This window comes from Cydia pomonella, chromosome 12, assembly GCF_033807575.1.
Source record: "Cydia pomonella isolate Wapato2018A chromosome 12, ilCydPomo1, whole genome shotgun sequence".
Classification (NCBI taxonomy): domain Eukaryota; kingdom Metazoa; phylum Arthropoda; class Insecta; order Lepidoptera; family Tortricidae; genus Cydia; species Cydia pomonella.
In genome coordinates this window covers 11,581,732-11,715,437 of record NC_084714.1, presented here as the reverse complement: position 1 = coordinate 11,715,437, position 133,706 = coordinate 11,581,732, and the positions used below count along the sequence as shown (strand labels likewise).

General features: G+C 35.9%; 8 protein-coding genes across 16 annotated transcripts; 3 read left to right on the top strand and 5 right to left on the bottom strand.

Moving 5' to 3' along the window:
- Positions 1–50,289: 50,289 nt before the first annotated feature.
- Positions 50,290–62,436, bottom strand: LOC133523568 (gamma-glutamyl hydrolase A-like). Of its 4 annotated transcripts, XM_061859227.1 has the most exons (9): positions 62,212–62,436; positions 61,697–61,780; positions 58,591–58,677; positions 56,497–56,748; positions 56,041–56,091; positions 55,294–55,526; positions 53,129–53,235; positions 51,605–51,702; positions 50,290–50,696 (listed from the first exon to the last, which is right to left on the bottom strand). In XM_061859227.1, exons 4-9 carry the CDS (start codon positions 56,718–56,720, stop codon positions 50,396–50,398), a joined length of 1,014 nt encoding a protein of 337 aa, XP_061715211.1. In that variant the 5' UTR covers positions 56,721–56,748; positions 58,591–58,677; positions 61,697–61,780; positions 62,212–62,436; the 3' UTR covers positions 50,290–50,395. The 4 variants fall into 4 exon arrangements, with proteins under 4 accessions (XP_061715211.1, XP_061715213.1, XP_061715209.1 ...); XM_061859229.1 differs by lacking the exons at positions 58,591–58,677; positions 61,697–61,780; positions 62,212–62,436 and adding an exon at positions 58,081–58,301 and having other exon boundaries at positions 56,497–56,662; XM_061859225.1 differs by lacking the exons at positions 58,591–58,677; positions 61,697–61,780; positions 62,212–62,436 and adding an exon at positions 58,081–58,292.
- Positions 62,437–63,804: 1,368 nt separating this feature from the next.
- On the top strand, positions 63,805–67,416 carry LOC133523565 (COP9 signalosome complex subunit 1). 3 transcript variants are annotated; one of them, XM_061859220.1, is made up of 4 exons: positions 63,805–63,906; positions 64,044–64,115; positions 64,207–65,553; positions 66,390–67,416. In XM_061859220.1, exons 2-4 carry the CDS (start codon positions 64,104–64,106, stop codon positions 66,483–66,485), a joined length of 1,455 nt encoding a protein of 484 aa, XP_061715204.1. In that variant the 5' UTR covers positions 63,805–63,906; positions 64,044–64,103; the 3' UTR covers positions 66,486–67,416. The 3 variants fall into 3 exon arrangements, with proteins under 3 accessions (XP_061715204.1, XP_061715206.1, XP_061715205.1); XM_061859222.1 differs by having other exon boundaries at positions 63,901–63,961; XM_061859221.1 differs by lacking the exon at positions 63,805–63,906 and having other exon boundaries at positions 63,968–64,115.
- A 647-nt stretch (positions 67,417–68,063) lies between these two features.
- LOC133523569 (E3 ubiquitin-protein ligase Fancl) lies at positions 68,064–70,751 on the bottom strand. Its single transcript, XM_061859230.1, has 4 exons — positions 70,167–70,751; positions 69,272–69,430; positions 68,502–68,686; positions 68,064–68,254 (listed from the first exon to the last, which is right to left on the bottom strand). The coding sequence occupies exons 1-4, from the start codon at positions 70,666–70,668 to the stop codon at positions 68,150–68,152; spliced, it is 951 nt and encodes a 316-aa protein (XP_061715214.1). The 5' UTR covers positions 70,669–70,751; the 3' UTR covers positions 68,064–68,149.
- A 688-nt stretch (positions 70,752–71,439) lies between these two features.
- LOC133523559 (DIS3-like exonuclease 2) lies at positions 71,440–78,362 on the bottom strand. Its single transcript, XM_061859214.1, has 3 exons — positions 75,556–78,362; positions 74,872–75,130; positions 71,440–73,728 (listed from the first exon to the last, which is right to left on the bottom strand). The coding sequence occupies exons 1-3, from the start codon at positions 78,222–78,224 to the stop codon at positions 73,507–73,509; spliced, it is 3,150 nt and encodes a 1,049-aa protein (XP_061715198.1). The 5' UTR covers positions 78,225–78,362; the 3' UTR covers positions 71,440–73,506.
- A 726-nt stretch (positions 78,363–79,088) lies between these two features.
- Positions 79,089–79,683, top strand: LOC133523576 (multifunctional methyltransferase subunit TRM112-like protein). Its single transcript, XM_061859241.1, has one exon. It carries the CDS (start codon positions 79,293–79,295, stop codon positions 79,665–79,667), a length of 375 nt encoding a protein of 124 aa, XP_061715225.1. The 5' UTR covers positions 79,089–79,292; the 3' UTR covers positions 79,668–79,683.
- A 3,984-nt stretch (positions 79,684–83,667) lies between these two features.
- On the bottom strand, positions 83,668–96,137 carry LOC133523566 (cytochrome b-c1 complex subunit 2, mitochondrial). The gene is made up of 10 exons (XM_061859223.1): positions 95,979–96,137; positions 95,697–95,836; positions 95,018–95,192; positions 92,435–92,566; positions 89,615–89,785; positions 89,108–89,202; positions 88,297–88,394; positions 87,759–87,922; positions 84,951–85,169; positions 83,668–83,869 (listed from the first exon to the last, which is right to left on the bottom strand). The coding sequence occupies exons 1-10, from the start codon at positions 96,021–96,023 to the stop codon at positions 83,786–83,788; spliced, it is 1,323 nt and encodes a 440-aa protein (XP_061715207.1). The 5' UTR covers positions 96,024–96,137; the 3' UTR covers positions 83,668–83,785.
- A 327-nt stretch (positions 96,138–96,464) lies between these two features.
- On the top strand, positions 96,465–122,570 carry LOC133523556 (enhanced level of genomic instability 1). Of its 4 annotated transcripts, none has more exons than XM_061859209.1 (4): positions 96,465–96,586; positions 97,816–101,467; positions 101,885–102,157; positions 122,511–122,570. In XM_061859209.1, exons 2-3 carry the CDS (start codon positions 97,824–97,826, stop codon positions 102,147–102,149), a joined length of 3,909 nt encoding a protein of 1,302 aa, XP_061715193.1. In that variant the 5' UTR covers positions 96,465–96,586; positions 97,816–97,823; the 3' UTR covers positions 102,150–102,157; positions 122,511–122,570. The 4 variants fall into 4 exon arrangements, with proteins under 4 accessions (XP_061715193.1, XP_061715195.1, XP_061715192.1 ...); XM_061859211.1 differs by having other exon boundaries at positions 101,885–102,004; positions 122,511–122,535; XM_061859208.1 differs by lacking the exon at positions 122,511–122,570 and having other exon boundaries at positions 101,885–102,777.
- Positions 122,345–133,074, bottom strand: LOC133523563 (equilibrative nucleoside transporter 4). Its single transcript, XM_061859217.1, has 10 exons — positions 132,379–133,074; positions 129,002–129,156; positions 127,694–127,897; positions 126,941–127,179; positions 126,546–126,621; positions 125,892–126,095; positions 125,450–125,637; positions 124,976–125,104; positions 124,352–124,463; positions 122,345–123,184 (listed from the first exon to the last, which is right to left on the bottom strand). The coding sequence occupies exons 1-10, from the start codon at positions 132,543–132,545 to the stop codon at positions 123,009–123,011; spliced, it is 1,650 nt and encodes a 549-aa protein (XP_061715201.1). The 5' UTR covers positions 132,546–133,074; the 3' UTR covers positions 122,345–123,008.
- Between the last annotated feature and the right edge of the window lie 632 nt (positions 133,075–133,706).

Sequence of the window (133,706 nt, the reverse complement as noted above, 5' to 3'; positions counted from 1 at the left end):
AAAAATTCGAACGTTCACTGACACCAAACATCAGTCAAATATCAGTTAGCTGTCTGTCATTCATGAGGGCGTTACATAAGTAATTATAAAACACAAAAAGTGTTCGTTGACTTTTTGTGCAGGAGCCGAGGACCTAAACTCCTGTTTGTTATTTAGTTGCGGGTCTAACTACTATTCCCTCTGGAACCACTTTGAAATTAACAGCGTTTTGCAGGACATTGAATTTTCCAAAAATCTATTACCAAGTTCCTAGTTTTATAGTCGGCATGATATACTTAGGTAGTACTTACAGCAGCCAAGGCTTTCACAAATATTTGAACAAAGCCCCTGTTTTCTTTATTTATTTTAGTATATGGAAAACCAACAGCGTTATATGTATATATTCAGAAATTACAGTAGAATTACAAAATCAATTATAAGTAGAAATATAATAAATTATAAAAAGTTTTTGCCCAACTTAATTTATTTTATTATACTTTATTGGGTACACTTAACACAAATCGTACAATATCATGAAACATACAATTGCATATCATGGCTTGGAATCTAACATGAGATCCAAAACAAGTTACACATACAAGTTCCTACAGCATAAGAACAGAGGATCTATATATTTATTTCTAAAACAATACGATCGATTTTTACAAAAAAAATACAAAAAGAAGAAGAAGAAAAACCCTGTGAGTGCTTATTCAATAATGCGCCGAGCTCTGACATGCGCTAGTCGCCCAGAATTATTGTCAGCCATGAAATGTCTAATTTTTATGTCTGTATCACAATTTATAAAAACCTTATTTAAGCTCATGCTTGCCCTGCACATGAACAATAAATTTTTTTTCACGTCAGCAGCTCGAACAAGGGTAATTTGCTGCTTAAAAACAGTGAGCAAAATCGCATTTTGTTCACTGAGTCAAAATAACATTCAAGTGACCTTTATATTCGAATGTCATTTCAACGTGCGGAACCTAAGTTCGAAATATTTGGATTCTATTGTCTTTGTCCCTTTCACATCATTAGCAAAAAGAAAGAGACAAAAAAATTCACACGTAATTTAACGGTTAATAATAGACCCCCAAAATAATTCAGACCGCATTGTTCCAAAACACCCTACGAGTCTTCATTCGTAATAATTAATTAATGAAATAAAAGTTTAACACCATATTTTACGTATTGTATTATACAATCAAAACAATGAACTTATAACAATTAACGCAATTGTTACGCAAAGTAAATAATTTTACTTTTAACTACTTATCACTCCTATAGTTGGCAAAAGTAGTATCCGCAATTCGGACCGTATCTTACATAGTTTTTTTTTTACAAAAAAAAGTTGTCGATTGAACTGTCAATGGATGTTCGTTATTTCATTATTTTCGTATTATTTTATCGTTATTTTCTTCGTTTTGTTTTATTCCGGTAATTAAACTTAATTATTAGAATACCTTCAGAAAACATGAGTGAAATAGTGATGAAGACGTATTAATTTTTTTCTGTTTGTATTTTTACCTGCCAAATATGTTCTCACTGCCGACGTGAAAAAATTTGTGTACTACACGAGATCAAAGTTATTTACATCTCGTGCGCTTACTACGCTCAAGATAAGCACTCGAAGAAATATCAAACTTTGCTCTCTTGTTGTACAAATAACTATTTATAACTAGTAGTAGCTTGGTAATTAGCCTCCTTGACTTAATATTAAAAGAGACCTTATAAGACTGCCACCTTGAATGGAAAAAACATATATCCAAAATAAAATCCAAATTTTCTTCCTTCCTTTTTGCATTGTACCTTTTAAAGTCGAACACCAATACTGAGTGCGCCTTGTCTACATACCATTCCTACGCTCAAGCCTGGTTACGCTATGGCATTATCTTATGGGGCCATAGCACTGATACATACGATCTACTTATAGCTCAAAAAAATGTGTCCGTATATTAACAAACATACAACAAACAGACAGCTGCAAACCATATTTCACAAGCCTTAAAATCTTGACTCTACCCGGCCTATACATAATAGAAATCTCAATTTTTGTCAGAAAAAATACCGAACTATTTAAATACTGTAAAAGCGCACGCCGAAATAATAAACTCATCCCCCCGGAACCAATCTTAGAAATGTACAAAAAAGGCCCGTATTTCAGGGCAATACAAGTGTACAACAAACTGCCCAACACAATAAGAAACATAAAACAATTAAACCCGTTCATATCAAAACTAAAATCCTTTTTAATAGAGAAAGCATATTACTCTACCCAAGAATTTATGGGAGATAATTTTATATAATAAGAAATATTAATTATAAGTAGTACTTAGTAGGTATATATAACATAAATATAAAAACAAACTAACTTTGATCTCCTCCATAGGTTAAGTAAAATAATAATTATAATATATTATACTTATGTGTATTTAAAAATAATGTTCATAAATGGGTACTACTATATTTAATAATAACTTTAGTCCTAGCTAGCTATAAGAATACTTGCAATACCATTTTCAGGGTGCCATGTGTTTCTATAATTTAAATGTAATAACTATGTACCATGGTTCGCAATAAACGATTTCTGATTTCTGATTTCAAATTTGTACAGTCTACATTACCTTTAATAATATTTACTAAGCATAACAAGTGCTGTTATCGTTATACTGCATGTTCAGATCTTTTTGAGCACCTTGGCCGTTCCGATATATCTGATAATGACTGCGTACGTGATGATAAAAATCCTTGTCAAAACATGTTAAAGATTGTTAACTCATTTAAATGAGGTAAACAGGGCCACCGGACTGGCACCTACCGATAATAAAGGGTGCATTTATTTATGAGTTCAATGACTCTATGCGATGAATCAAATATTACTGGAAAGTTATTTATTTTCCCTGTAACAATAGAAGGATTTTTTCCTTTTATCTGATCTTGTACCGTTATTCAAGTTCCGGCGGCCGATTTTCGCGCGTTGTAACGGTTGATTTATGCTTTTGTTAGCATAAATAGGTTTCTGAAAAACTTATTGGCTTTTTTCTTCCTATCTGAGTATCTGAAATACTTACACGCTTTGTATAGTGAAGTTAGAACGATTCTGTATATTTCTAGCTTTTGCGAAGCGATGTTCTTGCATTTTCAAGTTTTTGATATTGGGTAAAGAGTTAGAAGGCCCAATAGCGAATGATGAGGGGTCTTGTTACATTGGCCTATTTATCTGGTGGCCATAGCGTAGGAATACAGTGGACCGTTATCTGGTCAATGGTGGTAGGTACGTATCAAATATTAATCGGTGTGTCACTGCCAGTCACTGGTTCGAATGAGTCTGAGGAAAAAGGACTAGAAATCTTAGGGTTTGGAATGGGGATCATCAATGGACAAAGTTCGCCATCTGGTTTTTTTTCATTGTTGATTCTTCGTAAATGGGAACATCAATAATTAATATTATTGCAAAATCTAACTTGTAAACACTAAAATCATTCACATTATAAATCGTTTCATTCACGAAGACGCGTGCCTTGACTCGTATTGTCATATTAAAGGTTAGATTTAACAAATATGCGCGTCATCGTGGATGTATACTTGTGGCGTTCTCGAGAACATTCTCCGTTTACTATGGTGAATGTTCTCGCACGAGGACATTCCCCATACAAAACGGAGAACATACTATATGGATGACACTACCTATATCCTCATAACTATTAGGTATGACGTCAATATCTTAAAGAGTCAATCTATGCGACCCAATACAATACGTAAGATTTAATTCTAAATGCAAGATTTAATCATTTCGTATTTGTCTCCGTAAATAGAATGCCGCGGTTGCTAGTAAATACTGAAGTGCATATATTATGTTCTTTAAACTCACGGAACAGAATAATTTCTCGAGGATGTGTAGGCGTTACACGAGAATCGCTTAGACGTCACATACGTTCAGTGTAGGTATTTATGAGTTGTGAACTGCCCTTCACGGCCAACACGATTTGGCATTTGATTTACATTAGCCACTGCATGAACTGGATCGCATTTCCTTTCTATTGCACCAATACAAGTACATCAGTGCGAGCGAGATGAACTACAATCGAGTTTACGCAGTCGCTAACGTAAACGTCAAGGATTAAAAACACGTGCAGAAAAACTCTCAAAACTACTCGTACATTGTGTACTGGGCTCCTATTACAATTTAGGGTTAGGTAGAACCGCAAATGGCAAAAAAAATGCATGCCGGGCTAGCCAAGGTGCTACGACAAGGAAACGCTTGTGTCTTCTATCACTCTTCCATATGTAGTAAAATTCCACGATATGAGTATGACAGATTATATAATTTATTTGATCACTATTACACGGTAGGTACTACAAGTATTCTCTATAATAATTTAAATTGAACACCGTTCGCTTGTGCGAATCGTCCGGCCCGTACGCCCGCTAACACCAGAATGCCCGCCATGCTCTTACTTCCTGTCAAACCAACCTTTTTCTTTTTTCAACCTGCCATAACTGACAGCTAATTTCCAACTATTACCTATTCAATTAATTTAGTCAAATCAACATAGGCACGAACATAGGTCTAAAACGCACTCTAAAAATTTGTAACAATTTAGGCTCAAAACATTAAAATTATCATCCATCTCGCTCACTCTCAGTGAGAGTAAGTGACGAACACGAATCTACGGGGCCTTAAAACCGACTAGATTAGCGGCAATTAGTTTTTAACGCCTTTTAAGTAAGTAAGTAAGTAAACACTTTATTGTACGAGAAAAATAAATATTACATCAGATGGAAAATAATTGGGCAGTACAATGGCAAACTAATCCCTAAGAGGGATCTCTTCCAGTGAACCCATACCTAAAAGAGTAATTTAAAACTATATAAGTAATTATATATTATTACATATTATGTATATACTATATATAAATAAATATCTTTATATACATATATGAATAAATATAAATATATATTATGACCGCACACATCTTCCTACCTGTCAGTAGGTTCTTCATATGCAGAAATTGATATAAAACAAATAAGCGAGTTTTTTATTTGGGGGTGACATCTAATTGGATCCATTTATTAACGGAGGAATTACATAACTGTAACGATTATGATCGCATTAATTGCCGTTATACAATTTCCAACATTACTCAAGGGTCTGAAATTCTAAATACGATCACTCAAAACTAATTAGAGTTCAGACATAATCTGGGAAATATCAAATAGCTATTACCTATAGGGTTTATTGGATAATCTACGACGCATGATGTGACTATTATATTTACCACATTCACCTTATATCCATGTCGGCGGCCGATCATAAGATCAGAGAGGGGGCTGATTTTTTAGTTTCGAGCGCTCGAATTCGTCACTCGAAAATCTGTGAAAAACGGCGAATTGGTATTTTAGAAATACGAGCAAAAGAAATTGGGAATCTAGTGGTATTGACCACTCGTTTTCAATTATATTAGTAGAATTTAAATGTAAAGAGGAGCGCTGTGATGCCACCCCCCTCACCATGTTACCTATCTATTTCGAATAGCCTAGTGAGGTTAGGGTGCCGAGATTACATTTTAAACTTGCAAGTGCGCCGAAGACTGAAAAAAAAATGGGAACCCCTACAGGAACTACACTTCTATTTGTCAATTAAATGATTGCCAGTGATATCATTAGAAGCGCGGCGCGTGGAGAGCTGGCGCTTGTCTATAAGGACCATAATAGCAGTGTTATTATGAATATTCATACTTACTATCTTTCAAATCTACTCAAAACAAAGCAAAACAAAACGAAGTAATTTTATACTTACAAACTAATTAAGCGTCAAAATGGCGGTAATTCAAACTTTTTCGCGCATGTCACGCTTTCGTTGTTTTTTTTATTCAGAGTTTTTTTTATACAAGTCGGGGCCGACTGCCATATCGTTCGGTATCAAGTAACAGGCAAAATTTGTCAAAATTGTTTGCAACTGACACTTCATTTCTAATAAAACGTCATCTCGACTGATATTAGAATAGAGGCCAAATGAACTTTCTTTTCATCACTCTTGCTCGAAAAAGATCTTATTTCATGCAGGTGTACTGAAAAACAAAGGCCTTTATTTTTCCCACGGGAGTTATGGATTGTGAAAAAAAGCTACAGCTCCCCAAGGAGTTATAGCTTTTTTATTTATTATGTCACTTATTCATGCAAACCAAGTAGTACACATGAGTTTTACTTTTAAAATACTGACGTTTATAATTTAATATTTTTATTTATTCATTTTTTACAATTCAATTCAATAATTTAATTCAGAAGTAATTTCATATAACATTACATTAAAATAACAATATAAATTAAGATTAAAATTAAATATGTTAGTAACAATGGGTAAATCCTTAAGAAACTATGTTAGTAAAAAAAATGGTGAAATTAATTAAAATTAAAATTACAATTACATAAAAAAATATTTCACTACTGTGTTATGGAGCTGAATCCATCGCTTCAGTATCGGGGAGTCCCACCTCTCGGCCAGCGTTTGTTTAAAATTATTTAATTTTATTAATTGAACATCCGTTTAAAATATTTTTACATAATTTTCAATCTTGGCTGAATGCCGAATAGGTCTGTGCATTCGGTGCCTAACCAGTCAAGAAATTACAAAATGGCGGACGAATGTTTGATATGTCACCGTATTTAAAATTATTTCGCTTAAAATTTAGTTTTTTCTTCGCAAGTGTGATGAAAAACATTGTGTGCAACTCCGAGGGTAAGAATATTGCAAACTCGGGTCTTTAATTCCCTCGTATTCAATGTTTCACTTACCCTCCTCGTCGCACAATGTACTATTGTTTCTCGGAGATGTTCTAACGTTGAATGTTATACGTTTACTGGATACTACAGATAAAGGTGGATAGGCCGTTAGTTTATCGTTTCTGAATATATTATAGGGAGATTAGGGAGGTTATGTTATATAATTATGTACATAAAATATATTACAACTGATGTATTTTTTTAAGATATACTAATCAAATTGATTTACTCTTGTAAGTATAGATATTTATTTTATTTATTTATTTAATCATTAATTTAAGTAACTTTAGACTCATAAATATGTTAGTATGCTGTTATAGCTATGTTAATATGTACAAACTTATCACTAAATAATTACTAAGAGAGCTATTACTTACTTTAGTATTTACTTACTTTGATTTTAGTCCAGTTCTAAAAAATGCAGAAAATGATACGTTTCTGCTCTAGAGAACTGTACTTTCTGACTACGTTTTTTTTCTATTTTTTTACGATATTTGCTGTACAATTTCCACTCTGATAATTGACTCCCCATTTTATAAACAACGATATTTTTAGCTAAATTGTTAATTGAAAGTACCTACCCTCAAGAAATACTTAGTATTTTACTTTCCTCATATTCTAAATGAGAAGTAGTGAAAGACTATTGGAGCTCTCAGTGCGTTCGAGCGCCAAACTACCTCGACAGAAATGGGTGCCTTTCATCCCTTGGTTCGAGATATCAAAATAATACTTCAGCACTCAAAAAAATCGACCAAGAGCATGTCGGCGTGTCAGGCTATGTTCATGTTTAGTGTAGGTCGTAGGCGCAACTGTTTCATTAAAAGTGTGGATGTGGGTATAAAGTTCATACCCAGTTATTGACACAGAAGCGCGTTATACTATAAACAGTTTTATTGACTATGGCTCTTCGCAGATGCCTATAACTTTAGAACTAATGAATTCTGCCTACTCAAGATAGTTTTTTTTATATTCATATATAGAATGTTGCGTTTAGTACGGATCACACGAAGGTCAATGATATGAGAAAAACTGCTACCGATTTGAGCCCCATGTATGTTCAGTGAAAATTAATGGTTTCTGAGAATTGATCAGTCAAATCCGTAGCCCGTAAAGTCCAATATTATTGGCCTTCGTTTGATCAGTACTGAATAAAACATCATGTAAATAAACGATATTTTATATACACCGAGTTTTTACTTTTACTAACGTAATTTATATTTACGTAACCAATTCCATTATGTTCGGGGTATGGGTAAATTAACGGAAATCAAAAAAATACCTACAAATATTTCTCTAACAAGTGTGAACACTTGATTGAACGAAAAAAAATGGTTAAGGCCCTCTATGACGCCTATCTGAATGACCTAGGGCGTTTCAACTCCCTCGACCCCCCTTTCGCGTTCTTCACCTTTGCAACTTGAATGTGTACAAGTAAGCAAATTATTGCGTCCGTTCGCACTCTCGCTCACTCACTATAAACAGTGTCGATCCTATCTCTCAATACTCAAAATCGTACGATAAATTCACAGAGAATAATTTGGCGCGTGTTGCGTCGAGTGACACAGGTTCCCCGTCCGACGGCCAATGCAAGAAGTTGAAGAGTATCGATTTTTCAAAAACTATTTATATTATTGAAAATTAGGCAGACGTAATTGAAGTGTACATCATTATGTACTATGAATTACAGTTTCGTGTCCAAGCGTTGCATAATAAGGGAGTATATATGGATTTTAACTCGAGAAAAGGGTTCACGGAATAATTATTTACTTGTGATACGATATGTTTTTTGAAATATCAGTTGACCTAAATAAAGAACAATTACCAAGCTAAAATATGGTGTACATAACTTTATTGTTTAATTTAAACATCGTTCAAGCATGTTATAGCGACGTAAAAACAGTGATTTTGGCCTGGTAGCCCTTTAACAGATAGGTACTATGAGCGGTAGCGGCCAGCACTCCCATAAATAATCATAATAAAATTATAGTACCTAATCAATATAATAAATACCTACTAATTATTCATAATTAATGTTTCTATCGTAAACAAGTGAATAATAGTGAAATAAGTAATTATTATTCATTAGCATATGGCTACACGCCTACTGCTATAATTTCATACGTAAAGCGCGAAGCGGAGCGCCTTGAATTGCGCTCCTATGAAAAAAGATTTAGTACATTGAATCAATAGGAAATTTCATAAGAGCGAAAGAGATGTTTCGCCACAGTTCCGCACGTGAAACAGAAGATGTTCTATGAAGAAAGACGTAAAATTGGAGCGGCGCGCCTAGCGCCTAGCCCGCTCGACGAATGCGTGCGCACTCCGTGCGTGCGCCATGTTGTCATTTGTTTGCAAATACGCGCGGAAATGCAATTTTGACTATTTTCATTTTAAATAATTACACAGGAATTCAAAAAGTGAGTGCACATAATTTGTTTGTTATTTATTTATTTATCGTATGGCGTTTACACACTGGTTTTTACAATAATGATTACATCAAATTAAAATTTACAGTTTTGCAGATATACACTCGCGTCCTTTGTCAGTTCTTTAAAATCTTCGACAGGTCCGTTGTATCTAGTGATGGGGCAATCAAAAACTATATGATGTATGGTCTGTTCCGGATCTCCACAGTCGCACGCCGCCGACTCGCTCCACCCCCATTTGTGCCAGAGGTACGCACAGTTGCCCACACCGGTTCTCAGACGGTTAAGCCTGCACCATATTTGGCGGCTTTCTTTAAACCCTTTGGGCCGCTCCTGTGTGCTGAGCTCAAAGAAGGGGTTTGCTGCATTTTTGTGCTGCTGGGCTTCCCAGTCCCTCATCCAAGCTTGACTGGCCTTCCATGTCGGGTCATGGGTATGAAAGGATTTCGCTGGCGCGTTTCGGGACTTCAGTCGGGTGTTTTTGAGGCTGTCCATGTCTTCGTGTATTGGCAGTAGAGTGTTATCGGACATTTTAGTGAATTCCCGTGCTAGGCATCTTTCTCTGCGGATATTCGGCGGTGCAATGTTGCTGAGGGCTGGTAACCAGTAAGTAGGCGTTGGCATGATGCAGCCCGATATTATCCTCATCGTGTGATTAAGCTCCACGTCCACCCTGGCCACGTGTGCACTGTTCATCCATACTGGTGCACAGTATTCCGCCGTCGAGTAGACGAGGGCCATAGCAGTGGTCTTTAGGCAGGCAGCGCTGGCACCCCATGACGTTCCTGTGAGCTTCTGAACTATATTGTTCCTAGTCTTCAGTTTTCCAGACAACTTGTCAAGGTGGTTTTTGTACGTCAAACTTCTGTCAAGGGTTACACCCAGATATTTTGGGCAGAAATTGTGACGCAAAAGTGTACCTCTGAATCTCACTTTTAGCTCTCTGTTCGCTAACCTGTTGGACAGATGGAAACAACAGACCTCGGTTTTGCTGGCATTAGGACATAAGCGCCATTGCTTGAAATACTCGTCCATGGCCTCTAGGTCTCTCTCTAATATACCTTCTGTTGTTTCTATGCTTTTGTTCTGAGTTACTAGGGCCAGATCATCAGCATAGCCAAACTTGCGTGAGGTCGTAGCAGGCAAGTCGTGGATGTATAAGTTGAAGAGGAGCGGAGCGAGCACAGAACCCTGGGGCAGGCCGTTATTTAAAATTCTTACTTTACTAGATTGTTGGCCCAGATATACTTGAAACGGTCTATTTGTTAGAGCATCTTCTACCACTTTAAATATTCTTAAGCATGGAACAGTTTTCAACAGTTTATAGAGCAGACCCTGACGCCAAACTGTGTCGTAGGCGGCCGTGAGGTCTACAAAGACCGCGGAAGACTTTGTTCCTGACTGAAAGCCGGCCTCGATATGTGTTGCGAGTGCTAAAACCTGATCACAACAGTTTCGTTTTGGCCTGAATCCAGCTTGCTCCTGTGGAATTTCTGAGAGAATGGTGTCCGATATGCGGTTATAGATTAGGCGTTCTAGTAATTTGTAAATGACGCTGAGTAACGCTATTGGGCGGTAGCTGTCTACCCTGTCTTCGGGCTTTTCTGGCTTAAGCAGCTGTTTGTAGTAAAGTGTTTAAAAATGAATGAATATAACGTGACATTCACATAAGAATGTAAAAAAACTTTGCAAAATTGACTCGAGTTTGATACAAAAGGACGACCTTCAACTTTCGTAAAAATGTTTGGACCGAAACTGGTGTGTTTTCAAACAATTTAGCACTTATTTCCATAAAATAAAAAACATTCATATATTCATTCACGATATTCGTAAAGCATTATATTCCATTGCACATAGGTATTTCCCAAAATCTATAAGAGAGTTCAATGACCGGGTGGACGAAAACCGATATCTATATAGGTATTTTGCGACGGTTAATAGATTTTGTAGTTTTAGTTTTCCTTTAATGTAAGTGGACACTCGTATTTTTTAGTCGCCAGCCGCCGCTGACTGTAAGGCTTCCTTGTTAAACTCTAAACTATTTACCATGAGCTACCTGTATGTGGGAGAACTACTAATTATCTAACCTTTATCCATTGGATGAATCAGGATGTACAAACAAAGTTTACAAATCTTTAGGCCAGTACCCCTAATAGTCAGTCATGCCACGTCCGTCTAATTTACAGCCATCCAATATTGTCACACGGGACATGTTACACGAAGCCAATATCCACTATATCCAGTTCCTGTAGCCAGTCAAGGCCAGTGAAAAGGTTATTCACCCTTTTTTACGCCGTTAAAGTATCACGTTGCGCGTTTTGCATTAATCAAATCGCTAATCCATCATCGCTTGTATTGAGATGATTTACCTGTTAAAATTTTTCCTCGATAAATAAGGGGAAAATTTTCTCGATAATATTAATGTATTATAAAATGTACTTGTTTAACGAAGTAACAATTTTAATAAGTCTAACTTGTAAAAGAGTACGCAGAATATTTTTTTGAATGTTGACCTAAATCAGTAATTCACATATTTTATGAAAAACTCTGACAATGTCCAAAAATTGTGAAAGAAGGGTATAATTATACGGTATCAGTCCGTACTCTGAAGGTACATAAGTATTTCAAAGAAAAACAAGAAAAAAACTTACTTACTTTTTTATGCATGCTCTATAAGACAGAAACAATTGTTCATATAAAATATTAGTACCTGGGCGACCGAGCTTTGCTCGGTTATAACTATTTATTGTAATATGGTAGTACATAAGTGATAATCTTAACTACATTTTTTTTTCTAAATTAAACTTGTCTAAAACAATTAAAATTAAAAAATTATTTATTAACTTGAACATATAAAAAAAAACAAAAGTTAGTCACCGGGCGAGATACGAACCCGTAACACTCGTTTAGCAGTCCGCGTCTTAAGAGCAATTCCTAGCTGAGCAACTTTTCAAATCTCGAATTTTTGAAGCTATGTTTCTGTCGCGCTGCGGTGGGCGGGAGCCGGAGCTATCTAAGTGTGAGTGCGCGCACACAGACGCGAGACTCGTGCGCTCGCTCATTGCGCGCCGTTCCGTCGACATCGCCCGCGAGCCAGACGGAATTTATTCTGCGCTGCCCGACGCAAGTTGTTTTTGTTGTTACCACGTAATATTGTTTTTCATTTTTATATTATACTGTATATATTACACCCTAATACCAAACACCCTATCACCTGTACTAAATGTATTTTACACCTATGGGCATTTCTCAGAGGTGGCGTTTTTACGTGTCCGGGGGCATAAACACGTGAATTTGTTGCCTATAAAATCTGAATTAAATCATGCAAATCCATCAGCATCTGATACACCTGGACAACTGGTAAAACATTCCATGTAGTATATATATTATAAGAAAATAAATGTTAAGTGCTAAAATTGACGAACCGTGGGTATGTCCCGCACCCAGATTTGTTGAAACAAAAAATCATAACTTAAGACTGGAATTTTATTTTAATTTTTAAAGTTGGTTCACGTATTCTACACAAGTCTATTATTTATATTATTACACTCAAAATAATTTACGCATTAATATTACAAAATAAATCCAATTATTCGACTTGTCCCGCGGCAACACGTGATTTCACTGGAATTTATAAACCTTGTCGGCATTTCACAAAGGAATATACCAGGAACGCCGCGCCGCGTGCGCAGGTAGCTTCAGTCGCGCCACGTTTACCGGCGAGAGCGGACGTCGGCTCCCGGTCTGCAAGCGGATTTCGTAAAGGTGTGTTCGGCATTCGGTGGGTTTGGTTACGTGATTTTTTGAATTCGGTGAAGCCATTAATTGTTTAAGTGCTTGTGCTTTTTTCGGTTAAATAGTTCGTAAGCCACCCTCAGAGGTATCTGATTTGGATATTAGAAACTCTTTTACATACTATGATTATGTTTTCTGTAATTATTTAAAAGCGATTAAAATTGAATTCAGTGGGCGTGATCACCGTGGATTTTTTGACCACCGAAATCAAAAAATAGTCCACCGTTGTCAATCTTTACTATATTGTTCCTTATTTTTGTACTTTACATACAATGATAATTTAAATTATATACGATAACATGTGCTTATTATATATATGTCCAAATAAATATATAATTTTGATTGTTAAGCTGGTGCCATATGTATTGGTTTTTATTTACAGTACAATCTGCAATCTTATAAGAACATGCATACAAAAAGCAGTTACTTTAATAGAAAAGAAGAAGTGTAAAGGAAAATTACAGCTTCTGGAAAGATAGGTACCTGACTTGGAAAACCTGATAACTCCATCTTTAGCACAGCATGACATTTCATTTTCTACATTTGATTCAGATAATGTCATTGAATCAGACGATAATTTAAATATATTTGATTAATAGCAGATATCAATAACTTCATTGATCTCAAATATGTTGATTTATTTGTAAGAAATATTTTTATGTATATATGTTAAATGTTATTAGACGGGAAATGTCGCCTTTTGTTAATTTTTATGTAGCTAAAACTAAAATGTTAACGTCTCTTAAAAAATAATTAAAATCTTAATGAAAAAAGACTGTCAAAGAAACTGATAATTTCCTACCATTTATTATTTTAATTTAAAAATAGTCAATGACAAAAGAGTATTTTGTTTAAGATAACTTTAGAATTTAATGAGTATTGTGATATTTGTGATGTGTCTGCACATTGTCAGACAAACCGACTGAATAATATATTAATAGACATCTAGACATTACATAGTTAATATTAATTTTAAGTAAGGTATTACGCAGTTTTTTCTTTTCAATTTTATGTTAAAGGTTAAAGCATAACCTATTTACTTCCTAAGATTTTTATTTTATTTTATTGTTGATTGTCAAGTGTTTGCTTGCGAGCAGGCCAATTTTGCCTTGCTTTTTAAAGATCTAATAACATAATTATATCTTCATTATGATGTCTTTAAATTGATAATAAAACTATTTTAATGCTAAAATAATATTGTTTTATTACAATCTTGGTAAATTTTGAATTCAGTGGCACCCTTTTTATTAATATTGATTTCGGTGAGTGTGTTTGATTTCAGTGTTTTGAAAAACTCAAATATCTCGCGAACCTTTACGTCTATAAGGAGGCCTTCACTACCAATATTTTTTAAATTTAAGCCTAATTGTTAATTTTAACATCACATGTCTATAAAGTAAAAAAAAATAATCGGCACCGAAGTCAGGCACCGAACGTCACCTCTGAGAAATGCCCCTATGATGACGAAATAATAAATGATTGATTGATTGATTGATATTAATTACCATATAGGTAAAAACTGCAAAAAAGAATGATGTCTCAGCTTCGGTTGTCCTCGTACAGTCAAGTGCAAAAATATGTATCGAAAGAATCGTCTCATAAATATGGTACTACGCTCTTATTACACTGGAATAAGATGCTATGGGACATATTTTTGAGTAAGATGTGTACACCCATATTTTTACACTTGACTGTACCTATCCGTATCAGTAAGTTGGGAAGTGATCATGGTGTGTTGTGAAATTTTGTAAGTAGGTATAAATATACCTATGGTTAAACTACAACCTATTTAACTTGTAGTACGATGGGGCTAAACTTGGGCCGCCTTATTGAAGAACGTATCGCAATGACAATCTGGGTAAAGTATGTTGGGATAATGCCGGACAATTTTGGGACCAATTGAGAGAACTCGTGAAAAAATGTTTTTTCGAGATCTCAACACGTGACAGATTCTTGAAGTACGTAGCGAATCGTTAAATAATAACCGTAGATTCGGCCTGAATTTTGGTAATCTTCAATATAGAATGGTTTTAGTTTTGTACCTGTGTAAAGATGAGACATACTTTTTTTTAGGGTAACGAGTGTTTTGCCATCAAGGGAGAACATTGGATGGTGAAAAAAAGTTGCTTCTAATGGAAAGAGAATAAGGTATCACAAAGAAATAGGTCCGGTGTCTACCCTTTTGTATCCGATCTTAACCCTGATACAAAAATTGGTAAAATTGTGACTCTCAAACTTTGATACCTATGTCATAAGGCAATTTGATAAGTAAACAATGTGCTAAGAAACCTCTTATTGTAAGGTTTACCCGAAGTAATAAAAAAAAACACTAAAATAATAGATACGATGCGAAGTTTTGATAATTTAAGATTTCGTGAACTGTACAGGTTTAGGGAAAGTGTAAATGTATTGTTTATTGAATGGAATGTACTGGAAGATATTAAGTACTTAAGTACGAGGGACAAAAATCAAAATAAAAAATAATCGTGCCCAGTCATTTTTAATGAAGGTCGCAAAAAAAATAAGAATCAAACTTAGAATTCAAAAAGACTAAGTAGTTTTAAAAAAAGTCAAGGTCACTGAGAGCCCATCTTGAAGTATGGAAAATAATTAAAATTGCGATTTTGTTGGTTTAATTTTGCAATTATGTATATATATATATAGTTGATATAAAATCTTTTTTTTTATAAGATGTAAGGATCGTATGTAAAGAGTAAAGTAAATATATAGGAAAAGAGAGCCCTCTTGAAGCATTTTAAGGAAACTAATTTCGAAGCCCTATCTCTATTTTGTATCCGAAACTAGCAATGTATGTATGCGTGCACATCTACATATGCATCCGTATGTGTAGGTACTTTATTGCGAAAAATTGCTCATTTGCTATCTATTTTACTCGATTTTGTTATAAATTTCAACATGTATCATCATCCCTATACAATATAAATACTCTTTATTGCACACCTCAATAAAAGAAAACAATACAAAAGAAAACATACACATAAGCACAGGTAAACAACATGCGGTCTTATCGCTAAAAGGCAACCTTTGGGTTCTTCTCCTTCTTCCTCGCGTTGTCCCGGCATTTTGCCACGGCTCATGGGAGCCTGGGGTCCGCTTGACAACTAATCCCAAGATTTGGCGTAGGCACTAATTTTTACGAAAGCGACTGCCATCTGACCTTCCAACCCAGAGGGTAAACTAGGCCTTGTTAGGATTAGTCCGGTTTCCTCACGATGTTTTCCTTCACCGAAAAGCGACTGGTAAATATCAAATGATATTTCGTACTTAAGTTCCGAAAAACTCATTGGTACGAGCCGGGGTTTGAACCCGCGACCTCCGGATTGCAAGTCGCACGCTCTTACCGCTAGGCCACCAGCGCTTTTTTTGGGTTGCGGAAATTAAAAAAATTACATTGTCAGTAACCGTCGCGCTGGTAGTGGTACTGGATAAAAATAATGGTACGAAAGTGTGATCAAGAAAACAATAAATGTGATAATTAAGGTCAGTAGGTAAATTGAAGAAAATTTAAAGTTTGATAATCACTGCTGTTTTTTAAATAGGTAAAGATCTGATTGTTTCTGGTCTCTCGGTCTACAGCAGTGCTAGGTCTGTTAACACAATTACAAAAACAAACACAGTTTCATCACAATACGCAAAATAAATTACAGAGCGAAGATCGGATAGAAGGAAGAATTCGCGAAATTTACCTTGCTCTCTGTGATTGCACATAGCACAAGCCCGACTCCCTGAGCGACGCGGGACACTGACAGTCGAGGCGCAATGAAATGGCGTCTTACACAATGTTGCCAACATTAAAAAATAAAGCCAAATTAGGGGGAAATGAATGTCCTACGTTCTTCACCCGCATCCGGTATTTACCCAACATACCTTAATCGTTGAACCGCCGCATTTCAAAATGGCCCTTATTTTGATATCGGCTAGCCGTAATGCAATACGGCGGATTATACAATACGACTGCGATACTTATATATAAATCCCCTCGTCAATGTAATTTCATTAAATTTGCTATCTAGTGGCAAACATCAAAGTAGTTATCTTTTACTTGTCACGCACAAGTGTGAGCAATGTAAAATACTATATTTCTAAAAAAAATTGCCTACTAGGTACGTAATAAAAGAAAATGTGATTATTAAATTATAATACGAAAGGTGGTCAAATCGCAAAATGCTGACGTTTTATTTAAAATAATGAAATAATTAGACCAGTTCCGAAAGTACCGGGAAATCCCGGTTGTTTAAAACAGTACCGGATCTGCAATCCCTAATAAGGATGTTATGCCCATCACTATTCCTTCTGTGTACGTATATTTAGAAACTGTCTCCGCCTCCAATTCGTGCGATAAGGACAACTGCAGCTCGGACCGAAATTCACTCGCAAAAAACTCAAAAATCGAGGTTTCGCTCTCGACTGTTTCCTCCTCCAAAACGCAACTAATCTTTATGAAATTTTTGAAATTGCAAGAGGAAGAAATAATCTATGCCGCTATGTTTTGATTTTTTGGATATTTTTTGTCATATTTGTATACTGTGCCTTTTTTTACAGCCAATTCAATTTAGCCGTTTTTGCGATTTTCGAGGCGCTATATCTTTCTTCAAAATAAAATAATCCAAAAAAGCAAAACATAGCGGCACAGATATTGATGATATTGATCTTATTTGAAAAAATCACTGCTCTAGGTTAAAAATCCAGGGAGGAATCAGTCGAGAGCGTTTGTATGGAAAAATCGCAACTAGGAATTCCTCTTAAGAGCAATTCCTAGCTGAGCAACTTTTCAAATCTCGAATTTTTGAAGCTATGTTTCTGTCGCGCTGCGGTGGGCGGGAGCGGGAGCTATCTAAGTGTGAGTGCGCGCACACAGATGCGAGACGCGAGCGCCCGCTCATTGCGCGCCGTTCCGTTGACATTGCCGGCTCGCCGGCCGGAATTCATCCTGCGCTGCCCGACATAAGTTGTTTTTGATGTTATCACATAATTATTATTTTGACGACCAGTTTGGCCTAGTGGGTAGTGACCCTGCCTACGAAGCTGATGGTCCCGGACTCAAATCCTGGAAAGGGCATATATTCGTGTGATTAGCATGGATATTTGTTCCCGAGTCATGGGTGTTTTCTGTGTATTTAAGTATTTATAAATATTTATATATTATATATATCGTTGTCTAAGTACCCTCAACACAAGCCTTATTGAGCTTACTGTGGTACTTGTCAATTTGAGTAATAATGTCCTATAATATTTATTTATATTGATTATTTATTTATTATATTATACTGTATCTATTAATTAATTCAGATAAAGACTATAAAAAAGAATGATGCTTCGGTCGTCGTACCTATCCGTGACAATAAGTTGGGTGTGATTATACGATGGGGCTAAACTTGTGCCGTCTTATTGAAGAACGTATCGCAATGACAATCTGGGTAAGGTATGTTGGGATAATGCCGGACAATTTTGGGACCAATTGAGAGAACTCGCGATTTTTTATTCTAGATCGTGTCAGATTCTTGAAGTACGGAGCAAATCGTTAAATAATAACCGTAGATTCAGCCTGAATTTTGGTAATCTTCAATATATAAAGGTTTTAGTTTTGTACACGTGTAAAGATGAAACATACTTTTTTTAGGGTAACGAGTGTTTTGCCATCAAGGGGTAACATCGGATGGTGAATAAAAGTTGGTTTAAATGGAAAGAGAATAAGTTATCACAAAGAATAGGTCCGGTGTTTAGCCTTCTCCTACGTATATAAATTGCAGCCAACAATACAAATTTAAAAGTTGTCATCGAATGTTCTATTTTTCGTATTTTTGTATCCGATCTTAACCCTGATACAAAAATTTGGTAAAATTGTGGCTCTCAAACTTTGATACTTATATCATAAGGCAATTTGATAAGTAAACAATGTGTTAACAATTGCGATTTTGACGGTAAAATATTGCAATTATATATACAGTTGATATACAATCTTTTTTTTTGATAAAATGTAAGGATCGTATGCAAAAGGTAAAGTAATTGAATAAAATATATAGGAAAAGAGAGCCCTCTTGAAGCATTTTAAGGAAACTAATTTCGAAGTGCTATCTCTATTTTGTATCCGAAACTAACTATATATGTGTGCGTTAACATCTACATATGCATCCGTATGTGTAGGTACTTTCGTACTACATAATATTATGTCTACTTCGGCGGTATACATGTTAGTTTTTTGTTTGATTTCTTGTAACTTTCATAGTTTTTCTGTTTACAAGATATTAAACAAAATACTAAATTGTAAGCCACCCAAGTAGACCTAATGTTATGTAGAAATGTTTTAAAAAGAATGGAATAAAAAAACATACTTTATAGTAATGCAAGAATATGTTTATTGCTTTCAATTTGGTATACAAGATAGTAATAGACTAGGTGTTGTAAGTACTTCAGCTTCTGATTTTGTTTGGAATTGTTCTTTTTTTTACCTATGTTCATCTTTGTGTACAAAGCTGCATTAGCTTCGTCTTCTGTGACTTGTGTCTCAGTCTGACCTAGAACTCTTTCATGTGCTCATAACTGACTTGCCTAGTTCTCAACCGAGCGTTTCTTCTTTGACCTTAATATCCAACTGGACGTGAATTCAAGATATTCCGGAAGTAAAGTAAGGACAGGTATAGTGTATGTTAGGATAATTCCTGGTAATTTCGTCGTCGTTCGTTAGAGGAATAATAAGTTCATATCAATCATACCTGTTTAAATTTTTTTTGACAGTAAACAACAGTTGCTAGGTAACAACATTATGAATGAAGATAAGTCTTGCTCTTGACATGCGAGGTTTATGCAACCTTCTTAATGTTGTATTCAGCCTTTAAATTTTGTCAATCTTTTAGTGATATCTGGTGATGTAGTTTGCATAATCGGCAGCTTCAGCTTTACGCAAAAGTATGTTATCGGATCCCATTAATAGAAGTCACCGCCATCTTTACTAATGTTAACTACATTTCTAAGTGTTGCCCCCCTGATCGTATGTTATTATTACTTAATTCCTTTTTGAATGTTAAAAAAAAATTTTTTTTGAAACTTTTGGGTCCTGTATTTTTAATCATTTCCATATAATCATTTTATTGCGAAAAATTGCTTATTTGCTACCTATTTTACTAGATTTTGTTATAAAATTCAACATGTAGAATCATCCCTATACAATACAAATACTCTTTATTACACACCTCAATAAAAGAAAACAGAAACATAAGTACAGGTAAACAACATGCGGTGTAATCGCTAAAACGCAATCTCCAGGCAACCTTTAGGCAGCGGAAATTAAAAAAATGACACATACACATACATACATAATAGACTACCTAAATTTTTTCCTTTTGATTTACCGTCGCGTTGGTACTGGATAATAATAACGGTACGAAAGTGTGATCAAGAAAACAATAAATGTGATAATTAATAAGTAGGTAAATTGAAGAAAATTTAAAATTTGACATACACTGCTGTTTTTTAAATGTGTAAAGATCGTATTGTTTCTTTCCGATCTTTACCTGGAAGGGTCAAAATCGGATATTGGTCTACAGCAATCCTAGGTCTGTTTTTGATTGGATTGTTTTATAAATAAACATCTAAAACGAAATTATACATTAACACAATTACAAAAACATCACAATACACAAAATAAATTACAGGGCGAAGATCGGATACACGAAATTTACCTTGCTCTATGTGATTGCACATAGCACAAGCCCGATATCCCTGAGTGGCGCTGGGACACTGGCAGTCGAGGCAATGAAATGGCGTCTTACACAATGTTGCCAAGATTAAAAAATAAAGCCAAATTAGGGAGAAATGAATTTGCTACGTTCTTCACCCACATCCGGTATCACCCAACATACCTTAATCGTTGAACCGCCGCATTTCAAAATGGCCCTTATTTTGATATCGGCTAGCCGTAATGTAATACGGCGGATTATACAATACGACTGCGATACTTATATATAAATCCCCTCGTCAATGTAATTTCATTAAATTTGCTATCTAGCAGTGGCGGCGCGTCACAAATATTCGTAAGGAACCCGGAGCTAATTTTGGTTTCGTTTTCTCCATGAACCGATCGTGAAAGTACTCAACGGGCTGAAGTTTAGACAAGCCGGTGGGAATCGAGTTCTTTGAACGATCCGCCACTGCTATCTAGTAGCAAACATCAAAGTAGTTATCTTTTACTTGTGACGCACAAGTGTGAGCAATGTAAAATACTATATTTCTAAAAAAAATTGCCTACTACGTAATAAAAGAAAAGGTGATTATTAAATTATAATACGAAAGGTGGTCAAATCGCAAAATGCTGTCGTTTTATTTAAAATAATGAAATAATTAGACCAGTTCCGAAAGTACCGAGAAATCCCGGTTCTTTAAAACAGTACCGGTTCTGCAATCCCTAATAAGGATGTTATGCCCATCACTATTCCTTCTGTGTACGTATATTTAGAAACTGTCTCCGCCTCCAATTCGTGCGATAAGGACAACTGCAGCTCGGACCGAAATTCACTCGCAAAAAACTCAAAAATCGAGGTTTCGCTCTCGACTGTTTCCTCCTCCAAAACGCAACTAATCATTATGAAATTTTGGAAATTGCAAGAGGAAGAAATAATCTATGCCGCTATGTTTTGATTTTTTGGATATTTTTTGTCATATTTGTATACTGTGCCTTTTTTTACAGCCAATTCAATTGAGCCGTTATTGCGATTTTCGAGGCGCTGTATCTTTCTTCAAAATAAAATAATCCAAAAAAGCAAAACATAGCGGCACAGATATTGATGATATTGATCTTATTTGAAAAAATCACTGCTCTAGGTTGAAAATCCAGGGAGGAATCAGTCGAGAGCGTTTGTATGGAAAAATCGCAACTAGGAATTCCTCTTAACCCGCTGGACCAGACGGACAGTGGCCGGCAATACGAAATTAGCGACCATATTCTGCGTCGAAAGAAAAACGCATGAAAACTCGAAAACACGCGTTTTCCCAAACATAAGACTAATCTAGATAGATTGTATACCCCCAAAAACCCCCATATACCAAATTTCAGCGAAATCGTTAGAGCCGTTTCCGAGATCACAGAAATATATATATATATATATATATATACAAGATTTGCTCGTTTAAAGGTATTAAAGGTATAAGATACTATTATTACCTAAGTATCATTATTTACGATTATTTGTGTATCGTATATTTAAATTGTATGAAAACAATATCGAATGTTGCCTTTAGAAACTTAAAACATTCTTGCAGTAAGAAAAAGCGGCCAAGTGCGAGTCGGACTCGCCCATGAAGGGTTCCGTACCATTCATGACGTATTAAAAAAACTACTTACTAGATCTCGTTCAAAAACCAATTTTCGGTGGACGTTTGCATGGTAATGTATATAATTTTTTTTTTACATTTTTCATTCTCTTATTTTAGAAGTTACAGGGGGGGGGGGACACATTTTACCACTTTGGAAGTGTCTCTCGTGCAAACTATTCAGTTTAGAAAAAAATGATATTAGAAACCTCAATATCATTTTTAAAGACCTATCCATAGATACCCCACACGTATGGGTTTGATGAAAAAATATTTTTTGAGTTTCAGTTCGAAGTATGGGGAACCCCCAAAATTTATTGTTTTTTTTTCTATTTTTGTGTAAAAACCTTAATGCGGTTTATAGAATACATCTACTTACCAAGTTTGAACAGTACAGCTCTTATAGTTTCGGAAAAAAGTGGCTGTGACATAATCGGACAGACAGACGGACATGACGAATCTATAAGGGTTCCGTTTTTTGCCATTTGGCTACGGAACCCTAAAAACGCCTCTGCCTTGACAGGCGCTTCCGCAGCTATTCCGTTCCTTTCAGACAACTTATTACGAACGGTTTTTCAATATTCAATATTAAAAAATAAACCTGTTATAATGATGCATCGTTCCTGCATAGCTTTCTCAACGATCTTGGATAATATAGGTATGAAAGCTATTGGTCTGTAAATATCCAATGTACCTTTATTGCCTTTCTTATAGATTGGTTTTATTAATGTTCTTTTCAGTTTTTGTGGGAAGACTCCATGAACAAAAGATAAATTTATAAGATGGCTGAGAACTGGTGCAATTAAGTATGAACAATGATTCGGTATTTATGTAGATAAATTCATCATAACCTACAGAAGTAGTATTTCGTAGTTTATTAATTATTTTATAAACCTCTTGACTATCTGTAGGGAAAAGAAACATACCAGCACCGACGCCAGTAATTTTACGTGAATACTTAATATTTTCATAATCCTGGCGAGTTTTTGAGATGCCTATAAAATGGTTTATAAATGCAACTGCAATCAATTTTGGATCGGTGATCGTCACTTCATTACATATTATTTTGTCAATGATTTTTCGATCAAGCGATTTGTTTGATGTATTCTCTTTGATTACACTCCAAGTAGCTTTGCACACATTCTTTGCATTCATTATATATTTTTTGTTACTCAGTTTCTGTGCCGTTTTCAAACATTTCTTGAATGTTTTTTGATAAACGCAGTACTTTTTTTTTATTAAATTTATTTTTCGTGGAATAATATTTATAACGAAGTATACGTTTTGTTTTTGATGCTTTTTTTATTCCTTTACTGAGCCAGGCTGTATTAAAAAACGTCGTTCGATACACGTGCGGAGATGTCATTCTAATGTAACGACATACTTTCCGCATTAGGATCAAAATGAACTATATTAGAATTATAGCGATACAGAATCATTCACTTGTTTATTTTATGTTTTGTATTGATTCAAACTAAAAAGCGTTCTTCGACTGGGTTCGCCTGCAAAAAGTACGAGGAAGGATGAAACATTTCTGTTGTCAAACTGAGGGCCTAGACAAGACGACAATCGCTGATAGAAGACGCCAGTCGAAACTTACATTATCATGTAGGTATGGAAATAATCACGTGACTTTTCGTGGCATTTCTCATTCCGATACATATTTCCTTTTCGTTTGGCGTTTGTCGATGTACGATTTTCATCTTGGCTAGGCTCCCTGGAGCAGCATTCCAACTTAAATTTTAAATACGTGCGACAAACGAGCAAATAATAAGCCAGTATATTAACACGCTTTAAAATAAAATAATAAATTATCATACAAAATATTGCATTTAAAACATGTTCTATATTGCATGATACTGTTTACTTAGAGTTGGTTTCCATTGTCATGTATTTTCAAATGACAACGCTACAGCCAATCACAGCGCCTCATTTTATAATAGACCAACCATAGTTTGGATGGTTTAAATTGACTAATCATGGTCAAATGAAGTTTCGTCGAAGAAAACAAGACCTAAACTTTGACGAGTTGCAATTGATCCGTTATGGGTATTTCGTGTTTTAATAGTGGGGCCACTTTTATGCTGATATTTTGTTTGACGTTAGTCTTCCATGTTTTTTTCGTTCACTGGCTTCTAGTTTTTCGATGGATCGTTCGTTGGATAATGATTTAAGGTTCATATTGGCAATTATTTAAATATAAATTACCTATAAATGTTTGTGTCCAAACTAGCTAAAAATAATTATTCTTTTTATATATGTATGTGCACTGCATGATATAAAGTTCTTTTTTTATTTATAAAGCCCCTGACTGAAAGATTGAACTACGGTTAAAGCAAGGTGCATTGACATAGGCGTTTATCATATAATCTGCGTCGCCTCCAGCAAACCCTTTTCCGTAAACAGGAAATAAGATAGGATCGTGATTTAAATACAGAACTTCTACCCTAATGCTCTTTAAACGTGTTGGAAACTTCTCTGCACGTGCCGTAAATAAATACTGAGATACTTTTGAGATTACAATATGAATAACATATCCAAATTACATAGGCATTACAGTAAATATAATACAAATATTACATAGATACAAACTATAAAACTTCCCTTACTTAAGAGGGTATTACCGAAAACTAAATTTAACAACAGTGTATATTTCTGATACAACCACCAACTTAAACTAGGCATACCTACGCCTACACCTATCACCACCTATTACTACGAGTACACAGTAAATAAAGCAATTCTGAAAGTTTTTTTTGTTTAGTCTTAAATACCAGAGTGTAATTATTTCTTTTCCAGCTGCAATGTACCTTTTTCGTACAACATGATCACTTGTAACAGTTGTTACGTCGCGACATTAGTTCAGTTCAGTTCAAATATACTTTATTCATGTAGGCCTGGCAACAAGCACGTATGAATAGTAAGACAGTATTACATATAATTATCTTAAGCTAATTATCAGAGCGATTTATTGTTGTAAATATTATTCCATAAAACTAATGAATTATAATAAATAATTAGTCATTCATTCGAAATTTTCGAATCACAATTAATCCCACGTTGATTTATCATTCATGTAGTCTTGTGTGGTATAATAAGATTTAGAAATACATTTACACTTTACATGATTCTTATATTTATTAATTGATAATTCAGTAATGTGGTTTAAAAGTTTATTATAAAATCTTACACAATTACCCGTGAATGGTTTTTTAATTTTATGGAGCCGAATGAAGGGCACTGCGAGCTTATGTTTATTTCTAGTGTTAATATTATGAATGTCACAATTTTTCCTAAAATCGGCAATATTTTTTATGTACATACAGAATATTCTCATATTATTTATCTCTAAGTGAGTCTCTATGGTTCATTTTATATATTGCTCGAATATCCCTTTTCTGCAGAATCAAAATTGGTATTTATCTCTGAAGCACCACCCCACAGTAAAATACCATAATATGACATAATGCTATGGAAGTAACTAAAATATACTAATCGATTAAATAGCACCTTTTGAGTTATAAAACAAAATAGGTAGTGATACATTGCGTGCTGAATTATTTTAAATGGAAAAATATAAGTCGTCCATTTTTTATAAAACCTATGATAGTGTGTTCATTACAGCCTAAACTAACTACCCTTTTTGATTATGTGATCATATCAAAAATACCCGCTGTATACTTACCTAGTCAGTTTTTTAGGAAGTATGATATGCTCATTTGTTTCTTGCATAGAAAATTTATGGCGTAGTATTTTATAGTTAACAAAAACAGACATAGGAAGATTTACACTAAAATTGGGTCACGATGAAATTTATATTCAAATGTCAACGGTTTTCAAAAAATTATTTAAAAGTATTCATAATTTGATAGTTACGCTCAGGTTACGCTAGGTATGCCTATTTTAAGCATATGTAGGTGGGGTGAATCTTAATTATGCAAACGAAAATCTTACGTGTGTACAAAAGTCGGATTTAATGCCAAAAGATAATCCCTAGCCGTCAACTTTGGATTTTGTGGATTTCAGCTAACTATGTGATAGTTCATTTAGGTACTTAATTGTAGACACACGCACACGAATGCAAACATACTCGTAGCAACGAATGTTTCGTTTGTCAACTACGAGTAGAATATACTTTCACTGTGACCTAACTAACATGGAATATCGGCGGTTTATTTATCAGGACGACCTTTGTAGTCCCTTAGCTACAAATAAACTTGCCACTAGTCTTAACAAGTGTATTATGCGGGATCTCGGTATTATTCCACCCTTTTTAAATGAGATCACGGAATGTTTCAATCTCCCGCACTCCGACTCAAGCTGGTGTAATCCCTTGTGACCAGTGTCAAGTTATTTTTATCCTAACTCGATTCCCAAAAGATAGACGTACACGTAAACATCATCTAGTAAACTTGTAGGTAACTACGTATTACGTAACGATTAAGATTATGTTTATTGGGTCTTATATTTTCATTCCAATCGCTGCAATGTCAAATTTATCAATTATGTTCCTCGCGTTATCCCGGTATTTTGCCACGGCTCATGGGAGCGTGGGGTTCCGCTTAGCAACTATTCTAATTAATTGGCGTAGGCTAGTTTTTACGAAAGTGACTGCCATCTGACCTTTCAACCCATAGGGTAAACTAGGCCTTATTGGGATTAGTCCTAACTGTTTCCGCACGATGTTTTGCTTCACCGAAAAGCGAATATCAAATGATATTTCGTAGGTTCCGAAAAACTCATTGGTAGGAGCCCGGGTTTTGAACCGGCGACCTCCAGATTGCAAGTCGCACGCTCTCACTGCTAGGCCACCAGCGCTTCATTCTAATTAGTACTGATACTGTTCAGTCTATGAAAAATTACAGTAAATAATGCCTAACCACTTTAAATTTCACAAGTTTTTTGCTAACCAACTAAGCTAAATCTTTCATATTTTAACCAGTTTTCTTTCCAATTGTGTTGAAAATGTTCATAACTTCATTGACTAAGTTAATATTATGTTATGTTACTATGCTAGCTGGTTCGCCTATGGAGACCAAAAGTAAGCATAGGAACTATGTCATTAGTAGTAGTTTATGTGACTGCTACATAAAAATAGGCATTAAAATACGAGTGTGGGTTTCTTAAAAGGAACACACGAGTTTTTTTATACCTAATTATGTACAGTTGCATTATACACTATTTCATCTACACACACATTGTAAACTTTCTATGATATATTCACTGGAGTCCAGACTCTAGTCCATCCATATTATAGTAGCCAGCTATTGAAATATTACACAAATTATTGGGGAAATTCTAAAAATTTTGGGCTTGTCACAGTTTGTGTATTAGGGATTATAGTTCTGATACTAGAAAATATTTTTCTGCCCTCCGGGCGGAAAGCGTCAACTTTGCTCCCGCGGCGCTAAACGAAGTTGCCGCTTTCCGCCTCCGTCGAGCAAAATAGTATGCGCACCACGGGAGGAATCGTAGGACATTCCATCCCGCGTGTTTGCCAATTTTACCCTTTTGTCCTACTTATCCTCCCTTGGGTCACAAATAACTATTCGATTTTCTGTGCACACGTAAGGTACCTAAACTAATAAGTTAAATATACGTTCATTCATTTTATTCTTGATGGCCTGAACATCGAAGCTATTCAAGTTTGATATGGTAGCTTGATGAGGCCGCTTTTTCCCCGGAGTACTAAAATAACCATTGTTTTGTTTGTCTTAATTTCGTATATTTTTCAAATTAATCAATACAATATTATTTAAAAATCATGGCAGACTTACGAAATTCCAATCTATGGTGGTAACTGACATTTTGTGATATGGAGTGTGGAATTAAAAGGAGGAAAATCTTTTATGGCTATAGAACTATTGCAAAAGTGACTAGCTTTCGGCTATAAATAATAGTTCCTGGTAATCTCTCCGGTGGTGCTAGGTAGGCTCATGGAGTATATGAACCATAGAGGTATAATAATATAGAGATGAAATGGGGGAGGGGCAACAAATAACCCGACCAAATTACGTAGGTTGTATTTGGTATCTTGTCAGGAATGTTAAAACGTGTTTTTAATTTTGTCGCATTGCGTATGTTCTGTCTCTGTCCCTCACGGGCACACGCGTATAGCACATCTATATAAATACTAGGTTTATGACATTTTATTTCGGTGTATTGTGGCACCGCCTATTTAATGTTTTTTGATGGATTCTTTTCATACATACAGATTTTCCTCCTTTTTTCCACACTCCATAATTTTGCGAGTTTCAAACGTGTGTCTATGAGACCATTGATTTACGTTACTTTAGGTTAGGTCTGTATTTAGGATTAGGATAGACATGTTTCGCCAATATTTTTTTATCAAATTACCACAGATTTCTTCTAAATAAGGTTTTGAATAAGTCCCTAACTCCTAACATTCCAATGTTTTGATTTTATTGATATATTTTATTGATATATTTTATTGATCTTCTTTACACACTTGTCCTGGTTATGAGATTCAGGTACTTATTAATAAATTCACGTACTTAATCAGAGTTATAGGCAAATGTTAGAACTAGGACTTAAAGTAACAAAATATTAATAGAGCACCAACCTACTAAATTATTTACGACATTGCAGTTTTTCGTTATACAACGCTTCACTTCGACTTCGCACACTGTCGTCATTATTTACGAGCTTAAATAATAGTTTGCGGACCTCACTCGGTCATAGTCATTATTAATGTTATTGAAATTTCGAGGTTTGTTATACTCGTATTCCGATTGTGCTATATTCTGTAAGCTGTTATTTATTTTTTAATTTATTTATAATGTACTTTTGACGATTTAAGAGATTGTAAAATCCTACTTGAATAAATGACTTTCTAGGGTTCCTTAGCCAAATGTAAGAAACTTATGGATTCGTCATGTCTGTCTGTCTGTCCGTCCTTATGTCAGTTATGTCACAGCCACTTTTTTCCGAAACTATAAGAACTATGCTGTTGAAACTGAAACTCAAAAATTCATAATAATAAGCTCATTTAATTAGGGCTCATTAGAATCGCTTCGATAGTGACTTATTTATTTATAAAGTCAAAGTTTTTGTTGTTTTGTTTGTTTCTAAAACAAAATGATTACATTTTTTTTTTCTTCCTCGCGTTGTCTCGGCATTTTGCCACGGCTCATTGGAGTTAAGTTATTACAGCTACAGCCGTACGGCAAAAGTATACAAGTTCGTTGACTAACTTCTGAATGTATATATTTTTCCGAATTTTTATTTATTTTATTTACCTTCATAGCGAGATAGCTATGGCTAGTTCCGCCCTATCGTTTAAAAAGATAACTCAGACGACAATTTCGATCGGAAATTCCAATTAAAACTTGTATCCCATTAGTGGCGAGAACTGTGTTTTAGTCAAATGGTATTGCAGTTCAACGTCCAACGATTAGCACACACGAGTCCCAGCGATTGGCAACACCCAATAGGGTTGTTTCCATCTACAAATCTTAGGGCAGAATTGTATCCCAATAAATTCTTTTGGATTATAAGAACATGTTAAACTACTTTTACCTGACCTGTAATGACCATATTTTTGTAAATATTAAATTTAAAATATCTTTGGGCACACGTCACGTGACCAAACTCGAAACGTCTTTGAAGATTAGGATGACGTCACAACTCTCGGATTGACACTGTTGACAATTAGGCGATAAACAACAAATAACAAATGTCAGTTAACAGTTTTTTTTTTTAATGGCATCGCGCTCCTGGCGCATTCAGCCAAACGAGTAAAACGGGGAAACGGAATTAAAGGATTACATTATAACGGATAAGTCCAGTTGACAGTTCGTAATGTTCGTATCTTCTACGTGTGTATGTAGTTATGTGTCAAACCGTAAACTGTGACGTCACACAATTTTCAAAGAGCGTTTTGGGCGCGAAAGCATCCGTCAAAATATATTTTGTTAATTTAACATACTTAAAGCCGTTTTTAGCATAAAAATTGAATTTTAGGGCAACTTTTAGTTAATATAGAACGTAATACAAGCGTTTCAAAAAATAGGAAACAGCCCTATTAAAGTTAACTTTTTATTGCCACCGTTGTTAACGACAATATTGCGTTATTTCACCTCTGTGATAGCAATAAAATTTTAACAGTAGCGAATAGTTGGTTAGTTACCTACTCTAATTTGTTTTGAAATACACATCGTTCTTAATCGTTTCACTACGTTGTCATCTCTGAATCATTCATTCATTGAGACAGACAAGGACTCGAGAATGATATAAGTAACTTTACCGAATTCAACCAGAAAATGGTCGATCAAAGAATAAACACTAGCATTTATAGCCATATAGCCAAACCTAATATTCTTAGGAAATACTTATACTTAAGCGGCCCATTGATTACCAGTTCGCCGGACGATATCGGCCTGTCAGTTATTCGCGATTTTCATCGCATTCGCGCTTTTGGGAACAACTAACGATATCGGACGATATTGTCCGGCGAACTGGTAATCAGTGGGTTCCTAAAGTACTAAATCCCGCGCAACATAGGTAGAGTCCGTGCGGAAAAAGAAGAGTCGTAGAATGTATGGGTTCCCTTACATTCCACGACTCTTCTTTTTCCGCACAGACTATACAGTCATACACGTACTAATCAAATTAAAAATGTTTAACATGCCAGGAGGCCGATTCTGCTTTGAGAATTTGATAAGGTTTTCATCTTGTTTTGATCCGACCTTGAATCGTGTCATTAGACATCTCACGCAAGTGCAAGCGAGATGAATGATAAAATAAAAATAAATAATGTGACAGGCAGTGACGAGGTATAAAAAAAGGCAGACGAATTTTTGTACTAATAAGCATGAGTTAATAAAATCTCTATATTGAGACAAATAATGCAAAAACAAGAGAGATGTGAATAGGGAGTATTACTGCAATGTTCTGCCGCCAGAGTGCAGTACTAGCACGTATCTTAACTACTCGTTTGTTCGTTCGTTGTTCGTACTCGTTATCGTAGAGTAACTTATACATACTGTGCCTTAAACTGTATTTTGACAAGTTTGCATAGATAGTAAAATGTGACATTGATGCATCAAGGAGGTTTGTTTATAAAGAGCCTATCGAGAAACGCGAAAATCGAAATTTAGTTATCTGCCTCTTTATCGCTCAAATATGCAAGAGTGATTAAGTTAATATTCTTTACAGTACATATGGTGCTACTTTACCGCACTAGTGCGAAAATGAGCATATTACGTTACTGTGTCGAACATTTAAAGGGCCATATGTACTGTAAAACGTTGTACGATACATGTGCGAATAGGTAATTCGCATCTCGTGTCGATTTAAAACACTCCCTTCGGTCGTTTTAATTTATCGCCACTCGTTTCGAATTTACTATTTTTCGCACTTGTATCGTAATGTACTATTTTAATACAGTTGCTCAAAAAGTGCTACTTTACGTAGCTGTTTAGTGTGCGGAAAGTTGTATTTCGCAAACTAGTGCTTTTTACTTTTCCACTTGTTCCTATTCTTGACTAGCTTTAGTGCAGTTAATGTTAGTTACCTTTAAAAGTCGTAATCAACATAAAAACCTACTGTTGATGTAAAAATAATAAATATAACACGTTTATTTTTTAATATTGAATATTGAAAAACCTTTCTTAATAAGTTGTCTGAATGGAACGGAATAGCTGCCGAAACGCCTGTCAAAGCAAAGGCGTTTTTTCTTAGCGCAAGAATGTTTCAAGTCTCCAAAGGCAACATTCGATATCGTTTTCATACAATTTAAATAAACGATACATATACAAATAATCGTAAATAACGATACTTAGGTAATAATAGTATAATATTTTATATTTAAAATTGTTTCTGTCTTAATAGAACATTCATAAAAAAAGTACATGTTGATTTTCTTATTTTTTCGCAACTGTATTAAAGAACGTCGTTCGCTACATCGAAATGTACTATTATTGCACCAACAATTATACAATTTACATACATGTAAAACTACAAATAAAATTTAAAGGAAAATAGAACCAAGCAACAGATACCTACAGGTAGTAGAGAGGTTAGATAATAAAATTTCGATTTTCTTGTTTCGCGGTAGACCATCAGAATGTGATTGATTGTCGTCCCCTACGCAGAGCTTTGCGTAGTATTCCTTATTTAGTATAATTATTTCATGATGATTCTCGTATTACGCAAATAACAACATCGAATGCTATTTCAGTAGTTTGCTCAACTAATCCATTGCCGCCAGTCATTCAGCATACCGTAAGTATATGTTACATAAGCTCGCAAACTCACATCACATCATTAGTGCTATTGGTTAAATATAGAGATGCTCGTACATAAGTCCAGTGTTAACGCCAAGTTCGCTTATTCGCAACACTAGGCCACGCCAATACAAAAATTTTGATTATTTATCTCTTATATGCTTGTGTAATTGATAATGACAGCTGCACTATTATATAGTTTTTATATTAATTTATAATTTAATTTAACTAAGAAAGCTGTTGTACGTCAATGAATATTAAACCGATTAGAATAAAGTGTCTGCTAGAATCACCAATAGATATACAAGTTAATATATTAATTAATCCGACGAATTAATCCGTCAAACATACTCGTTCTTGGAATCGATATTTGAGTAAAACAGCAACGACCTGTACCCCTAGTGTAAATAAATTCGATTTTGAAACGTGACGTACGCGTTTGCGTTTAGTCTCATTTTGTATTGGATTTAGAAAGAGCGCGCCAAGCGGGACGTTTTGGAAACTCAAAATCCTATACAAAATGAGACTTAACGCAAACGCGTTCGCCACGTTATGATGTCGATAAAATTTACACTAGGGGTACAGAATACTTAACGTATCTTTCAGAGTTAACTAGCTAGATCAACTCCGAAAGATGCGTATTACCTGCCTGTCAGTAATAACTCGTTTGGTTTTATTACAGATTTAGTACTTATAAAAGTTTTTGGTCAAAGATTTAGTCTTTTATACAAGCTTTTATCGCTGACTGTACTTTTACTGTACAACTAATATACGGGGAGACAACTCCAGCAAACCCAAACACCATTAGGTTACGTTACATTGTTTAATCACAGAATTCCCATAGCCACTTCCTGTATCTATCAGATCAGCGCGATGTAATATTGCATTGTCATCCAACTTACGTACATATGTGTGTGCAAACTTCAGCTCAATGATTCTAATTTAGTTTGCAAGATTTGACTCGTACAAACATTAGTTACAATACATTTCAAGGTAAATAAAATAAAGTATTTCGTTCGTACTTTTCCGTTCATGTATTGGTGCGAGCGAGACGCGCGATAGCTAAATGCCATAATTTTGATATCATTTTGATGTCAGTGTACGTTCTAATGTTCTTAACTTCGGAAATTACTGTAACAATTTCAATATCCAAAGGAACTTGGCCCACTATTTATGGTGAACATTTCTGCGACCTGTCCTGGCAGTCGGCACCCTGCTGTTACCAGTGCGCAACAAGCCCTAATGAGAGCATTCAGACCGCCCTCCAGCTATTTACAGTCGTCCTCTCCGACCACAATTTGGGGTGTACCGACCTAAAATTAAACAATATTACCGCGTAATTTAATCCCCAGTCTAGTAGTATATTCCCATAGCTTACGGAGCGGAAACAAACAGTATGTAGGTTGTCTGAGTGGTGGAGTCTGAGTGAATAATGATCGATTATATTTCTCGCGGAAGAAACATACAATCAATCAATCAATACGTTTATTTGTAAACACAGGTACATAATAGGTCTTATAGTTATAGTAGCGTATCACCATGTTTTGCCATTAGGCATACAAATATTTAAGTCAAGATGGAGCATGCAATGATTATAGCTTACATTTATAATCTTTTGCAATTTATAAATATAAAACAAACTAACAACAATTAAATTATACATCAGACAGATATTCCGTGAGTGCATAAGCTTTTTTTATATTTTAAAATGCCTTCCAGCTTGGATATATCTTTTGGTAGTTTATTATATACACCGTGGGCTGATAAAACCCGACAGATTTTAACTACGCATTCTTGAGGTCATAAGGAGCAAAAAACTTAATATGAGTTTGGGCCAATTCGGCAATAAAAAATTTGCAGAAAAAAAATATTTTTGCTTTTTCTGTATACGACAGGTTATTTCTTTTTACCTCTTGGCATAAAAAAAAAACAATTACAACAAATGAGTAAAGTTTTATTTTAATTACAAATAAAGTTGCGAGTTTCTTTTAAAACTATTATGTCTGCCAGTAGGTATGTCTAAACCAAGTCCCATAGTGGCAGGGTCGTAGCCAAACGGGAGTTTTTCACTAAGTTATTATAGAAACCAATTTTGATAAAAATTGTTCTCATCTCTAAAACAAGACCGATTTCAGAAAACTTTGTATGACATTTTAGTCTTTAAATGCGGTCAAGAATACACCTTTAAAATCTGTCGGGTTTTATCAGCCCACGGTGTATTTTAGGTGCAGTGCCGAAAAAACTTTTAGTAAGAAGAGCTGTTTTAAATGATTGCGAATATATTTTGTTACATCGCCGAGCAATATTAATAGTAGAAAATTGGTTAATGTTGTTTTTAACATACATCACTGTTTCATAAATATAGAGACAAGGTAAAGTTAAAATGTTCAGTACCCCTAGTGTAACTAAATTCGATTTTGAAACGTGACGTACGCGTTTGCGTTTAGTCTCATTTTGTATGGGTTTTTGAACAGCGCGCCAAGCGGGACGTTTTGGAAAGTCAAAAATCTCATACAAAATGACACTTAACGCAAACGCGTTCGTCACGTTATGATGTCGATCAAAGTTACACTAGGGGTACTGTCTAATGAAATGCGGTTGACAACTTTCCAAATATGGTATTCTAAGTGCTGAACGCAAACAGTTTTTAACACGCTTTTATTAGGTCGACCTGTATGTAACTAATGTAATGTAATCTAAGGTAACTAATTTAACCATCTTCCAAGTGGGTGTGTAATGTTTTTAATAACAACTTTTTGCGAATATTCATTTAGCATAATTTGAATTGCATAATTTTGAATTGCAGAAATGATGATTCGGTATAAAAATAAGTGAAATAAAAACAAATTGCATAATGTCGAAAGTAATAATAATTAACTAGCATAATAATGTATTTTCATAACAGGCAACCAGCATAATGTTTATTTTTTATACAATTTATTATTCAGAAGGGTTTTCATGCATCAAAACTAATATCATAATATTGAAGGTTATAAACGCCTAGTAAAAATTAACGAGCAAAAATACATTTCCGAGACAATTTATGTACATCACTTTAGTTACTTATTGTCCAATAAAAATCAATACTCCGAATGTGAATTTTTGCGAGCCATTGCTTCAAATTTACAATTAAAATAAGTAGGTAAAACTCATTATCAGATTATATACATAATTAAATTGCATCAAAATAAACTTATCTATGAATAAAAATGTTGTTTTCTTCTATATCTTTCTGATTTATTTTGTTACCTCTTAAAAAGGAAAGCTAATAGGTATTTAAAAAAATTGGTTCTGTCCATATGGTCACAGTTCTACCTAACACTCCTCCTCGCTTCGCTCGTCGTCGTACCTAACCAGCCTTAAAGTTCAATGAGTAGATTTTGTATAATTTAATATGTCATAGAAAATTATGCCACCTGATAATTCATTAAAATTTAGTTCTACATTTTAATCATAATATGAAATGAATGTTATTAGGAGTAAAATTATTCCTGAGGATTGTTATGAAGAATGTTTTTATGGCTATACAGTATTCTGTAATTTAATTAGTATGACAAACAACATTCTGTGGTTTGTTTTTATACATAATGTTTATTATGAGTTTCCATAGTAGTTAAATGAAATTATGCTAAAAGTTTGTATTAAAATTGAACGGCACCCCTTCCAAGTATCGTAGCGTCATGAAAATTGGCAGCTGTATGTAGTTCTGATGACGATACAATAATATGGTACTGTCGAACTGATCTGATGATGGAGCCGGAAGATATAAACTGGAACTTCATGATGGAACATCGTATCATAGCTGTGTTTTGATTTGTGAGAAAAGTCTTGTAATGAACTTTGACCACGATAAGCGTGTTTTTCTAGTGTTTTTTTAAACTATTAATTTATTATTGTGCCTTAAAAGCCATTTCCCGATCTGTGGAATTGCCCCAGACTATGTGAATCTTGCGTGAACAACGAGATGAATATTCATATTTTAATCGTTGATCTCTGACTGTTCTGTTCACACTGCCATCGAGTACTTTTTCTAAGAGAAAACGCTGCGAAGTAATAAACCTCGCTCATCGCTACTCGATTCTCACTTCACCCTTTGTAGGATACATGCCTATAAACGTACTCCAACCACGCTAACGTTACACAAACTTGGCAATAAAAATGGATACATCCCTATACTTGACGTACCACTTGGCATGAAAACTTACCCTGGTCCGACTTTAACAACAGCGTAGTTAGTATTCTCATAAGTAAATCAGCTAATCTTCTTTTAAACTAATTGAATAGTATTGTATACAACCGTGATATAAGTAGAAAGCATTTCAGTCGAGTACCGTGTTTAGGCAACGAAGCTTGCTGAGTTGCCTAAGTAAGTTACGAGATTGAAAAGTTTGATTATATCACTATTTTAAATATACAATACATTTCTACGAGTCATCTAACATAACTAACTAACTTAAATAACTTTTTTAATAGAAAACCTAAATAATAATGAAATTTGATAAGTATCACGCCCCGCGCCTGCGCCCGATAAGTCTTTTCTATGGGAGCGCGGCGGTTCGTGATTGGTCATTTTTTTAAGGTGACTACAGCGTATCGAAATGAATCTTATAGTTGAGTTCTCACTCATGAAAAGTACGTAATTATAGTGCCCATACATGAAAAGTACGTAATTATAGTTTGGTATACGAAATCTAAATTCAACCATTACAGTCGACGAGTAGAAAAATTTTTTTTACTATTGCAATATTCCTTAGATTTGAAGTACGCGAGTAGTATTAACCAACCTGTATTTATGAATTTTCTAATCAATTGTAGAAAATTCAAAAATAAATTAATTCCTTTTAACCCTCATTCTTCATTACCCCGGCATACTTTTCATTGGTTTTCAGTAGCGAATACCCGCCGTCGATCTAAAAACGATCATAACATTATCTGTCGTCATTTGCCTTGAGACAGACAACATTCAACACTTTCGTGTCCTACTTCGTATAGGTACTCACTTAGAGGTCAAAGACCAATCCTTGAGGGCGTGGGCTTTTTTCCGCGTAACTAACGGCCCAATCCGAACTTTAAGAGACGGCAAACATTTGCTAAGGATACGATATAGATTAGATATGTCAGTGTCAAAAGTGACGTTTCTTCAAACATAACGTCACTTTTGACATTGATATATCCAATCCATATCGTATCTTTAGGAATTTTTTGGCGTATCTTTAAGTTCAAATCTGTCCGTAAGTCAAAATTTGATTACAAACGTTTGGGGGCCTTTTTGTTTCAGAGTGTATTCTAAACTCAGATATATATACATTTTATCTTTTTTATACAAATTTAATATTATTTTCAATGTACGTTGACATCAGTGTGTTTGATTGACGTTGCTTATCACGCTTTAGACACAACAAAATTCGCAATACATTGAGTTTTAAAATTAACTTCTATCTATACATATAATAAAGCTGAAGGGGGTCGAAAGTCTGTACATGGAAGGTATTCGAAAAAAAGTAGGCTGGGGATACTAAGAATCGTTAACAGAACACATTCCAACAGTTTTTAGAATTTTTGTCTGTTTGTCTGTTTCTCTGTTTGTCTGTTTATTTGACCTCGCATCACGTGAAAACGGCTGAACGGATTTTGATGCAAACTTTACTAATCTGTCGAGGAAATGCCCGGCCAAGTTATAGGCTATAAAAATTCAACCCCTAGAAGGGGGGGTAGCCACTACACTCGATTGAGTTAAGTTTGCACCTGAATCTATGGCGCTACTTAGGAAGGAGGTGCAAACTTTTACAAAAAATATGTGCTACGAGTATCGAGTACCCTGCTAAACTAACAGATATGGTGCTGAAATTAAGCCACCGAGGAAGGATTTTGCCAAATTAACTGGAAAGTTAGAAGAGGGGGGTACGGATATCAATTCAATTTCAATTGTGTTTATGTAATAATACCGACCTGCTGCGGCTGTAAAAAAAACCGACTTCAATGGAAGTCGGTTTTTTTTCTTAAAAAATATTAGTTTACTTGATTACTAAATTTTTACTCAGTTTCCCAAAAGATGGCACTGTGCAATGTATGGCAATTAATTTACTGTCGTTTAATTTACTAGATAGACCGGTGAAAGAACGATTATTGTTGATTTTTGATTTCTTACAATTAAATTAAAAAGACTGCGTTCTACGCCAAATTATGTAGAAAAGGAGGTAACATGTTTTTTTGTCACTGCACCCACCTTGACACATTTCAGATTTGCCCTATGGTTAACTGGTAAGATACCCGCAATAGGGTATTCGACTGTATTTAAGATAAATTATTTCACACCATGCATGGAATAAAGCACTAGATAATTATAAAAAAAACTAAATAGGATAGAAATATAAAAATGTGTCTTGAAAACCTAACTGCTTAACAAACATGCACAGAGAACAAATTGCCAAACGTGAACTATGCATCGTTGAAGAGTTCCATTCTGTTCATCATGAACAGTTCCACTTCATCAAATGTCGCTTCTACAAATGTAAATACTTGATTTGTTGATGAAAATACAAAAATCACTATATTTATACCGAGGAATCGAGGGAACTCTTCACATTTGAAGAGTTCCCTCGATTCCTCATGGACCCCATCGTCAGAACTCGAACTTGACAAAAATTTGTCTTGAAAATCTAATTTACTTAACAAACACAGCGAAGAGGACAAATCGCCAAACGTGTACTGTGTATTGTTGAAGAGTTCCATTCTGATCATCATCAGCAGTTCCATTTCATCAAATGTCACTTAGCACTGTAAATGCTAGATTTGTTAAAGAAAATACAAAAATCATTATACGTATGACTTTCATATTTGAAGAGTTCCCTCGATTCTTTTTTTTCTTTGAAATCTTGAAGTCGGTTAAAAATGAGTTTACTTACATAGTTAAGTAGTGGCAAAATCAACACGCGTATAACTGCATATTTATTTAAAAAAATATTTTCTCCGTAATTTTAACGTATCCATATTCATACGTATCGCCTCTTTTAAGCACTTAATAATGGCTACGAAGGTGGGTACTATGAAAAAAAAAATTCTCTGATGTTTGCGGTGTAAATGTCAAACGATTTGGGACTCGCATTTTATACGCGTTAAAATGTCATAAGAACTAAAAACTGAAAATGCCTTCCCGAAAAAAAGCGAACCTTTCACGAAAGTCTCGCAACGCGTTGACGTTACGAAACTATAGCGACGATCGTGATGTTAGGCGTAGCCATAACTACCAGAGACGTTATGCAGGATCGTTCCATCCATTGAAAACCTCATTCATGGCGTGTACGGAGACCTGAGCCATTCTTGGGTTTGTGAGTGATCCATACTCACGCACATAGAGGAACGGTTCACGCTCACGCAGAAAAATGAGCAGGCGGAAATCGAAGGTGAACATGCAGTATATAATTCCATTAACACTGTCTTGGATGAATGCAATGTCACAACATACCCATTAGCTCATTGAGCTCATTGAGTCCCAGCAGAACGAAGGACGAATTTGAAAAAAATAACAATTGATTTTGGAGTGTAGTTTTGTTAAGTGGTAGTACCTAATTGTAAAATATTTTATCTAGACTACAGTCCTCTAGCGTATCCATCTGTCAACTTTACTTCAAGTTCCACCTCCAGGGGAGAGGCAGAGAAATTTGCGGTGAATGAGCCGGTTACTGACAGACCGAATACCACGCGGGCGGAGCCGCGGGCACAGCTAGTGTGTAATAAAAATCAAAAAAACTGTCAGAAACCACAGTATCTTCTCTGATAGCATTTACAATCAACATGTTAATTTGTACATGCATAGAAACTAATAAACAATTTTCCAGAATATAATGTGTAAAATATATAGGAACTCTTTTATAATAATGTATAAACCTATATGTAGACTTTGAAATCGCGAATGGTGATACTCGTATAGCTTGTGCACGTCACGTAGTGATTATATGCTCTTTGGTGCACGTTATCATTGTTTATTTCAGATCGGGCTCTTGCACCGATGTGGATACTTGCAGGAGAGAACTGGTCACAAAAAACAATCGGACCATCGAAAACTTGCTACCTAACAATCATTTTTTTACAGCAGCATATGCTTCATAGGAGGACACGTGTGGGGACATCTACTTGTACTGCAGCAAAATTTGCCTTTACCTCCAAACTGGGGGTGGGCTAAGGATTGCGGTCTATGGGAGCCAGTTTGGGCAAACTTACCAGTAGCATCTATCGGGTGTATTGAGCTAATTACATGCAAATGCAAACAAAAGTGTGCAAATAGATGCAACTGCGTCAGATGACATTTGAAGTGTAGATACGGATCTTTGTGGATGTGGTGGAGCGTGTGCAGACTAACACCCGTATGCTAAGACTTTTGCAAGTTCTTCGCATCGCTCACATATACCTACTAGACTAGGTAATTTAATTTAATAATGTATTTACGAATGATCATTAGAATTGACAATCAATCTTACATGCCAATCTTCTTAAATCCAATCAGTAGGTAATTAAAAATTAAATTAATACGTTTCTATAGATTTTTTTCTACAAATGTTAGGAATAAAAAATAATGATGCAGTTTTATAAAGTTACGATGCAGAGCAACCACTCAGGTTAGCTATGTATAAAAATAAACTACAAATTACCTACTACAATCCGCACGCCGCGGCCGAAGCCCGACCGCGAGAACGGTTCCGCCGCGTCCTCGTTTATATTTTTTTAACAAGTTTTCACTTTAAAGATGTTTTTCAAGTTATACTTTTTATATTTAATAATAAGTGGGCTATATTACCATATTTTTTATTTTGTGTAATTCTCAATTATATAATTCTGATCGACGATTTTCCGAATAGTTTTATTTTATAATTTTGTGTTTTTTTTTTTCAATTTACTCCGTTTTCTATGGACGGGTAAAAAGTTTGTTCCAGAAATGAATTGCTCATCCTTGAATTATACGAAAACGATACCAAACCCGATCTGATAGCTATATGGAGCCAGAATGTAGTACGGGAGATGTACCTTCCCCCCCCCCCCCTCTCCCTCCCATCAGTCGGTGGGTACCGCGTGTCAACTGGGCTAAATCAGCTTAGAATGACCTAAGGAACAACTGTGCCAAGTGGCGTCTTTTAAGAAAAAATTGCAGGGTGCCCCATACAAATCTGCCACTAATTCCTCTACTATTTCTACATTTCTAGGCAAAAAAACCTTATCGTAAAACAATGAAATCCATGATTGCCTGAACAATACATTATTAGGTAAATGATGCATTCATTAATGTCATTGTAACAGGCATAATACATGATCGAGTGTCTGCCATACGACATAACCTATTACGTCACAGCATATCCAAATTAAAGCGAATGTCAGATTCATATGCCTACTCTAATCCAGTTGAAACCCCAATACACAGTACATTAATTAAGACTCCGTGTTCATGTGCAAAGAAGTAGAATTGTACACAAATTAACAATTTTTATTAACGTGGGCTTTTTTTTGCGTTTAACGGAATAAGTCATCTCACGGCTACAACCAGTTTAACAATGACATATTTGCTAGCGTGTGCGTAACTTACTTTCTATGCATCTCAGTCGTAGTCGCATATTAATGCGAGCGAGAATTATAGAAAGTAAGTTAGCGAATATGTCAGTTTCACACTGCTAAGGCAGTCGTGGTAAGGCTATCATATATAACACTGTATCAACAGTGATCAGATATAAGAATAAGAACTGTTTTTGCTAAATACAGATAGATACATAAAAAAGGTACATAATAGAAGAAGAAAAAAAAAATTTATACAGATCAAAAGAAATTATGGATGCAGATATTGGGCGAAGGCAACGCTGCGCCGCGATGCACGGCGCTGATTTTCAGACCGGTCCTAGACTAAGGTCCAAATTCCAAAGTCCATCAAACTATCTTCTGATAGTTCACCTTGAAAACATTGAAATGCCGGGACGTGCCCCTAGCCAGCCGTGTGTCCGAAGCTGAATGTAAGGACTTCACTTCGCTTCGCTCGCACGTTCGAAAATTCCCGATTTCAATTTTGGAGAACCATCGATGATGTCTTACTTGTGATAAACTTTCGTTCACCTCGTTTATTTCTTTTTATGAGCGAGAATTAATTGCATGTAGGTACCGGTCTCTGTTTTATATATCAATTTTAGGTATTCTATTTGTAATTTTGTATTAAGAAGGAAGATCGTAGATTTAAAACTTTCAAAAATTACCTAAAGATTGACTCTGAATCCAGTAACTTTGTCGCCTAAAAGTATGAGGTTGCATTAAATCCGGTAGTTCTGATTTTTTGCAGACTCGTTTATGTTGTTGACCCAATGAATAATCAAAGTTTGTGAAACGTTGAACGCAACTTTGTCAAAAATCTAAAAAACCGCGAAATCTTCAGTTTTTTGTTCAGATTTGGGCGATTATTACCCTAAAAAACTAGTTTTATACACCGTGTCTTTTTTTATTCCCGTTAATTTCAAAGGCGCATCCCTGAACTTAAATTAAGTAACTTTCTCAATGACACCGGTATTCTAATTATCTCCATTTTGGAGATAATCAATAATTAATTTTTATCTTATAAGGCCCTTACGAGCGTGTACACTTGCCTTATGGCCTGTTTACATATTGATTAGTGTTTATTACGATTTCATACATTTACTACTAAACGTAAGTACTAACTCGGACGATCGATGTTCGAAATGACATTGATATATCACAGTTTTCAATTGTTTAATTGAGTTAAATGTAATGTCCGTGTTATAACAACGCTATATGCAACATTTAATTACTTTTTATAAAAATAATAATAATTAAAAAATAACAAAAAAAAAATTTTTTTTGAGAAAATTAACTATGCCATTTACTTTCCTTAAACGTACATACCGATACCCCGAAGTTAACGGGATGCAATAAAAACACGGTGTATATTAATGCCGCCAGCATCCTTGGTACAATGCCTCAAGGGCCTATTTTAGATATAAACTAGTTACAGTAATCATCTGTATATATCCATTCTGTATATTGTTATTGTAAATATTGAGCACATTAATAACATTCTCGTTTTATATACTACCTTCTCAGGATTTTTTAAAAAGTAGACTAACAATCAAAAACTAGTCTTTTTAGGGTTCCGTAGCCACATGGCAAAAAACGGAACCCTTATAGATTCGTCATGTCCGTCTGTCTATCCGATTCTGTCACAGCCACTTTTTTCCGAAACTATAAAAGCTATACTGTTCAAACTTGGTAAGTAGATGTATTCTATGAACCGCATTATGATGTTTACACAAAAATAGAAAAAAAACAATAAATTTTGGGGGTTCCCCATACTTAGAACTGAAACTCAAAAAATCTTTTTTCATCAAACCCATACGTGTGGGGTATCTATGGATAGGTCTTTAAAAATGATATTGAGGTTTCTAATATAATTTTTTTCTAAACTGAATAGTTTGCGCGAGAGACACTTCCAAAGTGGTAAAAAGTGTGTCCCCCCCCCCCCCCCCCCCGTAACTTCTAAAATAACAGAATGAAAAATCTAAAAAAAATATATGATATACATTCCCATGCAAACTTCCGCCGAAAATTGGTTTGAACGAGATCTAGTAAGTAGTTTTTTTTTAATACGTCATAAATGGTACGGAACCCTTCATGGGCGAGTCCGACTCGCACTTGGCCGCGTTATAATCGCCCAAACCAAAAAAAAAAATTGTGGCGGTTTTTTCGATTTTTGAGAAAGTTGCGTTCATCGCTCGAGGTCTCAAACTTGGATTATTCATTAGACCAGCATCATAAACAAGTTTGCAAGAAATCAGAACTGTAACTGAAGGTACTGTACTGGTTATTAAATCTACTGCGCCTACAGTATGTAACTGTGTACCTAAAACGTATAATGCGCTTACGTAATAGGTTACTCTGCAAGCCTCCATAACGTTCGTCACAAACTTTGCAAATCCGGATAGATCCTTAGATACAAACATCAGTGTGTCGTAATGAATTATATGTAGCATTATGTGGTTAATAATAGAGAACTTGAATCCACATTGCTATTATGTTACAACACGAGTAATTAAGTGGTAAATATATTGATGTAATCATGTAGAGACAATGTAAGAAATAAATGGAAGACTTACTACGAGAACCGACGTTGCACCGTCAGACGGCAGTCAGTTTCCGAAAAACTAGTACTGATTAGGTTTGGAGAAATGAAGTGGCATAAAAGGCAAAATGATTTTTTTCATCACACTTGCTCGAAAAAGATCTCATTTCATGTACGTGTGCTGAAGGACAAAGGCTTATTTTGTTCCCGCGGAAGTTATGGATTGCGAAAAAAAAGCTATAAAATGAGTTTTATTTTTATAATACTGACTTTTATAATTTAATATTTTTGTTTATGTTTAAAATTATTTAATTTGATTAATTTAACAGCCGTTTAATAGTACATTTCGATGCTAGTGCGGAAAGTATGTCATTACTTGATATCTTGCCACGAGCCGTAGGCGAGTGACAAGACTCGGGACGAGTGAAGAATGACATTTCCGCACATGTATCGAACGACGTTTTTTAATACAGTTGCGAAAAAATATGAAAACAACAAGTACTTTTTTATGCATGTTCTATAAGACAGAAACAATTGTAAATATAAAATATTATACTATTATTACCTAAGTATCGTTATTTACGATTATTTGTCTATCGTATATTTCAATTGTATAAAAACAATATCGAATGTTGCCTTTGGAAACTTTCTTGCAGTAAGAAAAACGCCTCTGCTTTGACAGGCGTTTCGGCAGCTATTCCGTTCCATTCAGACAACTTATTAAGAACAGTTTTTCAATATTCAATATTAAAAAATAAACGTATTATAATGATGAAGAGTTAAGTAATAAAATATGAAATATGCTTATATTTATTATTTTTACATGAACAGCAGGTTTTTATGTTGATTATGACTTTTGAAGGAAACTAACATTAACCCTCATCAATAAGTAGTCATGAATTGGAACAAGTGGAAAAGTAAAAAGCATTAGTTCGCAAAATACAACTTTCCGCACGCTAAACAGCTACGTATAGTAACACTTTTTAGCAACTGTATTAAAAAATACTTTTACATAATTTACAATCGTGGCTGAATGCCGAATAGGTCTGTGCCTTCGATGCCTCACCTGCCAAGAAATTACAAAATGGCGGACGAATGTTTGATATGTCACCGTATTTAAGAATTATTTTGCTTAAAATTTTGTTTTTTCTTCGCAAGTGTGATGAAAAACATTGTGTGTAACTCTGGGGGTACGAATATTGCAAACTCGGGTCTTTAATTCCCTACAGCCTGCGGCTGTCGGGAATTACCACCCTCGTATCCAAAATTTCACTTACCCGGGGTCGTTGAACAATGTACTATAACTGCCTTCAAAAAAAAAAGGTTCTCAGTTTGACACGTATGTTTTTCCGCGATTATCTCGGGATTGGCTGAACCAATTTTGTTGCGGTTTTCAGAAAAGTGTTTGTTATATTCTAGAGAAGGTTTTAGTATATATGGGTGGTTTGAAAAAACAATTGGACCCGATAGGTGGCGCTGCTATCGGTATATCGTCAAATTTGATTTGCTGAAACCGATTTAGATGAAATATTGTGTGCATATTTCAACGGGTTCCTAGATGGTTTGGAAACACCATTGGACCCAGTAGATGGCGCTGCTGTCGGTATATTTTTCTTTCTGGAAACATCTTGAACGACCTAATTTAATAGACTAGACATTGATTTAGGTTTTAAATCTATGTTCATGTAATCAACTAGGAGTCAAAGTGGAAGTGGGAGCGGGAGCGAGAGCGGGAGCGAGAGCGGGAGCGGCAGCGAGAGCGGGAGCGGGAGCGGGAGCGGGAGTGGGAGTGGGCGTATGGTAAAAGTGTGGTGAGCGTGTGGTAAGAGTCGTAAAGGTGTGTATACACGTAAGTAAAGAGGCGGTATAGATGTGGTAAAAGTATCGTTAAGGTGATACGTGACAATCACAAATATGTACGAAGTTCTTCCCAAATTCATATCCATATGTGGAAACCTGTAATTGTTTATATTTCGCAACCTATTTTGTTACTCTAGCTGTATGTTTTAGCTGTTTGTATATTATCCATATACACATATTCGTACAAATACAAATATTATAAATGCCAAAGTTTGTCTGTCTGGCCTCTTCGCGTTCGACCGCTGAAGCATTTTAGTTGAAATTAATATACAGATATGTAATTTGAGTCCCGGGGAAGGACGTAAGATAGTTTTTATCCTAGAAATAATCCATTAAGGGAGTGAACATTTTGAATGTAAGTTTGGTGTGGGGAATCAATAAACGATGAATCGATTGAGATGAAATTTGATATTGATATAGTTGTATATGTGACCATTTTAATCTATATTTCTCTATGATAGGATCAGACTTAGCAAATAAAATACCTGTAATGTACCACGCACATGAGTGTCCTCAAGTCACAAATGTCAATGAGCTTCGCATATTTGATCCAGTTACTCCGGATGAAGTGGATAACATAATTAAAAACTTAAAATTAAACTGTAGCTCTGGCATAGACGGAATAACCACTAAATCAATAAAATCTATAAAATTACTTATAATCGATGAACTTACCAATTGCATAAATAAATGTTTTGATCAGGGTATTTTCCCCGAGAATCTTAAAATTGCCAAAGTTACACCAATTTATAAGTCCGGAAGTAAATTGGATCCGGGTAACTATAGGCCCATTTCTGTGCTCCCAGTTCTATCAAAAGTTTACGAAAAAGTAATTTACAATCGTCTAAATAAATTCCTAACTTTAAACCAAATTCTATCTCCAAAACAATATGGGTTCAGGCAAAAGTCAAATACCCTTTCTGCTACAATTGACCTCGTCACACGAATAAAAAATAATATTGACCAAAAGAAAATCGTATTAGGCGTCTTTATTGATTTAAAGAAAGCCTTCGATACGGTGAGCCATCAAATATTACTACATAAATTAACTAGTATAGGAGTGACTGGCAAAGCTTATGAAGTTCTTAAATCTTATCTATCAAATCGTTTTCAAATAGTAAAAATTAATGATCAGCAAAGTAGCCACAGACCCATTATCTACGGTGTTCCTCAAGGTTCCATTTTGGGGCCACTTTTATTTTTAATATACATAAATGACATACAGAATATTGGCCTCAAAGGAGATTTAACACTCTACGCTGATGATACCAGTATTTTTTATCACGGCTCTTCCATTTCCGAAATTATAACTGATGTTCAAAACGATCTACAGTTACTTAACACTTGGTTTTTGCATAATTTACTAACTATTAATATTGATAAGACAAATTACATCATCTTCGCTGCGAAAAACAAAAAGATAGAAGCCTTTACAGATCCCACCTTAAATTCTAAATCAATTACAAAAAAAACTTCCGAAAAATATCTAGGCTTAATACTCGATAGCAAGCTCACGTGGGAACCACATGTTCAGAAAATAAAGTCAAAATTATCATCATTAACTGGGGCACTCCGAAGTGTAGCACAGTGTCTACCGCACAAAGTAAGATATATGATATATAATACATTAATTAAGCCACACATTGATTATCTTATAGAGATATGGGGGGCCGCGGCCAAAATACATTTAAAAAAAATACAAACTGCCCAAAATAAATTAATTAAAACTTTATTTAATTATAACTACCTAACTCCTTCTGAGACACTTTATAAAAATACAAAAATATTTAGCATAACACAAGCATATATCTACAACACATGTATACTGGTACGTAAAATACTAAATAAGGATATCCACACAAATATTAACTTCAAAAAGAAAACCCAAATCCAAAAAATCCAACTACGGAATGCAGATCATTTAGTTTCGCGACCACCTGGAACCAATTACGGGAAGAAAAGTATTACCTTTGAAGGTGTGAAGTTGTACAATAATTTACCGAGAGACATTAAAGATGTTAAGTCTATGGCCAGTTTCAAAAAACACCTTAAATCCCACATAATTGAAAATGTTGCCCCGTGTATTTAGTAATTACAAATATATATATAAATTAATCAAACACCTAAATATATACAAAATGATAACAAAATAATATAAGTAGGCTTACCCGCTTTACTATACAATATACTCTAAAACATATTACAAATGAAATACTCTTCAAGTTAAACTCAAATTTACAACCGCCTACCTATATAACAAAAAAAAAAAACATTTTCAAACTACGTAAGCACCGATATATATTAATTGCATTAGAAAAAAAAAAAATAATAAGAAAAAATAAATAAATAACAACGAATAAAAAATATCTATCCACTAAACTTATGCTTATTATGAGCACACTCGAGTATGCCGCATCCATCCTAGCGCATCGTCTTATCTGCTTCATACATCGCTGGTTCTGTTTGGTGTTCAGTTGGTAACGTAAAGATATGTTCCGAGCGTTTAGTAATAAGTATCTTGTAATGCATTTCTACCCACTATGAATTTAATAACATGTTTTTTGTGTACACTGTATGCTTAGACTTAGTTTTAACATGTGAATTTTCTCATGTAAGTGAATTATATAATTCTTATGAGAATAAAGTTCTTTAAACCTAAACCTATATAGTTTGAGTTGTGGGAAAGGTTAAATAATCGATTTCATTCCCGAAATTATCACGTAAGAGTGTAAAATGGAGGTGGAATTTTATAAAGGGAATCAATAATTTCTTACGACTTTTACCATTTAACTTTCTGTAAGAAAAAATAATGTTTAAGCATTTTTGACCAATTAGGTAGTCATCCCTTTAGGGGGTGAAATTTACAAATTCCACGCATCCGAAGTCGCAGGTAACGCCTGGTATCTATATATTCATAATTATAACCCTAGGCAAACTAAGTCTTGGTTACATTAATACGACGAAACATAATATCTAAACTATTTACAAATTATTTAGCAGCGAAACGTCATCATCGCGCTTATTGTCGAGGTTGGCCACTACTAACACTAGTAATAGCCCAAAACTAAATGTAGAACCTAACTATAAACAAACTTAAACGTAAAATAAATGAAGTACCTATCACAAAAAGATAAAAAAAAAGATAAAGAACGTAAATTAAATTATTACTTATTATCATCATTATCACCGATATCATTATCACTAAATATCCCGTCGTAAAGCAATTTTCTGCCAAAAAGTAATTAATACTTAATAATAAAATAAAAAAATTATAACCATCCTGGTGATTACTTAGTTTTTGAAGGCGGTGCCAAACCAACAAAAAAAATCTTTGCTGCCTAAAAGAAGAAAAATATACGAGGTAGTTATGAATATATATAACTAAATTAATGAGTAAACTGTCTTTTTATGCAAGTAAGTGCAGAGTTCTACATTGTCTAAAATGTTGGTTTAGCACCGACTTCAAAAACTAAGTAATTACCAGGATGGTCATTTTTTTTATTATTAAGAAGTATTAATTACTTTTTGGCAGAAGATAGCTTTACGACGGGATAGAGACTGGATACGTGGACAAGGATAAGGGTGGGGTATATACAAATTATTTTATGCTTTTCAGTGGGTTAGTTTTTTTGAAGGCGGCTCCCTTTTGTAAAAAAGATATGAAATTAAGTTATTTTAGTTTTGCTTTTTTTTTCAATTTTTTTAATCAGTTCTAATATTTTATAATTGTAACTGTACTTCTGTGTGCTAGAAAAATAAAACTTCACCATTTAAAAATTCATGAATATAAAATAGTCTATTCTATAACTATAAAATATTCACTACACATAGCACAAACTTAGATCACTAATGAATAATTACGTTCACAACGTCTCTTAAATTGCAACAATTGTATAATTTACTTTATTTTTTCCAACATTTCTGGGCTCAAAGAAATAGCACTGTTCGTATGCACTTCCTTCAGCGCCGGTAAAATGTGTGTTATAATTATAAATAAGGCACTTATTTTCTTCTTCCGCGTCAGCAAACGAATGGTGGTTCTTTCTGCATTCGTTCACAAAGAAATCCATGAAGTGACGATTCGCTTTGATCGCATTAAAACTATGAGAGTAAGTCTTGGTTTGTTTCCATTCGAAGATCTTTTCTGGATGGAACTGGACGCCGTAAAATGGATACCTGAAAGCATATTAGTACATTACGATACAAGTGCGAAAAATAGGAAATTCGAAACGAGTGGCGATAAATTAAAACACGACCGAAGGGAGTGTTTTAAATCGACACGAGTTGCGAATTACCTACTCGCACATGTATCGTACAACGTTTTACAGTACATATGGCCCTTTAAATGTTCGACACAGTAACGTAATATGCTACTTCTCGCACTAGTGCTATAAAGTAGCCCCATATGTACTGTAAATTATATTTCGTAACTCAATGTAGCAGTAAAAACATTTATTCTAGAACGTAGTTAAAATCCGTTTGTAGATATGCTACCGTTAAAATTCAGTTTCAGTAGAGAAAAGCGCAGCCTACGAACAGAGAACCCGCCAAGCGGGTCGCCGTCAGTGAATGTGTTAAACTATAGTTTTCCATAAAGCGTAGTATTGACTACATAAACAACCGAAACGTTTCGGCGAAAACTAGTTTTTAACTAGGATTTTTCAGTAAAAACTAGGTAGTTATTGCAAACACCAGTTTTGCTAATTGTTCAAAATTTGTTTCAGTAAATATGTTGACTAAGAAAAACGCGTTTTCACTAATTAAGACCAGTTTTCCGAAAAGCATAGGTGGTGAATGTTTTAACTGGGATTTTTAGTCAAAACTATTTCGTAAAGTACCTAGTATAAGCAATAAATAATTTTGCACGTAAGGCATAATAATCAAATTACTTGACTGTGGGTACATCAATCAGAATCAAATAGATAATGACAGCCAATGTGGTCAAATCTTTGTTAGGTACTATAAAAAATATTAAAAATACTATAATCCGCTATATTTGGCCTCCGTCACTATCTATTTGATGCTAACTGTTGGCTGTACTTCGCACATAAACGAATAGTTCCTTTTGGAAATTAGGCACCTACTTATTATGTTCCAGGCTAGCTATGAATTTCAGTCCATTGGCGTCGTCGCTGTGCGCCGTTACGCGCCAGTCTTTAGTCAAGTTGTGAGACTTCAGATTCTGAAATCAAAATCATATTTATGTATAGTCAATAAGTGCGGGCATTTAACAAGTATAATGAGTAGCTCTTGCACTAATTAAATCGTTTATTAATAATGATTGTATTCGTTTTTTTCTGTCTCCGTATTCGTCGCAATATTCGCATGATTTTGCACCCTCTTTTCTGTTCTAAACGAGTTTAACGACCCTCTCCCCAGGGCCATGTATGTATGTATATGTAAGTATTATATATACATGTATGTTTATGGTTCTGCATGTCTTATGATTATATTGTTTTCGTGCAGGTACAGTCAACCAATTTGAATCCTAGGCCACTATAGAACCTTGTCGCTTTAACTAATCTATACATGAAATTTAAATGAATGAAATTACACGACATGCATCACTCAATAAGCACTGTCGTAGAAGTCATTATGACATGGTTCTATAGTGGCCTAGGAATCAAATTGGTGGACCGTACCTAATATTATCATCTAATACCACTTTTTTTTGTACCGTAAACAACTTATCTGCTTAGCCTAAAGGTTGAGAATGCCTTATGGCATTAGGTTCTCTTTTTGTACACTGTTTTATTCGACGTGCCATGAAGATTAAATTAATTAATTATTTTTTTATATGATAGCAAGCAACAATACACAATAAGGAAACTGCATGGTTAATATAAAATGATATCTGAAAAATGAAGTGACGAAATATAAATATAATGCAAGCAAGGTGAATGAGTTATACATATCATATCAATTACAAATTAAGTTCAGATTTCAAAGCTTGAACACGGCTTCTGTTCAAATCCTCTCTCTAGGAACGACTTATTATTTAAGCACGTATAATTTATTAGTATTCAATGCAGGTATTATTAGACTTACAGTCCTACTGTTAATCTTAAATTCTCATAATCGAAAGTAACTTGAAAACATTTACGTTAAAAATTACTGAAAAATAACAGAATTTTATTGAAGCAGTAAATAATGCATTAACTAAGATTATGTACTTTTTTTCCAAAAAGATACTTATTTTCTCTCCTCATTTTGGAAAAGTATGTTATAACAAGCACTGCGACAGCTACGAAGCGTAGCTCCAGCTAAAGCAATATTTGATGAAATAATATATAAAGCATTTCAATCTCATTAATATCGCTTTGAACTTGTTAAGTTATTTTAAAATTCTGATTTTGCAACTTTGAGCCTCGAATGAACAACTTATTTGGTTTGAAGGGAAGTATCCAACTGACGACATTTAGAGCGAGTAGCAATTTGGCGAGATTTTTCTTCAAGGGTGAGTATTTATTTTCTCTTTGAAAAAGTACATAGGTAGGTACTCAGGGGTTCCTTTCTTTCACACAGAATCTATCGGATAGATATTCGCTTATTCGCGACTCCCCATATACGCGCCCTCGCAAAATACGCGCAAATGTAAAACAACTTACCTCATCCACGATGCAAAATTGATGGTGATTGACTGTAATGTCTTCGCGGGATAGTATATTGATGATGTCGTCATCTGCGCTCTTGTACATCTTACTGCTGCGGAAATCTAAAAAAAACGGAAAACTAAAATGTATTAAGGCTTTAGGCATGTCTCGCTATTATAGGAGATAATAAATCTTGATTCTTGATTTCGTATTTTAAAATCAACCGAGCTGTTGAAGATTGATGTTACACGTGATCCCCGGGTGGCGCTAAAAGGGTAACAAATTTGGCAGCTACACTGTCCCATCTGGACCACCCAGCGCTCACTGGATCCCTTTATATGCTTACCCAGCTGTTTTCAAGAAATCGGGAAACATGGGTACATAAAAAAAAGGATTTTGAATATTATACCTATAAGAAAGACTACTGATGATAATTGGAAGCAGGGGTAAAATCAGGATCCCTAGTTAGTCTTAGGGGTAACAGAACTGAAAAGGTTAGGAACCACTGCTCTAAATAGTGATACGCCAGCCCTATGGTTAGAGCTGTTCTTTATCATTTCTATCCGCCTAAGTAATTAAAAAAAATATGTACCTAAAAGCTTACCTACATAAAATAAAAAAACCGGTCAAGTGCGAGTTCGATTTACTCGCGCACCGAGGGTTCCGTACAAACTTTGAATTATCTCGTGTAACTATAAAGGCAAAAGACTTTTGAACAGAAGTACCTATACTAAGTATAATTCTGTACATCGCCATCTATCGGCAAATTGTCTAATTTGCGCGGTGTAATGCACGTATGTTGGTTTTTCGAGGATAATTCTCTATCATGTAAACCGATTTCAAAAATTGATCTTTTATTTGAAATAAAAACCGGCCAAGAGCATGTCGGGCCATGCTCAGTGTAGGGTTCCGTAGTTACTCATCCGTCACAATAAGGTAAACTGGAGCTTAAAGTATAGTAAATTGTTAACCAAGGGATGAAACGGTACCTTTCGCGCGAGTTAAAGAAATAGGCAAATTTGCATAATCAGTACCTAATTAAAGTCTTTTTACTATGAAGGGGAAACTTTTTGCGATAACTCAAAAACAGCTAAACTGATCATGTCCGCTATAGTTTTCATTTAAAGTCTTTCTTAAGCTCTACTTCCCCGATTTTTTTCATATTTTTGGACCTATGGTTCAAAAGTTAGAGGGGGGGGGACACATTTTTTTTTCTTTCGGAACGATTATCTCCGAATATATTCACTTTATCAAAAAATGATTGTTGAAGACCCCTATTAGTTTTGAAAGCCCTTTCCAACAATACCCCACACTGTAGGGTTGAAGCAGAAAAAAAAATTCACCCCCACTTTAAGTGTAGGGGAGGTACCCTCAAAAAAAATTTTTAGATTTTATTGTACGACTTTGTCGGCTTTATTTAAATATTCATGCCGAATTTCAGCTTTCTAGCACTAACGACCACGGAGCAAAGCCTCGGACAGACAGACAAACAGACAGACAGACGGACATGGCGAAACTATAAGGGTTCCTAGTTGACTACGGAACCCTAAAAAGGTGTATTTAATGTAACCTCATAGAAATTTCAGGTGTAATAAACATACGTAAAGTTGGTTAAATTGCAAACTGAATTTGGAAAGGTTTTTGTTTATTAATACCAAGGTAGAGGTCTGATTATATTTTTCCTGTAAAAACCATAGTAATGTTAATACTCGTATTATATTTAAAAAAACATAATTTTTTGTCGGTAAACTTCGGAGATAAAGGGGGGGGGCTGTATTTTTTTCACAATTTCCGTCATAAATCAATTTTTTTTCTCTATGAAAAAAAATTAAAAAGTGTTTTGAAATGTACAATTTGAGCTCTTTCAAGTGATATTCCACTTGACCTAGTCACTAGACTTTGAAATTTTGCCCTCTCTCCATATTGGGCATTTTCCATAGTTAATAAAAAAAAATACTTTTAATGTGTTTGGGTTAGCATTGTTTATAACTATTCTAAATTTCAAATCGATAGCTTAAGTGGTTCTCGAGATATTTAGCAATGTGACAGACAGACAGACAGATGGACGGACGGACAGAGTCACACCATAAGGGTTCCTTTTGTACCTTTTTGGTACGGAACCCTAAAAAAAAAGAAGCAAGTCGAAACCATAGACCGGTGCCGAAGATAGAAAAACTTACCACGAGTAAAATTAAGCGGATTATTCCCAAAAGAGTGGCAAGTGACCCTGTTTTCTACCGGCCCTCGGCCGGATGCCAGTATGATGATTAGCTCGAAGCCAAGACAGGTGCCGAAGACAGGAAAATAGTCCCCGGCTTCATTCATTTCGATGGCTAAGTCGTAGATGTGTTGGCCGGCGTCCGCGAAACCATTGGACTGGTTGAAGTATGTTGCTCCGCCAGGGAAAAGGACACTGGAAAAAAACGGGAAAATAGACTAATAGGTTAACTAACATCAATACCAAATCGGTCGACGATCCGTTTTGCAACTCATGGGAACATTAATTTGTGTGCGCGAACACACAAAGATAAATAAAAAGCCTCTATTTCTCTGTATGTATCTATACATCTCTGTTGACAATAATTACCCAACAGAGAAGAATTAAAAACCTTCTATAGTATAGTCCTTAGCATTAGAAAAAACGTAAAGAATATTGACGTTTATTGACTTTTATTTAGTCAAATACTTTGTAGCAACCAAAGTAGCCAAATAGTTCGGTACACACCATATATTTATTATGGTGTACCGAACTATTTGGCCACTTTGACTGCCACAAAGTATTTGACGCTGACTGTACCTCTTTCTCTTAGAGGCAATCTTACATACTTATATAGTTTACTTTGTTTTATAATTTAATGGGTTTTATAGAAACCTAGATAAGTATTTCTACTGTAACGAAATACATTTTAAGAAAGAACAAGACTTACCCATTTAATTTGCCCATAATGTCTTCATAATAAGAACGGTCTTTCCCGATCCTGAAACAAAATTAATCATTTCATAAAATAGTATGCATGTAAGTGTCTTAGACATACATTAGGAGGGATCAAAACCACCACCTACGTTCAAAGTAGTTCATGATAAAATTATACTTAAATCATAATAAAGTATTTAGAAACTTATCATGTTGACTTGTTTAACTGAATTAGCTTCTGAGTATTGCTTTTTATCTTGCAGAAAAATCATAAGATAGGGTTCTTATCAAGTCTCTACTTTTCCATTCAATTGAATTTCGTTCTAAGTACCTAAGTGCGTCCCGCTTACATTTTGATCGTGACTACCAATTATAAGTAATGCAATGCTCATAAACATAAAAAAATATATCAATCTCAAGAGACTCGCGAAGTCCAGAGAGATTTAATAAAATAAAAAGATTTACGTACATTATAGGCACAACTCTTGCTCCGGACGCCTCCAAAGCTTTAACATACGATGCCGCGATGTAACTAGTATAGTCCTCGGGATACTTGTCCCAGAACTTGTAATGTTGCTCCTGCGCCAATACTCCGATGATAGGGCGGTCGTTGAGAGCCGACGCCGACGCTGCACCTTCGCAGTGCAAGAAATACGCCAACGTCAGCAAGGCACCCATCGTAGTCGAACACATCGCACGGATCTCGGGGTTAGTCAGCAACCTATAATTTTATGGATAGATACCTGTGAGTGATATTGTTCGAGTGATTTAACCCCCATCAAAATTTGCTGACTCTTTTACCATAAAGTTTTGATAAAAGCGATTTGGAACACTGTCTTAATTTCGTTAATAATGTATCACTGAACGTTTTTATGACACAAACGCATAGGTACATATCGAGTTTGTGCTCTTCTGACCTTAAGGAGTAACTAGTAGACAGAGATAGACGGAGATCTTTAAGAATAGCCGTGATCAAAAATGCCATCCTTGATCGGCGTTTAGTTTTTAGACATCGCGGATTTGAAAAGACAACAGTAGTGTGATCATCGGTAGTTCATAATAATCATATGAGTCATATACTTTTCAAGAGAGACCTACTACTGCTGGTATACCTCTACTTTAAACAGAAAGCAATACCTACAACAATAGAATTACTGTTCTTTCAAAATGTTGGAAATATCAAACCACTAGTATTTAGAAGCATTCTTACCAAAACCGTGAGCGTTTTAATCAGAGCATCTCAATTCAAATAAACAACGATGAAAAAATATTTACACTATAACAATATCAGTAAAACAAACAAATCAATACTGCACAGCAGTCTACCACTGCACGTACTACTAACATCGAATCCACTCTAGCGGGTTAATATCATCACAAAACACAGAACTATTTCCGTACGCGTACGAGCTCGATAAACATGAACACATGTTGTAAGCCCCTACTGAAAGTGTTAGTTAAAAATACCTCCGCTCATGCTAAAGTAATTCAATTAGCTATGAAGTTTATTATTTCAAAATCTAGGTTATTTAAAACAATATTCGTTTTGCTGACTGTGGACAGTTTGGCGTACCTAATTATAACAACAGATGTGTCGGTGTCAGTTTATGTAATCAATGGGTTCCGCATTGAAGAATGACAATGTTTATCTTTAACAGCTGATCTGACGTTGGACTTATCTCTGAAGTGAGATTGCATGAATCGATGTTACTAACGGCTGTATAAAATACTTTCGGAAAAATCATGTAAAGAAATATATCCAGTCCAATAGTAGACGTCTTTTAACTGAAAATGATGTACTATCTAGTCCAGTGACCGCGCAAGACCGGATCCGGCTTGTAATCTCTTTAATAATTTATATAGTAGTATATTGTACAATGACAGCAAATTGTAAACCACCTTTATACTCGACCCTGTATTACCCTCTCATCGAGCCTATTGTAGGGAAGTTTGTAGCCCGCCCTGCTTGACCTCACATCGAAATGCAGCCATAGGTAAAACATGACGCATGACAAATGAAAAAAAATAGACAGATCTTGTAAGAATAACTTACAGCCATCTTCAAGCTCTCCCTTGTATAGAACACCTGATAATTGCTCCATCTCTTCTTTCAAGAAAATGTAAATGTATGCGTAGACAAGCTCCAGTTTGTTCCTGAATTATTATTATCAAAACTACTTTACAGCTAGTAATCTGTTTTTGCACCAACTGAATGCTGAAATAAGTTAGATTTTCATGAGACACCTGAATCAATGACGTGTCATGACGCATGCGCAATGCAAAAGCGCAGCCAACTTTGTTATTCTTTCTAAAGAGACTGATTGCATCAATTATATTCATAAATAGACATAGAATTTTGTCAATCCCTCGTTTTTGCTAGAAAAAGTTCTAAGTCTATTTTTAAACGATGTATCTCTATGAACGAAATAGTAATCTGTATAAAATAAATAACAAAAATACACGACACGCCAGCCATAAGAATGGCTCGGCAAATAAGATTTTGGTTTAAGAGTGTGTTATCTTAAAGGCAGGCAACAACCCCTCGGGTGTTGCAATTGCTTACCATCAGGCGAATTGTCTCCTCGTTTCGGTGTCCAATAATTAATGCACAGCCACCGACGGGGCACCTCAGGCTGGTCCACATAATGCACTGTAGTAAATAAAAATATATTTGACCAACTTTCTTAAAAATGTTTATCTTAATATTGACTCTATTAGAGCTCAACGAGGGGGGGCGGGTTTAGGGTCGGCAACGCGCATGTAACTCCTCTGGAGTTGCAGGCGTACATAGGCTACGGAAACTGCTTACCATCAGGCGGGCCGTATGCTTGTTTGCCACCGACGTAGTATAAAAAAAAAAATAAGACATGGTAATAAAGATATGGCCACCATATAGGATGATTGGAGTTAACAAAAGAGCTATTAAAAAGACAGAAAAGTTCGATTATCTCGAAAACCACGAAACTTTTACTAGACCTAGAAGTGCCTTTTCAGGACCAGCCTAAGGTGTCCTGTCGGTGGTTAGAAGGTTATCCATTAGTCGTGTAAGGCTGCTGGTCTAACAGGCATGTGTCATGGCAATGTTTGGTATAACGTAGGCTAGGTACCTACGTTATACCAAACAATAATGTCTTTAAATAAAGTTTAATCCGTAACAAAGGTGATCCATAAACACCCCATTCCAGCTTACTTCTTCGTAATCTATTGTTTTGATAAACAATAGACTAGCCCATATACTTTCAACAACTATTACGACTTAGCTCACGTGGTGGCCAGCACGCTCCTGCCACTATTTTGCTTAACTAAAACGTAGTTACTCCACATGTACGGTAATATTTGTATTTATACCTCGTATTTAACCCTTACAAATTTTGTTACATTTACCTCTACATCTATTGTTTTATAGTTCAGTTTTGCTTAGTTTGTTAAACTCTGATAGGAGTTTTCGTAATTTGTCTTTGATAGGTGCCTACCTAGTAGGAACTTACGGCCTTTAAGCTCTTGATAACGCACCTATTACAATACATGAATACATACTTTTATTGCACACCTCGCACAGTTTACTATACCTAAAGATAAATACACAAAGGAATACAATTGGATAGAGGTAACAACAGGCGGCCTAATTGCTTAAGAGCTATTGTTTCGAAATGTCGACCAGATTTTTATGTTTTCTGACTTATGATTAGGAGACCTTACACATTCTATACACGTTGCTTTGGTTCGATTGAAATAGCTATTCGATTAGACGAAAATATTCTCCATGTGCGACGAGTACAATTGTGTTAAATAGTTTAATTTTGGTAATAATGCTGCTACCCCGACGTTTTCTTATAAGCATGAGTGTACGTAATGTATGTGTATACCTTTATCTGGTGTGAAAATATTTAGCTAATACGCCATAACAATGCGTTTCCACCAAAGCTGTGCGAGATGGCTGACGGGTGCAGCGACGGCGTGTAGGTGGCGAGAGGAGCTTTTCGGCTTTTCCCTTAAGGCTGCGAACTGGACGCAAGCGGCACGCGATGCGTCGAGCGGCGAATCGAGGCTGTTCATACCTTTGAACGAGCGCATGGTTTTGTTTGGATTTGCTCCGCTTGGGTCCAGTCGGAAAAACTTTTGTATGGAAAATGACCCGCTTATATTATATGACTACTGTCAGTACATATATAATTTAAGTGTATTGGTCTGCCAAAATTGCCACTGTACATGTTTTGACGATGCTTTAAGATTACCCTTGCCAGCTCTTAAAAATTACTTAAAAATGTCATTGATGTTGAAGGCTTATTACAGAGTCGAGGACTACTTGACAGACAAATATGTATGGTCCAAACCAGAAACTGTAAAAACAAGTAGCAATTAAAATCATTGTATTATGTGTAGAGTTATAGGTGACACAGCCCAGGTAAGAATGCTCATCAAATATTTTATGTAGGTATAGCAATCAGTCAGATTTATATAATGTATATTCTCATTTCTTTATTAATTATATTTTTCTCTTCCTTTTGTAAGAATTCTATATGTTTTCTGAAAGAGCTACGTATTTGTATGATTTGATATGACATATATATTTTTTAATCAAATTTCTATAAAGAAAAAAGTAGCTACTTGTAATTGCATGATTTTTATTATCATAGTTCATCTTTTAGGGATAATATTTTTAGTTGAACAGCCCATACTAAAATAAACTTTGGAATAACTGGGCAAAATAAAAGAAAGCTTTGTTCATCTTTTGATCAAAAAAATCAAGGTCTAGCCAGCTATCAATTTAAAACCTAAATTATGCGTCTACCTTTTCTATTAGATTTTATACAAGCATTTGAAAAAACAAGCCCTTACCCAAAAGTTGACCACCGGTCATCTATTGGCTTAGGCATACAATATTGGAACCATAACTTGAACTGCAAATATTTTTATAAAATAAGATAAAATATGCAATACTTGATAACGAAAACGTTAGAGGAATTAGTCTAGAATATTTTCTGTGTAAAATCATGTAAGTAAATGCAGAATTAAATTTTATACGCAATTATAAGCTTATACTTTGAAGCGCTAATTTTATTAAGATCTCCATACAAATGGTGTTTTGGTGTGGACCGCGTATTTGACGACCGCTCTCAGCCACACGCACACCACAATTGTCTGGGAGTTTAAATGTCAGCCTCGGCAAAGTATTGCCGCGTTAGGAAAATATACCCTCAGGTGCGCAAAATAATTCACGATTTAATTATATCGATTTTAAGGCCAAATGTTCATCTTTTGTGGACCGGTCATCTTTTGGTACCACTACCCTAATGCATGTTAATTATAAGATGTAATGTTTTTGCCGGTCCATCTTGGGATACCCTCCTCCAATTGAGGGGGGATTTAATAATAATAAATAATAATCTTCTCAGGTCAGACTCAGAGGTGTAGGGTTAGAGCCGGTGTAGCTTTATTTGACGTTCATAAACGCATTGTAATATTAAACTATCTTTTACTTTATCTTTGTCTTTCTACCAAACCTACACGTTGGATGGCAGTCAACAATAAGCGTGTTACTGAAAAGTACCCTAAGTTTGAAGAGTATTATTAGCTGAAGTACAGACTTATCGGAAACTAAATGGTGGTGATAGTGGTGATAAATTAACGTTCTAATAAAGTAGGTTCATACAAATAAACAATTGTACCTGTTTTATTAATGTGGCACTGATTTTTACTCCTTTTTGTGAAGCGTATTTTTTCACAATGCAGCCACGTATTCGCCTCTAATCCTAAAATAAACAAGTAGTTAATAAAGTCACGAACTAATTTTTTTAATGATTATACTTATTACGTTTTGATAAGTAAGTATAAAACAAGCTTTCAAATCATGGCTAACTTTCTTTATTAAAAGCTTTGTATTACTTTTTATCAGTGAAAACCTTCGTGACAGAACATATGACCTGACTAAGTACATACATATGAGTCTTATACATAGTGCGGCAGATTACTCCCTTGGTAAAACAGTAATTAGAAATTATTACAAATTGGTGTTAAAATCTATATTCTCAATAGGTCACAGCAGTATTAGCGACAGTATTAGAAAAACCAGAAAAGGGTTAGGAACCAGTACTAATGTTTAGGCACTTTAGATATTAAATGTTAGTAGGTACATTATGAATAAAATATCACACGATATAATAATCACACGTTCTGCTCTGACCTGCATGGCATAATTATGACATTGTACCTTTTCTTGAAATCCTAAACGCGCATAAAATACTATTAAATATACTTCAACTTTATGGAAACCTCAAAAACAACAAATATTTCATGTATATTTCAATTTTGAAACATAGACAAGATGGAATTAAAGGAAACGCTCGGAAACGGAAGCTACAATTGACAAGATGCTAAAGACCTTCCAAACTCCAAACGTCACCGATAAGCTCATACGATTTGCAATACATTGCGGCATTTGTTCGGTCGATTGAATTCGTTGCTCCTACTTAGCCGGCAAGTAATATCCATTTGCTGCATCGTCTGTAGAATTAAAGCCTTATTATTATAGGTATACTCTAATCAATCAATTTTTCGTGTTATGGCTCCCAAAGAGCATATAATCACTACGTTCTAATGGCTCCATCAAGGTGTTGATGATTCTGCTAATGTCGAGGTTGGATAAGACACGGCTAGTATATGAATCTTATTACGGTCATAGACAGTGTTCGGTGGAGTATCCGATCTGCAAAGAAATACAAATTACGACTAAAACTTTAACTAATAGACTACATACAACTATTAAACAATATGAACACTACACTATGTACAGAACAAACTACAGCTACCTAAGTATTAAATCTACGAACTTATTGTACAATAATATGATACATACTACAATTTAAGATTATTTTTAGCTAGGGCACAGCGACTTTGTGAGCAGAAAATGACGGCTAATTTAAAAAAATTAGGCGCGAAGGGTTGAACTTTTACTCTTTGGTTGAACTCCCATAGAAAATTTGAACCTGGCGCTTTTTTCTACTGACAAGTTGGATGTGTTTCAGTATCACTCCATGTTTCAGTATATCTATATAGGTCCCACCCATAGAGGTACAATATGTATAGAGATAAAATTCCCTACTGTAAATTTTAGTATGGCTTATGTTGGGCAATATATAACCCGGCCGAATTACGTGGGTTGGTTTTGGTATGTTGCCAGGAAAGTTCAAACGTGTTTTTAATTTAGCGCATTGCATTATGTTCTGTCCTTTACGCGCACGCGTATAGCACATCTAGTTGATCCTATCATCTATGGTCCTAGCGCAAAAATCGAAATATCGTTATCTGCCTCTCTATCGCTCTTGCATATTCAAGCAATAAAGAGACAAATGACGAAATTTCCTTTTTTTGCATACGATGTTCGCGTACCTTCTTATCTGGCGTAAATTGGCGTCAATAAAGAAAATCTCGCCAAACGTGAATATCAGAGTCACAAATTCCTTCATTTTATCGGTAATATTGGCCATTATTAGTGACTGTTTGTTTACCTAAATAAATTAAAAAAAAAAATTGTTGGTAATCGACACGGCATGATTTGAGCGGACAATTTAATCAGATTGGCAAAAATCGTCCCGTCTGAACTACACTTTAAAGCTGAACGTACACGCTCAACGAAGATGATATAAAAGTTGTTTTTAAGTTTAATATTAAAAGATTAAATTAACGATTTGAGGATTTAAAAAATCAAACATTTGTGTTAATTTTTAGTAAATTAATTTTCAATTAAAATTACAATCGAAAAATTGCCTAATCTATTGAATCTAAATGACACTGAACGTGTATGCGTGTTTTTACAGATTCTTTTCACTGTTCAATTAAAAGAAAAATGCCGCTGCAAATAAGAAACGTAATGATAAAGGTATTTTCGTATTTAATTGTTGCTGTTAAATAGTTTTAATAACTGTTTTACAATAGTGAGTGCGGTTATATAGTTTTAATTAGCATCCATCGTTAAGCTGTGAAGATAAAGATCCAAAGCAATACTTTGTGTTTTAGGTTGGTTTCCTGCGTTGACAGTGGAATTCGCGTATTATCGTAAATAACTCTCAATATAAGATGTTCGAAATGGTGAGCAGATTTCTTATTTTACCTAAAGTAATCCTTTTATTTGCTTAATATCGTTCATCATTAGCAGTAAATCTAAATGTTGCAATTACAGAACGCCGCAGAGCCTATGCAGGTAGATGTTCCGCTGGAAGACAATGAAAACAATGAATCAGAGTGCTATGTTGTTGAAAATCCCACCTTGGACCTCGAAACTTACGCTTCAGCTTACACAGGTTTTGCCAAGTTGTACAGATTAATGTTTGTAGCAGATCATTGTCCCTCACTGAGATTAGAAGCTCTCAAAATGGCTATATCCTATGTCATGACAACATATAATGTAAGTCTTTATCAGTCTTTACACAAGAAGCTAGCAGACGCAATAGCTAGTGCAGGCCTGCCAGATATAGCAGTGCAAATGGGCTCTCAGGATATCCCAGTTTTAGATACCATATGGGTTGAATCAAAGACTAAAAAGGCGGCGATAAAACTGGAAAAATTAGACACTGATCTTAAAAACTATAAAACTAATTCTATCAAAGAAAGCATCCGGAGAGGGCATGATGACCTAGGGGACCATTATTTGGATTGTGGTGACTTGACAAGTGCATTGAAGTGCTATTCCCGAGCCAGAGACTACTGCACAAGTGGAAAACACATTATCATGATGTGTCTCAATGTAGTTAAGGTGTCTGTATACTTGCAGAATTGGGCTCATGTTCTTAATTATGTATCAAAGGCTGAGAGCACACCTGACTTCAGTGAAATACCTGGTAAAGATACTAACCAAACCATCCTGACTCGTTTAAAATGTGCTGCTGGACTTGCAGAACTGGCTACGAAAAAGTACAAGTCTGCCGCCAAACACTTTTTGGCGGCCAGCATTGACCATTGTGACTATCCAGAACTACTTAGTAGCAACAATGTTGCCATCTATGGAGGACTCTGTGCACTGGCTACATTTGATCGCTCTGAGCTTCAAAAGCAAGTCATAGTTAGCAGTTCTTTTAAATTATTTTTAGAACTAGAACCGCAGTTACGTGACATAATATTTAAATTTTATGAATCCAAGTATGCTTCATGCTTAAGGTTACTTGATGAGATAAGGGATAATTTGTTGTTAGATATGTATTTAGCACCACATTTGAATTCTTTGTACATGCAAATACGCAACCGAGCTCTGATCCAGTACTTCAGTCCATACTTGTCAGCTGACATGCACTTGATGGCAGCAGCCTTTAACCGTACAGTGACTGCGCTCGAAGATGAGCTGATGCAGCTTATTCTGGATGGCCAAATTCAAGCACGCATTGATTCCCACAACAAAATTTTGTATGCCAAGGATGTTGATCAGAGAAGCACAACTTTTGAGAGAAGTCTCACCATGGGGAAAGAATATCAGAGAAGAACTTCTATGTTAATCCTCCGTGCTGCAATGCTCAAGAATCAGATACATGTCAAGGTAATTTATTTGCACACTTGCATAGAATAGTTTCCCAGGGGGTCCTAACTTAATAAATAAAGATTACAATAATCTTATCTTATCTTATCTTCTAATTACCAGGGAACCTTAAGATTACAATAATAAAATTATCATGCAACACTAGGTTTAAACTAAATTTAAACACAAGAGCAATTTAGGAAGTTAGTTTATAATTATTACATGTCGTGCATGTCAACATAGTTACGTATATGTCAATATTTTCCATTAGGATTTTTTTTTAGATAAATTCAATTCATTCTAATTCAGTAAGTATAAAATTAAATATTTTATGGCATGTTCGCTGAAGATTGATCCTTAAAAAATTCGTCTATGGTATAATAGCAATTCCTGTTTCCTCTGCCTACTATCTATAAATCAGATCATTCCTAAGTTTATTTGTTAGTTTTTATTTACTAATAACAAAAACTGTAAAAATAATAATAAATATTCAATTCAGCCAAATTTCAAATTATATGGAGACTTAAGTAGTAATGCGAGAAGGTAGTCTTTTTTATTTATTTGTTATTCCGATAGCTCTGAAATGGAATTAAAATACCTTTTTTAAATACAACCCTTTTAATACCCTTATTCACTAAGGCCACAGCATTATTCTACAGTTTTATATCTAAAAAAGTAGCTGTGACATAATCGGACAGACAGACGGACGGACATGACGAATCTATAAGGGTTCCGTTTTTTTCCATTTGGCTACGGAACCCTAAAAAGATACCTATATTAAACAACCAGCCTTAAGGCCAAGGGTCGTGAATATGAACCATTAGGCATTAAATATCTATCAAATATTTTTGTTGCAGAACATTTGTCGTGAGACGGGACCTCAAAGCGGAGAAGCACCAGGCTCCAGCACTAGCTTGACTCACCGCACTATTGACACTGTGCCCTTGTCATGAACTTACTCGTAAGATGATAGATTCTAACGTTTTTACATGACAATCGCAATTACACTCACATGAAGTGCAAAATGCAAGTCAGTCTGTAAATTTTGAGGAATTATATAGATATGATTCAAAGTCGAAGTTTTCAGTTGAGATTAGATATTCGATTGCTCTCATTCATGGGCGTAGGCAGGCAGTGTTGGCCGAACGTTAATTGCCATTACAAATTGAACCGTAACGGGCGGTTACAGTTTACGGTTCAATTTGTAATGGTAATGGTCAATTGCAGTAACGTTTCGGCCAACATTGTAGGCAGGTACAGGCAGCTGCCCACCCTGTAGCTCCTATTTTACATAGGCCTCCGGTAGTATCAACTCCCCCCCCCCCGATAGTTCACTGACTGTTGACTGTTGCTGCCTTTTGACAAATACGCGTACATAAGAAATACAAGTATAATTAATAATAATAAGGCATAGAGGCACTTCTACTACAGAAGACTAAATTACAGAGCAGCAGCGCAACAGTCTCAGCACCATTGTTTGAAACTGTTAATCTTTAAGTTTAGTCCTCTATGGGCACACTTTATAGGAAGTATGGTACGGATGGAGTGTTTCTAAACCTTAACTTTGACATTCTAAGTAGGCGTACTTTTCCCATCTGCTCATCAATATAATTTGTAACTGCATTGCCATGTAAAACCTAACTTGTTTGAAAAAACACCTTTTGTATACTAAAATACCTGCTTATGTTTTTTGTTTAATGAGATGAAGTAGGCTCTGTGGTTAAAGCAATAGTGCAAATTGCTATATTTGATTTAAGTAAAATGTTTTATCGGCGATCACAAAACTTAACAGCTGGTGCATTTCTCAACATTGTTTATACTGAATTATTCTATGTAACCACAAAATATTATGTCTACGTAATTTTTAATATAATTAAAAAGTAATGTATCGTGTTTTATTGATTCCCTGAACAGTACCTACTGATGAAATAAAGGATTTACCTCCTCAGGCTAGATTCGAACAACAGCTCGAACCAATCATTTTTCAAATATCGCCTAACAGGTAAACAGGATAAATATTAATGTAAAATATATTTTAGATTTCAACTATGGACTCACATGATTTCCCCTGCACGTAAATGAAATGGTATTTTTTTATTTTAATCGTTCACTTTCTTATCTGACTTGGTAATTAATAATGAATTTCAAACTTTTCTATCAGGATAATTTGTGAAGAACGACTATATACTTTATTTAGATAACATAATGACCCCGAGTGATTGAATAATGGCTTTACCACTTCCTACACCTTATTACAAAGTCGTAAGGTCCAAGGTTCACCGTCTGGGATATCAAAATCGCTACCAACTTCGCTTGGTCTGAATTCTAGGATAGTATAGTACCTAATAGGTACTATACTAACCTACATTATTGTTGTAATAAAGTACTTTCTTAATGCTTTGTTATTTATTAAAGTATTCAAGATTTTTTCTTGAGCACAGTCGACAACGCGCCTGTGATACTTACTGTGGCCCCTGGCTGTGTGGCGTGTGGTTGCTTGCCACGAGGGTAGGTAACAATTAACACGTGTGTATATAAACATGTTTTATATATATTTTTGGATATTTTTATACAGGTACTTTGACTAAAGAACAATCGTATTTATATAGTTATTTATTTATTTATCATTTTCATTACAAGTTGTCGGGTGTAAGCATGTGGGACAACTGCCAGTAGCTACTCCAAACACCGGCGGACGACCACCGGAACACGCAACCAACCACTGAAAATGGATATTAGAATGATTAGTTTAGGAAAACCATTAACCTTAAGGGAAAACTGAACTTCAAACTGCGTCGTCGCCGGGCGTGTCGCGGCGTTTGCTTACAGGCCTAATAGACCAGTAAGTTCAATATGCCAGTTCTAAAGTCCATACTTGAAGTCACGCAGTAGGTCTGGGTTCTAGCTAGAGCTATTAATAAGTTTGGGAACCCCCACTTAAATCTATTTATATTTTCATTTAAAATTACCTGGAAGAGGCAACTCCTGTGGAAATAAACTACACATTGTGGATTCTGACATAAAGGCTGAGGAACACCGGGTACTTCAGGTAATTCTGCACAGAGACAAATGTTGCAAACAACTTCTTCAGGTGAATTCTCTGAACCTTTATTTGTGGTTGGAGATTTATCCTTAACAGGAAAACTTTCTATATCTGAAATAAAAAAGATATGATAAGTTTATATACCTATAAAATTCATTGTATGAAATGTCTGTATACTGTGTCTGTGTACAGTGTAAATGAGAAATAAGTTTTTGGCAAAAATTTCATGTTTGGTACAAGCTTTTATCGCTGACTGTACTTTTTTTTCAACAGACAACTAATACTCATCCAGACAATTCTAAAAACCCCAAACACAATTAGGTTGCATTGTTTTATCACAGAGTTCCTATGGCTACCTCCTGTCTCCATCATCAGATCAGCTTGATGGTACCATAATATTTCAGCTTCATCAGAAACCGGGAAGTGGGTCAAATTTAACTTTCAAGATTTGTCCCGTGCATACTAACAGGGCAAGTTAAATAAAAGCTAGTAAAAAATATATTCTGGGAAACCTACTTTATCACAACCCTTTATGCCTACATTTTTTTTAATTTTCTTCTATTTTCTACTGGCAGAAATGGCTTGCAAAATTATAGTATTTCCTTTCATTGACAAGTAAATGGTATAAAGTATTAAATAAATATAAAGTATGTGTCAGTCATGAATTTAAAGACATGTACAAAGTTGATTTCTTACCAAACATAGTTGTAATATTTTCCACAATATCCTTGTCATGGTCCCAGTTGAGCAGACCAGATTGTAATTTGTCATGCCAATGCTCCGAATGACCCAGCAGGTGAATGTTTGCTGCACAGCCCTTGGAGGTCACTTCAACATGCAGCCAAGTCCTGTCATCTGCCAAATATAAGTATCCCTTCAAATACAATAATTTAGCATTTGCTATAAATCACCTAAAGTTCTTTTTAGGACCTTCAACAGTATATAAGCCAGATGTGTGATGAGTTTGATTTCACTGGAACTAATTTTTTCATACTATACTGAACTGTCACCCTATGCATAAAAATAACAGCACCCACTTGACAATGATCATATATTACTGGTCAGACTTTACAAGTAGCCCATAAATGAATATTCTCTAAAAAAAATGAGGGGATTTTCATTTTAACTCATACTTTAAAACACAAGTTGTGTTTAAGTCACATCTAATTATCACTTTTCTGACAAATTTGGTATGGGTTTTAACATTGACCATCAGTTTTGTGAGGATTGCTAAACTGCAGTTAATGGTACACATTTAAGTGAAATGCCCAGATAAAAGCCAATGCCTCTTAACAGAGTGGCACTAAACTACAGTATTACAGGAAAACAGTGTATCTAAATATGAAATATGTATAAGATAAGCTGTTATAGCATAATAGGACAGTAAAGCAAGGGGCCAGGGCAAAAATAGTTAATCTGCTTTCTCATGTCTGTCAAATTGATAATATCGGTAAACAGGTGGTCAGTCTGGCCACTAAGAGTTGTCCAGCAACAAATCACCCAATTGTGCAGTGTCTGTGACAAATTGACAATAAATATTTGCCTAAGAGGATACAAGAAAATATAGTTTGTGTATTATGAATAATTTCACCTAGCAATATTCTCCTAAAATCATCTCTGAATGATGGCTTAGCAGGTTCCATAACAGTGCAGTATCGGTCAATGCGTTCCAATTCATAAAAATAACCAGATAGCGCATTTACGTGTTCCTCAAAAGCTTTCACAATGTCTTTAATACTTTTATAGTCTTTGTCTTGCAATTCTGAATGTGGTATAGATGCATCAATGATACACAATTTCTTTGGGCCTTCATAACGTATGAAAACTGTATGGTCTCTAATAGCTGATTCATCAATTATAACACATTTTAGCTCCCTCAGTGTGGTCCCAAAGTGTAAAAGTACATCAGTTTGTCTGGTTACAGTCCTTACTTCTTCAATAAAATCGGCATCTGGGAGATCCACACCAATTGTATCTGATGTTTGTAAATTTTTGTACAACAGAGTGTGCAGTTGACTCACTAATGCTGTTAAGCTATCATATTTGTCCGAGTGAAATATATTATCAACAACTAGCTTGTTTTCCATACTCATTGCGTTAATTTTTATCACAAACACAAAATACAAAAGCTCGCTATTTTTTTTCTAGCAAAGGAATTTGACATATGTCAATGTCAGCAGCTACAAACAAAACGTACAACCTACAAAGGAGCGTTTCAAAACTATGAAATTTGTCTACTGATTTATACCAAATATTTATTGATTGTATTAAATGCGTTTAATTACTTCTGCATAACCAAGAATAGACTGCCTCTTTTATTACCATGGGTGCCGGCAGCGGGGTGCAAAGGCCCTGGCAGGAAAGAAAATATATAAAATAAAATTCATGTTTTTTTCGCGTTCGCACCAGCATTAGAGTTGGACCAATATTTATTAGTCTGCCATGATTTTGATAGCATAACTCGGAACTAACACAAGAAAAATAAATGACTGCATCGATTCTTCTATTCCATTTATTATGCACCTCCCTGAAAGTAATCCTGGCGGCGCCCATGTTTATTACAATTATTTTTGGCATAGTGGATGGAGGACGGGGTAGTGGACACCCACCAATCCGCTGGGTGGACTTTGTAAAGAGGGCCTGCAAGGGATCTACACAGGCGCCTATTATTAGGAAGGCGGAAAATCGTGCAGAATGGAGAGCCTTGGTGCACAACAATAACGATCTCATGTGGTCGCGACCCTCGGTCATGAGGAAACGAGGAAAAATAATTCAAGATTCCAAATTAAAAAACTAAACTAACAATTCTGGGACTTATGAGGGTATACAAGGTACAAAGTAGGGTTTAAAAGAAAATAACCAAAAAATCGCAAAAATTTATTGATTTGTCTACAACATCAATGAAAGAAATTACAAAAGTACGGTTTGAGCATTTAAACTTAACCCAGTAACTGTTAATGTCTAAAAAAGGCAAGACTACCGACCATTTTAGACAAATAGAAAAATTTCATATTAATGTTTGCACACACGGTGCAAACGTTTGCATGGTCAATGCATTTGCGCAAGTTACATGCATCGTCGTTAAACATACTTATACTATAGTCTGGCAAACAACTTGTCAGTCAGTAAGAACCAGGAAAATTATACTCATCCATGTCTTTTGGGTGCCAATGCTAACGTAAGACAAAGACAGTATAATTCTCTGTCTACGTTTTGAAACGACAGTCCTGGACCAAACTATAGCATATTAAAAAAAAATATGTACAGGGGCCCTTGAGAACGCATAATGTAAATATAATTTATATAATGCTGGCGCAAGTAGCCCGCGCCTATACTTGTTGCTGTTTTCACCGTGTACAATTAGATGCCGTTACATTAGGTACTAAGATTTAAAATGGGACCTTGGGAAACTTTCATTATATGTACGGTCATAGGTGCTTTCATGTCGAAGGAGCAAACATTCTTTAAATAAGTACAAATATTTCCCAAACACACAATTTTAATCATAGCCTTTTGTTTTGATGTTTGTAATTAAAAACAATGAATTTTAATGAAAACCAAAAAATACTGCAAGTTATAGGAGATATTTCATTAGAGACAAACGTATATTATTGAACATATTGATGGGTATATAGTAAGACAATAATAACCATTCAGTATTCAATTCAAAATTACGTATTTTGCAAGGCAAACACTTCTTTCGGTCAAATCAATAGTCATGCTAAAGTACCATCATCAACCACCAACAATTTATTGTTTAGATCAGTGCGGCCAAATCCGTCTGCAAGGTAATTCCGTACCATCATTATAGCTGCTTGTAAACTTTACTGCAAAGACATAAGTTCTACCATCGTCAGTTAGTTTTTTCACATAGCTTGGGTACGGTGACAGTTGACATCTACATACAGTACATAACCTTAAAACGTATGAATTTCAACCCCGGCTTTAGCAAATTCACCTTGTTTAAATTTATAGGGAGTAAAAGCCAGAAAGAAACGCATAGTGGCTCCTCTGTCTTGCACGGAACGGGTTGAAAAATGCGAGTACTATGAGCAACGCCAACTAGCGCGGGCGCGTACGACGGATTTTACCTACAATGTTACCCCTCGCAGGCCCTCGCGGGCGTGCACGCGCACCCGGGCCCAAGATATATGAAAAATGCTAAAAGTATTTTTAGTTCCAATAGTCACGCGCAAATGGCGCGCACTACAATCAAATCAAAAAGTAAAATAAATTTGAGTAAAATAAAATAAAACACTATTTCATATACACGACAAAAAGAAGCTGATAAAAAAATCAAAACAATTTCATTCATAATAAATATAAATGCTGGCATGCAACATTGGCAATTATTGTATCTTACAAGATACTACAAATTTATATTATTAAAACCCTTAAGTATAAAATTATACAATAATGATACAAAATAGTTGAAATCTTAGCTTAGTTTGCTGTGCATATAGATCACATTGCAATTTCATTCTCTCTTAAGAGAAAAAAAAATCAAACCTAATTATTATTCTATAACAGTCAAAACTGATGTCAATGCATGTAAACATCAGAGTAAATTTGAACAACAATTTATACTAAGAAGTTTTTGGGTTAAAATGTTACTAGTTTACAACAGACCAGATCACATACCTATATTAAGTTGTACTTCACAAGTCAGATAAAACTATTTTAATCATGAAGTTTTAGATTCCATTCAAAAGTAATATAAAACTAGGTCTGTCCGTCACACAACACAATTCAAGTCGCGCGCTATAACTGCTCATCTACTGACTGTGCGAAAAAGACAGAAAATTCAGTCTCGCGCAACCTTGCTGCAGGATACATAGGATTTATAGTCTGTCAAACAGGCGTGAAAATCATATCTTCTATGTGACAATAACCCTCCGCGCCTACATTTTTTAAAATTTGCCTAAAGTAAATCAATTTTCCACACTAACTTCCGGTTTCACAAGCCTCGTTTCAACCTTGACCATCTCGTTGCCTTTGTGCATTTCTATCTGGACGATTGAGAAGACTTCAATTACTTGTTTGATCTGAGGCGCGTCCGCCGGCGCGTCCTTGTCTTTGTGCCAAACGACTTCCATTCGAGATAATTTGGCGCCGGCGTCGTTTTTCACGCACTTGAAATCCCCTGGGAAATCCTGTGAAAAAAATAATAATACATCATACATGACTGTCCATAAGGGATTTATGCGTGTTTGAAGGGAAGATGGACTCTAATACGATGATATATGGGCGATTTTTTTGGAATTACTGACATTCTGAGGTATCCGGATTTACCCTAATTCATCTTTTTAGGGTTCCGTAGTCAAATGGCAAAAAACGGAACCCTTATAGATTCGTCATGTCCGTCTGTCTGTCCGATTATGTCACCGCCACTTTTTTCCGAAACTATAAGAGCTATACTGTTCAAACTTGGTAAGTAGATGTATTCTATGAACCGCATTAGGATGTTTACACAAAAATAGAAAAAAAAAACAATAAATTTTGGGGGTTCCCCATACTTCGAACTGAAACTCAAAAAATCTTTTTTCATCAAACCCATACGTGTGGGGTATCTATGGATAGGTCTTTAAAAATGATATTGAGGTTTCTAATATCATTTTTTCTAAGCTGAATAGTTTGCGAGAGAGACACTTCCAAAGTGGTAAAATGTGTCCCCCCCCGTAACTTCTAAAATAACAGAATGAAAAATCTAAAAAAAATATATGATATACATTGTCATGCAAACTTCCACCGAAAATTGGTTTGAACGAGATCTAGTAAGTAGTTTTTTTTTAATACGTCAAAATAAAAATAAAAATTTTTTTTCATCAAACCCATACGGATAGGTCTTCAAATATGATATTGAGGTTTTTAATATCATTTTTTTCTAAACTGAATAGTTTGCGCGAGAGACACTTCCAAAGTGGTAAAATGTTGAACAAGATCTAGTAAGTAGATTTTTTTTAATAAGTCATAAATGGTACGGAACCCTTCATGCGCGAGTCCGACTCGCACTTGGCGGTTTTTTTTTTGTGAGGGTCCATAGTCAACTTATATAGCTTCGTCATATCTGTCTGTCTTATTTAATTTAGGCTTAATTTCGGCCGTAATACCTTTCTGTAACCATTTCAGCATTCTGATTATACGAGTAATAAAGTGTTAATAATTCATAAAAGTTTATAAATTGTTACATGGTGTTGCGAAACGTTTGTCTCTTTCCTTCATTTAATATTTATTTTTGTTATAGAGACATCTAACAGGGTTTAACCGAGTTCTATAAAAAAAGGGGTTAAACTTACAGGATTAAAATAAACTCTCCTGTTAAGCCCCATAGCCACAATGATGACATCAATGTACTTCTCCCGAACCTCCACAACGACCCCTTCCGTCACCATAGGTGAGTGCATCTCAATATACTTGAGTGTGTACAACTCAGTGGACATCTCGCCGGCCTTTTTGGCATTGTATTTCTGTTTGTTGCACTGTGCTGCTATCATGCGTACTTTGTCCACTTCCCATTCTGGAGAACCACTGTTTTTGAGACTGGCTGTTAGTAGTCTGAAACGGAAATAATTTAAGTGAACACTGAGGTCTAGTTCAAAATACAAATTTAATTAAACCAAGTTAGTAAACACCAAGATGTGATTGCTTCTTCCCTTGAAACTCATTAGTCGCATTACACTCATTACGTTAATTTGCTATTTAGCTAATTAGTTATTTTAAGATTCTCATTATGACTTCTTGGCGTAAACAAAGATAGACCTGATCCCCAATATCAACAGTGGCTGACAAGAGGCTAAAAATGATGATGATGAAGCATAGAACAAATGCATGTGCTGTAAAAGATATATGTTGTCTGCTTAGTACCAGATCAGCGGTAAGGACCTCCAAGCGACACCTTGTTTACGCATGTGATGCCACCTTGAGATCGAAAAAGTATTAGACAGGAAACATTTAGAATTTTTAGAAGTAGATTTAGTTACCTGTGCACCATGATGTCCGCATATCGCCGAATAGGGCTAGTAAAATGTGTATAGAGAGGTACATTCAGAGCATAGTGGTGAAAATCATCATCATCAACCCCATCAGCGCAAAAATACTTTGCTCTCGCCATAGGCTTGGCACAAAGCATGCTGAGCACCATAGCTCTGCCTCTATCTTCATTCTCCTGACCTACATATGGCAAGATTGAGCGCTGCAGACTCCCCGCTGACTCTATTTCCAAATCAATTCCCATCGGCTTTAATGCTTTAGCTAACTGTTTCATCATGTATCCACTTGGGGGAGGATGACACCTTAAAAATGCAAGCTGCGGATGATCCTTGTATATTCTCTCAGCAACAGTCATGTTAGCAAGTAACATAAACTCTTCAATAAGCTGATGACTCTCTTTAGATTCATAAATCCAAAATGATTTTGGCAGTCCATTAAATGGGTGTAAATGAAAAGCTACCTTAGGTTGATCAATACGTAGAGCACCATTTTCAAAACGCCCTCGCCTGAATTTAGCACCAATTTTGCCTAAGATTTTAATTGTATCTCTTACATCTTTATACTGGAAGCCATTGTATATCTCTGGAAAATCAGATTCATCCTCATTATTTTCAAGTATAGCTTGGGCATGTTCATATGCCAATTGACTACAGGAATGAATCACAGTTTTAGCAAATCTATGACTAAGAACGTCAGCATTATCAGTTATTTCCCAAAACACGGAAAAAGCTAACTTGTCAACCCCTGGAAACAGGGAGCAGAGCATACACAGCTCATCTGGTAGCATGTGGTAAGCTTTGTCTACTAAATAAATGGTTGTAGCTTTTTCTGCTACTTTCTCATCCAGGTCTGTGCCTTCAGTCAAAAAATGGGACACATCAGATATGTGTACACCAATCTCATAATTCCCATTGTCGAGTTTTCTACAAGACACAGCATCATCAATATCACGACAATTTGATGGATCTATGCTGAAAATGCAGAGTTTTCGGCAGTCCTCTCTCAACTTTATTTCATCTTCTGGTATAACATAATCAAGTCTCGGGTACAAGTGGCTATATTGCTGCCCGAATGGAGTCACATCCAAGTCATTTTGTGCCAATATAGCTGTAGTTTCTGTCACCATGTCCCCCGATTGGCCAATATTTTTTATAATTTTCCCATTAGCAAATCTTGAATCAAACCAGTCCATTATTTTAGCTAAAAACAAAGTATTTTCATAGCTTTTAGCCTCTTTATAAAAATTATCAGGCCAACTTGTAAAGGGAATATTGAGGCGTGGTATCCTGTGATCGCGAGGCACAAATAAGGCCTTTTGTCTGTTTTTATCTGGCATTAGTTTTAATACTCCAATACATGTGCGGTTATGCACTTTTTCTTTCAGATACACTACTCTTCCTCTCTTTTGTTTTTTGTCTGGTTTGGGTGTCATATCAGTATTATTTTTGGCATCTTCATCATCATCATTTACATCCTCAAAACTTGTCTGAGTATCATTACCATCTTTTTCAGCATTTTTGCTGACATCATCCACGGGTACATCTCCAGATTCATTCATTTCACTAACTGCATCATTTTTCTTGTTTTCTGTATCAGCCTCATCACTGCTGCTGTCTGTGATAATTTCTACAACCACAATGTCACCTTCCAAAGCTCTGTTTCTATCTTTGATCCCCTCTATAAGAATGTCTTGCTCATCTCTATCCTTACTTGATACATAAGCGTGTGTGAACTGTTTAGGATTGATCCTCACAACTCCCTCAATTAACTGTTTGCTCTTTAAGCCCATTTCTACTTCACTAAGAGGCATGTAAAGTCCAAACCTTTTATCACTATTCTGGTTGTTTTCTTTGCTTTTTGTTCTACTCCTGCGTTTATCTGACTTTGGTGTGTGTCTGGAATTGGAGTTTGGAGTAATATTTCCCACGCTTTGCCTCTGTAGTTGCTGCTGTTGATATTGTTGGTAACTGTCCACTGAATATGATTTATTGAGCAAAGGGTGTTGCATGACATTTTGCAAATATCTTGGAGTACTAGGATCTATCTGTCTCATGTCAGGGTGGTGAGCATTGAACAAGGGTAGCTGAGCCAGAGGTGAGCTAGGAACACTTGCTGCATTATGAGGTTGTTGTTGATACATGTATTGAAAATGAGGGTGATAACTTATATTCTCCAGGTAGTGTGATGGGCTCACTTGATACATAGGGGCTATCTGTCTTGTAAACAATTCTTGAACTGAAGCATTACTTGGTGGCGCTGTCTGCGATTGCTGTGGTGTGACATTCTGTTGTGTAATTTGCAGCTTTTTCAGCCTTTCTTTCTTTTTCTTTGCATTCTTTTTCTTTGTAGTTTTTGGCGTAGTGTTTTCAGTTACCTTATCAGCAACTTGACTTAACATTTTCAGCACTTCATTGTTATTTTGGCTTGCGTTTGTAAACAATGGCTTGGAAGACGTGTCAGGTACATTTTCCCCCTGGATCGGTTTAACGGTTGATTCCTGCAAGGCTAAGTCTTTAGTGAGTTTGCAGAGCTCTTGGATGTTCCCACTTTGCGTAACTCCTGATTCAAGCTGTGGAGTTGCAGTAGTAGCACACGATGAAGATGCTGGTGGAGTTTTCATTTCTACCTGGAGTTCTGCTGAATGATCACAACTTGCCATGACAATATCAGGTTAAGTACTGCTTATTCACAAATAAAAAGAAAACTGTTAATTTTGGGTCAAAATTACCAAAAAAACTGCACGACACGTAGATATTTTTGGTCGCTACCTTTCAGACTGACTGAACTGTCAAACTGTCATAGCAATATGACAGATAGGAAGAAAGAGCACAGAGTAGAAACATTAAAGCCTTTACAAACGGGCGTACTGGACTGCGACCTTGGTGCAAGAAAAAAGGTTGCAATAAATAAATAAATATGAAATAAATAAATATGAAATAAATATGAAAATATCTCTTTTTCGCTCTCACTTATAACTGCGTCCTTAACGGACGGCGGACCATATTACACACTCTGTAATGGATTTTAATGATTACACCTATAAATCTTTAAATACACCAGCGTATTGAAATATGAAATTTGGTAGGCTTCTATGCTGCTGATAAATAAGGATAATTTTTAGAATATTGCTTGTTAACTATATTACATTCTTAAGAACATTTCTCATTGCGCTTATAATTATTAATTAATTATTACTATTATTAGAATAGAAAACTCATAATACATTATTTTACTTAACGACGAAGGTGTAGCTTGACCTTAAGTCCGCCTATAATAATTGTTCAGAAACCATATACTATAGTGAAATCCACACTATTTTTAATAAAAATATTCTATACACGTACAGAGAAATTTATCAATTTGATTACCACTATTGATAAAATTTGTTAACTGTATTTATTTATACCAGATCAATTAACGAAAATTGATATTAAGCCCCAAGTGAGTGATGAACAGTGTTCGTATAACGGTAATTCCGAATGTACTCTATATAAAATTCAATAATTATTGTCAATGTCAATTAGATGTCAAAAGTTAAAATTGGCGAGACGAGGCAAGCAAAGCAAGGTACTTGAGGCAGAGACAAATTAAGAGCAGGTGGAATTTAATTCAGATTACTTGTCTTATTATTTTATTTTACTAAGTGTTACACATAAAACACTTATGAGATAATTACCGTATTGCTCTAAATTAAAATATTATTGTAAGCAGAACAGAAAAGTACAAAATGAAGCTTATTACCCACAACATGCTAACGTCTAAGTGCTTGAAAGGTGTTACAACCGGCTATCCACTTGCTATAAGCGCTACAGATATTAAGATCACAGAAGTTGACTTTAATCCAGAGTTCGTGTCGCGTGTATTACCAAAATTGGATTGGCAAGTGTTATGGAATGCTGCTGATAGTTTAGGACACAGTGAAGGATTACCGAAAACACTTGAAAACACAGAAGGAGACCAAGAGTTTTTAAAGAAAGCTCATCGAGTTTTACTAGAGGTTGAAGTGGAAGAAGGTCACCTCACTTGCCCGGAATCAGGTAGACAATTCACAATCACAAAAGGTATCCCTAACATGCTGTTAACAGAAGCTGAAGTACAATAAAAAGTTATTATATTAATATGAGTTTCTTTATCCCACCCTTTTTGGTGATCCGGATGTATCATAATTCTGAATTTGAATTTTGTAACAGTCTTTCTCTGCCTTCGCTTAACTACTGACATGGATGTGAAGGTGGTACTTTGCCATAGTTGTTATGATGTTTTCTTAGCATTTATAATTGTTTACCAAAGAGGCATGCTAGTGGTTAAGGGTTAATGTTATTCTTATTCCATTTTGTTCAGTAGTGGCTAGTGTTTTTTGATCTGAATCCTTTTTGAGAGAAGCTTTATCCTGTACATCTAACAAGCTGTCTGTATGTTATATGACTTGTCTCAGCCATGTTACTAAGTAACTATTGCAGCTATTAATATATTAAAGTGCATTTTCAGATATTTTTGAGCACCTTGGCTGCTACAATATATTTGATCATGACAACAATTCACTTTCAACAGTAAAATATAACTAATTATTATTAACCTCTTCTGTGTATGAGGATATGGACCAAATTTTTATGCATATTTTTGAGCATGAGACAGCACAACTGAGGTTTGAACTAAAGATGTCACGAATATGCGCATCATTTTAAACATTAAATTCACATCAAATGAAGCAAATGTGTGCAGGTTGTGTCCTGTTTCGTCGACTCGCGTATGGGCAGTGCTCCCAGACTGGGCTATAAACGCGAAAATCGAAGTTCGTAATTGTGGGCATTTTTCTCTATCACTCTAATTATCTTAAGAGAAAGATCCCCGCAATTTGCGAATTTCGGTTTCCACTGTAGGAACCCTGTTTTCATTTTGACCAGTAGACAAGACAGCATTTCTCAACACTTTATAACATCCTATTCTAAGGAATCTTATACCTTTAAACGAGCAATTGTATATTTATAATATAAATATATAAATTTTATATATATATTTCGGGGATCTCGGCAACGGCTCTAACGATTTCGATGAAATTTACTATATGGAGGTTTTTGGGGGCGAAAAATCGAAAATCTTATTTTAGGGAAAACGCGCATTTCCGAGTTTTTATGTTTTCCGAGCAAAGCTCGGTTTCCCAAATATTTAGTATTCTAAATAGGAATGATAATAACAATTACATTATTTGCTTGAGATTCAGTGAGGTGATGGATTCTAGGTGTTCAACTGTCCCAATTTAATTTGTCAATGTGCCATTATGCTGCTAGTTTCGTGGCGCATTGGTTCAACTGTAATTTCACAGTGTAAAAAGTAACAGTGGGCCGACGCCTTTGATGTTTGCGTAAATGCCGACACCGCTCAAGGTCACCGTACCTACCTAGGGTTGTCTGTCATGGCTCCTCTACATGATGGCCCAGCGTAGGCCAGTCCTAGGGACGCATTTATGCGTTAGAGGGAGCAAGTGATATTGCTATCTCATTTCACCGCATAGCTGCGTCCCTTGGACTGGCCTACGCTGGGCCATCGTGTAGAGGAGCCCTCACAGACTTACACAACTGCCCAAAAGAAGAGGGAAATGTTTTTAGGTTTCATGTATGTGTACTAATTTTACAAATGGCGTCCATTTTGGAAATAAAGATGGCGGACGTCACTTTTTTGAAAAAGTCGTCATGGGTGTTGTTTTCTGGGTTTTTGGGGGTGTAGATTCAAAAAATGGCATCTATTTTGAAAATAAAGATGGCGGACGTCACGTTTTGAAATAGGTTTCGATGTGTAGCACTGATGTCAACCATCTTAAATTCTAAAATGGATTCTATTTTCGAAATCTGCACTCCCAAAACCCCCTAAATGGACGTCATTTTCGTAATCAGAACCCCGAGGAACCTCGGAGATGACACCCATATCGATTTTTAAGAAAAATTAATGTCCGCCATCTTGGATTTCAAAATGGATGTCATTTTCGTAATCGGAACCCCGAGGAACCTCGGATATGATACCCATATCGTGTTTTAAGAAAAAATAATGTCAACCATCTTGGATTTCAAAATGGACGTATTTTCGTAATCGGAACGCCGAGGAACCTCAGAGATGACACCCATATCGATTTTTAAGAAAAAATAATGTCCGCCATGTTGGATTTCAAAACGGATGTCATTTTCGTCATCGGAACCCCGAGGAACCTTGGAGATGACACCCATATCGATTTTTAAGAAAAATTAATGTCCGCCACCTTGGATTTGAAAATGGGTGTCATTTTGTAATCGGCACCCCGAGGACTGTCAAAAATAATTAAAACATCAAATACTACATGATACATATATAAACAGAAGCAAGAAACAATTTCTTACTTTTTAAATAAAGTCTTAAACTACTCGTAATTTCTTAAAATAAGCTATAAAATATGTCCGCCATTTTGAATTTAAAAATTGATATCATATGATATATTTTTGTTTACACTGAAACAAACAATTAGCACATGTCGTATGCAATATTTTAATTGTGCACAAATTGATTGATATTTACAAGACACGCGTCAGCCCTCAAAATCATATCCCTGAATACTAACAATGGCGTGTATTGAAACTCAGGGACCGCCCCTCCCGCCCGCCGTCCCTCGCACCCCGCACGGTTGCTTTGTTTAGACGCCTTCGTCGACCGACTGTATTATTTCTTAGACTGTGGTAATGTCATGTAAACATTTTATCAATAAAATAAAATATTCCTTAATATTCGAATTCGGAAATTCGCATCCTGGACAATCGGATTCGCATTCGCGAATGTGATGAATGCGACATTTGTGACATCCCTGGGTTGAACATAAACAAATAACTAAAATTAGGGGATCAAAAATTATGTAAAAGTTCAAGATTTGAAATTATTGGAATGGCAGTTTTTTCTAACAGCCAGATTACACAAAAAAATATTGTCTACTTATATAATTTATAAAGGATATGGGCACCCTTCCGCAGGGGACAGACTTGGGGGACTGTTCATAGGAGGGAGTTTTTTAATATTTTTATTTATGTTAATTATTTTATTAGATTTAATTTAGTTGTTACATTGAATAAGGACTTTTAAACAGCTTTTAAAGGATAAAACACGAACATCTTACTTGATCAGTTTTTCAAAGAAACAAACATTTTTTCAGCAAGTAGGCCACACAGGGGCACATTTTCATGTAAATTTTTTACAATCATGAAAATAATAAAATACAATTACAAATATGGAATTAATTAGGTATATTAGAGATGTATAATAATAATAATAAACCTTTTTATTCCTTAAATAATCCTCATTTTTTTTAAATAGTTGAAAATATGAAGAGTTTGTATATGAATATTTGAAGAAAGAAAAGTTGAGGTTTTATTTACGGTCCCGTTGGGGTAAAGGTCTCCTCCAACAGTCTCTAAATGTCGAATTACACAGAAAAAACTATGACAAAAAATACTAAAATTCTTTAGAGATGTAAAAGTGTCAGAGATAAAATATAATCTTAAAAAAAGATCATTAAAATATCCTTAGAGATGTAAAGGATCTCTAAGGCTTGAATTCTTATATAAATAATAAAAGACATGAAATTAACAAACAGACAAGAACCGAATGAAGTGGCTCACGTTAATGGCACTCAAAAGTAAAGTTACATACTTACTTATAACATTATATTTTACATATTCATTCCAATCTTTATTGTTAGTACTCAGTTTAGATCCTGGGTGTTTGAGGAAGTATGAAACTTGGCATGCACATAACTTATGGAAGAACAACAAAAAATAAAGAAGTGCCAACAATTTGGCATTTTTGGCAAGTGCTTGTGTCCCCCTCCCACCACTTGAGTCCCATTGGATTTTCATTGTATTTGGAAAAATGGTTGGTCACAACAAAACTGCCAAGGATCAATATATTCTTCATTAAATTATTTACAATAGTTTTCTTTGAAGTATGTTGCAAGGACTTAGTTTTCGAATTATGTGTGGCGCGGCGCTTTAACGAAAAATATAATTTTAATATATTGCTGAACTTACAGTGTTCTTTTCGAATAAAGTTAGGAAAGTTACTGTTACAGAGAAATAAAACAGTATACCTAAAACAAATCATTTATTTATTTAGGAAAACAATAAATAACTCCATGATTACTAAGATGTTCTCATTAAATTATCGTCTCAAAACAATACACATTTTCTATGGTGGTAAAGCACTATCTTATAGTTCGTCGACGTACGGAGTGAAGGCCAGGTTTCCGACGGCGGCCATCGCGAGCGGGCTCTTGGCGGCAGCCGCAACAGCCTGAAACGAAAAAGGTTTTGTTCATCCCATGAATCCTAAGAATTGGCTACTTGACTGTTTTTTGTAAATAATGTCAAACGATCTTGATTTTCCTGAGGATCAAATGTCTATATAGGACTCATGGCATTTAAGCAACACAAAGATCAGAAATGAGAGTTAAAGTCTGACGCTCGCACTCGACGATTGAAACGCGTCTAACAAAATGATAAGGTGATGTGACGTCACATCATATAAGTCTGTCCTAAATGTATGGAAGATCAAGGAAATTGCCATTTTGACCCTGAAATATTGCGTTTATGTATATAGTTGTCATACAATTAATTTATCAATAAAATGTAAGGAATCGAATTGTACCATTTTCTTTTCTATTTTTGAAAGACAAAAAAATTTTTTTTTTTATATTTTCCGAGCCTTGTATTTTTTTATAAATTCAATATAATTTTTTAAATTCCACTTTTTTATAATGGATGGCTCATTTTCTGTCCTTCTAACTGAATTTTGTTATAATATTCAACATGTGTCAAGTACCTATTAGCGCCATCTACGCTTATAGGCGGTAAGGCGTACGCTGACAAGTAAGTAAGGTTGTGCGTGCTCATTTACTGAAAAGATCGCTTACAATCTCACAAATGTACTAGTTCGGTGTTCTAGTATTGTTAGTACAGGACACCAAGAGAAACTGAGCACAATAATGTGAATGGATTGGGCGGACGTTTTGTAAAGTAGTACAATTGAAAATATCTCGCTTACTCCCGTGCAGTTGCAACGGAGCGGCGGCTATGCGCTGTCTCGCTCATATTAGCCGAGAGCCGTTCGGTCTCTCGCTTTCTGTCCCATTCACTGCGATATTCAATCTTAAAATCTGATTCGATCATGAACAAGGCGCCGCCATTCGAGCCGCTTGGCTACCTTCCGCTCCCAGTCAGAAGGCTCTAGTTTGCATATTAGAAGTAGTCATATTCGTCCACAAAAATATTGACATGGAGTGTCGCAAGAGATAAATAGAGCCAGGTGCTGCGCCATATATGCGCAGTTGCGCAAAGTGCAGTGCTTCGGATAGTGACAGATGCTTGGCTAATACCTGTGAAACGTCTGAAGCAGTAACTTGGTCAACAGCGCCCGCCAGCTCGGCGGGGGTCCTGGCCGCGCCGGTGTGCAGGCCCTGCGCGGCGACGGCCTCGGCCAGGTTGGTGCCGTCGTCGGCCTCGCCCAGCAGCTGCACCTTCAGCTGCGCCTTGGCGGCCTTCACTGCGTCGGCGGAGACCGGCGAGCGGATAGCTGTGGCTACTGCTTTGATGGCCTGAAATAAAAATTTAATATTTTTATTTTCTTGTATCGATGCAGTGCGAACTACGCCTTACCCTACACATTAGGGTTCAGAACCGGGAAATCCCGGTCTCGAAAGTACCGGGAATTCCCGGTTCTTTTGTCAGTAAAATGGAACCGGGAAACCAAATTTGATTCCCGGTTCTTTCGGTACTTTCGGGAATTTTATTTTTATTAAGCGATTCACACTACTATTTACTTATTTACTCTTACTTTAATTTTCCACACTTTCTACTATTCAAACATTCAAAACTAACGTGAATAATTCAGCGTTAAAATAAATAACGCGCGAAATTAATGGTGCGTTCGATATTACCAATAACTACCTACACTCGCTCGCTGTTGCTAGGAAGGAAAGTAAGTATACTCTAAGTAAGTAGTAGACTCTGATGTGCTTGAAGTTCAAAACATTGCTTTGACAAAAGGCGATGAGTTAAATGCTGAGCTTGCAAAGGCTGTTAGTGAAAAACGCGTTAGATCTTCTGCTCATGAAGATCTCTTTACGAATGTTAGGATTGAAATGGCTCTCTTTGAGAATGGAGGAGATCGTGGGCGTTACTTGTCTCAGGCATATAACCATCTATTAACGATTCCGCCAACCAGTGTTGAGCCAGAAAGAGTTTTCTCTTCGGCAGGTTTGTTATGCAACAAAATAAGATCTCGTTTGAGTGACAAAAGTCTAGATGCACTGTTGTTTTTAAGGTCCTATTATAGAGAAGAGAGAGCTAAAAGCTCTTAAAAAGCTAAACTTTGGTTACGCCATATTTTATGAATAGGTAGGTACTCGGAAAGAGATATTATTTTTAAATATTTTTTGGTAAAAAAGTTTAATTTTGTTTTCTTTGAAAAATGTTTAAGATATTTATAAATATTTAAGGAATCTCAGGTGACTGGCTAATTTTTACCATTTTATTGACAGTTAACACTTACTTAAGAACCTAACAAAAACACTGTGATTGACAATAGTCTGATTTATATATAATTACTTACTACTAGGTATGAGAATAGAAAATAGTTTAATTTTGTTTTCTTTAAAAATGTTTAAGATAATTCTAAATGTTAAGGAATCTAAGATGACTGCCTTATTTTTACCCTTTAATTGACAGTAAATACTTACTTTAGTACCTAACAATAACATAACACTATGATTAATTATAGTCTGATTTATATATAATTACCTACTACTAGGTATGAGAACAGAAAATAGAAGAAAAAATTTCGAATTAAAGTTACTTGAATACAGAATTTTAGTTTACTTTTGAAGCATAACCCTTGTTTTCTATGACAAAAACTAGCAAGAACCGAAAATACCGAAAAAACCGGGAAATCCCGGTTCCGTAATACAAAAGTACCGAAATTCCCGGTTCTCAAAAAGAATACCGGTTCCGAAAACACTACTACACATGTATACACTCTATTATATATTAAGTTGTTACTTTAGACAATATAGGTCTATACTCCAAGCACGTAGTTTGATTCATCGTACCACCTCACATGGCGAACCTGCCAGGATATAAAAAATTGTATCATGATGAGATTGATAAGGTTTCATGTTTTATACACGGGATGCCCAATAGGCATTGATGTAGACAGCCATCGAGCTCAGTTATGCGGGCATGCGGGGCTGCGCTTTAGATGTGCCATAGTTTGTGGTCCTATGGTATTGTGAGATTTTTTAATGGTCTCAAATTGAGACTGTTTTTAATGAGGGTCAAATGTGATATGGGGCTATAAAATGATCTATTACAGTACATATGGGGCTACTTTATAGCACTAGTGCGAGAAGTAGCATATTATGTTACTGTGTCGAACATTTAAAGGGCCATATGTACTGTAAAACGTTGTACGATACATGTGCGAATAGGTAATTCGCAACTCGTGTCGATTTAAAACACTCCCTTCGGTCGTGTTTTAATTTATCGCCACTAGTTTCGAATTTCCTATTTTTCGCACTTGTATCGTAATGTACTATTACAGTACATATGGGGCTACTTTATAGCACTAGTGCGAGAAGTAGCATATTATGTTACTGTGTCGAACATTTAAAGGGCCATATGTACTGTAAAACGTTGTACTATACATGTGCGAATAGGTAATTCGCAACTCGTGTCGATTTAAAACACTCCCTTCGGTCGTGTTTTAATTTATCGCCACTCGTTTCGAATTTCCTATTTTTCGCACTTGTATCGTAATGTACTATTTTAGGCATCAAATGAAAGTCAAAGTCGGAGATTTTCACAGTTTCACATTGTAAATGATGGTCGAAAATTAACGAAAAACACCATACTCGACAGTAGTTTAATGACCACACAAGCACCATGTGAGTAATATAAAGATAGCTGACGCTATGACTGGCGTCTGGTGGCCGCTGTCTGGGCGTTGCGTACAGCGTTTAACCGGAAACCAGGGTGCCAAGCCAAAATGCCAATCGTTCGCTCCGTAGCAAACAAAACGGTAATCTCTATCACTCTTCGATATTAGTGCGACAGAGACAATAGCGTTTCGTTCGCTACGGGGTGTAAACGATCGGTATCTCGGCTCGACACCCAGGGCCTTTTATTACCTGTGCAGCCTCATCCTTAGGCACGGACAGCACGGCGCCAAAGAGCCCGTTGTCGGAGTAGGCCACGTTGAAGCCGGCCGCCGCGAACGGCCCGATGTTGCCGATGGACTTCGCCAGCACGGAGTTGTCAGCGCCCCACTTGGTGACCGGCCCGCTGCCCAAGGCTAAAGCCAATTTTATGTAGTAATGTTAGGTATGTAGCATATAAAACTTCGCGCCAAATTGAGGAAATTTATTTCAGAACTATATCCATAATATTGGTTACTATACATTACAATCTCAACCTAGTGTTATCTACCACACACACACACATATAAAGATAGCGGATATATATATCTTAATAGCTATTGAAGAATGGTAAATTCTTTTTCATCACACTTGCTCGAAAAAGACCTTATTCCACGTAGGTGTACTGAAGGACAAAGGCCTATATTGTTCCCGCAGGAGTTATGGATTGTGAAAAAAAGCTATGACTCCCTAGGGAAAGTGCGTAAAGTTCCTGAAAGTTGATTGTTGAAACTGTTGAAAGTGAATTTACCTTTGGCAGCGACGGCGAGCGCGAGGGCCTGCGGGGTGCCGGCCTGGGCGCCCTGCAGGCCGAGGGCCACGTGCACGAGGTCGCCGCCGGTCTCTTTCCTGAAATGAATTCATGTTATTAGGCTCTTGTGCCACTTTAATTTTAAGTGCACATGAATGAGGCAAAGACCAATGGGACGAATACTAAAGAAAAAAAAACGGGTTGCACTCTGGTAGTGCCGGCAGAAGTGAAAACTTGAATATGAACGTTGTGCATTTTTGATATTTTGGAATGGTTAGGGAATAATTTTGCACGAATTGCTTTAATTATCAGTATGAAAGTACTATCTTTTATGTGGTTAAATACGCCGCCTAAATGAAACAGCAGGCGCAGGCATACATTTTCGCCGCACGGTAGAAAGAGAGGGGGATACCTCCTCTCCTACGCCGCGCCGGCGGTCTACTGGTTTCAATGACATTGTAACACTTTTTCGATCAGGTCACATGTCCGTCTCACGAATTTTCAATCTGACGAATTTGTTTGTCACGTGACCTGTCGCGAGTTAAACATTTTTTCCCCATCACAAAAAGTGCACAGCGCCGCTAAAGTACTTTTCACTTCAAAAATGATAGGGTAACATTTTGGGTGTTAAGCTGTAAAGCTACTTGAAGCTACTAGGTGTTGGAGAGAGGAGAGAGAAGGTTTTTTTCTAAATTAAACATACCCTTTTTTTTTATTGAACTTTACTTTCAGATTAGGTAGCCTGTACGACTCTAAATAATTATAATATTTTTAATAATAGAATGTTATAATATCTATTGTTTGAACTTACCTCAGTTCTCCACCAAAGTACTTGCCAGCTTCGCCTTTAGCTTCAGAGGAGGAGGAGGACAGCTTCAGAGCCTGAGCGATCATGGTGGCGGTTTCCTAAAAAGATACATTTATTTAAGTTAATTTAGTTATTTTGCCGTAACCTATGGAGACTTGTAACTATTCAAATATACATCATGTTGATATTTACGAGAACGTAGATTCCACGTTGTTGCACTCTGCATTTAGTGCAATACTTTAGGAAAAAAAAACCGGACAAGTGCGAGTCAGACTCACCCACCGAGGGTTCCGTACTTTTTAGTAATTGCTGTTATAGCGGCAACAGAAATACATCATCTGTGAAACTTTCAACTGTCTAGCTATCACGGTTCATGAGATACAGCCTGGTGACAGACGGACGGACGGACAGCAGCGAAGTCTCAGTAATAGGGTCCCGTTTGACCCTTTGGGTACGGAGCCCTAATAAACAGTTCAGTTGTCTCTGGGTTTTCTTTGAGTCTAGATCTACCTTGTTCTCGCCGACTACGGCTACGGCGCAGCGCGCCGGGGTGAGCGCGGTGGCGGTATAGTGCTGCAGGGACTCGGAAGAGATCTTGCCGATCTTCTTGGGCGAGATGAACAGGGAGTTGCCCAGGCCTCTGCGGAACGCTGCCTTGTGGAGAAGGTCTACGGCGCGCACCTTTCATATAAAATATGTTTAAAATATATACCCAATTTATTTTGGGTGTTTTATCCTACATTAGAAAACATTTTGCGTTGTCTACTATTTAATATAAAATACACCATGCCGAACCAAAGAAATAGATTAAAAACAGTCAAACCATCCTTTTAACAAATCTATTCAGAATATTTCCAACCTCCTGTACCTTTAAGTATTGTGGCAGGTAGATGTCTCAACTTTAATATAATTTAGGTATTAGTTATGCATATTATGAAAAAAAAGCTGCACTTTAAGATGGAAGCAAGCCGCTTTGCATGGTGATAGTAGACATCAAGGTAGACGTTATTCTCCGAAGCACCCTAAAATTCACCCCTTAGAAGCCGAGGTTTAACGAGGTCTGTTAGGAAAAAGACAAAAATTCCACAAGTTTCAGGGATTAACAAATATTGAAAAATGTTATACTATTTGAAAGAAAATATCTTTTTTTAACGTAAAAAAAATTGAAACGAAATCTCTTCAAACAATATTAGTGTGAAATATTTAAAAAACCTATTTTTTCTCTTTTTCAGTATATTCTTACAAATAATGTCCTAGAGTTTGAAGAATGTCTGAAAATAAGTATCTCGTGTTAAATTCAAATATATTTCTTAATACATGACGAAAACAGCATCAAACTCGGTTAAGCAGTTTTTGAGATACAAGTTTCGGAAGTTGGCTTACTTTTATTTATATGGATTTTTTATTTATTTAGTCAAAAAAGCTTGTATGTAGTAAATTTTAAGTAAATAAGGAGGTATGTACTTTGTCTACATTAGGGAAATATATGTATAATATCATTATAATATATATTTACAAGAAAAGGATAATTCATCTTCAGCTTCATTTGTATTGGCCAAACTGGTTAAACTAAAAAAAAAACATACGTAATATTGTAATACGTTTATGGAATTGGAACTGATACCATGATTAATCGTTCTTTATAAGGTACTAACATCCTGAAGAGATACACATATCTATTTATTAGCAACTTATTCACCTTTTATTTGCACTGTGCAGCGCAGTGTATGGCAAGTCGACGCGTCGGCAATAGGGATTGCAGAACCGGTACCTACTGTTTAAAACGAATCTGAATTTTCGGTACCAGCCAAAAATGAAACCGGGATTTCCCGGTATTTTCGGTCCCTTTCGGTTCCGGTATTCCTCGAGAGCAAACCCTAGTCGGCAACCACAGTGCATTATGTTGCAGCCTGACTGCATGCGCCGACCAAATTGGTACGACATGAGACTAATGTGGTACCCGTCTGCGTTGTGCAGTTGTGAAAAGTAAAAAAGCACTAGTTCGAAAAAATCAATTTTGCGAACGCTAAACAGCTACGTAAAGTAGCACTTTTTGAGCAACTGTATTAAAATATATATTACAGTACATATGGTGCTTCTTTCCCGCACGCGTGCGGGAATGAGCACTTTCCGTGCATATGTCGAAACTTTAAAGAGCCATATGTACTGTAAAACGTTATACGATACACGTGCTGCGAATAGGTAATTCGCAACTCGTGTCGATTTAAAACACTCCCTTCGGTCGTGTTTTAATTTATCACCGCTCGTTGCGAATATCCTATTTTTTGCACTTGTATTGTAAATAACTATTATACTTTGATTTGCCCAAAATTCAGTAGGGATTAAAGTAGGGTTCGGAAACGGTTTATTTTTAAATCCCGAAATAGCAAAATATTTTTAATTATTTTATACTCTTTACGTAGGGCTGGATCATGTATTTAGGTAACAACTTCGCATTATTAGATAGTCCCATTAAAAATGAAATAATAAACCAAAGAACGAAAAAGAACGTAATAATACCGGTATTTTTTGTATGAAGAAAAAACCGGTTCCGAGCCTTGGATTAAAGTACTAGTACCTATTTTTACAATTCTGAATTTGGATATACATATAAATGTATTATAGAAATAAGGAAAGAACAAAATAGTTAGAACTTTCTACATAGAAATAGTCACTAACTAAAAATCGTCATGTCAATAAAACTTGATGATTGATTTTGATGCCGTTTTCAGTTTCCGATAAGAAATATGTTTGACTTTATTATAAAGTACTTATTTGCAGATACTTTCCAACATGAAAGACACTTTTTGGAAAATAAAGCGTTTTTATTTTTATAATTATTTAACACCACATTTCTTTAAAAATATGTTTTATATTTCTTTCACATTAAACAAAGCTATTTTCTTTCAATTGACACAAAATTTATCCTAATGGGATGATTTGCGAAACTTGTAGATTTTTTTTCTGTTTTTAACAGACCTCGCTTTACCTCGGCTCCTAAGGGACGAATGGGTGCTTCGAAAAAAATATTTTTATTGGGTATCTACTATCATCGTGCAAAATGGCTTGCTTCCATCTCAAAATGCAGCTTTTTGGCAAAAAAGCTCCAAAACCAGTAAGACTATATATTCTTAACTAAGCAAGAATTAATTTGAACCTGTAGCATAAAAACAATGGCACATAAAAGTGATCCATTTTGTTACTCATTTACTTCCTAAATAAACTTCTATGAGGTAGAAACAAAGGACAAATCTTAATTTTTTTAAATGTTTGGTTGATATTAAGGAGTGATTCAAGAAGAAAGTGTCATTTCACAAAAATTATAAATACCTGAGGCGCGAGGGCAACAATATCGTATTTCAGGCGGGGCAGATTGTCGCTGAGCTCCCACGGTCTGAACTCCTGGCTGGAGATCAGGTTGTTCAGGCACTCCAGAGCCGGGCTCAAGTTTTCCTTTGTTGTCTAGGGAAAATATAATATATTATTGTTAGAGTATGGTGGTCTGGCTCACAGGTACGTGCTGAAGCGATGGAGGGAGGTCAAGGTTATCTTCATACCGAAACCAGGTAAAAGCGACTACTTGGACCCCAAATCCTTCAGGCCCATCAGCCTGACCTCTTTCATGTTGAAAACATTAGAGGTTGTGCGACAGGTACCTGAGGGAGAGGGTGCTAATTCATGTGCCCCTGCATCCAAACCAACATGCCTACAGCCCTGGCAAATCTACAGAATCGGCACTTCATGCAGTGGTGAGCAAAATTGAGGTGGCGATCAAAAACAGGTCCATGTGCTTAAGTTAAGAACCTTCATAGATATAGAAGGGGCTTTCGACAGGACCAGGTTCAGCAGAATTACAGCAGCGCTGGTAAGACATGGCGCAAATTTAGTTATTGACAGAATGGATAAACAACATGTTGAGCCAACTAACCATCAAACAAGCGAAACACAGCAGGCATTTGTGGCAAAAAGATGCCCCCAAGGAGGAGTCCTATCGCCACTACTATGGAGCCTTGTGGTGAATGACCTGATCACCACACTAAATAACAATCACTATTACACAATCGGCAATGCTGACGACATAGTGATACTGACGAGCGAATAGTAAGCTGTTTATGTTCACCAACAAACGCAATTTGGGAAACTTCCGCCTTCCCAAACTGTTCTACACTGAACTCCACCTATCTGCAGAGGTAAAGTATTTAGGGGTAATTCTTGACAGCAAATTAAATTGGAGTAATCATTAAACGGCAAAATTGACAAAGCCACAGTCGTATTCTGATAATTTCGTAGAATGGTGGGTAGAACCTGGGGGCTAACCCCAAAGATAACTCTATGGCTGAACCAGGCAGTCATATGACCAAAAATAAGCTACGGTGCGACAACGCACCAAACTATCCATAGTTGAAGCTAAACTACGACGACTCCAGAGGCTGGCCTGTATGGCGACCACGGACTGCATGAGGACAACACCAATCGCGGCCCTAGAAGCCTTACTGGGCCTGCCGCCGCTGCACCTCTTTATACAACAGGAAGCACTAGCTACGGCGGTACGCCTCAAAAAATCTAATTTCTGGAGACCATCTAGGGTACCACACACCGAGATCCTCTACGAGGCGATAGGTAAGGAACCGCTAATAGAAGCAGTGACTGACAGGATACCCAGGCAATTCGTCTTCAACAAGAAATACAAGATACAGTTACACGAAGAACCTCGTGAAGGACTCAACCTAAGAGAGCTGAGAATCTTCACGGATGGATCAAAGACAAGGTCAGGCACTGGCAGTGGAGTATTCTCAGAGGACCTAAACATACATATCTCAACACCACTATAGGTGCCCACAACACAGTTTTCCAGGCAGAATGTATGGGCATCATAATGGCAGCACACGCAATCGCCTCAATGAAAGTATTGAACTACTCCATCCGCATACTCTCTGATAGTCGGTCAGTACTACAAGCTCTGCAAAGTTATACTTTGACCTCAGGGCTAATCTACGAATGCCACAAAGCTCTGTCAGAGGTATGTACCACCAATAGCGTAATTCTGCAATGGATCAAAGGACTCAGCAACTCGCGAGGTAATGATGCAGCCAACGTATTGGCAAGAGGAGGCTCGGAACTGAAGGTGGCAGGACCAGAGCCAATTATCCCTCTGCCTTATGCCTGGCTCTGGAACATTATGCCACATAGCACCAAGGTAAAACACCAACCGTACTGGTCTAACCTAGACACATGCAGGCAGGCTAAGGAAGCCCTCCCGACAATCAACCCTGGTTTGTCAAGGAGGCTGGGACAGCTGAAGAGGCCACAGCTCCGGCTTTTGACTGGGGCCATAACCAGCACACCCCACTTAACAAACACCTATTACCCCAGATAGCCCCCTCTGCAGGGCTTGCATGGAGGCAGAGGAGACAGCCGCCCATGTCATTCTTGAATGCCCAGGGCACAATACCTCGGTTCGCCGGGGTCTCTCCCAGAAGTCATTGGCAACATTAAGGGTCTGCTAGGCTTCTTGGTAGAGTTGGGCTGGCAAGAGTAGTGCCGACAACCCACCACGCAATATAGCCGCGATAATATGACGTCAAGTTGCAGAAACCAAGCCCGCGAATACTTATAACCTATAGAGTATGGTGACTGTAAAGCATGAGCAAAGTAACAGCAATATGAGCAGAGCAACTAAATGCAGAAATAATTATTCCACAGACAATACTTGTCATCATTTTGACATTAAAGAGTAGAACTGAAAACTAAAAAAAAATTTGAAATGATACTATTTCTAAAGGAAAAATTATAAAGACTGTAAAAGCTGTAAAGATACTAGCTCAAATCTAGTCTGGACATCAGTAATAATTGTCATCCCTTTAAGTTTTTTTAGTAATTTACATCTATTTCCAATTTCAAAATCTTCCTCACCTCAAGTGTGTAGTAGATAAACTCGCGGTCACCAGAGCAAGTAACAGAGGCTCCATGCTGGGCCAGTTTACGAGCAAGGATGAAGCCACTGGCACACCCAGTGCTCTGACCAGCTGCTGTGCGCAGGACATGGGTCAGACCGAGCTCAGTCGGGGCCTCATATCGGGAACCAGCTCTATAATATTATTAACTTATTAATTGACATTTTGCATTTATATTTATTATTTGTTTTATAAAAAAAATACCTGAAAAACTTTTTTTTAAACTTGTTTACAAGGAGAAAGTATATGAATTGCTGATTTTGCCTTTTTTAATTTAGTTCAAGCCAGCAAACAAAAAGGTTTTGAAGCCTATGGTAAGGCTGTTTCTTTAGTAGACCTAATCCAAGGTATGTTTTCTTATGAGTGACCAAAGTAAATCATAGAGGTTCTGGTGGAAAAGCAGTTGTAGAATTTAATATTTTTGTATAGTTAGGTTAATACAATTTATTTTAACTAAACATGGTTTAAAGCAATAATTTCTTATACAGCAATCCTTCATCGTGTTTTTAAGTTTTTCTAATATTTTACATGCTCTAACCTTGAAATTTCCCAACATTTGTCAAATTTACCATAATCACCTAGAACTTGACTTTTCTTTTCACAAAGCCAGACAAATATAGTCATAGTAAAATCCTTACTTGAAGGCTACAGTCACCCTTGTGACTGGAGACCCGTTGTCCAAAGCAGCAACGAATGTGTTGTTCTGGGTCGTACCGAACTGTAGGGTAGCAGCCTGCTGCCTCACGGCAGCCTGAGCAGCCTGAGCGTAACCTCTCGCCTGAAATACATTTATCCATTATTTCTGCTAAAATAATCATTGGTAAATCTTTTACATAACAGGCATTTGACAGCTAGGTACTAAGGTGAATATTATAGGCTAGAAGTTCTACCAAAAGTCATAATCGTATGGTGATATTTACCCCAGCGTGACGAATTATAGAGTTTTTCAGTGCGTTTGATGCCATTTTGCCAAAATTGTAAGGTTTTCGGGCACTCACACTGGCAGTGGCACGACCACCAATTCGATCGAAAAATACGATTTTTAATTATTTGACACTTCCTGTCAGATGTGTTCTTTGGATTCGTAGATTTTAAGCAAGCGGATTAAATTAATTATTAATTTATTAGTATGCTATTAAAATTATCCAGACATTTCTGGTTCAAGGCAGCTTAATAACCTACAACGAAAAATCTAAAAGCGTTACTTGCCCCCAGAGCGATAGAGAGGCAGATAACTATCAAAGAGCATATAATCACTACGTGATAACTATTTTCGATTTTTTTATGTTGGCGGTACGCCCTTAGGTTGTATTACCAAATACAACCCACTGAACGTGTTTTATAATAACTTAAATAGCAAATTTGACAAACCATGTGATCGCTTTGCGCGTCACTGACATTTTACTACAGAGTCAGACAGTCACACTTGACAGTTTTGTTTACCGCCAATTTTGCTGTTTTAGTTGTTGTTGTTTTAGAAAAATATTTAATTATGTGATGATGGAAAGAAAACAACACCGATAATTGTGTACGTGTTAATTACTTGATACTACTCGTATATTCTGTAATAACTAGGTAACCCACTGACAATGGTCTAAGCTAAGCTGAAACCGTTTTCATTTGTTTAGTATGCGTGGCTTATTTGATATTGCATTGGTTTTTAAACGTGGGATTATTTTTGCTGCACTGGATGTACTTAGAGGGCTACTACGAAGAATATTTTACTATATCTTAGTTGCGTTTGTGTGGTTCATTTCAAAATATTAAAGTGTTTTCGTTTTAATCTTTTTGTGTAACCTATAAGAGTTTTATCTTGCAATTACTGCTCATTTTGATCTCATCTTATTAGACTTTAATGTTATGACGCGTTAGGCACAACGTAAGTCCTAAAAGAAATCATTTCAGAGCTCAGAGCAGTCACTACTCAACAATTACTGTGCCTTTTTTAGCAAAAGCAGTTACATATGTGTTATTGTTAGGATGATTCCTAGACAGGTTTTTTGTCACTTCAATATGATTTATTTGATATATTCTGTGTGATTTGCATGCTTCAATTTGTAATTAATGCTTCTGCGGTCTATTTTACTATTGTTTCTTGTATATCTTTATAATTCAGATTTAAGTTAAAGATATAAAATGTTAAATATTAAGAAAATAATTTACCTTTATTACTTCATACTCTCAACTTTTTAAAAACAAACATAACCTAATAATCTAAGCAGTTTTCAGCTGTCAGTCAGCAGCTGGTATTCCACTCAGGATTTACATCTAGCTGATTTCTTCATATATCATCAGTAAATTATAATTCAAAACTAGCATTTACTTACCTTTTTATAATATGTTGTACCACAACTAAAGTTGAGAATATACAACACCTCCCATTTTCTCCCTAATCATTGGGGCTGTGAAAAGCATTATGTGTAAATACATTCATAAGTCTAATTACTCGGCTTTACTCTGTGTCTAATAATTTTTTTGTTTTGGATACTTTGAGATTTTTTCATCCTTACTAATATTATAAATGCAAAATGCTCTGTCCTTTACCTCTTCAGGGTTAAATGACTGAACCAATTTAGATGAAATTCGGTTGAATTATTCGGTTCAGTAAGATCTGAACCGAACATTGGTCAAATATTCATATTCGGCAAACTTCATTTTCGGCCGTATTTCTATCCCCAGAGTTTTTTTTTTGTTTTTATATGTACATCTCTCCATTGGATATATTGTAAAATTTTATTCTATATTTTCTATTCGCAGATAAAGTAATGTCCACTGTGCTTAAGCCAATTATCGGAGATTGGGACCTGCAAGAAATATCAAGTAATAGAATAAATAAAATTTTACCTGTTATAAGGCATAAAACAGGGCATGGCATAAGATATAAAGAAAATAGTTTTAAACATAAATGCAATAAAGCACTTAAGAACAAGTTAAAAAAATATAAACTCAGAAGAGATGGCAAAGAAGATCCAGATGTTATAAATGTGTCCCACATATTTCAGAGCACTTTAAAAATTAAATCTCCAATTATCAATAATAATGAAGAACTAAATATCCATGATACAGAGAAACCAAAGAATTATCTGTTCAAAATGGTGAGAAGGAAGAAAGATGCTGAAAACGTCAAGTCCATTAAAACATTGTTTAAGGAGCTTCCAGAAAAAAATGAACCTATACACATTTCAGATGTATGTACAGAAATTACTGAAAAAGAAAAACTGTCTCCTAACAGTCAAGATAAAAAGCATACCAATGCTTTCAAATTGATGATGGAATCTAGAAATAAAAGTATTGGAGGTAATTCACCTGGTAAAGAAAAACTGATTGATGAAGCTGAAATACAATCAAAAATAGAAGAGAAAAACACTAAAGCTAAGAGACTATTAGTTTTACAAAAAATGGCAGAACAAAAAGGATCTCTTAAGAAAAAGGAAAAAGAGGAACTTTTGGAAGAAGCTATCAAAATAAAAATGGATAAAAGAGCAGAAAGATTGACTGATATGATAGTAAATAATGGCATTAAGAAAGTGAAACCCAAAAAAGAATGTCCAAAATTAGTAACAAAGGTAGCAGACACTAAATTAGCAGAAACAATTGATAATGTAAAAACACTTCCTGAAAAACTACCAATAAACAAGAAAAGCAATGGTGCACTCCATTTAATTAATATATTTGATGAACCAACCAGTGAGTCAAATATTACAAATGGCTTAAAAGAAAAAAGTATACCCAAAGAAGATTTGGAATTTCTCAAAAAGCTATCACCTTCAATTAGAAAGAAGGAAAATATGCTTTGTTATTTTAAAAAGATAGAAAAAGATTGTGATTACTCACCACCTGTTAGCACTGATAACAATGAAATGAGTCCTATAATAAAAGTCAAATTTGGAGCCAGAAACAAGAAGAAACTAAAGAAGAAGAAATTGAGTTTGAATGATAAAAAATCTCTCAACTTAGAAGATAAAAATACATGTGGAGAAATCACAGATATAGGCTCATCTTACACATCCGCTAAAAATGATAATGAGTCCGTTGTAATTGATATACCTGCAGATAATAAAAACGAGTCCAATACTCCTACTGAAATAAAAAATGAATCGCGAAAACGAAAACGCGAACAACTCTCTAAAGAAGAAAACACTCAGATTAAAAACACTGAATGTGTGAATGAATCTTTAGAAGCAAATGAAATAAGAAATGAGAGGCCAAAGCGAAATGTTAAAAAGCCTATACAATATGAAGACGATTTTCTACTCTCTAGCTCAGATGAAGAGTATAATATATTTACTCCAAAAAAGAAAAAGCATAGTGATAAAAAAACTGATACTCCAAAATCGATCAAAGAGCCTAAATCCAAAACAAATGATGGAGCCATACAAATCAAGCCAAACAAGAAAGATATTAAGAAATCTGCAAAACATAATGATGCTAATAAAAATACCAATGTTAAGTTGGCTCCTATATTTGCACCTAAACCACAGTTAGACCCAGCAGCATTAGAAGCAAAACAGAGATTTCTTCAGAGTGGGGTGCCAGAAAAATTAAAGAAAATTGCAAAACAACTCAAACAATTAGAGACAGAAAGTAATTGTTTTCCCACGGTTGTTCATGTACAGCAAATGGAAAACTCAAAGAATGATATATCTAACAGCCCAATGATTGATTCATTCAGATGCGAGTCACCTGATGTGAGCCCAGTGAAATGCAGTGATAAAATATTTAAAGCTATCTTAAGCCCGGAAAAACCTGCAAAAAATTCACATGTTGCACAACCAGATGACAACATAAGGAAAGTTTTGCAAAATATTAAAATATCATATCCTAAATTTCCAGTTTACCGTACATATCAACTATTGAAAGAAAAAAGCAAAGGAGAGTTTGGGGACTGCAATAACTTTCCTGAATTTGATAACAGCATAGAAATAATTAATAATACAGTGGATAGTAACAAAGTACAAGTGGATAAATTGAATTGGACAGACAAATATAAGCCTATGGTTACTAGTCAAATAATTGGAAATTTCGAAACCACAAAAGAACTAAAAAAATGGTTAGAATCTTGGTCTGCAAATGATGATAAACGAAAAACAAATGGTGCTGACTCTGACTCATCTGATTTTTACCATTCAGATACAGACAGCAGAGATAGTGTAAAGACTGTTGATAATCTTCTTATTTTGACTGGTCCTACTGGTTGTGGGAAAACCTCTTGTGTTTATGCAGTGGCTGCAGATCTAGCTATCAAAGTCATTGAAGTTAATGCCAGTAGTAAGAGGAACGGAAAAATAATGTTACAGGATTTACAAGAGGCTACCCAGTCCCACAAAGTCAATAGAGGAAAAAGTACTAGCACCGAGAATTCACAAAAGTCCCAGGAGATAGCTGAAGTTGATTTAACTATAAAAACTAAGAAACGAGGAAGACCTAAAAAAGTTAAAGATGTAATAACTAAACAAAAAAGTGATACAGGCAGTCAATCAACTAATAGCCAAGAAAGTACTAGAACTGGAATGTCACTTATTCTGATTGATGATGCCGACATTGTGTTTGATCAAGATGACGGCTTTTGCTCTGCTATTAGTCAATTAGTCCAATATTCCAAACGACCAGTTATATTAGTTACAAGCTCCTTAGTTTGTCCACATCTACAAAGATTTTTGCAAAGTGCGAAAATTATGACTATGAAGCCACTTTTACCTAGAATGCTTGGCACATGGCTGGACATAATGTGCTTAGCTGATAGTGGCACATGTTGGCCAGGCCTTGGCTCAGTCTTATTAGACTTATACAAAGGGGATATTAGGAAAACCATAAATTGCCTTCAATTCTATGCAACTACCCACACACAAGGGACTAGGCAAATAGAAGAAAATTCACAAAATATGGAGGCCTTATGTGATGAAACGTCAAGTCTGTCGTGGGCTGGATCGGAAAACCAAGATGAACGTAACTTAGCGTGTGAAAGTATACAGTTGGGTGACACATTGTGGAAATATTTTATGGAAAGACAATCGCAATTGCTACACATCAGGTTTCCTTCCGACTTGTGGCATGTATGGTGGAACATACCTAGCTTTTTAATGACTTCTCAAAATGAGACACAGGAAAATAAACATAGGCAAACTCGTGAACTAGAAGAAGTAGCAAATATTTTTGACAACATATCTGCAGCAGATTTTTTTGGACGTCTAAGACCAGATACAAAGACGAATATTTGTTCACAACCGTGGTACTCTTCCGAATGTGATAGTTCTTCGGAATTCGAAAACTTTAACTATTACAACAAAAGCTACGATGTTGCCGATGACATTTCAAAAACTTTTGTAGTCAGATCGATTTGCAACACACAGAAGTGCTTACAATACAACGAGGAGTTGTATGTGAGACCAACTAGTATGGCAGTGCAAAGGTTAGTATTATAAAAATTATAAAATATGAAAATACAAACGTGAGCAAGATGGTGATAAAGACCGATACGCGTAATGGATACCCTTTAAAGTCATTACTACCTAGACGTCACCTAGTGATTCTCCTTATTTCGAACGATTGCAACATTGTAAGGAGGTTATAGTTAGTTATAGCTTGTCTTTTATTATCGTAACAATGTTAACACAATCGCAACAACATGGATCGTATTGCTTCAGAATATAAGCAGTTGTTTACTGGGTGTATTGGTCCCCTCCACTTAATATTTTTGTATGCATAAATTAAATCAAAGGCATTAAATTGATAACCAGTATCTTTAATTTAAAAAAAAAAAACTTAGCAAGTATAAATGCAGTCTATAAAGTTTGATCTACCTAAGAATTACTGCTTTTTGTTACAGGGATAGAGATAGAATAGTCAAACGGCATGATAGCATATCAACTCATCTAAGCCCGGGCGCAATGCTGGACCGAAGAGCCCTTGCATTAGACTACTGGTCGTCCTGCCGGGCGATATGCAGGTTTGAAAAAGAGAAAACTGACACTAACTCTAAAAGAAACAATCGGTTTTGTCACTACCTTAGATCTCTTAAAATTATGTGCAAGAATGACGTGTTCGATAAACTCGGCGAAAGTTTACATATCAAAGGGGACGATTCCAACTAGACTAATAGGTACATTAACTACAAAGCGTATTTTAAGATGGATGTACATTGTAGAGATTTTCGAAGTGAAAATGAAGTTAGTTTAATAGTATTACCCTTTATAACCCTTTGAACGCTTTATGTCAAAGACACGCCAAGATCCCGGGCGCAAGGGAGCTAATGTGAACCTTACTCGAAAGTTTGAAGGTTAATTTGACAGCGTCCGCCATAACACCTATAGTTGTCCTTGGCGCTGTGGGCACGGCTAGTAACGACGCCTTTAGGTGTTCAAAAGGTTAAAAGGCGTATTTCGGTTTGTAAAAGTAAAATTCACTGCATAACCTAGTGCGCCGCAGTGAGAAGAGCTATCATGTATGTAGGTACGGGTAGTGTATTATAGTATTTCAGTTACATATTTGTTAATTATAATTAAGTAGCTCGTTATACTCACTTTTTGTTTGTTTTTTGTATAAATCAATTGATGAAACATTGATTTACTTAATTCAGGAGTTTTATGAATATGCATAGTATGTTTACCTAGTTCATTTTACTTAGTGTAATTTTCTTTGGTTTGTTTTTTTGACATTACTTTTCTAAATAAAACTTCTCATAAATTAAATGTATGCTCTTGCTACTTAACTACTATAGTATTCTTGCGTTTCGATTTTCTTACCTCTTTCTCCATTCATCATCGTCATTTCAATTTTATGTCAGTAATAAACAATTATTATCGTATAACAAAACTAAGATATCGCGCGATGTTATAAATTTTATTTGACATGGTCCCCAGGTCCCCACTAGTATCGTTTGTGGTGAGCCTAACAGAGCTCTATTGCCAAACATTTTTTTTGTCGTTTTAAACGAAAGCGCAAATTCACGTTGGTTGACGGCTTGGGATGTCTAGTTTTCAGGACTGATTGAGAAGCTAAGAAAGGCTATAATTGCGGGTATCTTTCTCTGTCTCTCTAATGACGCCTTCATTGGAGTAAAAGGGAAAGATGCCCGCAATTTGCGAACTTCAGTGTTCACGGTTGGCCCTCAGAAATCGCGTGTCCGCGGCCACGGCCTCTCGACCTGAGATCGTTCATTCGTCCTTTTACTTGCATATTCGTCGAAAATGTTCGCGGTAGGCTTTATACTATACTACTTTATATTAGTCTCAGAACCGGGTTTTCAAAATATCACAATCTGTAGTTTACTGTAATCCCTAAAGCGAACGGCAAATTTAATATATCTCCGTCTAATGGCATTACATTTAATGTATATCTTGAAAATATGTAACTATAGTGAGATTTTTCTAACATCACATATTTGACACATGACAGCACCCATATAATGTAAATGTGTATGATCCATTCACATAATTAAAAACAAAACCACGCAATTATAATATGTCTTTCGTTACCACTTAAACTACACTCACTTTTTGAATGTAATTATGCTTATAGTTATTTTTTTCGCATCGTATATCTGAAGTATTTAACAATAATAAATCACTGCACAAACGTTTACGTCCTAAGGGTCTTTTTTTTTAAAACCAGCGTTGTGGTCAAATCATTTTTTTCGATTCGGGTAACATATTCGTAAGTTAAAGATAATCGATAAAATCGATATATTTATAACCTACAGAAAATACAAAAATAAGGTATTATAACTAAGAAAACATTAACTTAAACAAATACTTTTAAAAATCCATTATAATAATAGATCTTTACCGTACGATTTGCAAAAAATATGTCGATTTCTGAGCGGATCAAATTTGACGTCAAAATCATTCGTTTGTCAAATGTCAAATGCGCAGTCTGTCGAAGTTTCTCCGCCTTACTGTGCGCATATTCCGTTTCTTTTCGTATTTTTCACCTGGCTTTATTTTTGGATTCTTCTCTTTCACATCTGGTTACCTTGGCTCGTATTTTTGGACTTTGACTTTGCTTATATTTGAATTTAGTTGACTTTGGATCTAAAAATGCCTGATTTTGCTAATACTAAGTAGTCACTAGCAGTATAATTTGCATGTATGACTGCTGTGCAGGTTCCTAATATTGATTTTTTATATAGGTAATCGATTCGATCTCACAAATCGTAACTGTAATCGATCCGATTGCTGGATTTGACATATTATGTTGTCTTAGCCACATCACTTCAAACATCAAATGTCATGTGTCAAATATGTGATGTTAGAAAAATCTCACTATAACAGGTATACAACGTGTCCCAAAACTCAACGATAAGCCGGCACCAGAGGATGGAGCTGCTTATGATTAGTCGAGAAAAAATAAGGAAAAAATATATCTCAATTATTTTAGAAAATACAGAAAAAAAATGAAATTCATTGAAAATCGACATCCCTAATGGTATTTTTAACGACCATGTCTACAAATATTCAAATATTACTGTTTTTTATTTTGTTATTGGAAACTTCAGTAGCCCTGCTATCTAACACAGTTCTTAAAAATACCAAAATACATGTAGTTTTTACACAAAAAATAATCAAAATTCATTTTGTCCCTACAATTTTGAAAGATTGTTTCTCACAGTCCACTTTCAATCATCATGGTGTAAAAAAATAGTATCGACACCACTATGGCAATTATTTTCAAAAGTTGACGCAACTAACCAAGATTCCAAAATGGTATAATAATTTGGGAAACCTAGTCACAACAAAAAACAACGAATTTTTAAACAAGAACCGACATTTTTAAATGTTGATATTAATCACTTTTGAAAAGGGTTGTTGTTGCAAGTTTTAAAATTTCAATGGAAAATGTGGGTAGTTAATACAATTTTCAAGTCAGTACACTCTGATCCTTTGTTCGCTGTGCACCGTTCCGTATTAATTGATGTGGCTCTCATACTAACAACTCTTGGCTTTGCTTTTTGGACTGGTGAAAGTTCTATGGTCGGATGAATCAACCTGCAAGAAAGATGGCTATTCAAATCTACACAACTTACATAGTTGGAGCAATGAAAATCCGCACTTGATGAGAGAAGACAAATCTCAGTATCAATTCAAGGTTAACTTATGGACGGGCATCTTAAATGGAAATGTAATTGGACCCTTTGAGTTACAAGGAAACCTTAATGGTGATGGCTATTTGACCTTTTTACAAAACGACTTGCCTGAATTATTAGAAGACGTGCCTTTACGTGATTTACAAAACATGTGGTTTCAAAATGATGGTTGCCCAGCTCACTATGCCCGTGCAGTGCGAGAATACTTAAACCAAGAGTATCCAGGGCGTTGGATCGGGCGACTTGGTCCTATCTTGTGGCCACCCCGTTCGCCCGACCTGAACCCCCTGGACTTCTTCTACTGGGGCTGTCTTAAAGACAAAATCTACTCAAAACCAATAGCAACATTGGACGAGCTTCGCCAAAAAATCACACAAGCTGCGGATCATATCAATGGTAGAAGATATGCACGACGGATAAAACGATCATTTCTAAGGCGATGTCATGTCTGTATTAATGCCGGTGGCAGGCAATTTGAACATTTACTGTAGTATTAATAATGTAGTAAATGAATTAAAAAAAAAGGAAAAAAAATTGTACCATTTCTTTGCATTTATTCAACATTTTTCAACAACAAAAATCCTTTTTTGGGTACAGTAAAAGTGATTACCGCCAACATTAAATAATGTCGATTCTTGTTTAAAAATTCGTTGTTTTTTTTTGTGACTAGGTTTCCTAAAGTATTATACCATTTTGGAATCTTGGTTAGTTGCGTCAACTTTTGAAAATAATTGCCATAGTGGTGTCGATACTATTTTTTTACACCATGATGATTGAAAGTGGACTGTAAGAAAAAATCTTTCAAAATTGTAGGGACAAAATGAATTTTGATTATTTTTTGTGTAAAAACTACATGTATTATGGTATTTTTAAGAACTGTGTTAGATAGCAGGGCTACTTAAGTTTCCAAAAACAAAAAAAAAACAGTAATATTTGAATATTTGTGACATGGTCGTTAAAAATACCATTAGGGATGTCGATTTTCGATGAATTTCATTTTTTTTCTGTAATTTCTAAAATAATTGAGATATATTTTTTTCCTTATTTTTTCTCGACTAATCATAAGCAGCTCCATCCTCTGGTGCCGGCTTATCGTTGAGTTTTGGGACACGTTGTATATGGGTCTTGAAATTGGGAGAAAGGCGACTGAAACAAACAATGAATATAATGAAATCTCATACACAGATAAAAACAGTATTGAGATAGATAAGAATTTTAAATTTTAAATAGCGCTGAGGGTTTCATGTCAATACCCAATAACACGACTGTTGTATACATGACCTCTCACGGTATCTATCAACCTACCAACTATCGCGGTTATCACACTCGTGCGGATCTGGGCTATAACCGCGAAAATCGAAGTTCGAAATTGCGGGCATTTTTCTCTGTCACTCAAATTCTTAGTGAGAGTAAAAGAGAAAGATCCCCGCAATTTGCGAATTTCGCTTTTCGCGGTTGGCCCCTGCAAGCGGCCCCTGTGTGTGAGCGAGACAATGCTATGCACGATTATAGGGATGTACCGCTCGGACACCAGCGGACACCTATATGTACTTTTCTCTTCCGTCTTTAACAAATAGCAGGTATAACATATAGGGCCTTAGTTCTACCCGTAATACAAGGAATTATCCCCAAAAAATTGAGCAGCTTCATCTGCAAATATTTAGAAGATAGACTTCAATAAAATTGATCACAAACCAAATAGAAAAAATATTAGGCAACTACAGATATGTTTTAATTCAGAAAGTTTAAGCATATAGCTCAATTAAATAATGTTATTAGTTATGTCAAAGCGTGGCATGATGTGGATGTTGACACTAAGCTATTCTTGGTAGTAAATTATTAATATATATATTTAAGTAATTGGATTGTCTCATTTATAATGACGATGTATTAAACTAGGTATGTAATGTAAATTTGATTTATTAATTACACTCCAGTTTCCATTTTTATCCTCTTATTTTTTTACACATACATATTTGCGAGTTACCTACATACGACATAGACATAGCATAGCTACCTGCTTCATTGCAAGATTCACTTACAAAGTATGATGTGTAAAGCCTAAGATAATTTCATGCTTAGAATTTGACAGCTAAAGAAAAGCGCAGTATAGCGCCATCAGGTCTGTGACGACTGTCAAACTAGGTGGCACGTTTTTTTCTTAGATTTACACCTCTATTGCAATACATAATTCTGGAAGCTAGGTTATATGGTAACTACCTACCTAATATAGCCTCTCGGGGTTCAATGTCCTAATACTAGTACTAATTATCTCCAATGTTTAAATCTGAATGAAATGAAACAGAGTTGCTTTTGTGTGCTTTTCTTTTGTTTCGTTCGATTTTAAAACAAAACGAATTCGACTCTATTTTCTAATACCATTGATTCAAATTCGATTCCGATCTTCCTTGTATGGTGGGCCGCTAGAGGTGGAGTTTGTGCGGAAGAGAAGAGTCGTGGAATGTAAGGGAACCCGTACATTCTACAACTCTACTCTTTCCGCACAGACTCGACACTGAATGGTACAGTATACTATTATAGCTAAACATGCTAATGTACTAAAAGCAACATTTAACTGACCATTAGTAAATAGACCATACATCTTCGAAATACGGTTTAGAATTGTCAGTTTACAGTGCGGACGATAGCATGCTTGCGAATCTTCGCGGTCAAAAGAACAAAAGAAAGAGCGGCGTACAAAATTGGAACTGAGTTGGTCTTATCATGGTCTTGTCTACTTTAAAAGGGTAACGAATTGTACTAATTAATTTATGTACTGGAAAAAAAGTTCTGGTTAACACTTCTTCCTTCCTTCCTTTGAGTCCTCTGCTTTAAGACTTGATTGAATTTTTAAGACTTATAATAAGTCTAAACTAGAGTTTTCGCAACTTTATCAGAGGCTGGAATCTGTTGTAGAGGCTTGTGTCCTTTTCAGAGAACTCATTTTTAACAAAAAAAAAAACACTAAAGCATTGTCTTCGTGTAAAATGCATGGGGGTACGGTTTGGATACGACTTTCAAAATTGTTGATCGAGTTTTATTCGGAGGCTCGAGTCCTTGAGTTGCGCTTAAAAGACTCAATAAAGGACTTGACTCAGGACTAAAAGACTCGGAAGTTTTTTTAGCGCAGTCTCCTAAAAAGGAGTCGTGATTTTCAAATTTAGACTGAAAATACTCTAGTCTCTACCAACACTACTCGGGCCACAGAAGTAACTCATATTGCTCTTGCGTGGTAAGTGGGTTCTTTTTCTGAAGGCCCTGGTTTGTGGTAGATAGGTGTAATTTGTTTCCTGCTCTTCCTGACGTTCGCTTCGGGGTTCCTAATTATTTTTCCGCCCTTCCTCACGTGCGTTTGGGCTCAGAATTGGTAGGTTTATTTATGAAAGTGTGATGATAATGCAATCTTATCATGACATCAAGCTAAGGCACCAGGTGGCCATAGGCACTATCTGATAGAACAACGCAACAATTGAGTTTGGTTTGTTAGAATCATCTTAAGAGCAGTAGATGACTGTTGAAAGAAAAATACAGTCTTCGACAAAAGTTTGAATCAGAGATGAAATTTTTGACAAAAGAATTTTTACAGTTTTACACACGTACTTAGTCAGGTCATAAGTTCTGTCCCAAAGGTTAAGACTGATAAAATGTAATACAAAACTGGTTTTATACTGATCAAAACGTGATATAATTAGTTCAAAATTTAGATCGGGTCTTTATTTCGATTCGGGTCTTCGGGATTGTCATTAATCATTAGTCGCGAATATGCGGCTAGCCTGTGAAAAATTATACTTTACAAAAGGGAGTAAAAATCAGTGTCAAATTAATAAAATAAGTACAATTACTTATTTATTTGTATGAACCTACTTTATTAGAACGTTATCGTATCACCAGCATTTAGTTGTCCGACGACGGCAGCATTTGACGACCTGTCTGGCCTAGTGGGTAGTGACCCTGCCAATGAAGCCGATGGTCCCGGGTTCAAATCCTGGTAAGGGCATTTATTCGTGTGATGAGCATGGATATTTGTTCCTGAGTCATGGGTGTTTTCTATGTATTTAAGTATTTATAAATATTTATATATTATATATATCGTTGTCTAAGTACCCTCAACACAAGCCTTATTGAGCTTACTGTGGGACTTAGTAAATTTGTGTAATAATGTCCTATAATATTTATTTATTTATACAATAATAATAATAAATTATTTTATTTCAGATACATGCGATCCATAATTACACAATCATTAATATTGTAGCAATTTTGACAAAATTAGCTAGACAATATATAAATTAATAAAAACAAAAATACATTAAAATTACAATACTTACTTAATTACTTGCACAACACTATAATACGGGATCTGTACCTATATCTCTTTTATCAGTCAAAACTTTTTTGACAGAACTTATGACCTGACTAAGTATAATTGAGACAAAGAGTGTATTAACCTCTTTTACTGAGATTATATTTGCAAGAATACTTTTGACAATTGTTTTTTGTAGAATGTTATAGGAGTCGACCTCTGTATCTGAGATAACGTCAATCTATGACCTCTTTAACTAGCACTATTCCAGATCAATTCTCGTTTTTTACTAATTCTTACTTTATCCACAAATTCCGCATTTGGTTAATTGCTTAGACACAAAAGCAAATGTGCCTAAAGCAATTAACCAAATGCGGAATTTGTGGGTCTTCAAATAAATGTAATGATATTTATTCAAATGGTGAGACGTGACAAAATCCTTTGCAGAATCATTAAAAAAATGGGATTTTTTTTAAATAGACTTTACAAGTTCACTCAATGTGCAATGTTCTGAAGGAGAAGGATTATTTTACCTTATTTTTAACTCAAACATAATGTTTACAAAATAAGTTACTAATTACCTCTATAACTGAAATATCCTCTATTTTCACCTCTGTAAATAGATAAATTTATTTATACCTGGTTAACTGAGACCCTGGGTAAGTGGAATACCTCTTTAGGTGGGACAGATTGGCAGACAGGCCCCTTGAAGTCTCAGTTATCCAGGTTTCATTGTATATGTCATTCATTGTATGGTTTCATTGTGTAATAATGTCCTATAATATTTATTTATTTATATGAAGAATAAGGGATCTGTACCTATAGCTTTTTTATCAGTAAAATCTTTGTGACAAAACTTATGACCTGACAGTATATTTAGTAACTAAGATAACTGGTGCATAATATCGAGAGCTTAGGTTTCCATTTTCCAGCACTGAATCCAGTGTGCGTTGATTGAATTTGATTTGGAGACTGGTGCAAAAGCGCAGATGGTATCACCATACATGGGCCTTATACATCAGAGGGCCTAGCCAAGATGCCAATCGCTTACGCCGTAGCGAATGAAACGGTAATCTCTCTCTCTATCACTCTTTCATATAAGTGCTACAGAGAGACATTAGCGTATCGTTCGCTACGGCGCAAACGATTGGCAGTTTGGCTAGGCACCCAGCATCACTAACGTATTCTTCCTGTTATTGTTAAGTCAATCACGTATGGGCGGTGTGGTAGATTATTTCCTGTTTAGACTCGTGTAAGCTTATTGTAAAAATAGTTATTGACCACTAATCAAGTTGTTTTTAGTAGTGGGGTATTTTATTGCCCGGAGATACAAAAATAGTGCAGATGTGGTTCAGATAACAAAAGTCCTATAAATAATTTTTGTAGCGCCGAGCAACAGTCAAATTGAACTTAACTTTAACGTCATAATATAAAACATTATGTTATCGTACCAATTATGAATAAAAATAATATACATAGTAGGTAAGTAATAAGTAGTAAAATTATAGTAGTAGGAGAGCCCAAAGGGGGATATATTTAGTTACTCAAGCGTGTCGTGTCGTGTATATTTATGCTGGGATCCAAAAGGTAACCCTTAAATTGACGTTTTCTTAATGCCATAAAATGTAACTCTCGTCAACAACCATATTAAAAAAAAAACCATATTACTGTTGCTGACTGAATGTAGATTATGATTATGACAAAAACTTATTGTTGTAACTATTAGGTATTTATTTGGCTTGTAAACTGTCTAGTATTTAGCAACCCTTGCAGTATACAAAGGCGCAACCTTTCAACATCGTGTAATTCTTATACTATTTGCAACAGATATTCCTAACTTTTGTCGACTCTTCACTGACATGACCCATAGACACACGTAATCGTAATGCACACAGCACGTGCTTTGATATAACACTGACCGTTGCTTATCAATACTACTATATATTAATAATACTAGATTCAAAAAATCTAAATTATGTACCTACTCCTTAACTATTAACCATAATTATGTGTGTATCTTTAACTTAAATCCATTGCATCCAAGTACACTTTTATATTATAATATAACAGACAGAAGTTTTTGTGGCAAAAACGAGTGTTTGAGAAAATGAAACATCGACAAATAATAACATCGATAAGTCAGTCATAGATTAATAACTAAAAGATGTAAATTCTACTTGCTGTAATTTACCGGGAAATTTCAAGAATGCAAATCAATTACAAATCCGACGTATATTAAGTATTTAAAAAAAAAACCTAAACTGTAGAATACAGTGTCAAAATATAAGAAAACTACCAATGGGTGGGTGTATAAAAGAAGATATCGAACGTGTTGTGTATTTCGCGGTTGCTATCTTTTTATACAATGTTAAAAATATCTATAATGCTAAGGTAACATCGATAATAGACATGTCGATATTTGATTTGGTCGATCAATTTATTTTCCCACAAAAACTTTTGTCTGTATATAACAATCAGGCGCATGGACCCTGATGGGGTGTCGTAAAATATTTCTGGAATTCAGTTGCCGAGCGGACCCCAGGCTCCCCAAATGAACTGTGACCAATGCTAAGAAGAGGTTTCATTTCTGGGAATAAAACTTTTTTCCGGGTTTTAACGAAATTACCCTGAAAGCAAAAAAACTAACATAGGCACTAAGCATGTTAGCCTTACAGAAGTCTACTTTATATGATTAACGCGCTATAAATAGGTAGGAGGTAGGTATCTAGTGACGTACACGTACAATTAGATTATGCTTTACTCACTTACTAGAGGCTTGGGAAAGTAGCGAGTTGATGAATGACCGCCAAGTACTCGCACTTTATAAATAGCATTGGGTTGTTTACTCCGCGCGGGCGATAAGGGTACGCGTAGCTTGCCGATCCCAGAATTTATGGGCAATTTCTAGAAATAACTTGGTTAATAGGTTCATGGGGACAATGTTCATGAGAGAAAATATTTATTTACTTCGCGTTCGTCCACAACTACCTACGCTATTTTTATTCATATTTTACACTTGATCTATTAAGTAGGTACGATGAGAGGATGGAGTTAAAAATTGCCCGTAGCACACACAGACAGGATTTTTAGATTTTTACAAAGAGAATTGGTTCAAATGCTTCAAATGAAAACTACCTATCAATTTTACAACAGCCGTCATGAAAATTACAAAACAACCAAGCCTATTTCCTAAATAAAATACGTTTATTTATTTATTTTTGAAACGTAACATTCGAAATCTCACCTATTACTTGGAATCATTTCGCTGCAGTCCGCTTAGCACAATTTATTACTCAGACTATTCAGTAAGCAAAATCATTGTATTTAATTGTAATATTTAAATTATCAAGTTTTATGACAAAATAAATATACACACTGAATGTACATCTAGTTTCTTCTACAAACGTCGCAATTGGGTGCCGAATTAGGAGCAACAAGTGCATGCAATTGCTAATGAGGTCTGATAAGCCGGTCTATTCTGGTAAAGATCTAGAACTCGATGTATCTGAAAAGGACAATATTAATGAGTTGTATCAACAAGGATAACAACGGGTTTTTACCGGTTATGTCACGATATTTATTACTAGACTTCGGACTGGGTATTTGTTATTGGCAAAGGACTTTATTTGACATTCAAGAGAGCAGAATTGTTGTTTACCTCTTGTGCTTATACATAATGAAACCCGAGCAAGCGAAAGATTCCAAAATTGTACTTTGATTGACCTGTCCATGATATTCTTTAATGTTAGTATTATCACAATTATTTATGAATAAATTAAAGACAAACACTAGAAGTTAAGTCCTACCCTACCTACAGTTAAAAACGAGCAATAGCGTACCTACAGATAACCCTCGAGTAGGTACAGAACCTTAAAAATGAACCCACATGTATTGTACTTAGCTACTATTTATCTTGCTTGACTTACAGAGCATCATACGAAGCAGTCTATCACAGTCATTAATCATAATGACTTTCGATAAATACTGTCTAGATTATGGTAGGTGCAGGTACCCAAAGATATGGGTTAATTTCAATCATACTTTACACTGATCCCTATTCCGGGGCAAGCTCCGACTATAAGGTTAGGTCCTACCAGACCTCGTGTAGAGCTAGCAGAGACTTCCGTATCCGAGCGGTCCAATTATATCCCGAGTCTTCCATTATGACGAACAGAACTTTCAAGATTTGTCTGCAAATGTAAGAACATTTTTGAGTAATAGACTCTAAAATGTTTTGAATTATTTTATTTATTTCATAATTTTATTGAGTAAAAAATTACCCATATACCCACGACTAGGCGGCTTTCTGTGTACTTGAAGAAGTAGAATGGATAGACTTTAAAATGTATCTTAAGCCTTGGCAGGTGAGCTCGACTCGCATTTTCTGCGCGACATTGTGGGATTTTTTTTTACCATCACGCGTCAAATCAGTGTAGTAGATTTAGTAACGACTCGGACAAGATCGTTCACGACATTGTGATCACGATATCGCACACAGTTTTAACTGAGATTGTTGTCGGCGCGGCAACTGGCGCCGGACCTACTCGTGAGGTTATCAGCACGGCGCGTGCGCGACGCCAAGGCATCGAGAATAAATACGTCGAGTGGACACCGACCGCATCAGTCTTCCAAGTTAGTCACACGATAAGAACGTGCTACGATGGTTAAAAGTGTTCTGCGTGGTGAAACCTGCGGGTACTGCAGCGCGTGCGTGCGTATACGCCTGTGCACGGCGCGCGGCCGGAGTCCTGAACCTTTAGAGTGTGCTTACAAGCATATTCTGGAATCATACGGGAGCGGCAGCGGAGCGCCGGTGAAGACACTAGAAGCTCCCAAAGCAGCTTGCTCTTCATGTCGATGGACGTCGGATGCACAGTTTCCTGAAACCCCGCCCTCCTACAGTGACCTCAGCCAGGAGTGGAGTTCCAGATCTTCCAACCGTTCTCGGACTCGTCGGCGCAAGAGATAGATGTTATTGCGTCAGATTTTGGAATTTCTCTACGGGTGTTTATCCCCAAGTACATAATTGACCTTTCACCGTAAGATCTCGTCGGTGAAAATGTCTCAAAGGTGCTATTTTTAATGCGCTGTGTGATGATGATAATATATGCTAGTCATTTGTTAAATATTACAATTAAATTTTGATGTTTAACATGAGTAGTTTCATTTTATCCCCATCCATTGTGCCCAAGTTAGGAGCTAAATTGTTGTGGGGAGGAGGGGGGAATAGAAATAATACAAGTACACTGTAGTCTGAATATGAACAGTTTTTAATTCTAATCAATTTGTTTTATTCATGATCACAAAATAAGGTCTTTAAACTAAAGTGACACGTCGCAATGTATCACTGAAGTATTAAATTAATGTCCATATTACACTTTTTTACCTTATTACGAAGAAGCCACGAGAAAGGGCTAAGATTTTAGAACTGTAGTTTATGTGGATGAGTGTACCATTTGTATCCTCTTTACGTTTGTTACCGTAGCGTCGACATTACTTAGCTGATTCTGATGAACGACGTTTCAATGGATTAAATGTATGATTTATGGGCTAAATAGTGGCTTGAAATAAAATAAAAATCATTTGATTTCAATTTTGTATGTGACCGATAGATACGAAATGTGTTTGTTGTTGAAAGGGAGAATTTTTGAAGTTCCAAATTACAAAACTATAGGCACCTACTGCCTATAGTTATTTATGAGACAAGTGCGAAAAATAGGAAATTCGTAACGAGTGGCAATAAATTAAAACACGACCGATGGGAGTGTTTTAAATCGACACGAGTTGCGAATTACCTATTCGCACATGTATCGTACAACGTTTTATAGTACATATGACCCTTTAAATTTTCGACATAGTTACATAATCTACTAATTTACGCATTAGTGCAGAAAAGTAGCACCATTTGTACTGTAAAAATCTTTTGAACATAGCTTTCAACAGAAAAAAAATCTTCGAAGATTGTGGTAGCCTGTAGGAGCTGTGTATTTATAACCAGTGAAATAACAGCGCTTAATAGTACTTAAGGTTATTTTTTAATAACTATCTCTCTAGCTCTTGCTCTTGCTTGACTGTATACTATACCTTGATTAGGTACAATGCTTTCAGATTCAGATATAGGGTCAAGAACAGTCGTTTATGGCAGAGCTTGTACAGGTATTATTTGCTGCGATCAAAGTGTTCTTACATGCTGTAGCTATCATTTACTTATTTTATCTAGGAATTATATATTTGGAACACATAATGTGTACTTGTGCGTAAACACAAAGACAAAATATAATATGTTGTCCGTATATATACAAGACTATTATATTCAAGATTTATGTAGGAACACAAAAGATTAGAAAAAAACAGGACATGTTTAGACAGTATTAAGTATGTAGGTACAGTCAGCATCAAAAGTAGCGGATCAAATAACGTTTCATAAGTATCTACCATTCTGTAACAGCTTACCAAAAAGCGATGTCTTTAGTATAGAATAACTAAGACAGTAAAAGATATACTTTTGAGCGCGAATTTTAACAATTTATCTATATTTGTAAAAGTTATCCGGAATATCAGATACTTTTGGCGCGTTGTTTCATCCGCTACTTTTGATGCTGACTGTACATATTATTTTACATGTACAAGTTTGCATATACATTTATCTAACATATGATACGGTATGGGCTGGTGTATGAAAGCCTAAAATTATAAGTTACATACCTACTTACAAAAGAAAAGAAGTTACTCATCATGGCCTTCTTTATTCAAATTTCAAAATTTCATTTTACAAAATTCTGCTAAAAAGAAGGTAGAGGGATAAATACACACAGGTTTGTGAAATAATTGTGGTTTCTGTTCTTGATTTATTCTTTTAGTGACAAAGAAGCACAAAGTTAAACGAAATATTGTATCCACAATTTGATAGCTGAATAAGGCCGTCTAGGCCTTACACAGCGCCATATGTATTGTGGTAGGTAGGTAAGTAAAAAGGATTGGAATCCTTTATCTAAATTAATATAGAAAACATATTACAAAACATTGCGGAAAATTAATAAACTCAAATATACATTTCAGTATAACAACATGAAAGCAATAAAAATACTTGAATATATATATTTAATTTTTTTAGCATAAGTAGGCAATATATTTCACACAAGGCATATTTTATCACTCTCGCTAATACATAAGAAAAAAAGACGTCGACACCAATCTGTACTACAATCGCAAGGATTAAAGGTTATCTTCTTATATTGTTACAAGTTAAATAATGCATATAACTATAACCAATATTTCTAGAATTATTTTCACATTGAGTAGAACATTTTTTTACATTTCACAGTGTCTTATAGAAGCCAAAAAAGTGACATCGCCATTTTATTCCAAAAAACTGTAATTTAAATCATTACAAATGCGAGACTAAAACTCCCGCGTTTCTAATACCTATGTGTAGTTTTTGAGAAATAATTTTTTGAAAATCTTGTTTGTGACACACGGAAATTATGAATAAAATGTATATTTCGCAAATTAAATAAACTTTTCTGTTGTTCAAAGTGTTGTTGGATAAACCATTCAAAGACATACATTTAGAGGTAATTACGACCTCTCTATGTACATTTGTTATTTATTTATTTAAAACTTTATTGCACAAAAGACAAACTTAATGTACAAAAGGCGAACTTAATGCCATGAGGCATTCTCTACCAGTCAACCTTAGGGCAAAGCAGAAAAGATTGTAGGCGGCGCGTTTAAAACTAAAAGAAATTGTTATTGAAAGAATTAGAGTCCTAATACACATAAATTAATTATAAACTACTTAAATACATAAAGACACATACATACATTACATAAATAAATAAATATATATATACATATATATACATAATATACATAACCGATTCGTGAGACTGATACTTAATTGATCTTTAAACTGCCAGCAAATAAATCACGCAAAGATTTTTTGAAAGCAAACTTGTTGGGAGCTTTTCTAATGTTAGGGGGAAGACCGTTCCAGAGACGTGCTGCCTGAATGGCGTAAGAGTTAGACATGAAGCTTGTTCTATGAGTGGGGATAGAAAGAGAGAGATTGCCAGTAGAGCGAAATTGACGGTCACGAGAAGCACCATAAAAGTGAAAGAAGTACTTAAGGTATTCAGGGGAGTGTGGATCATTGAGAATGGAATAGAGAGTGCAGAGCATACGAATATTACGCCGTTGACGAATAGGGAGCCAGCCCAACTGGGAACGAAACGAGGACACATGATCATATTTCCGGAGACAGAAGATAAAGCGGATACAATTATTAAGAAGACGGTCCAACTTGTCAAGTAGCTCCTCATTTAAGTCAGGATAGCACACATCACCATAGTCGATAATGGGTAGGATTAAGGTGTTAACTAATAAAGTTTTAGTTTTGACTGGCAAAAAGTGTCTGAGTTTATTAAGAGCGTGAAGGGTGCCCGTAACCTTCCGACTGATTTCGGCAACCTGCGGTCTCCAGCTCAAAGTACAAAGATATTAATATAAGAATAGAATAGTGTTACAAAGATATTAATTATTTTGTTGATTTAATTTGCGAAATATACATTTTTTTCGTAATTTCCGGGTGTCACAAATAAGATTTTCAAAATTTTATTTCTCAAATACTACACATATTAGAAACGCGGGAGTTTTTGTCTCGCATTTGTAATGATCTAAACTACAGTAATTTCGAATAAAATGGCGATATCACTTTTTTGGCTTCTATAAAACACTGCATTTTGTAAATGCAGCTCTTTTCTTATACAGTTGTCTTAATGCCCCCACTTATATAACATTGTTTGGAATAAAGCACTATACTGTCTCATTTACTGTTCTAATCCTCTGTGTCACTCTTATCTTTTTCTTGGGTAAGTATAAAATGAAGAATGTGCCGGCCTTAATTGTTACGTGCATGACCTTACTTTTGACTGTAAAGTGTATAATGAGAGACATCGATAATGTGTGACTTTAGTGGAAAGTAACTAAATATTTTCTGATTAGATAAACATACCCTACTTTCATTCAGATAGTTAATTTAAAAATGAGACTGATAATGACAACTATAGGTTACCATTAACCGTCGTATATAACTGAATAACATAAAGTATTTTTTGTTAAATGGGTGAGTAGGCTTGGTTTTTGTTGTACCATTTAGTAAGAGCATTAACTAATTAGAATAACAAAACGATTTTTCTTTAATTATAGCCAAAATAACACCATTCGTATCTGTCACTTTTAGACATAACAATTGCCCTTAAAACTCTATTTACTACTTACCTATCCAGTTTTATTAACAAATATTTTGTGTCATTCAAGCTCGTATAATTATTTACCACAAACTTCTTATTTTACTCTAATCTATTGCTAATACCTAGAGAGTGTGCACTGTGAAGCATACACTTTAGCTGAGTATTTATATTGGCATTCAGAATTAGCTGGAGTAGCAGTTTGAAATAATATTTTGTGATTCAGGCACATTTTCGGGAAACTAGTATATGGGTAGGAGTCCAAGAACAAAAGAAAATAATAATTAATATCAGTTTATATTAAGTAGTACTTATGTTAAAAAAAACCGTTAAGTAGATTGTTGATTTGGTCATTTGGGTTTCGAGCTTGTAACTATCAGATAAAAAATGCGTACTAATAATAAATAATAATTAAATAAATAATTGTCAGATTGAGTATTAGCACAATTATTGCATCTACGTGGACCAAACTACAGTGCGACATAAAATACATAGTAGAAATTAAATGAGAGCGCCACTTTCTACATAACTGTCAGATTTTTGACTTAAAATGCCACCAAACCTCTGCCAACCACCCTAACTACATAGACGGTTAAAAGTGGTTAAGGTAGATCTCCATGTTAACAAGATATCACTCATATCTTTGGGTCAGTTGTACCAAACCGTCTGTCACCATTAAAGCGTTCGCTACGTTTTATTGTATGGGAAGTTTTATAGATCTCTGCTGCGTGACGTTGATCAGCCTGTTCACTGCGGTTGGTGCAACTGGCCCTTAATCTGCTTGCGCTTAACACGCTCGAGTAAGTCCAAAAACTCCTCTGGGGCTCCCCTACTATTACAAAAACGTCTTTATGTAAACGTTGATAAAACAATTTAATTACAATTTAACGCAGGTGGCTAATAAGTAATAATTACAGTAAAAAAGTTACCTTTAAATTTTAAACTTAGATAGAGCCTGTGGCTATTGCAAATAGATCTTTATCATAATGAAATTGAATACTCAATACCATGTAGGTATGTAAACTCTGTAATGTATAGGGTAGGTATTTAAATGAACAAATATACATATGTTGCGTTGCCGCGTATTTCATTTTATTTCATAAATTTAACTTTTAGCCTGATTTAAAACTAGGGTTGCTTAAATATTTTTTAATGGATTTCCTTGCCATAATAAGTACTTAATTAGTTCTACATTGTACAATAAAGGAGATATGGTAAATATTGTTGACAAGATTCAGACAGCCCGATTCAAACTTTAAGATACGTCAAATATTAGGTCTAAATACGATATGGATCGGATATGTCAGTGTTTTTGTTTGAAGAAACATCACATTTGACACCGACGAAGATTAGATTCATGTCGTATCTAGACCTAATATTTGACGTTGTTTGAAGTTCGAATCAGGCCGAAATAAAAAACCGACGGAGGGGTTTTATACTACTCGATTTTATAATTTTAATATCACCGTTATACACATAATTTCATCACACTTGCAACGAAATAAATATATTTATCTATAGGTCAAAATAAACGTTTCCTGCTGCAAAATGTGATGAATAATTCTTCGCTTTTATAAGGCTTACACCCATGGTTGCTACAAGTATTTAAAAAAGATTAACGTCTATTGAATGTGGCTTTGGGAGAGAAGTGTCATAAGAACTATTCCATCCAAAAAGGGTCTTTATACTCCATGTGCATAAGGACCCTTTTCTGATGCAAAGCCACAAATTGTTTCTACTTCATTGTTTACGTGCCATAAATAAATTAGTGAAATTAATTATTTACTATTTAGAGTATTTTTAAACTAAAATGTATTACATTTGATTTACAAAAAATAGCACTTCTAACTTTATTGTTTCGTAGGACTTTCCATCCAATTCATTCAGTAACTACTCTATTACAGGGAGAAAGATTATAGTTATTACTCCCTGTACTGTGTGAAGTAACAATTTAGGAGCAAGTGTGATAAAAAAACATTTATAATTATTATACATTGTATAAAAATATATTTAATTTATTACTTAACAAATAACAGCACTGCCATAACATTATATTGAGTCGGTAGCAGAAGTTGCTAAGCGCATAAGGTGTTCAAAATGTACTAAACACAACTTTATTTTAAGAGAATAAGAGTATGTGTAGTGTAGGTTTTAAACATCCCACTCGATCAGTTATTTCAGCTGCTGACTGTATCAGTACCCCTAGTGTAAATTTAGTCGATAGCGAAACGTGACGTACGCGTTTGCGTTAAGTCTCATTTTGTATGGGTTTTTGAACAGCGCGCCAAGCGGGACGTTTTGGAAAGTCAAAAATCTCATACAAAATGACACTTAACGCAAACGCGTACATCACGTTTCGCTGTCGAAAATATTTACACTAGGGGTACAGATAGTTCATTCACAGGTTATTACGGTAAAATATTGTAAAATACAGGGTGAAATTTTAACCACCAGCCAATCCAGCTATACTCTATGACATAGAGTCTATGTAGTGACTTATTAGGCAGTGGGGTAGCGTGGTCTACTCGTAATCTAGCCGTGGGCGAAGTGGCATCTACGAGGCCCCTTTCTTTCAATGTGCCCGAAGGGGTCTCGTGCGAGTCCGTGGGCGAGGGCCCACTTCGTCGCCCGCGCCATGCTACGCCGCTGTTTATAGGTCAATGACCAATGTCGAAATCGGGAAAAAATTGGCTGTTTCATATATATATTCCGGCTGATATGATGCCGCTGATTTCTATGGGACAGCCAAATTTCTTTTCGCGATTTCGGCATTGGTCTCATAATAAAAGTTGTTCAGAGTGACCTATAAAGCTACTACGCAGAGTTATGACTGGTGATTAAAATTTCACCCTGTATAAAATTTATTGCACATTGCACAGCGGGCGTAAGATAGACGGAGTTATCCACGTGATAAAGCACACGTCAATTTTTAACACCGTGCGGTTGAAAGAGACGGACATTGGCATTATCAGCTTGTAACGAAGACAAGTGCGACCATCATATCCTTGCAGAACGTAAATAATATTTAAATAGTAAGGTACAAATTTGGGTGCTTTTACTAATATATCTACAAGCAACATGTGATAGTTTAGGTTAATATTTTCTTAGATGTATTTCTAAATTCTACTAGTCAAAACTTACTTATTATAGCAATATGAACAATTTGACCTAATTTTTACATTCGTTAGGTACATTCAATCATGACAAATCCCACAGAACGGTCCCATCACTAATTGGCCGCTATATTTGAAGGCTCTCACGTACCATGTTTCAATATCCAACGTACGAGTAATAGGGTCAAACAACACATTTTAGAAAAAGGTCACTTCTGTGGACATTATCCCGACGTTTACGATTCTCATATCCCGTTTTTCTTTGAGTCTCAAGTACTGAAAAAAATGTAATACTGTAAATGCCTCGTAAACATTAACGTTGCAATGTCTACAGGAAAGACGCGAACAAGTTTGCAAAAAAATGTATATAACCCAATAGATAATTTAAGCGACTAGACGCCTGACTAAAATAGTGTGTCTTCGTGCTTATTTATATGTACAGTCAGCGTCAAATACTTCGTAGCAGTCAAAGTAGCCAAATAGTTCGGTACACCATATATTTAGTATGGTGTACCGAACTATTTGGCCACTTTGACTGCTACGAAGTATTTGACGCTGACTGTACAAAAAGTTTGCGTACATATTCCACGCATTATTAATAAAACTGTACACACATTACTTATGGTTTCTGTTTTATAAAGATTGCAAGTGTCATAAGGGTTGACTCCTTTAAATACCATCAGAAATGTATATAAAATTGGTTTCAGATGCTTATGATTTTTCCTGGAGACAAAATCATTTGAATTTTGAGATATACTTAAACACACCCAACTGGCCAGAAGAAAAAGGCGCGAAATTCAAATTTTCTATGGGAAGTCAACTCTTCGCGCCTACAAGGTCGCTGTGCCAGAATACAGATATCATTTTCGACGATGTTCTGGATATTTTTCTTTCCTGCCGCTCCTGTAAGTTGACGTCATATTGTCGGTAGGAGCGTAGCACATTGTAGCGGAGCTGTTTCTTCAATTGTTTAATCTTCATACATGAGTATTTGAAAAAAAAAATACGTTTTATTAATAGTAGATACGACACCAGCGAGCCGGACAGTAGCGCCGTTGTATTGTTGATATACAGTGAGGTTGGAATGCTTGGTGGATGCGAGCGTGTACAGCATAGGCGTGACCGGTGTGGGGCGCCGGTTGGTGCGCCGACCTAGCATGACCAACAAAAGTAAGACACCATCGAGCCAGAGAGTACGTGTGGTGTTAATGTACAGTAGTGAGGTTGGAGTGCGGCGTGGTGGGCGCGATTGTTGGCAGCACGGGTGTCGGGTAGGCACGGCACGGGGCGCCGGTCGGTGCGCCGAGCATGCCCAACAGGAGGTATGACACTAGCGAGCCGGAGAGTAAGCCGCCGTTGTAGGATAGAGTCATCATGTTGCCTGTAGACAACAATGGTTGATTATTTCAAAAGTATCTAATACGTACTGTAGTACATTCGCGTGGGCTATTCCTCTTGTATTTCGTTTAAAATGTCAACACGAACAACATTACTTTTATTTCATGACGATATTTTGCTTTAAAATGAATATGGTTAAAAGAAAGAAATTAAGAAACCTCAATTTTATCTACTTTGTTATCCAGGTTCTCTCGCATCAGGCGCCATGAAGTCATGGATAAGTGTGGTCAATAGAAACCTTTCACTCACGTTCGCGGTCATCAAACAAATGGTGAGGTGAATGACGAGCGCGATTCTCGAAACAATTCGGTCACTTTTATAAAATCAAATATGATATGAATTGGGAGAGTGCACGACTGTCACGCAACCTAGTGTCCGCAAGTCTAGGGGAAAACGTCAATTCACTACATCTTATAAAACTACTCCAAAACTAAAAACTACTGAACGGATTTTCATACGACTTTCATCTATCAATAGAATGATTCTTGAGGAAGGCTTAAGTATATAACTTAAGGTTTTGTGTAAATTGTTTGAAATATAACGATGTTGTCGGAAAAAATCACGCTGGCTAGGAGCTTTAATCGAAAACGCTGCCTAATCCGTTTGAGCTATAACAACACAATGTATGGTGGGGTTGTTTCTCATTCATAGGTCTACAAAAAAGTCCGCGATGTTAAATGTCTATCTTTTAAGGATAACTTACTATATCCATTCTTAACTTCTAGAAAAAGATCACGTAATATGTGGCATTTGCAAAGCTATTTACATGGATACATTATTAACAATTATCATAATAAATACGTTAGTTATATTAAGCATTTCATACAGATTACAATGGTCCCTTACACCATTCAATTTAAATGAATATTTCAGGAATAATCGTAAATCAAAGTTTCATTTTGAGCCATATAATTGTACGAAATGTTAAAGACGCTATCCGCAGTTAGTTCAAATTTTTACCACCTTATGCGCTGGGATCGCTTTACTTACCCCCACCATGCACTTCGCACGGTCCCAATAGAAGATATCTAATTTGATGAAAAGTCTGCAGCAATACCTATCTTTTACACAGCTGTGAAGGCGGATATGTGGCGGTTATAATGGGAACATACTCGTATAGGTACCTAGTTAGGTTTAATGGTGATCTTACCAGCGATTTCGCGATGCTCACGACCGACTCGTGAAGGCGCCATGATCATAGGCACAGAACCGAACACCCCGTTGGTGAAACCCAGAACGACGGAAAACATGATGGGGTAGAACTGTAACAAATATTAATTTAGGTATACATGTTAGAATAGAAAGAGAATAGAAAATGACAATCTAGTTCGAAACAGTCATCAAGCAAATGTAGTGTTCCTCTGACGTTACCTACTCTGCTCCGACTTAGCCCTTAGCAGCGAGGCAGCGACCCACCTGCCATACACTATTTTGCACAACTGCACAAAACTCATAATTAGTAGGTACAGATTTTTTAGTTAGACAGACGCCGTATTGCTGTGATTGAATGTCGGTCGCCAGGTCGCCACCCGCGGCAGGTGACCTTGGTACGTCACAAGTGGATGTCGCATGTTGCGGGTGAGCCAGACCACGAATACCTATACATTTACGAACATAACATTCGGACGTCGTCTCTGTTGTGGGAGGCTGAGACACACCCACCGCGGATGGCATGTGGTCAAACAGACCGTAGCCTGAAGACGACCTCTAGATGTACGAGTATGTTCGCCGATAAGACCAGTATTTCATCAAGAGTGTAATCCTCTTTGCTTACATCCCCAACGATATGCGGAGAGTGGCGCGGCGCGGCACACAACAGCATGAGCGGCACCAGCAGTAACCGCACGCCGCTTGCCATCAGCAGTTGGCTGCGGCTCCATTCATATGGCCACGCGGCTGCTATCTGGAAGTATTTTTTATTTACTACATCATTTTTGAACATTACGAAGAATCTCATTTTGATACCAGACGTTCGGTGCCGTTAGATTGAGTCCTTGATTTTAAATCAAAACACTAGCAGATACTAAACTGACAATTTAATTGCCAGAATTTATCCGACTGGTTTGTAAATTTACTACAAAAGCAAGATGATTGGGATCACCCACTAAACTGGCTAATCAAACTGTCAATTTAGTATTTGGGATGTAAAAACAGAGCTTAAAGCCTTAAAGCACCAAAAACAAACCGCAAATCAAATCCTCCTGAGGCGGATTTTTTTTAAATATTGTTAAAACAGCTATGTTATTACCTTTCCAATAAAGTCAAAGAGATTAAACGCTGACATGAGTATGATGGGCATCCAGTCACCGAGACGGCAGGACGGGACTTCTGAAGCGATGCCGGGGTACAGGCTTAGTGTGGTGAAGTATACCAGCCCGATGGATACCATGTAGGGGTAGATAGACCGGGCTACCGCCCAACGGGCTAACACGCCCCCTGAAATATAAAAACCTATATGTGAAATAGTAAAGAATTATAAACTACAGTGCCATCAAGTGAGCGTCTTTGAGAGGGTTACAATAGCGGGCGCTGTATTTGCTACCAAGTGCGTCGCTGACCCCCTTAGAAAACAAGAAAACGGTAATAAGACAGAACTAGAGAGACTACGAGTATTAAGAATGTATCGCGCTCTTGTCGCTATTCTTGTGCCTAAAATCACTCTTACATTACAGAAAATCATCATAAATTACGTTTAAAGGCCCTCCACGACGTAGGCCTCTCAGGGGCCTCGAACACAACATCCTCAACCTTGTAGGAGGGGCGGGGGGTTCGCAGCGCCTCGGGAGGGGATGTGGCCGGCTCGGAGGCGCTCGGTGTGGACAGTGGCACTGGTGCTGATGCCGTCGGCGAGTACAGCGGGTTGGCGAAGCTGAAGGTGTTGGTTTCTATGTCTCCTGCAACAATTTTAAAGAAATGATTCCCGTTGTAGATATTCAAAGGTGTGAAGTCTGCAATACTCGTACGTGACCTAGCGTGGAGACTAGCTCGAACCTTTTTCTCTTGATCTTTGATCTTGAATCAATGACAGGCCTGTGCTTTGGCAGTGGCTCGGATGATGACTTGTATTTAGTTATTTAATAAATTAAAATTAAACCTTGATATGTTTTAAAGTAAGAAGGCCAATTTGTGGCCAATTTAACCAATTAAGCTAGGACTAAAGTAACCAAGATGCCCGCGGTATTTATTACGTCTTTGTTTCAATCTGGTTTCAATAATTAGTACTCATCAACTGTAGTTGGGTTACCCAAGAATACCTGTGAGTTAAGGTTAGATATATACCTACTTATATAAGTCAAGTTTAGAAAAAAAGCGTTGTATTGCGTTTTAGTACTAATATAATATACCTTGTCCAGTGGTTGATAGCACTGGGCTCTGCAATTTTAACACTCCGTAACTGCCATCGCCTGCTTCTCCTTCCATCTAAAAAAGGGGTCATATTAAGTGGAGTAATATTATATTTCACTAAACATATTTTTACGGTTGTTCAGTAGGTATAAGAGAGAGACATACATTAACCACAGAGTTATAAAAATATTAAGCAGTTCTAGCAATTTAATTGTCTTATTGTTGTCTCCTAGTTAAGGGGAGAATAACAAGTACCTCAAGTTGTTTCATCAAAATGTAAATAATAACGATTTTTAACCTAATTGGCATTAGTCTTACCAATGTAGGACGAAGTATTTCGATTCATTCCCGAAAACTTTGTCAATTTAAACAGCTCATAATAATTGATATTTACCAATGTAGCATCCTCATTAGGGTTCAGATGTAACTGTATTCTCCGCCGGTGCCGGGACTCGTTAGTCAGCCTCAGATAATGCAGCACGAGGGGGTGTTTCATCATAACATGGTGAAGCATGGAGTGCCCCAGCAGAATCAGGATGGAGAATACAAAGAACATGAAAGTGCTGCGGCGCGGTTGGCGGAAACCGTACTTTGTTACGATACGGTCTAGTGATACCCAGAAACCGGCAGCGCCTGGAAATATATTGCGGTTATTATTGCTGTTTGTGATTTGCTAGGACTTTGTTAATTAATACTTACTCGTAATATTCATTACTAAGGTAGTATATTAACGAGGAAGTAGTCGGAGTAATTGCAAGAAAACTGTTTTCTTTATTTATAGTTAATATAAAGTGGCAGTTGCACCTACAATCGACTTGACGGACTGATCAACGTGAATAAAAAACTGCCCAAGAAAAGAGACTGAAACTTCACATACGATAAAATTTAGAGATAGTAAGTATGTATAATCATATGGTGACGGACGGTTGTTGCAACCAACCTTGATCCGACCATTCCCACCTTAAATACTGAACTACCGGAAATAGCAAAATAAGTCTGTTTTAGACATTTTGGACGATCAGATATTGATGTTCTCTTAGGGATAGTTCACTCACACTCACTTCGCGATATTGGGCTAGATTCTAAAGTAGCCGACACCGAATAACATTCCCCATAAACGACCCCTTATAAACTAAACGTGACTTACTTTCTCCCGCCATAACAGCCTGCGTGTACCGCGGCGGCAGGCATCCAGTGAACCCGTAATACGAGGCCTGCTGCACGGTGCAGCCGAACGCGACCACCCCGATGGCCACCAGGTTGATGGTGTACGACACGCGCGTCGAGAACCCGTCCCAGCCGATGTTGCACACGGCCACAAATAGCATTGTTGCCAGGGACACGAGGATACCTGAGAAATTAGAAACACATTAAAACATTGATTTGAATGATTTCATGGTTACATTATAACGTCATGCCAAAAGAAATCCTACACACGGGGATTCTCATAGTCTAGTATCCCTTGTAAGATTGATTACTGGCTGGTTGATTAGAATCTGAGTTACTGAATTTACTTGTTGGGCCCAATGATTACATACCTACCATAAATTACATACGACGATTACATACCATGTCGGTGGCACACAAGCATACGACCAGCCTGATGGTAAGCTGTCACCGTAGCCTATGGACGCACGTGGGCTGAAATTCGACTCATTGTCATAGAAACCAAAGTTGTTATTTTTATTGAAATTGGTTTGACCAACATTGTTATGGTAACTTTTGAGTTTGGAGTAATAAGTCGAATAATGATTTATTTTCGAAAAAAAAATATGGAGCAGAAACACAAAATCAATTTATTTCAAAAAGTTTCCTCGCAGATACTTTACTACATATATCCGTCACGTATATGGTTTATTAAATTGTTTCTATGGAAAAGTGGTAAAAACGAAATTTACATTTTAAAGTTTTTTTCTTATTGGAATAAGTCGAGTTAGGGTTTTTTCAAAAACAATGTATAGAGCAGGAACAAAAAATCTATATAATTCAAAAACCGCGAAAAATACCGTAATATATATTTTCGATAAAAAAACAGCACCCGTTATGCAAATATGAAGTACACATTTTTTTGTGTCTACAAAAAATAATTAACTGGACACTTTATTCCAAATTGTCCCAAATGCAAAAGTTATCATGACAATACGAGTACTAGGCAAAACCCATTTCAATAAAAAAAATTGTAAATAACAATTTTAGTTTTTATGTCAATGAGGCCTGCAACTCCAGAGGTGTTTACATGCACGTTGCCGACCCGTTAAAAATGTGTACACTCCTTATTACCCTTACATTAGATTAGAAATTTATACATTTGTTGGTTAACGTAATAAATGAGTTATGAGAGAAGGAGATAGAGGGAGGGAGGAAGGATAATGTTCTCCACATTATGGGTGGTGCAACTGACCATAAGTTTTGCCGTGACTAAAATTGACAGAATTATTACATGGATTCAACTCACCAAAAGTTATCCTAGTATTGTATGTAAACAAATCCAACAGTAGATTGTTAGCAACCACCGCGACGCAAGCCGAAGCGATGTAGACTGTCGACATGTCAAACATTATAGTGGTGTTCGGGTAGTGGTGTTGGAAGTAGTCCACTGCCATTATGAAACTGTGAACACACATTGACAAAACCTAGTATAATATAGTAAAATTATCGCAATACATTAGAACCCTTTTTTATGGAAATTATAAAATAATTCAAGATCACTTAAAGTTCATCATCATCACTCATTCATCATTTAAGTTTTTTTACATCCAAACTAATAAAAAAATGGTACCAATCGATTTCTTAAATTTACTAAACAATATATAAACACAATATTTCACCGTCAAAATATCAATATTTTTGGTTTCCATTAGGCACTTCAAGACGGCTTCAGCTCAAGTGTGACGTCACGCTCAAATACCATTTCGTAAGGAGCGTTTCGTGCGAAGAGTACGACTCAAAGAGTAATACGATTGTCGGACTTTGGCTGTAATTTCTGATCTTTGTATTGCATCAATACAATGTAAAATAATAATAATAATAACTTAGCTGCTGCGTACCTACTAATGTTAGAAATAATCACTAGATTGAACCACTGCTATTATTCGTGTTCAGTCGTGGGTGAACTGATACTGATACTGATACTTGGGGTAACTCCAGCCAGCAGATCCTGCAGCAAGGACTAGGAAGAGGAGACTACAAGGGGGAGGCGATGTTGACACAAAATAGCACTGTAACCTCGCATGACTCTGCTGATTCAACCTAAGAGGCAGCGAGTCGGTGGATTATGTCAGCGTCACATGCCACCGGCTAAGCCTCAAACGCGAAATCAAACAAAGTACGCTCGCACACCGGCTCATTACGCAACAACCCCTGCCACCCCGCCGTAGGCACCCGCAGCCTGCCCGAGACACCGGAGCACCCAGTAGATAGGACTGGAGTGTAGGGTTTGCAGTCAGGATAGTAGGAGAGACGGGAAAGTTTTAGCCGACCCGAATACAAGGCATCGTTAAGTCAGCATGGGGTAGATAGATACTATACTTGGTGTGTAATAAATACTTGGTATTAGGAATGTGAGTGTATGTGACTGCTGTATTCTTATTTTTATGAAGTCCCCCCCCCCCTTCCTTGTTTCTTATAACGTTAAGAGCCAGGATAATCTTATCCTTAATTCGTAATGTCTGATGCAAATCAAAGCGTGGTAGGTCACCTGGGGCTGGCTCCGTATTACATGTCCTACCGCTAGTGCCGCCATCGCTTTCGGCTTCCTCTGGCTCTGATTCCTTCCATTTCCGATTGTTTATATATTCTTTCCACTTGTTTCTTTAGGCTGTTTCTGATTTCGGATATGTGTTTCCAATAGGATCAGGGCAATAGTGCCGAATATCGTGGTTCAGTGAGTCCTCCCACGTATAGGTATATTGGGCGTCCCTCCTTCTCTGTATTTTTCAGAACTGTTTTTATCGTAGCTCTCCTGTCATGACCTGAGGTGATATAAGTGCCAAGATATTTAATTTTATTTAATGGCTGTATTGGTGCAGGAGTATCTAAGAGGACCATTAGCTTTCTTACTATACGGTCGAGGATAATCTCCACTATGCACTGTGTTACTGATGATAAACCAAAAGTAATAGCACTTATCAAGCAAGGCTGGTAAGCTCGTACATAATAGCACTTGACCCAATAAACATGGTAGTTTATATAAAATAATAGTAAAAAATAAACAATGCTGGCATTAGCACGGTAGAAATATTTACATTTCTTCCCTATCCATAAATATCAAACTTATATATATATAGGTATATAGTAATTTAAGTGCACCAAAACTAAGAACTTCTAGGCTTCGCGAGGTGCCATCAGGTCACTTTTAGACATGTCAGTGTTAAAACAAGTAAATCAAGTTGCTTGAGTTGCGCTATAGTTTTCTTCTGTATTACCTTATTTTTTATACCACAACGGTGGCAAACAAGCATACGGCCCTACAGAGGCGTTACATGCGCGTGTTACCTAGTAATGATTTACACAATTTCAGCATATGTAAATGTCGATAGTACTCGTAGTTTAGACAGTCACGACGGGGTTGGTTGCTCAGCGGACATACAAAACTGGATTATATCACTGCACAACACAGACACTTCTAGCACAAGGAAAACACAAAAACAGATATAATTTGCACACCGACTTAATTACTTTGAGCATAACAGAACTGCACTATCACTTAACTTAAAGAAAACACACACACATTCAATAATAAATACACAAAAACTATTAGTAAAATTTCACTTCCATTGACTGTTGAACTTGAATGTTATTAGGTAGTTTGGTCTACCACATACCCCTGACACCCTCTTCCATTCATGTAGGTATCTAGTCTATTTCGTAATGCAAAGATTCCTTTTACTGATCATACTTGGTATCTTTTAGTTTGCAATTCAATCTGGTATTTATTTCGAAGTCTCTAGACCAGCATCTCTATTAGGTATATTTCTGGCGCTCCGGCGCCATCGCGGTGAAAGTAGCCATACCCTTTTTTTACAACTGCACAAATGCACGTGTTGGGATGGGACCATTGAAGTCGGACCATATAAAAAAAGAGTTCTGTAATGATGTCAGTTCGCAGTTAGTTAATAATAGATGACCGTTTGTGGGGCTTCGTATTTTGATTTCTTTGTTTAACTTCTCTTGCGTATTGCTTGCTTGGCTTGGCTTGGCTTGCTTTTGCCAAATACTTATAATGCAGCGTCCCTCATACGAGCCCTATAAATCATTTATTTAGAACGAAATTGGAATACTTAAGAGACAAATTAATAGAGTTCGTTTACTAACCTGTCTTTAAGTACCTAGACTAGTACGAATGCACTGTACCTATTTTGAGGCAAGAGTCAAGGATGTTCGTAAGAAAACAACTGTTACCTGCTTGAACATGACATAATTATGCAAAATAACATAATTTTATTTAGAGGTTAAATGGAAAGCTCTCACCAGGTAACTCGTACAGCTCGTACTCTTGGCTTCGCTGAGGTTTAACTTCGGCGCGGTGATTTTACACATTATAAAACCGACATACATTAAACCCGCGTTTCTCGGGATATTTTAATAAAGTCGAAAATCAAACGAGAAACCCGCGCGGTCAAAACAACACGGTCCGAATGGTCCTCAAAAGGGCTCCCAGAGGCGTCCCGGGACCCGACCGACCTCGACGACGGTCAAAACCAAACTCCTATTCGTGTTCAGTCGTGGGTGAAGTGTTTTACCGGATTACTACCCTACTAACTAGGCTACTACGGTGTGTAAAGTACATCCAACTTTTCAGTCAACTCTAATGATTAAAAACTTCAGTCTTACCTATTAAAGGGCAACAAGAAAGCTGCGCCAGCGACGAACAGCGTGAAGTACACAGAGTTGTACCGATCCGGGGGCGGAGCGCAGGGCTCCATGTTGCCAAGAGGCTCCCCTCGCGCTGCACGTATCGCCTCTATCCGTGCGTACCCCCGTCCGAGCGTCTCGTTCATTTTACTTCACTTACAATCATTCATTTCTAAGATAACTTCATTTCCTAGCAGATTTCTTGACAACTTAAATTTTTAGCTAGAGGTATATTGAACGCTTCACGTGTCTCGCATATCGTTGTTTTTTGTTATTTGCCCGTTTACACTTTTAATCAGACATGACCAATAGAAATATTATTGTCACAAAATCACATTACATGATTGTAATAAATGGCAAAATTTATTTTTAGAATCACAATCACTAGTCGTTATATTCGTTACATTCAAGTAACGTGTGAAGTTATTCGTTTGAACATTTTTTGTTTTTGTTTTCTAGATGTTTTTTTTCAGTGTGAGATTGTTTTATCGTGTTATTTATGGGATTATCAACAAAATATCGCCGGCCGAGCTGGCTGTCAAGCGCGAACCGGCGCGCATGCGTGGTCGACATTGATTTTCAGGTATTCCTTATTACTTATACCCGGTTCAGGAACAACAGAATAAACGTGACCGCGAGGTCCGAAACAACTCTGCATAATCAGAGGTCCTAAATATACTGGATTCATACATTAGAGACGAGACGATGAAAGGTCGAAACTAGCTGATAGAAAAAAAGGAACTTGTAAAGTGGAATTTGCCACAACTACCTTGACGCGCTTATTCAGACACTGTACTGATTTAATGAACTAGTAGGTATTATCTTATACAGGGTGATTCATGAGACGTGAGCAGGACTAAGCATACACAATCAGTAAATGTTAATGAACCGTTCACCATCATATTTAAGTAAAACAATCTCGCTTTATTTCTGTTATTTAACTTTTTGGGAAGGAAATTTGATAATCTACAATCATGGACACCCTACAATACTTAATTAAGAAAGATAAACCCTCTTTAACCGTTATGACAGCAGTTTGATTATGAAGAAAACAAAATGTCACACTTGAGTGAGATACGATTTTTCAAAAGTAACCAGACTCCGATGACATTCAATTTGTCACTTGTTATGGATAAAACAAAGAGGGTGACCATACATGGCGTAAATAAATCAAAACATTTTTTTTGAACAGTAAAAAATAAAAGAACGTTAATCTCACAAATACTGGTACGAAACAGTTGCTTATAACTTACTGAATGCTCAAGCTTGATCCTGCTCACGTCTCCTGAATCACCCTGTATAGTTAT

Bases quoted from the DNA above. Each gene is read 5' to 3' on its own strand.
- LOC133523563 (XM_061859217.1), bottom strand. From the start codon at position 132,545: ATGAACGAGACGCTCGGACGGGGGTACGCACGGATAGAGGCGATACGT. The intron at 127,898-129,001 runs GTGAGTTGAATC...CTAATTTCTCAG, and splicing joins CAATACTAGGATAACTTTTG to GTATCCTCGTGTCCCTGGCA. The intron at 125,105-125,449 runs GTAATAACATAG...AAATACTTCCAG, and splicing joins TCTTTGACTTTATTGGAAAG to ATAGCAGCCGCGTGGCCATA.
- LOC133523556 (XM_061859209.1), top strand. From the start codon at position 97,824: ATGTCCACTGTGCTTAAGCCAATTATCGGAGATTGGGACCTGCAAGAA. The intron at 101,468-101,884 runs GTTAGTATTATA...TTTTTGTTACAG, and splicing joins ACTAGTATGGCAGTGCAAAG to GGATAGAGATAGAATAGTCA.
- LOC133523566 (XM_061859223.1), bottom strand. From the start codon at position 96,023: ATGGCATCAAACGCACTGAAAAACTCTATAATTCGTCACGCTGGG. The intron at 89,786-92,434 runs GTATTTATAATT...TTTATATGAAAG, and splicing joins TTGTTGCCCTCGCGCCTCAG to GTGCGCGCCGTAGACCTTCT. The intron at 88,395-89,107 runs GTAAGTTCAAAC...AATTCATTTCAG, and splicing joins TACTTTGGTGGAGAACTGAG to GAAAGAGACCGGCGGCGACC.
- LOC133523569 (XM_061859230.1), bottom strand. From the start codon at position 70,668: ATGAGTATGGAAAACAAGCTAGTTGTTGATAATATATTTCACTCGGAC. The intron at 69,431-70,166 runs GTGAAATTATTC...TATATTTGGCAG, and splicing joins TTTTAGGAGAATATTGCTAG to ATGACAGGACTTGGCTGCAT. The intron at 68,687-69,271 runs GTAAGAAATCAA...TTTTTATTTCAG, and splicing joins AAATATTACAACTATGTTTG to ATATAGAAAGTTTTCCTGTT.
- LOC133523559 (XM_061859214.1), bottom strand. From the start codon at position 78,224: ATGGCAAGTTGTGATCATTCAGCAGAACTCCAGGTAGAAATGAAAACT. The intron at 75,131-75,555 runs GTAACTAAATCT...TTTCCGTTTCAG, and splicing joins GCGGACATCATGGTGCACAG to ACTACTAACAGCCAGTCTCA. The intron at 73,729-74,871 runs GTAAGTTTAACC...TTTTTTTCACAG, and splicing joins GGAGAGTTTATTTTAATCCT to GATTTCCCAGGGGATTTCAA.
- LOC133523576 (XM_061859241.1), top strand. From the start codon at position 79,293: ATGAAGCTTATTACCCACAACATGCTAACGTCTAAGTGCTTGAAAGGT.
- LOC133523568 (XM_061859227.1), bottom strand. From the start codon at position 56,720: ATGTGTTCGACTACGATGGGTGCCTTGCTGACGTTGGCGTATTTCTTG. The intron at 55,527-56,040 runs GTAAGTCTTGTT...GTTTTTTTCCAG, and splicing joins ATTATGGGCAAATTAAATGG to TGTCCTTTTCCCTGGCGGAG. The intron at 50,697-51,604 runs GTAGGTGCCTAA...ATATGCTTTCAG, and splicing joins GCTAGCCTGGAACATAATAA to GTATCCATTTTACGGCGTCC.
- LOC133523565 (XM_061859220.1), top strand. The intron at 65,554-66,389 runs GTAATTTATTTG...TTTTTGTTGCAG, and splicing joins AGAATCAGATACATGTCAAG to AACATTTGTCGTGAGACGGG.